At 36.4% G+C, this 103531-nt stretch overlaps 6 protein-coding genes and 1 long non-coding RNA gene across 10 annotated transcripts; 3 read left to right on the top strand and 4 right to left on the bottom strand.

Annotated features, from left to right (window-relative positions):
* Positions 1-748: 748 nt before the first annotated feature.
* On the bottom strand, positions 749-40851 carry LOC106132834 (ATP-binding cassette subfamily G member 4). 2 transcript variants are annotated; one of them, XM_013332374.2, is made up of 13 exons: positions 40693-40851; positions 35011-35138; positions 26070-26187; positions 13097-13286; positions 11160-11484; positions 9522-9663; positions 8835-8998; positions 5601-5755; positions 4712-4880; positions 4154-4254; positions 3218-3373; positions 1965-2150; positions 749-1010 (listed from the first exon to the last, which is right to left on the bottom strand). In XM_013332374.2, exons 1-13 carry the CDS (start codon positions 40722-40724, stop codon positions 852-854), a joined length of 2025 nt encoding a protein of 674 aa, XP_013187828.1. In that variant the 5' UTR covers positions 40725-40851; the 3' UTR covers positions 749-851. The 2 variants fall into 2 exon arrangements, with proteins under 2 accessions (XP_013187828.1, XP_013187827.1); XM_013332373.2 differs by lacking the exon at positions 40693-40851 and having other exon boundaries at positions 35011-35326.
* LOC132902521 (uncharacterized) lies at positions 23001-24022 on the top strand. Its single transcript, XR_009657154.1, has 2 exons — positions 23001-23329; positions 23592-24022. It is a non-coding gene; the product is annotated as an uncharacterized LOC132902521 (long non-coding RNA).
* On the bottom strand, positions 23453-25601 carry LOC106132644 (putative nuclease HARBI1). The gene is made up of 5 exons (XM_013332110.2): positions 24939-25601; positions 24635-24831; positions 24408-24540; positions 24161-24299; positions 23453-24021 (listed from the first exon to the last, which is right to left on the bottom strand). The coding sequence occupies exons 1-5, from the start codon at positions 25191-25193 to the stop codon at positions 23600-23602; spliced, it is 1146 nt and encodes a 381-aa protein (XP_013187564.2). The 5' UTR covers positions 25194-25601; the 3' UTR covers positions 23453-23599.
* A 580-nt stretch (positions 40852-41431) lies between the features above and the next one.
* Positions 41432-43596, top strand: LOC106132828 (transmembrane protein 50A). Its single transcript, XM_013332367.2, has 4 exons — positions 41432-41610; positions 41838-41969; positions 42727-42862; positions 43406-43596. Exons 1-4 carry the CDS (start codon positions 41515-41517, stop codon positions 43513-43515), a joined length of 474 nt encoding a protein of 157 aa, XP_013187821.1. The 5' UTR covers positions 41432-41514; the 3' UTR covers positions 43516-43596.
* A 1160-nt stretch (positions 43597-44756) lies between these two features.
* LOC106132838 (transcription initiation factor IIE subunit beta) lies at positions 44757-48970 on the bottom strand. The gene is made up of 6 exons (XM_013332381.2): positions 48832-48970; positions 48065-48172; positions 47435-47597; positions 46366-46475; positions 45920-46097; positions 44757-45059 (listed from the first exon to the last, which is right to left on the bottom strand). The coding sequence occupies exons 1-6, from the start codon at positions 48891-48893 to the stop codon at positions 44799-44801; spliced, it is 882 nt and encodes a 293-aa protein (XP_013187835.1). The 5' UTR covers positions 48894-48970; the 3' UTR covers positions 44757-44798.
* On the top strand, positions 48782-68797 carry LOC106132837 (chitooligosaccharidolytic beta-N-acetylglucosaminidase). 3 transcript variants are annotated; one of them, XM_013332376.2, is made up of 16 exons: positions 48782-48917; positions 52441-52499; positions 53367-53503; positions 55107-55237; positions 55881-55986; positions 57954-58117; positions 60474-60582; positions 62180-62301; positions 62937-63071; positions 63591-63696; positions 64082-64257; positions 64628-64726; positions 65272-65392; positions 66049-66141; positions 67508-67655; positions 68257-68797. In XM_013332376.2, the coding sequence occupies exons 2-16, from the start codon at positions 52447-52449 to the stop codon at positions 68339-68341; spliced, it is 1785 nt and encodes a 594-aa protein (XP_013187830.2). In that variant the 5' UTR covers positions 48782-48917; positions 52441-52446; the 3' UTR covers positions 68342-68797. The 3 variants fall into 3 exon arrangements, with proteins under 3 accessions (XP_013187830.2, XP_013187831.2, XP_013187832.2); XM_013332377.2 differs by lacking the exon at positions 48782-48917 and adding an exon at positions 50590-50679; XM_013332378.2 differs by lacking the exon at positions 48782-48917 and adding an exon at positions 50754-50833.
* Positions 68798-69076: 279 nt separating this feature from the next.
* LOC106132816 (nidogen) lies at positions 69077-77478 on the bottom strand. The gene is made up of 7 exons (XM_013332350.2): positions 77293-77478; positions 74245-74735; positions 72518-74160; positions 71383-72420; positions 71132-71306; positions 70492-70776; positions 69077-70093 (listed from the first exon to the last, which is right to left on the bottom strand). The coding sequence occupies exons 1-7, from the start codon at positions 77473-77475 to the stop codon at positions 69856-69858; spliced, it is 4053 nt and encodes a 1350-aa protein (XP_013187804.1). The 5' UTR covers positions 77476-77478; the 3' UTR covers positions 69077-69855.
* Positions 77479-103531: the final 26053 nt, after the last annotated feature.

Below are 103531 nucleotides of genomic sequence, written 5' to 3'. Positions count from 1 at the left end.
CACAATAACTGCGTATTTATGTATTTATACTAACTAAAAGTTTTGAAACTTTTTCGTATTCGATATTGTTATAAAAATAATAAAAAAATATTAAAAAAAAATAAGGAATTAGCAATTTCGATTTTTGAAAAAAAAAGCATATGTTGAGCAACTTACAAAAAGAGTAACTTTATTACAATACTGAATACGAAAAAGTGTCAATTGGACACTTATCATTACCTGTCTTTGTTTGAAGTTTCAATTAATAAAAGTATGTGTGTAAGATTTAAAATATCGGCTTCTATCCGTAAGATTACATACTACAGTTTTTTGATGATTCCAAACTATGATAACTTCTCAATTCAAATAAATAAAATCATTGAGCACCATTCACATATATATAAAAGTAACTTCGAATAATATAAAGTTTTAATTGATTTCAGAAATTTTTTTCTATGACAAAAATAAAAGGATTATAAATATTTTCATCAAGACCCATACATTAAATTTGCCAAAACGAATTTAAACTAATACGAGTAACGGGGAATATGCATATTTTTTTCATGTTACTCAGATTATATGTACATAATATTCAGAAAACATTTAGGTTGTAGTAGTATATAAATAAAATTTTCAAAGTTATGAAAAAGTACGATTAATAAAGTAACAAAAGAAATTTAAAAACAAAAAATATACAGGCTATGGTAAAATTATATCCTAAAATTTAATTGTCATATCGTTATATTTGCTTGCAATTTATATATATATATTTTCAACTGTACCTAATTGTTTGGCTATTTATCTTCAGAATCCACGTTATAAACATTACTTTATACATTCACATTCCCCTTTCTCACGCGTACACAGACCACTTATCTAGTAGACTTGAGTTTCCAGCGTAGGAAGAGGAATGCGGAAATTCTCAGAACGACGAATATGAGGCACAGCGCCGCGATGTCCAGGGTGATGTCCGCGTCCAACATGTCCAGCTCTTCCAGGGTCGTGCTCGGGTTTTTGAAGTGGCAGTACGTCTGGAAATTGAAGAAAAAAAAATTATTGAAAATCACACAGAATTCGATAGATGATCGAGTGGATAATATATTTGGTTTAAAAAGCGCGCTGTAACCACCACTTTATTTCTGTCCCGTGGGTGTCGTAAAAGGCGACTAAGGGATAGGCTGAACGTGGCCTATCAGTGTTTTTAAGCCTGTTGTCTCTGTCTACCCCGCAAGGGATATAGACGTGATTATTTGTATGTATGTCTAGAAAAAACAAGGTCTACACTATACCAGTGCCAAATTTCGCGTAAATCAGTCCATCAGTTCTTGGGTTTATCAGATCAAAAAAAAAAAACAAATCTATTCTTTTCATGAATAGTGTAATAGGGATGATGACTAGGTCTTAAAACATTATTTATTAGTACATGATAGATGATATGATGATACATGATACACGTAATTAAATCCGTTATGTGAATTTTTAGTTATAATGTTGACGCCGGAGGGGTAGGCAGAGACTACCTCTTTCCACTTGCCACGATCTCTGCATATTTCCTTCTGCCTACCCCTCCGGGAAAGAGGCGTGATTTTATGTATGTATGTATGTTGACGCCCTATATGTTTTATATTCATTCAAAGTACGATGGGAAAGTCCATTTAAAAAATTCAAAATTATTTGAAATAACTATGCCAGGAGTGAATAAACGAAAATATGGAATAACTTTCATTAAGACATCATATCCATAAACGAAATAATTAAGGTAGCTGCCATACAAATAAAGTTCATGACGCGAACAAGAAACTCAGTTGTGACGTCACACTTGAGTAGCGTTTTGTACGGGGCGTTTTGGACTCGTCCAAATAATGTGTTATGTTACCTCGTATATCTCGGGTAGTTTATTGTTTATTGATGCCATTATTTGACCAATGTTTTAGTATGTAAAATTGTCATCATGCCTATTCCATGTGAATGAAAGCAATCATCACCTGATGACACCTGAGCTTGGGCCGGTCGAAGCTGTAGGTGGCGAGCGCGGTGCCCTCGAAGCCGTAGCGGATGTAGGACAGGTAGGTGATCCAGCGCAGGTAGCGCGGGATGGCGTTGAACGACACGAAGAACCCGCTGAACAGCAGGAACGGCACCGACATCACCGGCGCCAGGAACACGCCGTTCTGGGGGGGAACACGCATTGTTTGTTTAATATTTTTTTTGTTCAATAGGTACATTATGTGGGGATTCATAGTTAAATTTGTTTTTTTTTTTCCGATTTTTATATATGTTAATTGTTTTCTTGTTGAATTGTTGTTAGTTATACAAGATTTTACTCGCCCGCATGAATGAATATAACTCCATCAACAATTTCTATTCTATTCTACATAAAGCGATGAAATTAGCGCCACCTAAGTACAAAAAACAATACAAGTTTTTGACAGATCCCACGGGAACTGTAGGTTTTATCGGAATGCAAGGTATCTTCCTCCAGATATTCACGATGTTCCTTTATATATACGTGATATTTCAAGAAGCTTAAATTAGAAGATAACTTGTGAAGAGGTAACAAACAAATAAACTTACTTTCGCATTTATAATTTTAGTTCAGATAGTGTACAGTTAGTATTACATCATCGTATTATTTAAAAAAAAAAGGTATGTTTCGTTTTTCTTATGTGTCAGTCACTTGCCTTCCGCCATTTGCCGGATGATGCATTATTTTTTATAAGAAACCATGTAGGTAGTTTTAATTGTACATAATTGCCAGATAATTTATAATGTTCTTTGTCAATGTATTAATTTCGTTATTGGTGTCTTCTAAATATATAACATTATACATATCAAATATAATTATATTTATTTACCTATATCTAAATTCGTGGCCAACGACAAGTAATATTAATACTGATTAGTGTTATCTAAATTAACTAAATAATAAAATTTTCTTAATAAAAATAATAATATATCTTATATATAAAATTCTCGTGTCACTATGTTTGTCTCCGTACTCCTGCGAAATGGCTGAATATGCATGCAAAATTTGGTTAAAATCGGTAATTTTAACCAAATTTTGCATGCATATTCAGTAGGTCTGAGAATCGGCTAACATCTATTTTTCATACCCCTAAGTGTAAAGGGTTGTCCACACTTAACATTTTTTTTTAACTAGAAATTACTTAAAAGTGATTTATATGGCAAAACAACGTTAGCCGGGACAGCTAATATATATATATATTTCGAAGTTTACCTGAACATTCATGGCGGCGCCGACGACGAGCCCCACGCTCTGCGCCACGAACGAGATGAGCAGGCACGAGCTCAGGAACAGCGAGAAGCGGAACCACTCGGCCGGCTGAGAGGTCAGCAGGTACACTATCACCACGTAGATCACGCAGAATATAGCCTGGTTGGTACACACATGTTGAACTATGTTAACTTACATTATAACGTTTGTGCCGTGTGGTTCCCGGCACCAACACAAAAAAGAATAGGACCACTCCAGCTCTTTTCCATGGATGTCGTAAAAGGCGACTAAGGGATAGGCTTACAAACTTGGGATTCTTTTTTAGGCGTTGGGTTAGCAACCTGTCACTATTTGAATCTCAATTCTATCATTAAGCCAAATAGCTGAACGTGGCCATTCAGCCTTTTTAAGACTGTTGGCTCTGTCTACCCCGCAAGGGATATAGACGTGACCATATGTATGTATGTATAACGTTTGTATCCCTTGCGGGGTAGACAGAGACAACTGTCTTGAAAAGAGTGATAGGCCACGTGCGGCTGCTTATGATTTAATGATAGGATTGAGATTCAAATAGTAATTGCTAGCTCATCGCCTGAAAGAACAATCCAAAGCTTTTCCATTAGTCGCCTTTTACGACACCCATGGGATAAATATGGAGGGGTCCATTTCTTTTTTTCTATTGGTGCCGGGAACTAAACGACACATTTGTTAAGTTTGTGGAAACGACAAACCACGGTGAAATAATTTAATATTGAGAATTCATACACATTCATAGCTCTCTTCATGCAACCTCCTCGATTTCGGGTACTCTTGACCCGACCTTTGGCCAAGCGAATGAACTTTATCTCTTCGAGACTGTATTAAAGGTCTCATAAAAAAAAAAATAATAGAATTTATTTTTCTTTTATGGCATAATTAGTTTTTGGTCACACAATTTACCTGGAATGGTATATCGGAGACGGTGATGGCGAGATAATAGGACCTGAGCGAGTACCAGCGGTTGAAGTGCTCCTTTATCAGCACCGGCATCTCCAGGGGGACTGTGAACAAATGTAATTAATTAGATAATAACGTCCACTTTGTTATACATATACATGGTCATGTCTAAATCCCTTGCGGGGTAGACAGAGTCAGTAGTCTTGACGTCCACTTTGTTATACATATACATACGGTCACGTCTATATCCCTTGCGGGGTAGACAGAGCCAACAGTCTTGAAAAGACTGAATGGCCACGTTCTGCTATTTGGCTTAACGATAGAATTGAGATTCAAATAGTGACAGGTCGCTAGCCCATCGCCTAAAAAAAGAATCCCAAGTTCAATTCCACGGGAAAGAGATGGAATGGTCCTATTCTTTTTGTATTGGTGCCGGGAACCACACGGCACACTTAATAATTGTGATATCTTTTGGTTACACAACATTGGTTGACATCAAATATTTATTTTGGTAAAATTTCTTGGGTGATACCTATAAAAATGGTAATATATAACACTCACAGCTAAGAATTGTGATGGTCATAGAGGTGTACATGAGGAACAGCATGTTGAAGAACAAAAAGCCGAGGTTGGAGAGAACTTTGGAGCCGTCGTTGCCGATGTCATAGTATAGAGCGCCGATGAGGAACCCCACCAGGATGTGAGCGAACAAACGGAGGTACATGAGGGTCTGGGAACAAAAATTAGTACATATACATATGGTCACGTCCATATCCCTTGCGAGGTAGACAGAGCCAACAGTCTTGAAAAGACTGATCGGCCACGTTCAGCTATTTGGCTTATTGATAGTATTGAGATCCAAATAGTGACAGGTTGCTAGGCCATCGCCTAAAAAAAGAATCCCAAGTTTGTAAGCCTATCCCTTAGTCGCCTTTTACGACGTCCATGGGAAAGAGATGGAGTGGTCCTATTCTTTTTTTGTATTGGTGCCGGGAACCACACGGCACTGTTTGGCATCGGCATCACAAAAATTAGTTTGTATCATTTTGTTCGTTATCATTAATTAACGTTTGTAATTTATTGGTTATTGTAACGCATCCTCAATGCTTTTAATGTGAGCGGTCTCTTTGATTATTTGATCTTGCCTTTTGATCTGTAAAATGGCATCATTATTAAAAAAAAAATTACCAGAATCAAATTTATGCGAAAAACTGCATCAAAACCCGTCGTCCAGTTTTAAAGATCTAAGTTTACATACATACATACTTCGCTTTAAAATTAATTTAATAATTAATTAAACTATTTAGTGATAACACACATACATACACAAAACCACGCCTCTTTCCCGCGCCTTTTTACCTCTTTCCACTTGCCACGATCTCTGCATACTTCCATCGCTTCATCCACATTCATAACTCTTTTGCATCTAGTGATATAGTCAGTCACTTACCCAGTCCCTCCTGCTGAACAGCAGCGTCCTCTTCAGAACGACCCAGAACTGCTTGAACTCCGACGTGGCGTATCGTTTTGGACTCTGTTCCCCGAGAAGAGCTACTTCCGCGTTGTCAGCCTTCTCCAACTCCATTTGGACCACCAGCGGCTCGCCTGGAACGAATACATGTAACGTCTTTGTCCCTTACGAGGTAGACTGAGCCTACTCTTTGCAATAGGTTGCGAGCTTACTGAGATTCAAATAGAGAGAGGTGCTGACTGAACTAGCGGCTCGCCTGGCATGAATACATGTAACGTCTTTGTCCCTTACGAGGTAGACTGAGCCAGTAGTCTTTGAAAAGGCTGCGAGGTCACGTTAAGCTGTGTGAGTTAATGATGGAATTGAGATTCAAATAGAGAGAGGTGCTAACTGAACTAGCGGCTCGCCTGGCATGAATACATGTAACGTCTTTGTCCCTTACGAGGTAGACTGAGCCAGTAGTCTTTGCAAAAGGTTGCGAGGTCGCGTTAAGCTGTATGGGTTAATGATGGAATTGAGATTCAAATAGAGAGATATGCTAACTGAACAAGCGGCTCGCCTGGAATAAATACATGTAACGTCTTTGTCCCTTACGAGGTAGACTGAGCCAGTAGTTTTTGCAAAAGGTTGCGAGGTCACGGTAAGCTGTATAGGTTAATGATGGAATTGAGATTCAAATAGAGATAGGTTATTAACCCAAAGAGCCGCTCGCCTGGAATAAATACATGTAACGTCTTTATCCCTTACGAGGTAGACTGAGCCAGTAGTCTTTGAAAAGGCTGCGAGGTCACGTTAAGCTGTAAAGGTTAATGATGGAATTGAGATTCAAATAGAGATAGGTTGTTTACCCAACGAGCGGCTCGCCTGGAATAAATACATGTAACGTCTTTATCCCTTACGAGGTAGACTGAGCCAGTAGTCTTTGAAAAGGCTGCGAGGTCACGTTAAACTGTAAGGGTTAATGATGGAATTGAGATTCAAATAGAGAGAGGTGCTAACTGAACTATCGGCTCGCCTGGAACAAATAAATGTAACGTCTTTGTCCCTTACGAGGTAGACTGAGCCAGTAGTCTTTGCAAAAGGTTGCGAGGTCACGTTAACTACTAAACTGGCAATGTACGTTCTATGTGACGTGTATGATGGATAAGATTGTAGATTCTTTGTTAAGTTTGTAGATTAGTTGGTGATGTCACTTACATATATGTGACACCTGAAAAAATTATGAAAATATATATATTTTTTTTTACAATTTTTTTATTGTTTTATTAATTGAACCCTAATAAGTCTCCTTTTAAGAAAATACCTGTGTAAAACGTCGCGAAATGATTGCCAATTTAAGGGTTAAGCTGTATGGGTTAATGATGGAATTGAGATTCAAATAGAGAGAGGTTGTCAACCCAACGAGCCGCTCGCCTGGAATAAATACATGTAACGTCTTTGTCTCTTACGAGGTAGACTGAGCCAGTAGTCTTTGAAAAGGCTGCGAGGTCACGTTAAGCTGTATGGGCTAATTATGGAATTGAGACTCAAATTCAGAGAGGTGCTAACTGAACTAGCGGCTCGCCTGGAATAAATACATGTAACGTCTTTATTTCTAACGGAATAGATAGAGCCAGCAGTCTAGAAAAGAATGAAAGTCCACGTTCAGCTGTATGGCTTAATTATGGAATTGAGATTCAAATATTGCCAGTTTGCTAGCCCAACGCCTAAAAGAAGAATCCCAAGTGAATTAGCCATACCCTTAGTCGCCTTTTACGACATCCATAGGAAAGATATGGAGTGGCGCGATTCTGAAGCGCCAGGAACCACACGCCATTTTGTAAGTGGCGTTAAATTGATCGTTTTAATGTAGATATGGCGTTAAATTCGCACGGGCGATGCTGTGGTTTATAATGTTAGTAGGTATATCTATAGATTACACCGTATTCTAAATAATCTATTTACAACTAGATCTGTAATCGTTTCATCAATCATTTCCTTACAATATTCCCAGCAATTACTTTGTAAACGCGACTGCTAACAGGAAGCTAAAGCGACCTTTGCTCTGTAATCACGTGATTACCATCGTAATTACTCGTAAAGCGGTTAATTTTACATTTGGCGCAAAATTTTAAACTATTTATTAATAATATTGGTGCCGTGTGGTTCCCGGCATCAATACAAAAATGAGTAGTACCACTCCATCTCTTTCCCATGGATGTCATAAAAGGCGACTAAGGGGTAGGCTTACAAACTTGGGATTATTTTTTTAGGCGATCGGCTAGCAACCTGTCACTATTTGAATAACAATTCTTTCATTAAGCCATCATTAAGCTGAACGTGGTATATCAGTCTTTTCAAGACTGTTGGCTCTGTCTACCCCGCTAGGGACATAGACGTGACCATATGTATGTATGTATAAATATCCATAATAATGTTCCGAATGCGAAAATTACATTTTGCATAGTTATAAACTTAGGTACTCTCAATTCTATCTTAAAGCCAAATAGCTGAATGTGGACTATCAGTCTTTTTAATTCTGTTAGCTCTGTCTACCCCGCAAGGGATATACCTAGACGTGACCATATGTATGTTTGTATAAATATCCATAATAATGTTCCGAATGCGAAAATTATATTTTGCATAGTTATAAACTTAGGTACTCTCAATTCTATCTTAAAGCCAAATAGCTGAATGTGGCCTATCAGTCTTTTTAATTCTGTTAGCTCTGTCTACCCCGCAAGGGATATAGACGTGACCATATGTATGTTTGTATAAATATCCATAATAATGTTCCGAATGCGAAAATTATATTTTGCATAGTTATAAACTTACTCTCAATTCTATCTTAAAGCCATATAGCTGAACGTGGCCCTATCAGTCTTTTCAAGACTGTTGGCTCTGTCTACCCCGCAAGGGATATAGACGTGACCATATGTATGTATGTATAAATATCCATAATAATGTTCCGAATGCGAAAATTATATTTTGCATAGTTATAAACTTAGGTACTCTCAATTCTATCTTAAAGCCAAATAGCTGAACGTGGCCTATCAGTCTTTTCAAGACTGTTGGCTCTGTCTACCCCGCAAGGGATATACACGTGATTATATGTATGTATGTATGTTAATTATTACTAACATTAGTACATAAGATTTACTAACAACTCTGGACTGTGTCTGAAATAAACATATTTTATTTTATTTATTATTTATTTTTTATTTATAAACTTACCTTTTCCCTTAGCGACCTCGCTGGCGGCATACTGCATTATACCGTTCTGGAGGTTGCTAAATTTCTCCTGCACTTGCGAGAGATCGTTCTTGTTCCGTTCTGGCAGCGAGGCGTCCATGTCTTTTTTGTTATTGTAATTGTTTTCTGGGAAAGGAAGGCCGTTTCTGAAAATAAATTCAAGGGATTTAATTAATAAATTATTAGTAATTTATATCAAAAAAAAATTATGCCTTTCGCATGAAATTCCATAAAACAAATAAATATACGGTTTGCCGTTTAACTACCCTGCAGTTTTGCAAAATAATACTTGTTGATTTAATGTAATTTTTTTTTTTAAATAATAATAAATAAACAGAATACGGGACAAAATGAAGGCAAAGATTACATTTCACTTGCCACGATCCCTGCTAACTAATTTCGCTTTAATCATTTATTTATTCCTTGAATATTGAAGTTCACAATATACAAAGGTCTCAAGTATTCAAGCACAATTTCTGTTAACACACATTCTACCTTTGAAGGCGTCGGAATTATGTACATATATTTTAAATAAGCAGCGTATATAAGCTCTGTCTAATTATTATCATTTTGTCATCTTTATCGACATTCATATCTCATGCAAGCTCGCCGGTTCAGCGTACCCTTGTACCTGACATATTTCCAACAAAACCAAAATAATCATCTTACCTGATGTCATTCTTCCCATTGTCAATGGCTCGAACCAGTTTCCCTGTGTTGTCACCGTACTCCCCGCAAGATACCTCGATGATGAAGGAAGCCGGGTTGTGGTATGATGGACAAGGCAGATTGAGACTGCCAAGCCATTCCACTGGAAAAAAAAGTAATTAAAACATTAAAAAAATATTATTGAAAAAATGTCTTTTTTTTTTTTTCAAATTTGTATATATCGTGGACGAGAGATGCGGGGATAATTCCAACAGATAAAATATTTGTTTACATAGATAAAATATTGTTTATTTATTTATTCAAAGCTTATTCTAATACTAGCTGTGCCCGCGACCTCGTCCGTTTGGAATAGTTATTTTGGTCCTCATTGAAGCCCTTAAGGATGAATAATTTTCCTCGATTTTTTTTCACATTCACCACTATTTCTTCGCTCCTAATAGTAGTAGTTGCAGCGTGATGTTAATTAGCCTAAAGCCTTCCTCGATAATTGGTCTATTCAACACAAAAATAATTCTTTAAAGCCGAACCACTAGTTCCTGAGATTAGCGCGTTCAAACAAACAAACAAACTCTTCAGCTTTATAATGTTAGTATAGATTAAAGATTTTGGTCCAAGACAATAGAACTAGCCAATTTTAACATTACATATAACAAACAATACATATATAGTAAATTTGGCGAATTTACATGTTAAGAATTTTACTCAGACCAAAGTTGATCATTCATATCTATTATTATTACTTTATTCATATTGTGGATTTTGTCTACAAAAAATCTTTTAAACGTCAGATAAGTACCTAAATCAATACATCGACATGGCCAATTGTCCAACAATATTTAAGAATGTAGGTTAGTAAGTATAGTTATTAAGTTCCTACAGAAGATAGAAGGGGGAAAGAGAGAAAATAATCAGTTTAAAATGTCTTTATTATTCAAAGTAAAACAAACATATCTATATCATAATTATTTTTGACATCTCTCTAACCAAAAACATCATGGCAACGGTTGCTACGGCGTATACCAAAAAGTTTGCCTTCAAAGAACAACAAGAGCATGCAGGGTCGATTGCCAACAAGAAGTATAATATGAATCAATCAGCACATCGATACTATTATACACAATCGTCTTGCGGATGTATCGCAATAACGCATCCATGCAGTTTACGCAACCAAAACATCAGGCCGGTTGCATAATAGCATGCCCCGACTGTAACTTACGCTGTTATAGTTAAATCATCATCTACGGATATGTTTTACGAGATAAATTATTTTTTAATATGGAGTCCCTGTAGTGTTGGAATTTAAAGAAAATAATATGCCTACGTCATAATAACCTAACAATACGTCTAAACTAAATAATGTTACCGTGTATAAATGGCCGTGTGGTTAACGGCACCAATAAAAAAAATGAATAGGACCACTCTACTCGTTCCCATGGATGTCGTAAAAAGCGACTAAGGGATAGGCTTATAAACTTGGGACTCTTCCTTTAGGCGATGGGCTAGCAACCTGTCACTATTTGAATCTCGATTCTATCATTAAGCCAAACAGCTGAACGTGGCCTCTTTTTTACAAGACTGTTGGCTCTACACCGCATGGGATATACACGTGATTTTATGTTTTTGTTCATATAAACTCACCCAATCGTCCAGTGCTGCCTTGATACACACACTGTCCATCCGCCAACGTGTACAAATGATCAAACATCTCGAACAATCTAGCGGACGGTTGGTGTATAGTACATATTATGGTCCTTCCCCCGCTCGCCAAGGTTTTCAGCAATGATATACATTGAAAACACGAGGAGCTGTCCAGCCCCGATGTGGGTTCGTCGAAGAACATGATGGGCGGGTTGTTGACGAGCTCCAGGGCTATGGAGAGACGCTTCTTCTGCCCCCCGGAGAGGTTCGATGTCATGGTCTTGTGGTGTTCTGATAGGCCAAGCGTCTCGAGGATTTCTTGTATCTGAAATTAAATGAGAATAATTTACATTTTTTTTTCGACTGTGTAACATCGTTCTGAAGAAGAGGACCGCATGCGAGACAAGCTTTGTTTTTTTTTTTAAATATGACGCTAATGCGTAATTATTTATTTTTTTATGATATTTTTATTATTTTTGAAAAAAAAATATTTTTATTTTATGTCAATCAATATTTTATTTAAAAAAACGGATTACTAAATCTCTGACAAGAACTGGTTTGTTTAATATGAACAAAAAATAAATACATATGAAGTAAAGGAGTGTAAAGAAAATTTTCTTTAGAAGAATGAATTTGTCATAACTGGTTATAAAACATCGCGTTGCATTATACTATTTATAAATACTACAGGTATAAAACGCGTACGTAACGTAACTTTATTTTATCACGGTATTTATTTTACCTGTATTATTGATAAATAAAATAATTAATTTGTCAATTTACATTTAATTCCTTTTGCTACATCTTTCTCAGATATAAAGCGTTTTAATCTATTAATGAAGATAGCATTTTCTAAATTCACTATAAGATGCTTCAAAACATAAGGAAACTTTAGAGACGGCATGCAAATTAATTTACATGTAAATAAGCATTCGTCAAACTTCTCGAGTTATATAAGGCGTGACTATATCGAAGATTTATTATATATATATATATGAAATGAAAATATGTTGTTCGTTCGGCGACCGCGCGCCGACCCTGGCCAATCGGGGTCAACATGGTCAGTTGGGACCAAAATAGACCTTAAACTGTGCCCATTTATGAATCTTAATACTTGTTGCAATTTGGCGAAAACACATTTTGAGTTTATAGATGAAATTTAAAAGTGCTTAGTAGCTTTTTAAGAAGATTAGCGATAAGTATAAAGGTCTCTTTAACTCATTTAGTTTCAAACTTAACTAAAACAGACAAACGTGTTAATATGTTTGTATAAATCAATTCAGTTTTCAAGCAAAATATACTTAATGTCTAAGAATGTTTCATATTTTATATTTCAGTCTAGATATAGTTTAGATTAGACCTAGTTAGTTTGTTGTAAAGTCACATAAAGCAACGGGCGCTGGCTAGTAGTAAATAAAGTAAAAATGTAGGAATCTAACATAAGAATTGAGAATTCAGGAAGTAGGAAAATGGCTGCAATTAAACCTTTTTTTTTCCTCTTAAGCAAACACGCTTAAGTTTTATTATCTTTACAAGAATATGAAACTTATCAAGATATTCAATAAATCCATTTATAACATATGTTTTAAAAATAAATGTATGTTTATGATGAACAAAACTCCTCACGACATTATTCAGAAGCTAGTTTCTCTATACATACCATTTTTTGCAGTGCCGTGTGGTTCCCGACACCAATACAAAAAAGAATAGGACCACTCCATCTTTTTCCCGTCGTAAAAGCCGACTAAGGGATAGGCTTACAAATTTGGGATTCTTTTTTAGGCGATGGGCTAACAACCTGTCTCTATTTGAATCTCAATTCTATCTTAAAGCCAAATAGCTGAACGTTGCCCATCAGTCTTTTTCAAGACTGTCGGCTCTGTCCATCCCGCAAGGGATATAGACGTGATTATATGTATGTATGTATGTATGTATACCACTTCTTCCTTATGAGCTCGTCCACTGGCCGTGGGCAGCTTGAGCGCCGTGGCCACGCTCATAGCTTCCTCCACCGTGAGGTTCCCGTGAAGCTGGTTGTCCTGCATGATGTAGCAGGACAGCTTGCGGAAACTGGATAGGTTCCTCTCCATGCCGTTCACGGTTATGCTGCCTTCCATTCCCGAGGTCCTGGTTGAAAGAGAAATTGTATATGGTTAGTAAATGCCGTGTGATTCCCGGCACCGATAGAAAAACTATAGGACTGCCCCATCTCTTTCCCATGGATGTCGCAAAAGGCGACTAAGGCTTATAAACTTTAGATTCTTCTTTTAGACGATGGGCTAGCTAACTAAGGGATAGACATACAAACTTGAGATTCTTTTTTTAGGCGATGGGTTAGCAACCTGTCACTATCTGAATCTAAATTCTATCATCAAGCCAAATAGCTGAACGTGGCCTATCAGTTTCTTCGAGACTGTTGGCTCTGTCTACCCCGCAAAGGATATAGACGAGATGATACCTATGTATGTAAGTTGTAGTTAAGTTAATGCATAGTTTAAGCATTAGATAAAAATTGTTCTTAAATGTCTCTCTCATTTTTATTTATACCCTCTCTAAGTCGATAAGTTTTGGGTCTGTTTCTGAAATGTAGATCTTCACAATTTAACGTTTATTTTAATAACAGAAGGTTTTCAGTCGCAAACTTTTATCAATAATACTTATTCATATTTTCTGATACATAATTTTATTGAAACTTATTCACAAAACAATTATGTGGAAGCCAAAATTAAAAATTTATTTCGACACAAAAAAAAAATATATATCTAATGTCAAAGTTGTTATTTTTTGTATAGCGTCAAGGGCGAGGTCGTCTGCCTACCAGTCGTTTCGGGTTTCTTGGGCATACGAATGTATTGCACACGCGCTGTCTACTTTTGAGAGATTTTAATTTCAAAATCAGTCAAATTTTATATGCCTCAAGGTGCCTTTGCCCTCTGATTGTATTGTGAGACATGGGTATTAATTATATATACACACATATATATATAACGTTTTTATACCTTACGGGGTAGACAGTCTGAATTCTAAAAGGCTAAATTGAGGTGGGTCGCTTAATAGGTTGCTAGCCCATTACCTAAAAGAAAAATTCTGAGATTATTATGATATATTTTTTTTCATTGCAAATGCATTTCTATTTAATTAACAGATATGAATGAAGTGTTTAAAAAATTACATATTTCTGCACTTATACTTGTAGTCTTAGCACTGAGTAGACAAGATATTAGTAAACATGCAATGATGGCTATCCATTAATTCGTTCAAATTGTGAGTTAAAAAAAAACCAGTTACACTAAAACCGGTTTCAAATCTTCCGTATTTGTTCATTGGTTACACAAGATGAATGTACTATTTAACACTAAAATTTATAGTTTATTTATAAAATGATCGCTAACCGAGAGAACAAATTTAACAATTGAGTGTACTTATGTAAGTTTATATATATATATGTATATTTTACTAATGTATTAAGTAATTTGAAATAAATTGATTTTTGTAACGCATCCTCAATTATTTTCTGGATTCTGGATTGACTTTTTTATTTTGGTTGACCGGAAGAAGTCCCGATTGGGATAAGTCCGCCATTGTACATATTCGTTAAAATTGAATGAATTATTGTTTTATAATTTGTTATATTCCTTTTATGTGCAATAAACAGTTTACAAACAAAAATATCCAACAAACAATCATCACTTCTATCAGAAGGAAATAGAATACTATACAAAGTCCACAAAACCACGATGTAATTAATTAGTTACCGAGATAGGAGCTCACTTGAATACAGTCATCTCTGTCTAACACACGGAAATGTAAGGTCTAGCGCGGAAGGTCGCCGATGATCGTCATGTAATTGGACACGACCTAGTTTCTCGTTATGATAAGCTTGGTTTCCAATGTATATCTTTGTTTTATTAATTTTTCTATTTCTTCGTTACCTTTTCTCACTCTATACGTGAGGTCGGCACAGTATATTATTAATATTTTAAATAATAAAAAATAATCTAATATTATATTAGTAGGTACCTAGTTCTTTTCAATTGGCTATAACTTGTCATTGCCCTATAGTCCATCTTAGAAGCGATATTTTCTAGAATTAAATTTGGTACACGGATAAAATATAACCTGGAATAAAATAATAAATATTTTGATCTCAAAATTACTATGAAAACAAAGTCCTGCTGCGCAGCTTTAAATTGATAAGTATATCATTATTCGTCAAACAATTTATGACCAGCTTTTGGTAGCTTCTGGATAATTATGGTAAGAAAAAAATGGAATGTTTTGGTCTAATTGCTTATCGATTTGCAATTACGCGAGCGACGAATGCATATTGAACGTGGCGACAAGGACTTGTGCAGTCGATATATGCAGACTATCGATTTAACAAATACTGCAGTTTTGTTTAATTGTATCGATGGTAATAGTTTACATTTGAATCTCAATTCCATTATAAAGCCATAGCTGGTTGACGGGTAGAGAATGCCAAACGGCATTAAGTCCGCCTTTTGTACATTTTTTTGTGTACAAAGTTTTAAATAAATAAATAAAATAGCTGCAGCTGAACGTCTGTCCATTCTTATCGAGATTATGTCTACCCCGTACTATTATACACACTAATATAAAGAGAAAGTAATGATTGTAAGTTCGAAACTTAACAATAATTTCCAAAATGCGTATATTGGACTATATAATGGAGGATATAAATACGTTTCCATCTCTTACGGCATAGACAGAGCCAAGCCTTGAAAAGCCTTGAAGGATAAAAAATACACATCTTAATCTATACTTCATTTCGTCCAATGTTTTTTTTTTATCATAACTGAATTTGATTCACACTATCAAAACCCATACTAATATTATTAATGTGAAAGTGTTCGTCTGTCCGTCTTTCACAACAAAACCAGTGAACTCCATGAAATTTAGCGTAGGTACATACTAAATTGTAGACTACGGAGCAGTAGGTACAACGGGCAACGGCTAGCTACTTCATATTTTCCACAAACATTGTGACAGTCAGTAGCAAACTACGCTACTACGGCCCGGTTGCACATTGCTTTGCTTGCGTTTTGCGTAATATTACGTATGTGTATGGTGTAAGTTTGTAGTTCCAGTTATAAATACACTTGACAACGCTCAACGGCCTTAAGTTAGCGTTAGTAGTGCCGTGTGGTTCCCGGCAGTGCCGTGTGGTTCCCGGCACCAATGAAAAAAAGAATAGGACCACTCCATCTCTTTCCCATGGATGTCGTAAAAGGCGACTAAGGGATAGGCTTAAAAAATTGGGATTCTTTTTTTAGGCGATAGGCTAGCAACCTGTCACTATTTGAATCTCAATTCTATCATAAAGCCAAATAGCTGAACGTGGCCATCTTTTCAAGACTGTTGGCTCTGTCTACCCCGCAAGGGATATAGACGTGACAATATGTATGTATGTATGTTAGTAATGTTAAATAAACTACTCGTATTTCATATAAATAATATGAATAGAGGATATCTGTTAAATTTTTTTTACACATAGCAGGATTACACAGTATAAAGTGAGGCGCTGGGAAAAAGTCTAGACCACACTAATAAATTATTAGTTAGTTAGTTAGTTACTGGGAAATCTCTAGTCCACACTAGTATTGTGTCTAATGTCTTTCTATTATAGTAGTTTCTATTATAATAGAAAGACATTTTTTTATTTTAAACTGGCAGTCCCGGCAAACGTTGTTTTGCCATTTAAATAATTTTTAAGTAATTTCTATTTAAAAATGTTTAGGGTAGACAATCCTTATCAATAAGGGGTACAATAAAATAGATGTTGGCCGATTCCCAGACCTTATCGATATGGTTACAAAATTTCGTGAGAATCGGTCAAGCCGTTTCGGAGGAGTACGGGAACGAACATTGTGACACGAGAATTTTATATATAAGAATACGGAACAAATTACACAGTGTTGAGTACGCCTCGAACTAAGTACGGAAGCTTGTGAGATACCGAACTCAACTATACATTCAGTCAGAAAAGTATCGGGAATGGATTATTTATTTATGGTTCCAAATTCAAATTTTTGTTTTTTTTGTTGTTAGATTGGCACAACTGTTTTCCATTTTGGCGCGGAGTTTGAGTTGCATCTGTTGTTTACATTAAATACAGTGCTATTTTTAGTTATATCATATCTATAGTCTAAGATCCGGCTGCAAAATCACTACGTTCATCGCGTAGTTAATCAAACTCACATTTTAACATACATTTATGAATAGGATAATACATAGATAATAGGGTGCCAGTCAATAAGTGGCCGCAAGTAATTTTAATTAAATTAATGTTAATTAATTTTCCAAAAAAAATTTCGTTCACTTGTTTTTTAAATAAAATATCATCCACATCATAGAAATGTTTGTAAAGAATTCGAAAATCAATGGGTGCCGTTACACACTCGGCCGCAACTACTACGCAGCCAGGTGTAAACAGGTAATATTTTGGTCTATTTATACGTTCATGTCGTACACGCATGTTTTTTATATCAAATTAAAGCTAATTTTTTTTTAATATGATGATATATCGCTGCCTGTGAATAAATGGCCGCAAATTAAGGTTGCTAGCTGTTAAAAACTCGAGGTATCCGAGATAAAGTGAAAGAGAGTTAGCGCGTAACGCCACTTGTTAGACAAGGATGGCGAGTACCAGCTGTGCGAGTATTTGAAGCCATTGCGCACGCGTCAATAGATTGGGTTCTCAGCCAGCGATGCAAACAGTAATACGAACGACTTTACATTTACTCCAAAATTATAATTAAGTAATTAATATTTTGCAAAAAAAAAAAATGAAAATAAGAAAATATTTATTTCATAATAAAACATTGTTTATTGATCAAGTAAAAATGAAAAAAGCGTACTTATAAAGAATAGAATTTTTATTGCACTGTTGAGAACCCTATCTATACGCGTGCGCAATGGCTTCAAATACTCGCACAGCTGGTACTCCCCATCCTTGTCTAACAAGTGGCGTTACGCGCTAACTCTCTTTCACTTTATCTCGGATACCTCGAGTTTTTAACAGCTAGCAACCCTAATTTGCGGCCATTTATTCACAGGCAGCGATATATCATCATATTAAAAAAAAATTAGCTTTAATTTGATATAAAAAACATGCGTGTACGACATGAACGTATAAATAGACCAAAATATTACCTGTTTACACCTGGCTGCGTAGTAGTTGCGGCCGAGTGTGTAACGGCACCCATTGATTTTCGAATTCTTTACAAACATTTCTATGATGTGGATGATATTTTATTTAAAAAACAAGTGAACGAAATTTTTTTTGGAAAATTAATTAACATTAATTTAATTAAAATTACTTGCGGCCACTTATTGACTGGCACCCTATTATCTATGTATTATCCTATTCATAAATGTATGTTAAAATGTGAGTTTGATTAACTACGCGATGAACGTAGTGATTTTGCAGCCGGATCTCGTACTATAGTGTGTATTGCTAATTTCATAATGGATAAAAACATCGAACAAAGAGTTTGTCTTAAATTTTGCATTGCCAATGGAATATCGTGTTCGGAGTCACTGAAAATGTTACAGAAGGCTTACGGTGAATCGACTTTATCAAAAACTCGTGCTTATGAGTGGTACAAAGCGTTCAAAAGCGGTCGAGATGTGATGGAAGATTTGCCTCGCTCTGGTAGGCCATCAACGTCTGCAACTGAAGTTAACATCGCAAAAGTGAAGGAAATAGTGACTGAAAATCCTCATTCAACTTTGAGAGAGATAGCCACCGAACTTTCTGTATCTCACGAGTCGATCCGTACCATTTTAACTAATAATTTGGGTATGAAACATGTTGCCGCTCGGCTAGTCCCAAAAGACCTGATTTTTTTTCAAAAACTCAATCGCATGCGAGTCGCTGAGGACATGCTAGAACGAGTCAATTCCGACCCAACATTCATGAAACGCATTGTTACTGGTGACGAGACGTGGGTTTACGAGTTTGACATGCAAACTAGTCAACAAGCTTCGGAGTGGCGCCTTCCAACTGAACCGAAACCGAAAAAACCACGCCAAAGTCGTTCAAAAGTCAAAGTCATGTTGACTGTTTTCTTTGACTATCGCGGTACAAACGGTAAATAAGGAATATTATTTGAGTGTTATGCGGCGTTTAAGAGAGCAAATCCGACGAAAAAGGCCAGATTTGTGGAAAGAAAATTCTTGGATTTTGCACCATGATAATGCACCTTCACACAAGGCCATCATTGTGAACGAATTCTTAACCAAACACTCAACAAATACGATCGAGCAACCACCATATTCACCAGATATGGCTCCAGCCGACTTTTTTCTTTTTCCTAAACTCAAATTACCACTTCGTGGCACCCGTTTTCAATCGGTAGAAGACATAAAAGAGAATTCGCGGCGAGAACTGACCTCAATTCCGGAAACAGCGTTTAAAAAATGTTTTGATGATTGGATTATTCGTTGGCGTAAGTGTATCGTTTCTAAAGGAGCATATTTTGAAGGTGATAAAATAAATTTGGATGAGTAACAAACAGTTTGTGTATTATTGATCTTTTCCTGCTACTTTCTTGACAGAGTAGTATATGTTTTAATAAAAAATTTAATAAACATCAAAGACCTAGGATAATCAGAAAAAAATCGTTTCTCGGGTATCAAACCCGGGTACTACCGTTGGGCCACACAGGCCATCAATTCTATATATAAATATATTGGACCGATTATAATGATATTTGGCAGAAAGAGACAAAACATTCAGGACAGACTAACTTAATTCCCTAAATTAACTTAATTTCTTCTCGGTGTTTATATTTATAGTGGTAAGTGGAAATACATTATGACCCCTTAGCAGTAAGGTCAGATGTCAAACATAATAAATAACTGGGTTATCACATGCAAAAATATTTTTATGCAAGTACAAATATTTGAGATTATTATTCCAAGGCGAAATGGAGTTTATAAACTTGGGCACATCATTTCACACGTTAAAGCATCCAAACGGCATCATGTTTCACACGGCATGTAATGTCTTCAGTGGACCCCGGATTAAAAAAATAACAGCTAGAAATGAAACGGAAATACTTATAAATGTTTCAAAAGTAGAAATGTAATAACTTTTGTCAAAAAGAAAACCGCCTCCCATCGATATCCTCCTTTTTTGAAGTCGGTTAAATTTCTTAAACCGTCTCCTTAGTCTAACAAACACTTTACTGAAAAGCGCACCAAAAACGGTTCATCGAAACGCGAGATAATCGCGGACAAACATAGGTAGGTACTTACATACAGGTCAAACTGAGAACTACCTTTTTTTGAAGGCGATTAAAAAGTCAATGTGTTTAGAATTTATTTATATCTAACATAAATATATGTTTTATAGTCACTTCTATATCCCTGACGGGGTAGACAGAGCCAACGGCCTCGAAAAGACTGATACTGGCCACTTTCAGATTTTTGGCTTGATGAGAGATTCCAATAGTGACAGGATGCTAGCCCATCGCCTAAAAGAATCCCAAGTTTATAAGCCTATCCCTTAGTCGCCTCTTAAGACATCCATGGGAAAGAGGAGTGTCCCTATTCTTTTTTTTTATTGGTGCCGTGAACCACACATCATATATACACCTATATAGATTTTAAATTAATTTGTAAGTAAATTCATCAAGTACTTCTTCGATTAGGTCTTTATTAGAATTCTAGTTCACAGATAACGTAGAAGCCGATGTTCAACGGTCAGGGCAAGTGATAGGCCGTGATATCATTATAATGATAAAAATAATGATTATACGATGATGATATCTGAGAATCACGGACTTTGATGACGCTATACCTATACGGATATACAAGGGAAAATCAATTGAAACCAAACATATTTTATCACGACTGGTAATATTTTTTAAAGTTAACTTCAATATTTGTCTGTTTGTAATATCTACATATGTATATTGCACAGAAATTTTACACAGTTACAAGAAATAGTACATAGTTATACAAGGAATAATACATACATAATCACGTCTATATCCCTTGCGGGGTAGACAGAGCCAACAGCCTTAAAAAGACCGAAGGGCTACGTTCAGCTGTTTGGCTTAATGATAGAATTGAGAGTCAAATAGTGACAGGTTGCTAGCCCATCGCCCAAAAGATGAATCCCTAGTTTATTAGCTTGTCCCTAGTCGCCTTTTACGACATCCATGGGACGAGATGGAGTGGTCCTATTCTTTTTTTATTGGTGCCGGGAACTACACGGCACAAATCACTTGCAATAGCGGACTTATCCCATAAAGGGATCTCTATTCCAGTCAACCGGCAAACAATAAAGGAACTAGATGACTAAATACAAAAAAGAATCCAAAGTTTGTAAGCCTATCCCTTCGTCGCCTTTTACGACAATAAAACGAAAATTTACTATTTTAATTTACTGTTTACTTAGTTTTTAGTAGGTATCCATATATTTCAATCTATTACTATTATAACCTTGTCTGAACATTAAAATAGATTAGACTGATTAGAAGCAATAAAACATGTGAATGATTAATTACTGATAGGTTCCATCGAGAAACAGCACTAGTTAAGACTTCGATTGGAATTTATCGGTCATCACATCACTATTTTAATGCGAACTTATGGAACAGGGGGCTTACCATAAACTTTAAGAAAACCATGATAGTTTTCGCCCGTTTTGTTTCAAGCTTAAAATAATGTTGTTCAAAATCATACCATGAACTTTTAAAACAAGATTGTTTTATTCCTGCTTAGTGTTGTGAAAGAACGAAGGATTTATCTATTCCCTGGCGATTGTGAAAGCGAGACACAAGATGTGTTTCGTATAGCTGCGTCACTTTTACGCAGTGTTCCAATTGACTCTTAAGGAGCTCTCATGACGACAATACGAAATTTTAATTTTATAATCTCATTTATAAAATATGTGTTTTAAAAGTTAATAAGTATATAAAAGGTGAATAAAGTATTAAAGTATTAAATCTTAATCATTAAAACAAAATATGGCTTTTGAATTACGTTTCCAAGTGAAATTGTGTACCATACTACAGGCATCATTCGGAACATTTTTTAACGTCACAACAAAACAGTCGGCGCGGCCACTCAAAAAGTCTCTGTGCTTATTCGAAGTAAAGAAAATAATTTGTATTTTTATTAAAACTATGTCTAATTCCAAGTAAGTTTACTCAATTATTGGTGTGGATAATACGGACATAACGTGTGTTGTGAAACTGTTTTATTTCTTGCAAATTCATATCATATAAGTATTTTGTTTCGTTAAAAATTTCTCGTAGTAATAACAAGTCAGCTATGTTAAGTGGTAGGTATAAGTTTGAAGTGGGTTTTTTTTGCAGCGTTAGGAATCGTCGCGTTTCTATGAGGCAGCTTGAACTTTTGTGGGAATTCTTAAATTCTAATAAAGACATTGCGACTGGTTTTAACCGCTCCTTACAGGCGAAAGAATATTCGGCTAGGAAATGGCAAGAAATCGCCGAAATTCTAAACGCACAAGGAGATGGTGCACTCAAAGATGAAAAAATGTGGTCAAAGGTAACTAAATAAAAATATATAAGTACATCTAAACATATGTGTCAGTCAATGCATTACTTGGAGACTACTTATCATAACTTATTACATATTTCTTCTAGTATTGGGTGGATTACAAGGCAAAATTAAAAAAAAGGAGAGATATATAATTTTTATAATTGTTACTATTTTGTGTACTTTTAGGCACATACTGCAGTAACATCTGCTGAACCTACATCACAGTCCATTTTGACAAGGGAAGGTATGGAAGAACCTTCACTTGTTCAACTCGAGGTGTTTGATGATGGTGCAGGACCTTCGCATGAAGTGCCAATATTGGAGGGAATAGACCAAGCCATATTGGAGGATCCCTTTCCTGCGGTAGTTGAGGGGGAGAGAGCAGAGAGAGAAGAACCAGAATTATTGGCACCATCTCCCCAGCCTAGTGGACGCCGCAGCCGCAGCCGCAGCCGCAGCCGCCATGTTTTATCTCGGGAGGACGCTAGGCGTCTTCTCGTGCAGTCGGCCCAAGAAAAAACAGAGGCCAGTGTGCGTAGCAGTAATGCCATGGAGGGTGTGCAGCGAAGCCTGGCACTTATTGCCAATAGTCTAAAAACGATACAAGATGATATACGGGATATAAAAAGGTAATGACAACATACTTTTCATCAAAAAATACTTTATTTTAAATGACTAATATACATATTATAAAATTAATATTAGCTATTAGTGTTATTCTGAAATGAAATCTAAATAAAATAAAAATTATAACTTAATTTCCGTAAACTTGATTTTAGTAAGTAAAAATCCAAATACCTATGTATTACTGAGAAAATAAATAAAATAATAAGCACTTAAATTTTAATTATATAAAATATGTAATTAAAAGTACTACATTATTATTTTCAGCATTATGTCTACCGCCTTTCCCAGAGCCGCTGAATGAGAGCATTCCTCACGGCCACACCCTGCTGGAGTGCTACGTTACCACGCCCTCCTTCGGTCACTGGAATACTACTACGTGCAGAATAAATTGCCACTAATCGCGATTCTTCTTGTCTTTCTTCTGTAGTTAACTCTTGCGGAGGTAGCTTGGCTCCATTGCACATATTATGTAATATAACACATGAATTGACAATAGAACCAGCTACCTCTGGTTGATAGTGCAATCTTCTATGTAGTAGTAAACAACGGAATCGTGCTTTTAAAAGACCAATTGTGCGTTCAATTATATTTCTAGTATGCACATGCAAATTTGTATAATGTGCCTCTGGTGTATTTGGTGCTGCATTTAAAACAGGCGTCATCATGTACCGTCTTAATGGATATCCAGAGTCACCTGTAACACAATTAAATTTTAACTTTTTTTATAATGAAGCTTTTTTTACAAGTTGATGATACTAGCACATCCACCATTATGCCTGCATTATGGCGACAGTTTCATTTATATACTACTTATGAAAATGCAAAATACTTACCAAGAAACCATACATTTTCATTATTACTTAGTTCTTCCATGTAGTCCTTTAAAGGATGACTAGACCAAATGAAAGAGTCATGAGTTGCACCTCCATGACTGGCATCAACACTTATAATTTGCATGTCAGCATCACAAATCTAGAAACAATGTAAATATTTAGTTTTTATATTTATTTACAACCAAATTAGTTATTTAAGATATTCATTTTTGGGCAAAATTATGCCAATTATTAAAAGTTTACTTACTAATTGTACGTTTAGAGAATGGTAATCCTTTCTGCAAAAATATCTGTCTTCATGCTGGTTAGGACGCACAATAGCAACATGAGTGCCATCAATGCATCCTAATACTCCCGGAATATTAAACTTGTTATGAAATCTAAAACAAGGAACATATTATTTTTATTACCATAAGAAAATGCACGGGATACAATAAAACATTAGTATTTTTATTATATTTGTTAACTATATACCTTGTTTTTATTTTGTTTTGTTCATCACTATTATTAGGAAAGTGAATATATTTTTCTCTAAAATATGTATTATTTAGGCACTTTGAAATTTCATTTATGACAGTAGACACAGTTTGCTGAGCTACAAAATGCCCTTGAATCTTTCCTGTAGGTCTTTGATAAGACCCTGTGGCAAAAAATGACAAAGCAGTCAAAACCTGAAAAAAGCAAATACGTAAGTGAAGATAACACAAAGAATCCCCCATATAGATGCACTTTATTCTCATTATGATACATATTCTAAATAAAAGTTTTCTAGGTTTACCTTTGTCTCCACCGACAAGTCAGTAGCTTTTTGTGGTGTTTTAAGGAAAGGTCGAATCTCTTCACATAAATCGCGAGCTAGTGTTTTGGTCAATCGGTACTCCTTAACAAATTGAGCATCCGTGTATATTTCAAACGGATCACATTGATCCCGTAATCGTCTATGCCGCTCCTTTGCTGCCTGCTTCCTCCTTACACTATCTTCATGGTCGTCTTCTTCTTCCAAGTATTCAAAGATCTCGTATTCATTAGCCATTACAAACGTTGTTTTATATATATCACGTAAACAAACACCTTCAAACACTAACGTAACGTAACTAACACAGTGAACACTTTATGCTTACTTATTTCAACACACAAATGTCTCATAAGGTTTTCAAGTGGTTTGTAAGCATTGAAGGAATCACACTCAATATGAAAAAAGTTTTGTTTCCATGGCATCCGACCAACTTTTTCAAGATCGCAAAAATTGACGTAAAAACAATATTACTAGTTGTCAAATAACGGCTTATAGTACGAAATTGAATGAACGTTTCGTTGTGACGTCATCAAAACTGCTAAGAAATGTAAGCTTAAAGTAATATTGTTTTCTAAGTGTCATGGTACAAATTTCAAAAGTAATATTGAAACAATACTGCTACAAGACATTATGGTAAGCCCCCAGTACATCTTATAAGGTACAAAGATACCAGCTCTTATCCGCAAATTCACCTGCGTGAATTAAGCGCCATCTACAATGAGCGAATTTAATGCCATCAAAAAAAAGACTTAATAAGCAACGAGTTAAACGCATTATTTTTAAGTATTTTAGAGGGTCGGTGGTTCAATCGGTAAGGTGCAATATGTGATGCGCAGAAAGGCACAGGTTCGAATCCCACCTCGGCCATGTACCAATGACTATTGTGACTATTTATTGATTGTTTGCAAACTCTTTATTGCACATAAAAATAAATAGAACAAATTACAAAACAGTTATTGGATTTAGAATAATATGTACCATGGCGGACTTATTCCCAATAGTCGCCTTTTACGACATCCATGGGAAAGGGATGGGAGTGGTCCTATTCTCTAACTAAATTTTTATTAAAATATAAATTTTTGTTTTTTTATTATTGTAACTTTTAAAACTTACTTGTAGCCAGTGAGTATGTTGAGCAGCGTGGATTTACCAGCGCCCGAGGGTCCCATGATGGCGGTCAGCTCGCCGGAGCGCAGGCGCCCGGAGACTGACTTCAGAATTGTCTTCACATCTGTGGAAAATTAAAAGGCATTAGTATTATATCATACGTCTTAGGTATATATAGCGTGGCTCATGTTAAAATACTATCACAGGTAGAACTGTTTTCTGAGTTACGTTTGGCACGTTCCAAAACGCTCTTAGAAGTACTAAAATTTGTTACTTGGGCTGCATATTCGGAATGGTCCAATATACCTAAGGCTAAGTTTTCCTGCAAAGGCAGCGATGGTCAGACGGGAGTCGCTTTGTGTAAAACACCAACTTACCCAATCCAAGATTGTGGTCATCAAAATTCATTTTATTTATATCGATAAAAAAAAATGTCATTCATACTTGTAGACGCCGTTCTACCTTATATATCGATAAAAAAATACATAAAATTATGTCATTCATACTTGTAGACGCCGTTCTACCTTATCTATTTCAGTGTAATTTAAGCCTAAGGTGGCCAAACTTAAAAGTTTGTCAACTCATTTTTTATATTTACTATAATGCCCTTATATGACTCAAAATCGCCCTTAGCAACTTTATCGACCTATAAGTTTTAAATAATTGTATAGACGAGTCAGTCACAATTTCCTTACATAAATTTAGAGGACATAAGATGAATAACCATGCAGTTAAACTGCCATAATTTCTAATGCCATACATAGATATAGTCACGTCTATATCCATTGAGGTGTAGGCAGAGCCATCAGTCTCTAAAAGACCACGTTCAGCTGCATGGCTTCATGATGGAATTGAGATTCAAATAGTGACAGATTGCTAGCCCATAAGCCCATCCCTTAGACGCTTTCAACGACATCTATGAAAAAGTTACGGAGTGGTCTATTCTAGAGTCGCGGAACCACACGGCGCTCAAATTAATAATTACAAAATATCAATTGTTATCACATAAATTATCAATCATAAGTCACATACAGTTAACATATAACGTTGAATAATGTGTAAATCTGCCTTTGTTCTCACTATCGCAGTGGTATTACTCATCAAAAGGCCAAACTTCAATATGTTGGTTGAACGATACTTGTATCCACTACATACATTAACGTTAGTACATTCAACTCTTGTTCTAGAGGGATAGGCAGATAGTGACTTTAGTTTTACACTTGCCACGATCCCTGCATACTTCTTTCGCTTCAACCATATTCATAACTCTCTTCATGCATTTTCAACGTTTACCTATAAGTATGTCACAATAGAGAGCGCAGGGAATTTGAATGTCAATTCTATCATTAAGCCAAATAGCTGAACGTAGCCTATCAGTCTTTTCAAGACTATTTGCTCTGTCTATGCCACAATGGATATAGACGTGACCATATATATGTATATACAAGCGGCCGCCCGCGACTTCGTCCGCATGAAAACCTTATCATATGTTATTTTATATAAAAATATATGTTATTCTAGGTCTTCAGCTACCTACATACCAAATTTCATCGTAATCGGTTCAGTAGTTTTTGCGTGAAAGAATAACAAACATCCATACCTACTGACATGCAAACTTTCGCATTTATAGGTAATATTAGTAAGATATACATATGTACATATACATATATAGAGAGCGCAGGCGACTCTGCCTGCGTAAAATGATTAATACCTTTAACTTTTGCTCCCGTACCAATTTTTAAGTGCACCCTCAGAAAATAAGAAGCGTACTTATAAAAAACCGACAAGTTATGTAAGTACTCGGATGTAAATAAAACATGGTAGTTTTGTGAACGCTTATTATTCAACGTGACTGGGTAGGTAGGTGTCACGCAATGAATTGACAAACCTTAATGCGTATGACAGACATGCATACACAACTGAAGGCGGATGAACTGCGAAGGTTGTTAGAAATGTATTTAACGACATTGTTAAGGATAGGAAATTATTAATGCCGTGCCGTGTGGCTCCCGGCACCAATACAAAAAAGAATAGGATCACTCCATCTCTTTCCCATGGATGTCGTAAAAGGCGACTAAGGGATAGGCTTACAAACTTGGGATTCTTTTTAGGCGATGGGCTAGCAACCTGTCACTAGTTGAATCTCAATTCTATCGTTAAGCCAAATAGCTGAACGTGGCCATTCAGTCTTTTCAAGACTGTTGACTCTGTCTACCCCGCAAGGGACATAGACGTGACCATATGTATGTATGTATGTAGGAAATTATTAAGGTTACCAATCTTTCTTGAACGATTACATACATACATATAATCACGTCTACATATATCACTTGCGGGGTAGACGGAGCCAACAAACAGTCTTGTAAAGACTGAAAGGCCACGTTCAGCTGTTTGGCTTAAAATATGATATAGCATAAGACCCAGATTAACATAAAGGCTACTTTTTATTCCGATGCTCCCGCGTAATTGATTCCACGCGGACGAAGTCGCGGGCGGCCTCTAGTTTTAAATACATTGTTACTATCAATAGGATAACGGTGACACGTGTTGATAAGTAATACCTGTTCTTATCTGTGGATTAAAGAATCCAAAAGGATATTACAAAATATGCGAAGTGTGAAATCGATAAAAGATCACGTTTACGACATTATATAGGTATATCACAGGTAATAAACATTTACAGCGTGGTTCCCGGCACCAGACCTGCAAAAAAAAAGAACAGGACTACTCCTATCCCTTTTTTCACGGATGTCGTAAAAGGCGACTAAGGGTTAGGCTTATAAACTTCGGATTCTTCTTTTAGGCGATGGGCTAACAACCTGTCACTATTTGAATCTCAATTCTATCACTAAGCCTATACACTATAGCTGAACGTGGCCATCTGTCTGACAAGACTGCTGACTATGTACATACATATATCCCAAGGGATATAGATAGCCGTGATCATATTAATAAATACATAATAATAAACAAAATGGGAGGATAGATATATAAGGTATTGTTACCATTATGTATGTAGAGATTATTTTTATAAAAATGATAATTTCTCTCATACTTTTTCAATTTATAGCGAAACTACTAAGTAATAAACTAACTAGGTACCTTAAAATAATGTGAATTATAAGGTAAAATTCATTTGAACAAATGTCAAAATTATGATGAAAGTTTTCAGAAAAAATAAATAACACCAGTGTAACGTTAGTAATGCTAATAATGTTAACTTAAAATTGAATTTCATTATTTACAAGTTGACATTATAATTAATACATTTCTCATAGTTTCCATTTAAACTTTAATGAGCCTTAAAGGCGCGGGAGGTGAACTTAATTAGCATATCATCTTAACCTAAACAAAATAGGAAATAGATAAAATTAATTAACAAAGATAATATTTTTGTTTACTCGTCTTTTATTCAAAGAGGTAACTGACATCTTTCAACGGACAATTGAACGATTTAAGCATGGTTTATAGTTGAATTTGTATAACATTTTCTTATGACCAAAGTATAAGAAATTTTATGAGAGCGAAATCGCAGTTTTGTGTCTGAAAGATAAAAGGCTAATTCGAAAGGAAATAAAGCGTTCTGATGCCTTCCCAAAAAGATTTCAAATCTTTGAATGTACTTTTAAGAGTTTTAACTGGAATTGAAACCTTAAAATTTAGGTAAGAAGGTGAGATGGTAAAAATTATGATACAATACATAGGTACATACATAAATACACGCCTTTTTCCCGGAGCGGTAGGTCGAGACTATATCTTTCCACTTGCCACGATCTCTGCATAATTCCTTCGCTTCATCCGCATTCATAACTATCTTTATGCAAGCTCGGATATAAGAGATTTATAAATAAACTATCTGTACCAGCGACTTCGTCCGCGTGGAATAGTTATTTTGGGCAACATTGAAGCCCACAAGGATGAATAATTTACCCCGGTTTTATTTTTCACATTTTCCATTATTTCTTCGCTCCTAATAGTTGCAGCGTGATATTATATAGCTTAAAGCCTTCTTCGATAAATGGTCTATTCAACACAAAAATAATTTTTCAATTATTTTTGTGTTGAATAGGACCAGTAGTTCCTGAGATAAGCGCGTTCAAACAAACAAACAAACTCTTCAGCTTTATAATATTAGTATAGATGAACGAAAACATGAAAATGATCAAAGACAGATACCTATAGCTGTATAATTATACGATATGACGTTAACAACTTTAATGGACGATCGCGGGGCAAGTATCACGGCAGTTGACCTTCGGTGATGAGGATAACATGCACTTGTACACAGTACTTGTACTCCATCTCGTTCCCATGGATGTCGTAAAAGGCGACTAAGGGATAGGCTTATAAACTTGGGATTCCTCTTTTAGGCGATGGGCTAGCAACCTGTCACAATTTGAATCTCAATTCCATCATAAAGCCAAACAGCTGAACGTGGCCTATCAGTCTTTTCGGGACTGTTGGCTCTGTCTACCCCGCAAGGGATATAGACGTGATTATATGTATGTATGTACACAGCTTGTGTAGTGAGAGGATTGTGTCCAAGGAAATTAAGGAATTAACAAAAGAGTGAATGTTATTTACTACAGAGGTAGTTCGATTTATATGTCTGTTGGGATCCTATGTTCACATGAGACGAACGTTTTATTTCGTATATATACATATAGTCACGTCTGTATCCCTTGCGGGTAGATAGTACCAATCGACTTCAATCAACAATCGACTAGTCTTAAGATCTGCTATGATATAAATCGTCAAAAATATCATTCGTTCGTTCGTCTTTGCATAAAAAACTTCGCAGACTTGTAGGGCAAAAGTAAAGCTCTGTCTATCCCGTAAGGCCTTTATCCTTTGCGTGATAGTATATTCATTCATATCATAAATCTCCGATTTGACTTGCGGATTTGTAGGACCGGAATCGCGTGGGGTGGGGCAGATGGTACCAATTTTAGGTAAGATACAACCGCTGGACATGACGTCTCAATAGGATAATGGGTTTCACACGCAGAGGCGGACTAGCTTATGATGAAGGGCGGTCAGTAAAAGAGAATCCCGGTTTTGGAAGCATTGCCAAGTCACAATAAAACATATTTTTTACATACACACATATAATCACGTGTACATCCCTTGCGGGGTAGACAAAGTCGACAGTCTTGAAAAGACTGATAGGCCACGTTCAGCTGTTGGCTTTATGATAGAATTGAGTTATTTTTATATTTTGAAAATAATCTATAAATTCTAGTCTATAATCACTCTAGTCTTTTAAAGACTGGCATGCTTGGCTTGGTAACAATGTATAAGATGAAAATATTACAATACAAATAAAGACCAAAGAAATCTGTCGACCTTTAGAATAAAAATATGTAAATGTGCATGTCTTTGTCGTGAAAAATTGTTCAATCAACATTAAAATTCTATTTAGAATTTGTCTTAACATTTGCACAAGTTTAAGATTTTGCATAGCTGTTTCAAACGCGAAGTAAAATTGTGGTATGCTTTTAAAATTCCGAAGTTTTATTTTCCATACCATATAGTGCCGTGTGGCGCTAAAGAATAGGACCACATCATCTTTTCCCCATGGATGTCGTAAAAGGCGACTAAGGGATAGGCTAATAAAATTGGGATTATTCTTGTAGACGATGGGCTAGCAACCTGTCCCTTTTGAATCTCAATTCTATTACAAAGCCATAAAGCCGATCGTTTAACGCCTTTTCAAGACTGTTGACTCTATCTACCTCGTAAGGGTTATAGACGTGACTACTTGTATTTCACGATATTCGCGAAGAAGGTAATTTTGAATGTAGCAAACAGAGAGGAAATATGACGAAGTAGCCATTTTTTATAAATTACCACAGAAACACGAGTCTAAAGCCAATTAAAACTAGGATTTATATTCTGAAATTTAATGAAGAGCAAACTCCCTGCTACAAGGAGTTACATACAAGTGTTATTAATTTTCTTTAAATAAACATGCGTTTCATTCCTTTGCAATAAATACCGGATCTGTATAAGTAAACAGCAGATAAACAGATTAATTCAAACCTAATAACCTAAGATATTGTTGATAATTAAACTATTGAACGGCTTTGAACACATTTCTACACCTCCTTATCATATGAAGGTTGAGAATGTAGAAGCAATGATACAATTTAATTACATAAAGTTATACATATATTGCATTTAAAATCTGAATTTAAGGCTTGCCGTGTGGTTCCCGGCACCAATATTTCCCATGGATGTCGTAAAAGGCGACTAAGGGCCAGGCTTACAAACTTGGGATTCTTTTTTAGGCGATGGCATAGCAACCTATCACTATTTGCATCTCTAAGCCACATAGCTGAACGTGGCCATTCAGTCTTTTCAAGACTGTTGGCTCTGTCTAGCCTACAAGGGGTATAGACGTGACCATATGTACGTATGTATGTTTAAGGCTTACAGATTAGGAGAGACACTGAAAGGAGAGCGTCGGTGGTCGAATTGGTGAGGTGTCCGGTTAAAATGCGTTTCGCAAGGCACAGGTTTTCACTAATCCTACCTCGGCTATATACCAATGACTATTTTCTTAGTTATGTTCATTCGTTTGAATACTAACCAATGCTTTTACAGTGAGGGAAAACATCGTGAGGAATCCTGAACATTCAGGCAACTGGGTGTGTAATCATGATCGATTCAATACGTGTTAGGTTTACCTACAAAGGTAAGAGGAGGTCAGGTGGGAGTAGCTTCGGGTAAAAACCTGGCTCACCGAATCCAGGTGGTCAAATGCATACCCCAGGCTCCTCTCCAAAGTGGTGAGGATGCAACCGGGACTAAAGCCATGAGGAAGAAGAGATTAGGGCACTAAAATAAGCATAAGCTAAGGATGAATGGAGTCAGGTTTTTACCCGAAGCGACTTTCATCTGACTTTCGAAACCTTTGCAGGGAACCTAATTTATATTGGATCATGGTTACACATTCAGTTCCTGAATGTGCAGATTCCCTCACGATGTTTTCCCTCACTGAAAATCATCTATTAGTCAACAGTCATAAATTCACATAAAACAGTAAATACGTAAACCTAACTGTTCATTTGCAAGTAGTACCAACATTGGCATGCCTACATTATATCTTTTATGAGTCAGTCATTATCAATTATCAGTAAGGTAGAAAGTAGGTGCCACTAAATACATCCTAATTTTCACAGTTTTCAGCCATTTTCATGATATAGACGAGGTTATTGCAAATATCAGAAATCAACTCAGTTTTTCGATACTTGGCAGAAAGTTGAATAAAATGGCATTCAAAATATTTGTATAAAGCTGTAATGGGCCTTAATGTGTTTAGAGTCTCTTAGATTTCTTCTTTTACTATATAATCTGTTTATATACTCGTACATCATATTATGAAGCCAAAAAGCTCCATGTGTTTGACATAAAGGTCTGTTATCTTTTTACTATTGCAATGCGGATTTTTGTAGCCTACCGAAATGCTTATCGCAAAATGTATTATCATTATATAGGTATTACTAATTACTTGGCGTTTAATTAAGATAGAACAGGACTTAAAGAAAATACTAAATTACATGTTTTACCCGTGCCTTATTATTCTTTTTCGAGTGAAAATCTAATATACTCATTCAAGTACCGAAGGAGAGCCTGTTAAATTAATAGACCAGGGTTCGATCTTCGATCAAATCATGATGGAAAATGCCCTTTAAATCAACATATGTATACGTTAACTAATCTCGATCTGCGATTCTTCTCCACGTATGTTTCATTTATTGTACTTATGTTTCTGTGAAAACGCAATTCAGTCAGCCCGACACGTTGAAACTAATTGCAACCTCAGTTCTAATCATAATGTGCACATGGAAATTACAAAGTTGCAGCTCTAGCAATTAGCCTATAGGTACTCTAAACATGCGTAGTAGCATTAGTTGGCAAATCTCTTGATTATGAGACATGACTAGAGGCGGGGAAGTCTTTTTGTCTGCGCAGGGAGAGTGGAGCGAGACAAGTACAGTTTCTTTAAACCTTGTGTTAGTCCCGGGTGCATCCTCACTATTCTCTGGAAAGGATTCCGTGGTGCGCCAAGGCTCGTGCGACATTTCACGTCATAATAAAAAGCGAAATAGTATTTCACGCGATAAAATCGGCGTCGCGCTTGTCATGCTTCGGGGCAGGATTAGGTTAGTCATTTCATTTATCAGATTTAGGTTAATCACTTCGTTTTTACACGAAGCGGCTCCCGTCAGATTACGTGACTTATAATACTAATTAATAAATTATTTATAATTGCCTAATTATACTCATATCCTAGCCTAGGTACCTCATTATAATTATTTGTATACAAAGGCAATTCTACTCTACAAAGAGTTCTCCTGCGGAGTAACAGGAGTGTTAGTAGCTATTTATGCTTGTTTTCTTTTCCTAACTTCTCCATTTCTATATCAATGTTTATTAAGATGTGCTTTGTGTTATACGGATTTGGTGTGAATACAGAAAATTATCCGTATTTCGTTATTAATAGAAATCTCTCATATGGGAATGATCTTAGCTATAACAGCTTTTATAGCTAAAAAGGTTTAAAACTCCTGTAAATAGACTTTAACTTCAAGCATAAATAATAACTAGATAAATACCTATCTTACAAATAAATCTTTCCAATAGGTAAATCATGAAATCGAGTTATTTTTCTATGTTACAACAACAATCCATTATCAATGTACAATTATAATATCGGTTGCCTAAATTGAGGTCATTATGTGAGTAATCGGAACGTTGATTAACGATATCTAAATTCTTATAATTATTAAATGGTTTTGACATCGTTATTTTATTGGTATTCTAATAATTTATGCGCCTTCAGAAATTTGTTTGTCAATTCCATTGTACATGAAAACAATGAAACAAAAGTTTTACAATTAGTAGGTAGGTACTTTGTTTGCGTAAACATTTTATTACTTACTACTTTTTCTTCCTTCTTGTACTTTGTAGGTGAGATCGGTGAATGCCAAATCCACCGGTGGTCTCTTGGGCAAGTGCGTCAGGGTCTTGTGTTGCGCAGGGGCAATGGTCACCTTGTGGGCGCCGCTCCTGTCGGACATTATGGGCTTTAAGTCTGCGGACTCCGCAAGGTTCACATCTTTGTCCACTGCCATTGTGCGTACAATGGAAATAAACGGATTGGATCACGTCACAAAGAGGTTCGAGTGTGGAGTGACGTTCGATACGAGCGGCTTGTGCCACATCCGGACACTGACTGACTGGCAACGCAACGCGACGACACGCTTGGTACCTATTGCTTGCTACACACGTCCGTCCAGTGTGACGTACACTGATTACTTGATTAGTGTACAACTTTTTGAACTTTGCCACCGGACAATCAAGGGTGTACTTTTAAATGACTGATCGGTCTTTCATGACACTCCATATATGTCGTTTTGAGGACGGCGGCTATCTCAAAAGTAAGTTATATGGATCACTTGGGGATGTCGTAAAAGGCGACTAGAGATATGAACATTAATTCTAGTGCAAACTTCTAAGTTGCTTCTCTACCCAGGCAGTTTGTTAATGTCAATCATGTAATCGCAACTTTCCCGGGGGGGTAGGCAGGGACAAAATCTTTTTACTTGCCACGATTCTTGCATACTTTCTTTTTTCTTTTTTTTTTCACATTTATAAATTTTTGCTCAAAAGTAATGTAGCGTACAAACAATAATAAAATTATCAGTAAATATTGTATTCATGTGGACATAAAAACTTGAATCTGAGTAACAACACAATAAAACTCTGACATCTGTGACCTTTTGAGTTACACTATATGAAGAGGTAAATTATTATTGAAAGTCATTGGGTTTTTGACCCTCGACGCAAAAGTCTGTTCTATAAATAACTTTCTTACTATCAGCAGGTATTGCTTCCTGGTTGAACGAGTGAAGCTGTCTCTCCTTAACTCCCTATGTAAAAAAAAATTTTAAACACAAATTTATGTCAAGTCTTTCACATTTGTAGTCTATAGATGGATTCAGATATAACCTGTCACCTAAAAGAATCCCAACTTTGTAAGATTCTCCCTTGTTTTACTTCTACAATGTACAAACTACAAACAAGTGATCAATGTCAGAATTTATAATCTTGATGAATTTTGTTATTTGTAGACTCACCCACCCATGTAAGAGAAAATACTCCAATAGACATATAAAAATTGAACATGAACATGAACATTGGTACCACCCCAGCCAAGCAAAGCCTGACCCAGTCTAGCTGGATACACCAGGGGGCACAGATTTTATAGGGAGTGACACGCTCGGGGACGGGAGAGGAAGGCCGACCAGCCGCGACCAGTCGACCACAATCGACCGACTATACAGCCTATAGCCAATATAGGAATTGAGGAAGACGGGTATTGCGACGGAGGAGAGCGTTGATGTGTTGCGTCTTTCCTTCTTTCTTATTTTCTAGATCGTCTTTTAATGGTTCGTTGTCAGTTTCATTTATTTCGTAGGAATCTCATGCTGCTGTGATGAATTTTGTTATTTGTCGCGATGTCTGCCCATTCTGAAGAATATGTAGTGTAGGATTTCATGAGGCCTTCTTAATAAATTATGTAGGAATATTATCCCCGTTTTGATAGTTTTTGTGGTTCGGTTCGGTGGGCTGTTTCAGATCTGCACTCGCCAAGTCATTTCTTGCGCCATCTTCAAGCCTTTATTCTTGTCATCCAAATTTGCCTGTGGCTTTCTCTCAAGTTGGCCGCGTTGTGTCCAATATGAGTTCTTCCAGTTTGAGGTGTTGATTCAGCTTGTACTGTTGTTTCTAATGTGTCGTGTCTCTTGTATGTGCACTTCCAGTTGCAGCATTGGACCCTATGCGTCGTGTTTCTCCAATTAGTAGCATTGATTCCGATGTTATTTCACATGTTCACCGCCCTAGTTTCAATGCCGTCCGTATATTCTCTTACCGTATTTTTCCAGATCTCATTTTCGCCTCCAATGCCCGTGTTTCCTCAGGTTCCAATAGGATATCCATCAGTTCGCAGTATTAACTCTAGTACATCATGTTTTCTCGAATTCATGCTCTTGATTCCAATTTGTTGTGTGTCCTCAGGTTTGCAGCATTAATTATAAAATGACCTCTATTAGTTCGCAGCATTAATTCCAATACATAATGTTTTCTTGAATTCGCAGTCTTGATTCCAATACGTCATGATTCCTCAGATTTGCAGCATTGCTTCCAATATAATTCCCATCAGTTCGCTGCATTGATTCCAATATATCGTGTTTCCTCGGATTCAATCTTTTGATTTCCATACCTACGTTGCGTTTTCTCAGGTTCGCAGCATTGATTCCAATATGACTTCTATCAGTTCGCAGCATTAATTCCAATAAGTCATGTGTCCTCAGGTTCGCAGCACTGATTCCAATATGACCTCCATCAGTTCGCAGCATTAATTCTAATACATCATGTTTCCTCACGTTCGCAGCATTGATTCCAATATGACCTCTATCAGTTTACAACATACTTTCCAGTACATATTTTTCTCGAATTCGTAGTCTTGATACCAATACGTTGTATGTCCTCAGGTTCGCAACATTGATTCCAATATGACCTCCATCAGATCGCAGCATTAATTCCAATAAGTCATGTGTCCTCAGGTTCGCAGCATTGATTCCAATATGACCTCCATCAGTTCGCAGCATTAATTCCAATAAGTCATGTGTCCTCAGGTTCGCAGCATTGATTCCAATATGACCTCCATCAGTTCGCAGCATTAATTTCAATAAGTCATGTGTCCTCAGGTTCGCAGCATTGATTCCAATATGACCTCCATCAGTTCGCAGCATTAATTCCAATAAGTCATGTGTCCTCAGGTTCGCAGCATTGATTCCAATATGACCTCCATCAGATCGCAGCATTAATTCCAATAAGTCATGTGTCCTCAGGTTCGCAGCATTGATTCCAATATGACCTCCATCAGTTCGCAGCATTAATTCCAATAAGTCATGTGTCCTCAGGTTCGCAGCATTGATTCCAATATGACCTCCATCAGATCGCAGCATTAATTCCAATAAGTCATGTGTCCTCAGGTTCGCAGCATTGATTCCAATAAGTCATGTGTCCTCAGGTTCGCAGCATTGATTCCAATAAGTCATGTGTCCTCAGGTTCGCAGCATTGATTCCAATATGACCTCCATCAGATCGCAGCATTAATTCCAATAAGTCATGTGTCCTCAGGTTCGCAGCATTGATTCCAATAAGTCATGTGTCCTCAGGTTCGCAGCATTGATTCCAATAAGTCATGTGTCCTCAGGTTCGCAGCATTGATTCCAATATGACCTCCATCAGATCGCAGCATTAATTCCAATAAGTCATGTGTCCTCAGGTTCGCAGCATTGATTCCAATATGACTTCTATCAGTTTACAACATACGTTCCAGTACATCATTTTTCTCGAATTCGTAGTCTTGATACCAATACGTTGTATGTCCTCAGGTTCGCAGCATTGATTCCAATATGACCTCTATCAGTTTACAGCATTAGTTCCAATACATCATTTTTCTCGAATTCGTAGTCTTGATACCAATACGTTGTGTACCCTCAGGTTCGCAGCATTGACTCCAATACCTCTATCAGTTCGTAGCATTAATAACAATACATGACGATTTCTCGAATTCACAGCCTTGATTCCAATACGTCGTGTTTTCTTAAATTCGCGGCATTAGTAAGTCTTGTTTTCTGAAGTTCGCAGCATTCGTTCACATACATCGGTTTTCAGTATTTCCTCCAGATAATAGATCATAGCGTTGATTCCAATCTGACTTCTCCAGTTCTTAGCACTGATTCCAATACTCCATTTTTCCTAAATTTTTTTTTCAGCACTCAATTTTGATTCATGTCGTATTTCCTCCAGATTCCAGCATTGATTTTGATGTGTTGATTTTCTTCAGCTCGCCCTTCTTTTGCTTGCTGCGTGAGCTTGCGGCATGGCTTCCGATACTAATACACAATATTATGAGAGTTGGTTATGTCTTCTAGCTTCAGCTCGGCAACAGAGGCCGTATTTTTGTGACGTGGTTCTTTTCTATTGCATTGTGTTTGTATTATTATAATCTGAGGTTATCAGTGAGATTGACGCTATCTGCCTTTTTGTGTTTTCTGCCGCGTTTTGCTAGGATTATACCTAACCATTTTGATACGCCTTTTTCTTTTTCTTAATATTTGTTCTCTATTTCATTTGTTTTATCATCATATTCAATATTATATACTATGTATGGTAGGTATGTCATCTTTCCATCCGCTACGGGGCGAACGTTGGTTTTGAATTTATATAAAGGTTCCATGCAGCAGATGGTCCAGATTAATTTTATTATTTTACAATCAATGATGATGTTGTGTGTGCGTTGTTGGTTTTATTTTATATAATGTGTTATTTAAGGGTTGGTAAGATCTGTGGAAGGAAAGTTGCCTGGAAATATAAATGCATTAGTATAATTAATCTCGTGCAATCTGAAAAACAAAACGCAATGTAGTGAACGGTCTAAGAGCCGATTTTTTGTAAAGATCCCAGCTTCTATTGTTTTTGCCAGATGTGAATTTTTCGTCCCTTGGCATTGTGGAGCAGGTAGCTGGAATGGGATAGGAGAACTTTCTATTTGACCAACTGCCCAAGCGGCCTTGTATTTTAGTATTGTTTGGATTTAGTTATGATTTTTAATATGTAGATTTTAGGTCCAATAGACATATAAAAATTGATAAAAAAAAAAAATTAAGTTTTACAACTTAAACCCCCAAACAAAAAAGGGATTGTTTGTTTATCAAGCTAAAAATACAATCATACTTCTGAATCCCTATGATACATACATACAGATATATAATCACATTTATATCCCTTTCTAGGTAGACAGACCATACAGTCCTTGATAAAGACTGATACGCCATGGTCAGATTTTTAGCTTAATGATAAATTTGAGTGATTCAAATAGTGACATAGTGGTTGTTAGCCCTCCACTTTAAAGAATCCCAAGTTTATAAGCCTCTCCCTTACTCGCCTTTTACTGATGATGTACCAAATAAATGATATAATTGTAATCTTCTGGCCCGGTTAAGTTAAAATTTATTTATTTACATACACAACATCTGTCTCCCATTGGTGTGGTTTAAACTCTTAGTTATGGTATTTAGTTCCAACTTATTTATTTTTTTATATTTAATTTTATAAAAAATAAATGAACTTTTGTAGGCTGTTTAATTATCAAAATACATTATTATTCAATTAAGTTTACATCTACCTTCTACATGATCTCAAGCACAGTTTAAATAGACAAGTACATTCATTGTAATATAGGCGTGAAAAGCAATACCTACTGATGAAGTATGTATATTAAAAGCATTTAATAGTTGTAAATACCAGAAAATCCAAATAAACAAGATTTTCTTTTAAAACTTAAGAGAGGTGAGTAAAGTGAAGAATTAGGGATGCAAATTAAGAATTGTATTTTCTGCGCCTTTATTTGACCTCGAAAATCGTTCATAAGTATTCAACTATGAGTTGAAAACCAACACTGTTTTCGCAACAGAGGCGCAAAACTTTATCGGTTTTGAGGTCAACATGTTGTATGAAAGTTCACACAAGGGTTTTAGTTGCTTACCTTAAATTGTTGAGTATAAATGAGTTATCCATTATAATTTCTTCATATATTGCAAGTTACAAATTACATACAGATAGACAAAGGATCAGACTTATTTATATTTTTAGGATCGAATTCATTTCACTTTCGCCTCGCAATCGGTTAGTTTTCTTCTGCTGTCTTTTTTGACAACAGGCAAAGGCAATCAGGCATCTGATATGCAGCTGTCACGGCTGTCACAGTGTTACTATTTTGCAAAATCAAAAAATAATTATGCGCAAATCATCTTATTGATTTGTTTCGTTTTCGATTTATAAGAACAAATCACATGGTAAAAATATCGGTAACGTATGTAGAGAACCTCATAAAGCGAAAGAAACAAGTACATATGTAAAGATAGTGAGAAGTGGAAAAAGTGTTCTCTACCCAAAGTTTTGTTACAATGATAAATAGTACTGCAAACTTTTTATCAAAATAAATCCGAATATTTTTTTATTACTTAATATATTAGGATACTTAAGTATTCGTTTTATTTCAGTCTACCGACCTACCCTACCGTACGTCCGCCGTACTCCTAACTCGCAAGCAGATATATTTCCTCGAGAAATGATAGTGCGAAAAGATATAGTAATCGAAATTTAATTTTAAATAATAAGTAATCTTATAAATAATCGTCGAATCCTCTAACAAATAATTCCACTTTTAAAAAATCTGACATGGCAACACAACTTATGTCAACGTCAGCTGCTTTTCTTGTTGGTTTGTTTGTTTGTTGTCAAGTCAAAATCATAAAACCAAAAATATCTTAAAGTTGCTTTTCTCTTTATAAATTTTGATATCAAGATGAATTGCTGTGAAAATATAACAATGCCCAGTTGTGTTTGGTTTGAGGGTGGCGAAAAGCGGAACATTATTGCATCAATAATGGCTGGACTCTTGGTTGGTATTGGTAGCCAGTTTAGATGATTCATGCTATACTAGAATTTATACCAAAGGATAAACAGGATAACTTTACATTTCGCGATATTGTTATATAATTAACTATTTGAGAAGACCCCTTTTATTAGTTTGTCAGATCGAAATTCCATTTTGTTGAATAACTTTTTCATTACCAGACAAAAGAGATCTAATTATTGTTTTTACAATGCTTTCTGCTTTTATTTCAGTTCTTTGCTGGTTGGTGGTTTATTATAGATGCCGCTTCTGTGTACAAAGATGATCTACCAAATGCTGTTCATGTTTGTGGAGTGATGGCCACTTTATCACTGATCATGGTTAATTCTGTATCTAATGCCCAGGTGAAATATATTTTAACTTTACAAAAAATAATTCCATCAACATAGGTTAATATGTCTTTACAAATGAATAAAAACAGTACTAATAAGGACTTTTTTATCTCAACTTAAGTCCCATTAAGACCCCCTAAATGGCCTTCTCATCTGCCCATGTATGTACATTCACCTGCTATAGATTTTGATAAATCCTAGCTGATTTGCCAAAAGTGTAGCGTAATGTGAACAATAGTGTATGTAAATATTGTTTATAAGTGAGGGTAATTTGAACTACTATTCACCTGCTTACATTGCTGGTCACTCAGTATTTGTCTGACTTCCCCAATCCTTGATTTTGATCAAAAATGGACATTTTCCTTAATTATAGTGGTAGTATATAATATACCATCACTAATAAATATAGTGTTTTTGTGTCTTTTACCAATTGACTCCATTAATCGGGTTTGTACAAAAGATACATACATATGATCACATCTATATCCCTTGCGGGTAGACAGAGCTCACAGTCTTGAAAATTCTTTGGCGAAATGATAGAATTGAGATTCAAATAGTGACAGGTTCTAGCCCATGGCTTAAAAATAAAAATCCCGTTTATAAGCCTATCTCTTAGTCACCTTCTACAACATCTATCAGGAAGTCATAGTGGTCCTTTTCTTTTTTCTTAGTGCCGGGATCCACAGGGCACTGGTGCCGGGAACCACACGGCACTACTAAAGATGTGATATATAATTGTGTTAGTAAAATTTACTTCAAAAACTTTCAGGTGAGAGGTGAAACATACACAGGAGGCTGTATGGGTCCCCGGGGGGCACGGCTGTGGCTCTTCCTTGGGTTCGTAGTCGGCTTTGCTTCACTTATCGCTTCCTGTTGGATCCTGTTTGCCGATTATGTCAACGCAAGTAAGTGTTTTCAACCGTTTAAAATAAATTCTAAAATAAATGAAGGCCTCTGTGGCGCAGTGGTAGTACAGTCTGTGACATCGGGGGACCGGGTTTCGAATCCCAGTCAGGGCAAAAAAATCTGTCTGAATTTATTTTCTCTTCATCATTTTCACCTGTTTAAATTCATAGATTTGTTTAAAGGTTCATTCAAATATTTTGTCTGATGCATCCAATATTTTTGTCTGTTGTCTTATTGTTGTGTTTCTAATCCGTTTGTTGATTTAAATTAATAATTCAGGTCAGATCTTTGACTTATTGAAAGATAATATGTTCATCAGTTGCGACGTTACCACCCAAACTTTTTTTTATCTCGGAGATTCGCATCATGCTATAATGATCCGAAATCAGTTGCCACGGATCATAAGAACATGATTTGAAACGTCGGAGGAAATATAAAACTATGTTACTGCACGTTTTATACTTGTATTATTTATGAATATTATAATGCATGTGAAAGTTTAAAATAAGTAATATTTTTTTTTATTTGTTTTTTTTTTTCAGAAAGCACAAAGAATACCTGGGCGGGAGTGAGTCTTTTCTTACAGAACGCGTTCATCTTTGCCGGTTCCCTGGTTTATAAATTTGGACGTACGGAAGATTTGTGGGGTTAATTTTTTTTATTAAAACCTATTAATCTATGTATTAAAGTAAGCTGCATTGTTTGTATTCTGAATAAACTAATGAGAAACCAATATTTGTGGACATTCTTCTGGCATACTAATCTGTTTGTTGATTTAAATTTAGGATTTAGGTCAGTTCCTTCACTTATTGAAAAATAATATGTCAAAGCGGTTTTATCTGGAGGCATTAACTAGTTTGTCCTTTGGATATTAGACACGGCTTTAAAAGAGAGTATAGTAAAATAAAAAACGAATAGGTAAAAAAAAAATCATAGTAAAATGGAATGTTTGAATGGGAAAAGACAGAAATCCCAACATTCTGCATTCAAGTTCAACTACATGATACTTAAGCAAAATTTGACTACTTATGTGTTCAGAGGGAAATAAAGATTATTACATACAGTTTTTTTTAATTTGTGAAAACAAGTTTTTTTTTTTCAACATATTTTGTGTTTTGAAGTATTTTGTTTCAATATTATATTATAATGATAGTGTATTAATAATGTATTATAAAAATAAGTATCTTTACTACTTCTCTCTTCTGTCTAACAAGTCTATTTTGAATGTAAGTTTTTTGAAAAAGTAAATTTAATCCCACCCATAATCAAAAATACCTCTATGATATGTTCAGTAAAATTCTACAGTCGGGGCCAGAACCTAACTCAAAAGTATTCATTTATATGGTTAGGTGTCATGATTATCTGAATCAAACTGTACATTACCTTATGAGACTGTAATTGGCTAGAAAGTTCGTTATGATAGCATTGATATTGTATTAAATTGATACTATATTATGATCAATTTTTTTTATTATGTTGCAATTGGCTCCTTGATACATACAAACATATGTATATTCATGTCTGTATCCCTTGCGGGGTAGACAGAGCCAACAGTCTGAAAGACTGATAGCTAGTGTTCAGCTGTTTTGCTTTATGATAGAATTGAGATTCAAATAGTGACAAGTTGCATAGCCACCGCCAAAAAAAAGGAGTTCAAAGTTTATAAGCCTATCTTTTAGTCGCCTTTTACGACATCTATGGGAAAGAGATGGAGTTTATCACCTCTAAAAATCAAAGTTTGAGGGTAGTGTTAGAGCTACAAAGAAAAAACGGCCATGTGCGAGTCGGGCCAGTGCTCAAAATGTTCCAAATTATTTACAGCGAGAAATACCGAAACTGAGAAAATGTGTTATGGATGTGTCACCAGAAGACTTTAAAAAACAAACAACTTGATTTCTTAACTTTATTGTTCTTAACTATGACTTATTCTTAAACTTATTTTATTGAAACTCCTTTCTGTGTTAACGTGTTATCCTCATATGTCTCCAAAACATCAGCCAAATGCTCATTATCCCTCGGTTTCTTGAACTGTCTTCTTCTCTGAGCCGCCTTCTTCCTTTTCGGGGCAATAGGTTTCCTCGGCCCGTGGTCCTGCATAGATTTGATACCTTGTTTTTCTAAATACTCCTCAATTTTGGCGTCATCCATTGCGTCTACGGCCGTCGCCCGCCATAACTTCACGAACTCTTCGTCTACCTGGTGGTAAAAGTGGCCAATCAATCAATAACGTTATTCTTAAACTTTAAATTGATAATTTTTATAAGGAAGAAGACGATTTTTTCTTTTCCATTTATTTTTATTTCGTTCCTAAAATTCCAATTTTAAACGAGGTTCAGTCCTTCTATATTGATTTCTAACTGGATCATACGAAATTGTCACAGATTACCTCCAATATATTGAGCATCTTTCAATACTTGTACCTACGCGTCGTCAGTCACCAAACTAAGAGGAAGTGCGGTGGTCGGTAGCGGTAGCTAGTGATGTGACATTGAATGAAAGTATGAAAATTGTATCGATATTTCTTACTATTTATAATATTATCCAGCAATAGTATTAAAATCGCACATATTTATAACCGACTTCCAAAAAGAAAGAAGTTCTCAACTCAATCTTATGTTTGTTATCATATATGATATTATATATATATAAATTCAAATAGTTTTGAGATTATCGTAAATTTACTTTTGGTTAATCTTCTTACCAAAATATAAAGTTTGTGGTCATGAATTATACAAAGCAACTTCTATCTAACCTCAGTTACCCAGTTAAAAATACCTTATCGAACTTGGATATTGATTTATGTACTAGTGTTATGTAGGTGAGTACTTAACAGTACAAGAACAAGAAAAATGGTATCATTACAAACTAATTAAAATAACTAAAATAAAATTAAACTCAATCTAAAAAAATAAGAAAATGAAAAAGTTAGATAATAAAAAATATTTTATCTGAAAAATTATTCACATCATATCGATTTTTACATAAACAAGAATTAAAGTTATCTTATTCTAAAGAGCTACACAAAATTTCAAGTATTCATCAAGGGTTGTACTTACATCTAAAGTGGCAGTCTTATCATTGTAAAACAATATTTTCTTCTTGTCTGTTGGCCTTGAAATGTATAATATTTCTTGTGCTAAACTTTTCAATGCCCTCTCACAGTGAGGCAATGATTCCTGGACATCTTCCAGTAGAATTCCACCTAATCCTTTGAGATCCTGTTGTTTTAGCAACCTGAAATAATACATCAAACATAATATAATTACGTCCATTTCCTTTGCGGGGTAAACAAAGCCAACAGCCGCGCAGACTGAAGGGGCCTCTCCCTGAGTCACCTTTTACGATATTTATGGGAAAGAGATGGAATGGTCATATTATAAAAGTGATAGAAACCACACGGCACTTCACTTTATTTATGTTAAAGACGTGATTATATGTTCATACACATCTGAATGAGAGGCAGTGAAATAAAAAAAAAAGAAAAAATATTTTTAAAATTTACCTAAGCAATGATTTCTTGTCTTTGATTTTATATACTGGCTTGAAAATGTATTTCCCATCGAGCGTACATTCTATTTTTGGATTATTTTGTAATGCTTCTGTTTGGAGCCACTGAAATAAAAAAAAAATATGATATCAAATAAGCACAACAGTCAACAAAAACTATACTATAGAAATCGAAAAACACTCATACATTGAGCACAAAATCCCAAAAACCACTGAACCAATAAAGGTTAAATTTGGCAGGAACCGTAACTAGGACACATCCGCTATGATAGGATTTTTTGGAAATTCTCTCTCCAGTCTCTGAAAAAGTCTCTACTGTGAAATAACGTGCAGTATTACTTAAAACTAGTTAAGTATTAAAAAACTAAAAGTAATAAAAAAATTAATGTAAGTCTGAAGTAATAAAATCACGTGCGAAGTTGTAGATAAAATTTTATGCAGCTATAAAAATTAAAAGCATTTAAGATAATATCGTTCTAATAGTGAATGCATCATGTAACGTCGGCAATAAACCCTTATTAACCGCCTTAAAAAAAGGTGGTTCTCATTTTGACCTGTATGTATGAATGTATGTAAGTAAGTATGCATGTATGTTTGCCAGCGATTACTTTTTTCACTGAACCTATTTTAATGGGCTTTGTAGGAAACCGTGCCTTTGAACCTGTGCCTTTTATGCAGATCACGCATTTTAACCAGGCACCATAGGCATTTGACCACCGACTCTCAAACTACCCTCTTACTACTAGTAACCTTATTAATATTATTACCCTTCTTTCTACCATATTTTCTTATTGACTTAAAAATAAAGAACTAAGGGGTAGGCTTATAAACTTGGGATATTTCTTTTAGGCGATGGGCTAGCAACCTATCTCTATTTGATTCTCAATCTTATCTTAAAGCCAAATAGCTGAACGTGGCCTATCAGTCTTTACAAGGCTCTGTCTACCCCGCAAGGGATATAGACGTAATTATATGTATGTATGTATGTATAAAGAAAACTATTCCTCCGTGTACATTCCCACAGGAACAAAACCCTGTGCTTAAGTTTAGATTATAATACCTACTTGTTTAACTTTATTGCCGACATCCAGTTGGTTTGTTTCATCTAGAACCTCATCCAATGTGAGGGGATGATCATCACCTTCTTGGTGCCTAGACCTCATGTGTCTTACGATCCTTGCCAAGACTCCAAACCGGTAGGATGAACTGCCCGCCATGGTTTTGTAACTGAAAAAGTTATTTATTCATAATATATTCAATATTTTTTTAATTCATATATATATTTATATGAATAAAAAATACAGGAATATAATAATGCAGGATAAACATACATATGTACATACAGAGCTTGAAACCTTACATTCAGTTGTTTGGATTTATGATGGAATTGAGAATCAGATATATATAAAGAATTTTTTTGAAATAAAATAAGACATACTATTTATAAGTAATACAGATATTACATGCACACATAACACATGGATGTCGTAAAAGGGGTAGGCTTATAAACATGGGATTCTTCTTTTAGCCGACGGGCTAGCAACCTGTCATTATTTGAATCTCAATTCAATCATTGAGCCGAAAAGCTCAATGTGGCCTATCAGTGTTTTCAAGACTGTTGGCTCTGTCTACCCCGTAAGGGATATAGACGTGATTATATGTATGTATGTATGTATAGGACATGATAAACTTACTTAGAAGCATCCAGCTTGGGGCCAGTGCTGGCCGAGCTGCTTGATTTAGATTTTTTCTTACTGTCATCTTTTGTCTGTGAGTCATCTTTTGTCTTCTTCTTTTCTATGCTGAAAAATATTAAAACATAAGTTTCAGGTTGTTAGCAATTTTAACCATTTACAGATTGAAGGATTACAATGGGCATCTAGTATAGACATCTCAATAAGAGTTTGTTAGCAATTTTTTGTAGGTAATTTTAAGGCTTCATGCCAAGTGGATCCAGTGATAGTATGTTGTAGAGACAAAATGAAACTGCCTGTTATATCATAAAAGTAATATCACAAGGAAGTATCATGAATCTTTTTATCCAATGAAATAGATATTTCAGTGTGGTGTACAAAGGCAGAGAAGACCTTTAGATTATTTGGCATTTGGTAAAATCATTTTCTGCTATTAAGAAATCTATATCAGGAGCCTGCTATATTATTATAAAGAAGTACATAGGTAGTCTTATTTTTGGTTCAAATGTTGTCAAAAATAACGTTTTATATAAATTTTTTGCTCAATACCTATAAATAACTAGGTACTTATGCACCTTGTTGATCATAAACAGTAATCATTCAGATCAAAATGATCCAACACGGGATCAAAATGATCCAACACTCACTCCCACTTGTATGATACAAGTGGGAGTGAGAAAGTAGGTAATGAGTACAGGACAGACATGACAAGGTAAAGCGAATGCTAGTAAGCAAACGGTGGTATAGAAAGGATGTAGTTTACGCACCTAGGAGTTGCAAGTGCCTTTTTTTTAAAAGCCTCCCGTTCCCGTAATAGTGCCGGATCCATTTTTGTTCCTATAAATCAAGCTCAGTAAGTACTTTTAATTTTCTGCACTTAATTCACTTTCACTTCGTTTATAATTTAATTTTTCTGAGAATAGCATGTTTTTTATCAAAACATCGATTTGATTGACAGCTGTCAGTGAGTGATGTGACATTGACAGGCACATTTTTTTATTGGAAATACAGGTAGTGGTCGCTGTAAAATATATACAACTGCCCAAAAATGGTAGTATGATGCACTTAGCTCGCACTTTTGATTTTATCAAAATCAATTAATCAATTAACGCAAGATAAACGGCTATTGAAATTTTTATCCACACTAATAATAAAGAGGAAAGATTTTTATTTTTGTATGTTTGTGTGGAATAAACTCAAAAACTACTGGTCCGATTTTGATAAAATTTGGCGCAGATATAGAATAGACCTTCAAAAGTGACATAGGCATAAATTTGATTTTTGAAATAAATTTATTTCAAAACATAAAACACAAAAATATGTCCACCCGTGCGAAGCGGCGGCGGGCCGCTAGTGTTAACTATTTTTCATAATTCCAGTCAAGTAATAAGGTAGCTGAAAAACTTTTTGTCAATAGTCTGAGGGCTCTAGTCTATCCATATTCGTAAAAAGCCTACAGGCTGGGGCATGTTGATAAGATCATGATTGCATTTGTAGCGGGAACGATAGTTCAGGTTCGACCGCCACAAAGGGAAGATCTTCCGCCAGGCTGGTGTTATGCCTGGGGAACCGCGACTTCGTCGACGCCATTAGTCAAAAGCAGCGAAATGTCTAAAACGCGCAAGCAAAGATTTCATGACCACACATACAATATTGTTGGAGCCGTAGGTAGGTAGATACAACACCTAGCCTGCCGGATGATCTTCCCGTTGGCCATCTTCTATATCTTTAGTTCACACTTTCCGTCTGCCATGGTTTTGTACCATAACTTTACCAATTCTTCTTTGTCGTTGCGCTCTTGGCAGAGCGGTCGTGTTCACAATGAAGCCAACGCTTTCCTCACGATATCCCGCCATTTTTCTATGTCGGCAGACTGTCTGCCGCAGTCGAAACGCGTTTTCCCACTGTTGATTTACTATACCAATAATTTTGACCAAATCTGGGGCCATTCATGATTTCAGTAAAGGCTTAGGTACTTTTAGAGAGTGTAAATGGCATAGGTAATCGTTAGTCAGTCATTGTGTCGCTATTGTTTATTTAAATGAACCTTCAGTCCGTCTATGTCTAGGACTACAGTCAGGACCACTCCATCTCTTTCCCTTGGATTTCGTAAAAGGCGACTAAGGGATAGGCTAATAAACTTGGTTCTCCTTTTATAGTTATATCAATAAGCTAGTATAATATTAAGCCGCAATTGTATCAGTTGAACGTGGCCTTTACGAGATTGTTGACTCAGTCTACCCCGTAACAGCTTTAAGAAACTCAGAAAAGAGTCCTTTAGTAGGTAACATAGCCGCAGTGTGATTCGAAGTGCATCTACTCGATAGCGACTGGAATATCTTAACCACTCGTCCAGTGGATCAAATTTGGTGTTAGGTATGAGTCGTAAAATGCCCCAAAATTGCAATTCTCCAGGTAGGTAGTCGTAATTTTCCCTTTTATATTACGCCTAAAAAAAATAAGAGAATTTATAAATATCTTATAAATGAAAAGGCATTAAGCTGCGCCAAACAGGTTCCCAAACACAATATCGCCTGCGCCGGCGCAGCGGATTGCGAGCAAAGACATTGAACACTGTCATTGTGCTAGACTACAGCATACCGTTTGGACGTCAGGTACGTCGTATAATTAGACAGAAAATTAATTTTGCCATTCGTAAATATATTTCTGTTACCTTATCTAACTTGTCTATTGTTATAAAATCCACGGTCAAGTAGTAGGTTATTAGATTTGTATTATAGGCGAAACCTTGTTACGTCGCCTATTTGCGTAAGTTTTATTTTAAAAGTTTATTATTTGTTGAATTTATAATTGCGGTATCTCAATGGTTGACGGGGTTGGTACTACATTATTGGTCAATAATAAAAAAAAAAAAAATGTTGTAACTTGGGCCCGTTAACTTGAAGAAGTTAATTCTTGTGTTTCATTTGTAGGAAAACCCTTACCTAGGGCTAGACCGGCGTAAAATTGGTTAAAATTCCCAGTTCTAAGAAATAATTACACAGATGAAGTTTGTAAATTTATTTAAATTTATTGTAGACTTCGTCTACCTTAAGTCTGTATAAATTTTAAGTTATTATGTTATTTCAATGTCTTAACTAAATTACTGCGCAAAGTTTAACGAAAATTCGTTTTGTAGTTTTTGCGTAAAAGAGTAAGAAACACACACATCCATATAAACTTTAGTATTTATAGTATTAGTACTATTCATAAATACGGCATTAATTTGTATAAATTTTGTATGTATTAATTTATCATGTAAAATTTGCCATTGATTTGTTTGTAGAGTACCAAATGGATGGGTGCTAAGGCTTGTAAGGCTTATTATTACTTACATTGTTGGAAGTAGATTAAGATATTAAATTATCTGTGTGTTTAGATCTGTAAGTGGACAATATCGCCCAGATACAACATAGATAGAAGACAAGATAAACAAATCAATATCATATGTGTATTTTATATACCTACTTGATATTTTTGAAATTTCTCGTAAATAACTGACATGCATATGGTAGAATATAAATATTATTATAAGTAACTAGTATTTTAATAAATAAATTGTTTTAAACTCTACTGTGACCATTTAACAATTACTATCCCTGGGTTATTTAGACTATTTCGATTGCCAACCGATGGTCTTACGGTAAAAGAAAATGTCGGGTGTAACCATTACCGGTTATGGGTCCCTCTAAAAGTTTACCAAGGTAAGATGGGAGTCGCTTTGTTTATAAACCTGGGTTTTTCAATTTAAGATCGTGGTCATTGGCGGACCTAGGGCTCTTCTCCGGAGAAGTTCTACTTACGACAAAAATAATTGTTTTTGAGACAGAAACTTAAAAGATTTTGAGACAGAAGAAGAGTAAAAGACCAAAAAAAGGCACAGAGAAATGACCTATTTTTGAAAATAGTTCTTATCTTGGGTAGAATCTTAAAATTAAAAAATAAGATGCCATCGCACGTACATATATGACAATGTAAATAAAAACAAAGCTTATATTTAATGAGTTTGTTGCACTTTTGACTTTAGTTTCTACGTATCTTTCTATTGAGTTTGAGTGTTGTGTTCTTTAATATACTATATTAAATCATTATCAATTTAGCGGCCCGAAAATTCAAGACATGCAGGTAGTTGACTAAGGCTCGATCTCATGATGCCTTCGAAATGGCAGGAAGGCAGCGCTGGAGGGGTTTTAGTGCTGTAGTCTGGCACACTCGGTGACAGGAGTCCCACAGTCTCCCGGGTGAAGACCCGGGGAGTCGTCCGTAAAAGGATTTCCCCTCTGTTACAAAAAAAAGCCACACTGGTTCACCATATTGGTTGAACACTGTTGATCATCAATTGTTCATTATTAATCAACTGTTTCTTTTTGTTTCAGTACACAATGTGGCCCCTGAAAATAATTATATTTACTATTTATATAATCCTTCCACATCGGTAAGTAACTATTTATACCTAAGTGTACTAAAGAGACGCCCGCGGCTTCACGCGGGTAAAACGAAAAATCCTGATAGGTAATTCCCCTTCCCGGTGGAATTTCTGAAAATCCTCCCTTAGTTTTCACCTTTACTGCACAGAGAACCTAAATGCCAAATTTCAGTCTCCTACTATAGTAGTTTCGTTGTCAGTCAGTCAGTATCGGGTTTTATACATTTACTAGCTGTTGCCCGCGACTTCGTCCGCGTAACCCACACTCAAAATGACGATGTTTCATACAAACTTGCAACCCGTATTTCACCCCCTTAGGAATTGAATTTCCAAAAATCCTTTCTTAGTGGATCCCTCCTAATTAAAATCTACCTTCCTGCCAAATTTCATCTTTATTGGCTCAGTAGATTTCAAGATTTCGTGATTCCTAAGTGAGTGTTTTTCGCTTTTATACATATAGATTATAGATTATAGATTTGACGTTCGAGGCCGAGGCTCGCTCCTGAGAGATCGTCTAAAATCCTTTGTAGGCAGATGCCTTCCACATTAAAGCTTTATATAATTAAGTTAATAGAGTATTGAAGTTATTAAGTACATATTTATTTACACACTTTGACGGCTTCTGTGGCGCAGCGGTAGTACGCTTGTCTGTGACGCCGGAGGTCCCGGGTTAGAATCCTGGCCAGGGCATGATGAGAAAAGAACTTTTTCTGATTGGCCTGGGTCTTGGATGTTTATTTATATATAAGTATTTATTATAAAATATAGTATCGTTGAGTTAGTATCTCGTAACACAAGTCTCGAACTTACTTCGATGCTAACTCAATCAGTGTAATTTGTCCCGTACATATTTATTTATTTATATTGTTTTTTTAGCGTGATCAGCGAAGACCACTCAGCGTTATGGCGGTGGATGTGTGAAGACGGAAAATGTCTGAAAACACGAACAGACCCCAAAAATAATGACCCCGCGCTCAGTTTGGAGGCTTGCAAAATGTTTTGCAATGAATTTGGTATGTATGCCTAGTGTTTCGGGCTTTGTTAAAGCTTTCTTAAAAGCTTTTCGTCGGTAGAAAGCATAATTATTATCTCTTTTATATCGTCTCACTTAGGTATATAGCTTGCTATTTCAGCAAAACGCTATAAATAAATAGTTTCAGTGGTACATTCATATATAACAAGCATAATAACGTCTATTCCCTCGCGGTGAAGCCAGGGCCCGCAGTCTCGAAAACACTAAAAGGTTATGCATTTATAGGACAATATTTTTTAAATCTTGTGACATTCAGTTATAATTATTTGTTTTTGTTACACAAATAGATAAGAGCTTGTAAGGCAGGCTTTAAAAATCTGAATACTTATTAAGTTAAAGTTTCTAAACAAGTTACAAACAGTTAAAAGTGGTACAAGTTTAAAGAAGATAATTTTTCTTCATATACTTATTTTTCCTAGTGGTTTTTGGCACATTAGAATGGGACCACTCACTATTTGAATCTCAATTCTATCAATAGGTCATACGGCTGAACGTGGCCGTGCGTCTGCATGATTGTTGGCTCTGTCTACTCCGCAAGGGTGATCATTATGTATTTATGTATGTTTTTTTTCCCTCGTGTCAATGCTTCACGGATCGCCGTTGCATGCATAGCATATGCGTCAATCGGTAATATTAGATAACCGTGTGGAACAATCAATTTTGTGGCTAGATAACCGGTTATTAACTTTCCACGTTTGACCACATTCGGTAACATTAATAGGTAGGTAGGTACTTTAAATTGATAAAAGATAAATGTTTTTACCAAAAAATCGTGATTTGATGGTAATTTAATTAATTCAATTTAATTACGAAACGGTTGTAAAATACGCCACAATGCACTTTCACGCGTATTGTTATTAGAATCAGTTTTGAATAAACTTACAAACGAGAGAAATAATATACAATGTAATTTTTAATAGGTATTTCTATCATTACTAGCTTTTGCCTGCGGAACTGCTCGCATAATAATAGCTTATCAAAAATTTCACCACACATTTACAGGACAGCTTTTCAGAATCTATAGGTACAGGAGAATAAATAGAATAAGAATAGCTTATCGCTTAGCCATTGGAGAGGTCTGATGCTAGTCGCTTTTCGACATTTGCAGATCCAATGACCTTGTTAAATCTATTGTTTTTTTGGACCCCAGGTTTTGAAACAACACCGGTATTGACCGCTACCTTGAACATGCATAGACTATGACGATAAAGCGATTAAAAACAAAGTAAATTTTAGGATTTTACGTCCTCAGATTTAAAGAAAGAAATACAAATTTCTTTATTGCGAAAACAGAAGGTAGAAAAGATGATACAGTCAGTTCGTGTCACTGGACCTGTCTTCGCAAGACGTACCTACCTACAATAATTCAATCAGAAAAAGAAAGAAATTCTTTATTGGAGCATACAATAAAAATAAATATAACTTAGAAATCTTATTCTAACTTGTATATGCTTCCAAAAAGGTTGCGTTGTTGTAATTCTTTTCTACTATTTCAGTAGTCTCTGCCCACTTCTCCGGGAAAAACTTTTACCATTTCATAATTTATTGACTCTAAATATCTGTAATATTTTCTCTTTGTTTAGGATTGCTTTGGCCCAAACCAACAGGACAAGTGGACCTTGGTAATTTCTTGTCCAAGGTCAATCTGCAGAGCTTGAATGTGGTGAACCTCAAACGAGGAGTCAGTGATGCTATGACAGAAGCTGCTGTGCAGGTAAGGAGGTTATATATGTATCCCAGTTTAGCCTCAAAAGGTAAGAGTTAGGATGGCGAAAGATAAAGTTAGGATGGCGAAAGATGGAATTAGGATGGCGAAAGATGGTGTTAGGATGGCGAAAGATGGAATTAGGATGGCGAAAGATGGAGTTGGGATGGCGAAAGATGGAGTTAGGATGGCGATAGATGGAGTTAGGATGGCGAAAGATGGAGTTAGGATGGCAAAAGATGGAGTGAGGATGGCGAAAGATGGTATTAAGATGGCGAAACATGGAGTTAGAATGGTGAAAGATGAAGTTAGGATGGCGAAAGATGGAGTTAGGATGGCGAAAGACAGAGTTAGCATGGAGTTAGGACGCCATAATAACACGAGTAATGTTATGATGATGAAAATGAAACAAACGTCGAGACGCGGGCCCCGGGGTTTTGAAGTAAGTTTTGCATAACCATCATCGCCACACATGGAGTCAACAATTGAACATCTTCTTTTAATGCAATTTCATAAAGTCGGATCATCTAGAAGGTGATCTCCCTACACCACATTTCCTTTTATTGAATGTTCTTCTTCTTCCTGACGTTAATCCAAGTTACATTCTCATTTCTCTGGTTTATACCGTGATTTAAACTCTCTCCTGTTCCAGAGATTCAAGAACCAAGTTTCGTATGGCATTCCTAAGGGAGCGAGCCCTAAAGCCACAGGGAAGGCCGTGGAAGTATACCTTATAAATGGGAGCCCTGATTTACTAGGTGAGTGATTAATATCTTCTATACTAATATTATAAAGCTGAAGAGTTTGTTTGTTTGAACGCGCTAATCTCAGGAACTTCTGGTTCGAATTGAAAAATTCTCATTGCGTTGAATAGACCATTTATCGAAGAAGGTTTTAAGACTATATAACATCACGCTGCTACTATAAGGAGCAAAGATATAATGGAATATGGAAAAAAAACACGGGGAAAATGATTCATCATTCGTCTTCAATGATGCCCAAAATAACTATTCCACGCGGACGAAGTCGCAGGTACAGCTAGTCATAGATAATTTGCTCCCTGTGAGCCACAAAGGACCCGAGTTCAATTCAAATTAATTGACGGTTAATGGTCTTTATCTGATTAGCCTTATTTTTGGACTAAACTCCCTAATGGGAGCTCCCTCTTGTGTTAAGACTGTCTTCATCCTCCTGGTTTAGTCCCGGTTGCATCCTTATCACTCTGAAGAGGAGCCCGGGTATGACTTGGCCATGAATCCTGCATTGCGTGAGTCAGATTTTTACACGAAGCGACTCCCATTAGACCTTCCCAACATTTGCTGGAAAACCTTACATCGATCCTGGTTACACATACAGTTGCCTAAATGTGCAGAATTCCTCACGATGCTTACCCTCACCGTAAGAGCATCGTAATTAAACCTCCATTGGTTAGTATGTAAAGTTATTTAAGCATTCGTTTTGAGTTTCAGACGAGGCTGAAACGAATTTTAATGTTTAAGAAAAAAAGAGATCAGGTTTAAAAATCTTTTAAATTTTTTTTTTCAAATTGAAAAGAATACATTTGAGAACGCAATTGGAAATACTCTATTATATGAGAAAGACATGTTAGTCTTATTCATACCGCTATACATACTTCGTGGCATAACCGAATTAGTTAATTTATCCTTTTAAACAATTAATAGGTATATTAACACATTGTCGTCCGACATATCTCTACCTCTCTTCAGATATTTGTAAAAGCATGAGGTTATTATTATGTTTAATAATTTAGTCACGAGCATCTTGTCATTGGTTTTACTATCACGATACTCTTAGTTTTCCTCAAACTTGTTAAGTCACTCAGTGCAAAATGAATGACACATTTGAGAATATAGTAAATAATGGTACCCAGAAACAATCATAGAATAGCTGTTTTTACGATATTAAATTTTCAAAGATATTTGATTCTTTACAATAGGAACACTTCAGTTTAGTAATTGTCGTAAAATGTTCTACGACTTAGTACATTCTACTGCTGTAACCATGATCTACATTGGATAGTTGTGTTTTAAAATTCAAAATTATTTATTAAAACACATGGCACAACGAGGACACGTTTGGAGTCTCTTCTTAAGCTTCCAAGCATGTGCCAGAAGACTCCGTTCTTTCATGAAAACATAAAATAATTTTGAGATGTATTTATCTTAATTATTAACCAAATGAATGAGTTCTTATCTCTTTGACTCTTTCATTTTGGTTCTGAAGACAGAGAAAGAAAAAGAGAGAGAAGATTAACGTCTTCTCCTTCTCGTAATGGCATAGGTATTTGTTGTGATCAAGTATAAAACGTCTATGGATCTGGCCACCTGGCTTCCTCACCGTAAGACTATAATTATACTTTGGACTACTGGATATTCGCATTTAAATTCATTTGTTTATTATGAATATACTAGCAGCGTGTATATCACTGCACTTGTGTTTTTAAATTTTATGTTTGTCTAGTCGATTTTTAGAAGTGTTTACATAACTGTCTCGAATAAACAGTAACAGATTTGCACGACAATTCTTAGCTATTGAGTCTAAAGTTCAGAATACAATTTTACCGTACATTTCTACCCTGATTGATTTGAAGTAGAAGGGCTTGCATAGCGTAAGCGGACGCCTTTGTAAAATTTAGTTACTCTTTTTTTTAACTCCCTCTCAAATTATTCTACTGATATATAAAACACACAATATGTTCAAACAGAGTTTTCTCTTGGAATGGACGAGGGTTACGGACTTAGAGTTGGCGGCAATGGCGCAGAGAAGATTAACGCGACAATATTCGCAAACTCTTTCTTCGGCCTCAGGCACGGCTTGGAAACCCTGTCACAGCTCTTCGTGTACGATGACATCAGAAACCATATGTTGGTGAGTTAACATTTTTATTCAGGGCTGTAATTCCTAATCTATACTAATATTATAAAGCTGAAGAGTTTGTTTGTTTGAACGCGCTAATCTTAGGAACTACTGGTTTGAATAAAAAAAATATTTTTGTGTTGAATAGACCATTTATCGAGGAAGGCTTTAGGCTATATAACATCACGCTACAACTATTAGGAGCGAAAAATAATGAAAAATGTAAAAAAAACGGGGAAAATTATTCACCCTTGAGGGCTTCAACTTCAATGATGCCTAAAATAACTATTCCACGCGGACGGAGTCGCGGGCACATCTAGTAGTTAATATATATGGGTTAAGGTCCTCTACCTGGTTGCAGAGGTAAGACGGGAGTAGGTTCGTGTAAAAACCTGACTCACCCAATTTGGATTATTGTTAAAAGACGCACCCCGAGCTCGTATCCAGAGAGGTGAGGAAGTAACCGGGATTTACCCCAGGAGGAAGAAGATGTAGTTCTTAAGGCGGATAAGTAAAATAGGGTTTTCTTATGCTGTAACAGAACCGCCTACTACCGCCTACTCGTCCTACAAAAGCTCTTATACAAGAATTTTGAATTGAACAATGACTCGAAATAATTTTTTCATATCGAGTTGAGATGTGAGCTAATCATAAAATGCAATGTCCCGCGTATTGTATGGTTTAATTTAAATAACCGGTCAGTGTCAGTGACCTGACAAGACTGGCCATTTGCATAACAAGGATCCGGTGACATTACTATTTTTTTTTTTAAATGAGAGTTCATTGATCGTAATCCGCAATAAAGAGGATCTTTACTGGGTTGATAAAATACTCGTTTGAGAATAATTAAGTATGTTTGTGGTCCATTAACCAATAGAATAGAATATTTACAATACCGTAGGTACTTATCCGGATTTTTCGTGTGATGCGAGTACAAACATACAGGCAGACATATTTTTGGCTTCTTATAAATAAATATAAATAAATAAATATACGTGTATACGGGACAAATTTCCCAGATTGAGTTAGGGTCGAAGTAAGTTCGAGAATGTGTTACGAGATAATAACTCAACGATACTTTTACATATTAAATACTTATGTATATAGATAAACATCCAAGACCCAGGCCAATCAGAACAAGTTCTTTTCTCATCATGCCTGGCAGGGATTCGAACCCGGGACCACCGGTGTTACAGATAAGCGTACTACCGCTGCGCCACAGAGTCGTTCATTATAGATCCCCCTTATCGTTTTTTTGATAATATCTTATAAATACAGACATCGGTCCGTTACAATTTAATTTAAGTATATGTATATATATAAATCAAGAGTATATATCGGTCAAGAGTATTCGAAACCGCCGAGCTTGCATGAAGGGAGTTATGAATGTGGATGAAGCTAATAGTCCAAGATCCCAGAGCCGTAAGACACAACTTATTTTCTAAAGAATGGATCTTTCGATTCTCAGTAGTCTTTCATGTACTTTTAATACCTGCATGTTTGTGAGACTTGCCCGGTGACACCTGCGCAGGTACCAGGCGAGAAAGGTAACTAATAATCACAGTTACTTAACTTAAATTTGTATGACTGATTTTTATATATATTTTATAGAATATTACTCTGAAGTCATATCAGAGAAGTCAGACGCTTTCCATGCGCCAGAACTTTTGTCAGACGCTTTAAAGCTCTATCAAAAAAAATTAACTTAATTTATTTTTAAATGTCTGACTTTTATATAATATATAATATATAAAAGTCAGACATTTAAAAGACAGTCAAAAATTTATTTTGGAAAGCGTCTGACTTCTCTGATATGACTTCAGAGTAATATTCTATAAAATATATATAAAAATCAGTCATACAAATTTAAGTTAAGTAACTGTGATTTTTAGTTACCTTTCTCGCCTGGTACCTGCGCAGGTGTCACCGGGCAAGTCTCACAAACATGCAGGTATTAAAAGTACATGAAAGACTACTGAGAATCTTAGAAAATAAGTTGTGTCTTACGGCTCTGGGATCTTACTCTATAAGGAACTATGCAGAGATCGTGGCAAGTGGAAAGATGTAGTCTCTGCCTACCCCTCCGGGAAAGAGGCGTGATTTTATGTATGTATGTCTGTATGTATATGTCATATTATTTATTATGTCACTTTATTGTTGTTTCTTTATTATAATGTATAAATATCGTACATCCACATACTAGTAATCTTTATGTATAACTTTTAAGGTAGTAGCCGGCCATTCCCACCACAAGTATCATTTAATTACTTACTGGGAAGACCTTGCATAATTATTGTAACCAAGATTACTGCAATAAAGAATATTTTATATTTTATTTATTATTATTAAGTATACATATAAATTTCAGATGGTGCGGGACGTGATGATCGATGACAAACCTGCGTACCCTTACAGGGGACTTTTGTTGGACACCAGCAGAAATTACTACACCGTTGACTCAATTAAGAGGACGATTGGTAAGTTTTTATCTTATCTTCCAAATATTGTAAGTGCCGTGTGGTTCCTGGCACTCGTACAAAAAAAGAATAGGACCACTTCATCTCTTTCCCATGGTTGTCGTAAAAGGCGACTAAGGCTATAGGCTTATGAACTTGGGATTCCTCTTTTAGGCGATGGGCTAGAAACCTGTCGCTATTTGAATCTCAATTCTATCATTAAGCCAAATAGCTGAACGTGGCCTATCAGTCTTTTCAAGACTGTTGGTTCTATCTACCCCGTAAGGGATATGGACGTGACCATATGTATGTAGTATGTATTGTGAGAATTTGTGTAAAAACCTGACTCACCCAATCATGGCTAAACGCGCGCCCTGGGATCTTCTTTACAGAGGTCAGGATGTAAGTGAGGTTAACGGTAGATAAAAGAAGATTGTGAGACATTTTTTTAACGGATAAACTTCTGCAAGAAAATTTAAAACTGCTGTGTCATGTATAGAATTGTGGGGTCTGATACGAGTATAATCCGTGAACCTAATAAACTTTTGCGTTGCATTTCAAATACTACTTATTAAAAGGTATTTTTCAGTTGCTCGTTAATATTATGTACTTAAGTTACGAAGTGACCTTTCAGTCTTTTCAAGACTGTTGGCTCTATCTAATCCGCACGCAATATGGACGTAATTTTGAGTGTGTATGTATGTATGTATTAATAAACATTGTGAAATGGTAGAGTCTGATGTTTTGAATTATCGGAAATTGGTTTCGCTCAGTTATCTCAAATCACAATCAGATGCGATGCAAAAGTCATTTTGCGTTAAAAGTGTGTTTGCAAATGACATTGACGTGTATGCAAGACACATTGACGTTGTAGCGGGAGCGATGATTCGGCTCGACCGCCACCAAAGGGAAGATCTTCCGCCAGGCTAGGTGTTGTGCCTGGGGAACCGCGGCTCCGACGATGTTGTGTCGGAGGTTGTATATATAGCTCCAATCCATGAAATTTCTGAAATCGCGATTTGGGTTCTTCGCTGCTATTGGCTGAGCGCGTCGATTTCTTCGAGATGATTGACAGTTGTTGTGTGATTTGATGTTGTGGCGAGTGGCGTAGAGATGTCGCCACAACGTGTAAACATATATACATACATAACTACTCTTTTGTTGTGTGTGACCTATTAAGAAACGCGGTTTCTATTTTTCATTGAAAAGAGAAAGTCGGCCGTAGAACTAGATCTTACGATATACATATATACACCTTCTATATATTGCATGATGAACAATGGGTCCATTAAACCATTGTTGTATTGTATATGTATAAGCACTTAAAGTAAAGGTGCCGTGTGGTTCCCGGCAACATAACAAAAAAGAATAGGTCCACTCCATCTCTTTCCCATGGATGTCGTAAAAGGCGACTAAGGCTATAAGCTTATAAACTTGGGATTCCTCTTTTAGGCGATGGGCTAGCAACCTGTCACTATTTGATCTCAATTCTATCACTATGCCAAACAGCTGAACGTGGCCATTCAGTCTTTTCAAGACTGTTGGCTCTGTCTACACCGCAAGGGATATAGCCGTGACCATATGTATGTATGTGTATATATATCTATACAAATTTCAGATGGTATGGCCGCTGTCAAGTTGAACACTTTCCATTGGCACATCACGGACAGCCAGAGCTTCCCCTTCGTGTCTGAAAGGAGGCCTAATTTGTCCAGATTGGGAGCCCTGAGCCCTAGCAAGGTGAGCTTTTAATATCATCAAGACTTTGTGTCTTTGTTTCTATCTTAGGTACGGTGATGCAGCAGTAATACTATCGTTTATGACATCATAACTCTAAAAGTAGTTAACCCTTCAATTCCAGTAAATGATATAAGTCTTAAAAAGATAACATGTTAGAAAATTAAAAGTTTCCAAAGATTAACTAATGTGTAAGTAGATTCGAATCTTGTGAATCAACATTCAAAACTTGGGGCCACTTTTTTATCCCAATGTTCTTTGGCATAACTGTTTTGGCATAATGGGTTTAAGGTATAATTCTGACTTTTGGTATACTTACCACGATTAAATTTGGCATAATTCTCTTTTAAGCTATGTAAGTTTAAATTATTTTTGGTGTAGATAGTTATGCGTAAACAATTATGCGAAAGAACGTTATGCTTAAAAATCATTTTGCCATAATACAGTATGCTACATTACATTATGGCTTAATTTTTTATGCTAATAGATAAAGAGATAGATATATATTCTACTCTGTTCACCATTCTGTTCACACTACAAGTTGAAACTTGAAATCTTAGCTTCAGAGTACAAAACCCAAAATAAAACCGATTAAAATTTATTATTTTATAAATAATAATAAAAATTATTTTTATCAGGTTTATACGAAGAGCGACATCAAAGACGTCGTTCAATACGGGCTGGAGCGTGGCGTGCGCGTGTTGCCAGAGTTCGATGCGCCCGCGCACGTCGGCGAGGGCTGGCAGGACACCAACCTCACTGTTTGCTTTAAGGTAAGTTTCTCAACTCAAGCACATTTTTTTTACCTTTTGTTACCCGAGTAAGAAAATCAGTCATTCATTTTGTAATGTTTGGACCAGTTCTCTTAATGAACACAAGTAGGTATTTAGTTATGCCACGGCCTCGTGTGCTTAGATTGTCTTTTATCTCAAATGAGAATAGCAGAACAATATGCCCTTCTATGACAATGAATAATATGGACCTACCCAAAATAGGTCGCAAATAAAGGTACTTGTAAGTTTTTCTAAAACGTTGACAGGTTGTGGTTGTGTTAATGGTGATTTAGATTTAATAGATCTATAGTTGTAAATTGACGACCGATGAAAATGCTGCAGTGTAGTTTGTTCCGCCGCTTCTTTTACACGTGAGCTTTGGAAGCGGTAGTAGTTATAATTAGATTTAAGTGATGTGACATCAATAAGTGATACCATGTATCCAATTTTGAAAATAAATCTATTCTATTCTATTCTCTATTACCTCTGATTAAGAAATTTCTTTTTTTATACTTCCAGGCTGAGCCATGGCAACACTACTGCGTGGAGCCCCCCTGTGGTCAGCTGAATCCGATCAGAGATGAATTGTATGAATACCTGGAGGATATCTACATGGATATGGCTGGTAATATGAATAAATTGATCTGAACAATGTATTCTCTTGTCCACATTCTGAAATTGACGTTTTTGAATAAAATGCTGCAGGGCAGTTTGTTACCGCTTCTTCTGCCCTGACTCCTTGGAAGCGGCAGTTAACTTAGTTTTTAGTAATTTATTTGACGTCTACCAATGTTGTGATACCAAAAGATTTGACAATTATTAAGCTATATGAAGTATGCTATAATAATAAATAAAAATTTTAAATTTGAATTTGAATATGTGTATTTGTAATATCTTTACGAAGCAAGAAATATCACATATAACGGCGGATTCTACTTTAAGGTGATGGGCAAGCAACCTGTCACAATTCGAATCTCAATTCTATCATAAGATATTTTTTCATTCTCCAGATTTATTCAAACCGGACATGTTCCACATGGGTGGTGACGAAGTGAGCGAAAAGTGCTGGAACAGCTCCGCGGAGATCCAGCAGTTCATCCTGCAGAACAGGTGGGACCTCAACATGACCGGCTTCCTCAAACTCTGGAATTATTTCCAGACTAAGGCGCAGGATAAGGCCTATAAGGTGATTATTTTTTACTGTTTCACAAGATTTTTCTTATCGTTTTGCTCCTATGAGGCAAATGTAGGGAAATTTCCAGGAAAAATAAATGGTAATCTGGAAAAGAACTTTGCAAAAGTTCATGTCATCGTGTCAAGTGTAAAAATGAAGTACCTGACTACTCCACTGGGAAAGTTATAATTGTCGTAGTAAAGTAATAAACGTCGCAACGTGGTAATAAACGTCGGAGTAATAAACATCTTAGTAATAAACGAAAATAACGTAGCCAAATATGCTACGCTCCTTTGGCCACTGGCAAAGATCTCCCATATTTACTTCTTATCTTTAAAAGTTATTAAGTTATTGTACAATTAACTAAAAAACAACATTACAGGCGTTTGGGAAAGGCATTCCACTTATAATGTGGACGAGTACACTGACCGACTACGAGTCTGTTGAGAAGTACCTGAACAAAGACGATTACATCATTCAAGTGAGTATAAAAATATTTATGCCATTCATATTTCAAGAAACCGTGCCGTGTAGTTCCCGGCACCAATAGAAAAAAGAATAGGACTACTACATTTCTTCGGATTCTTCTTTTAGGCGATGGGCTAGCAACCCATTACGATTTGAATCTCAATTCTACCGTTGAGTCAATTAGCTGGCCAGTCCAACATAATACCAAAACTACTCCTCCACCACGAAAACACCACGAAAATAAATGACCTTTTTTTCGTGTAATAAATAAATCGACTGGGCAAACATTTAAAACCAAAGATGCAGTAATACAAAAGGTCAAAAGTACCCGAAACCGCCGAGCTTGCATGAAGAGAGTTATGAATGTGGATGAAGCAAAGGAAATATGCAGAGATCGTGGCAAGTGGAAAGAGGTAGTCTCTGCTTACCTCTCCGGGAAAGCGGCGTGATTTTATGTATGTATGTATGTATGCAGTAATACACACTCGTCAGCTTTAAGCTGCTACTTTGTTAATAAAAAACAAAAAAAAAATACAAAAATTATTTAAATTTATACAGGTGTGGACCACGGGAGAAAGTCCTCAAATCAAGGGTTTGCTGGAGAAGGGATACCGCCTCATCTTGTCAAACTACGACGCGTTGTACTTGGACTGCGGCTTCGGGGCCTGGGTCGGCAGTGGTAAGATAGTTTTATAATCACTCATCTATACTAATATTATAAAGCTGAAGAGTTTGTTTGTTTGTTTGTTTGAACGCGTTAATCTCAGGAAGTACTGGTTCGATTTAAAAAAAATTGTGTTGAATAGACTATTTATCGAGGAAGGCTTTACGCTATAAAACATCACGCTGTAACTATTATAAGAATGAAGAATGTGAAAAAAAACGGGGAAAATTATTCATCCTTGAGGGCTTTAATGATGCCCAAAATAACTATTCCACGCGGATGAAGTCGCGGGCACAGCTAGATATTATATAATACAGATATTCGTATAGGTAAATACTAGTTTTACGATTTAGGTATATCTCTATCATTAAATATAGATCGTTCTAGTTTTCTCGCTGGTTCAAACGCTCCCTTATAGAAAATCTCTAGAGAATAGTACTATTTTCGGGATAAAAAGTATTAAGGTCAAATTGTTGATATGGGCGTGTTTTGTTGTAAAATTGTTCTAGTGTCTGTCGCTCTCATTTTTTTTATATTAGTTTCAGTCTGATGGCACAGGCATGCAAATTATAAAAATTGTTGTTTGTGTATAAGAGAACAGATGTATAATTATTATAAGTATTGTAATTGTAATATTAATGTAATTTATGAAAATTCTAAACCATTTTCAGGTAACAACTGGTGCTCGCCGTACATCGGCTGGCAGAAGGTCTACGATAATATGCCATCAAAGATTGCGGCCGATCATAAGGATCTTATTCTTGGTATGTCCTTTTTTCCCCACAAGTTCTATGCCCTATTTAAAGAGAAAACACCTCTAAGTAAACGGGAGGCAATATATGTATATAAATACCTAAGTATCTATCATAATAACTTTTTCGCGGGGCTTCGCTCCAGCGGGAATTTCGAAAAAAAGAAATAGCCCATGTTACTCTTGATGGTCATTTGGGTAAGGGTCAAATTTTGACCCTGAAGTAAAAAAGGCAGACAGCATCTTACTGGTCGCCCAAACGGTAAGAACGGTCCCTGGCAAGTCGCAGCGGGGAGCCAGGGGGCATCGTGGTGAAATGCCATGCGATCCCATGATGTCTTCAAAATGGCGAGAAGGGGGCACCTGAGGGGTTTAAATTGGTAGGCTGGCACACTGGATGCCAGGAGTCCGACACTCTCCCGAGTGCAGACCCGGGAGGCAGTCCGTAAAAGGATTTCCAGGTCGAAAACCAAAAAAAAAAGGGGGAAGGCCGACCAGTCGCTTACACTATCCTGGCATAAATTTGATTGACGTAGGCTTTGGATAGTTTTTCGAAAACTAACATTTTAATGATTTTTATTTGTTCATTCCATCACTTATACATTACATATGGTCACGTCTACATCCCTTGCGGGGTAGGCAGAGCCAACCGCCTTGAAAAGACTGAATGGCCACGTTCAGCTATTTGGCTTAATGATAGAATTGAGATTCAAATTCAAAAGTGACAGGTTGCTAGCCAATCGCCAGAAAAATAATCCCAAGTTTGTAAGCCTGTCCCTTAGTCGCCTTTTACGACATCCATGGGAAAGAGATGGAGGGAGTGGTCCTATTCTTTTTGGTATTGGTGCCGGGAGACCACACGGCACTGAGAAATGAGAATAGCAGAACAAAACGCCTTTCTTCGGACCTACCCCAAATAGGTCACAAATTTGGGTACCTACTTGTAAATTTTTTCTAATACGTTGATACAGTCCATATGGGCTAAACCTATGGACATTGGACGGGTCATGATTATCTGTTATTCGTATTGATAACTAAATTCACTGATGTCACATTTAACGACATCCATGGGAACGAGATGGAGTGGTCCTATTCTTTTTTTTATTGGTGCCGGGAACCACACGGCAAAAAAGAATAGGACCACTCCATCTCGTTCCCATGGATGTCGTAAAAGGCGACTAAGGGATAGGCTTATAAACTTGGGATTCTTCTTTTAGGCGATGGGCTAGCAACCCGTCACTATTTGAATCTCAATTCTATCATTAAGCCAAACAGCTGAACGTGGCCTATCAGTCTTTTCAAGACTGTTGGCTCTGTCTACCCCGTAAGGGATAAAGACGCGATCATATGTATGTATGTATATGTATGTCACATTTAAGGCGCGGAAGCTGCGCTATGGTCTGAGCAATCAGACACGTCGACCTTGGACGGTCGCCTCTGGCCACGTGCTGCAGCACTGGCCGAGAGGTTGTGGAGCGATCCGCAGCATGACTGGAAGGAAGCCGAGCATCGAATGTTACACGTCAGGTAATATTATAAGGCTCGTGGTGAAATACCTGCGATCCCATGATGCCCTCAAAATGGCAACGGCGAACGGAGGGGTTTTAGTGGGTAGGCTGATATACTAGGTGCCAGGAGTCCCACACTCTCCCGGGTGAAGATCTAAGAGTTGTCCGTAAAAAGGATTTCCCCTTCGATAACAAAAAAAAGGTAATGTTATAAGGCGACATCTTCTTGAATTGACTCATTTTTAAGCTTTTTTCGGCCTCTGTGGCGCAGCGGTAGTGCACTCGTCTGGAACACCGGAAGTCCCGGGTTCGAATTCCGGCCAGGGCGTGATGAGAAAAGAACTTTTTCAGATTTTTTTTATTCACAACGCCCTATCAACAGGGTGAAGGTTTTGTTCAGGAGAATTTTTGCCCTGGCAATAAAATAGATAGAAACAAAAAACTGTCATATTACAAATCTTTTTGTCAGAACAAAGTCTGTCGGGTCCGCTAGTTTATTATAAAATATAGTGTCGTTGAGTAAGTATCACGTAACACAAGTTTCGCACTAACTTCAAGGCTAATTCAATCTGTGTTATTTGTTCCATATATATTTATTAATTAATTAATTATTATTACAGGGAACGACTGGTCCACATGGGAATCCAAGCGGATTCCATTCAGCCAGAGTGGTGTTACCAGAACGAAGGCTATTGCTACAATTAAGAAGTTTCTAGTGCCTTTATCAGCATCATCATGACATTCTACACAAATTTTATTAAGTATTTTTCACTTTACTATTAAATAGAGAGAGGATAATATGTAGTTTTAACGAAAGATTATGCTACCGTTAAGAAGTTTCAAGCACATTTTTTGCATTATCATGGCAATCTGCATTATTTTATAAGTATTTCTCTCTTTACTATTTTATCTATCAATGTGGTGTTGCCAGAATGAAGAAAACTACTAGTTTAGGAACTTTTTGTGCCTTTTCAGCGTAATCTGCACAATTTTTTATTAGTATTTTCACTTTACTATTTTATATCTATAAATATCCGTATTTTTAAATGCGAAGTTAAACCTATATGTCTCACATAGATACGTTTATTGATTCTTAAATAAAGTGTATTGAATATAAATTATGGAATATATTTTTTTTTTAATAAAAGTTTGAACAGGAAATGTAGTATTTAATTGAATAAATCTCTCATCCTTTTTCATTCAGGCAACTGAATATATAATCATGATTAATCCAATACTGGTAAGGTTCCAATTCTGGCTTTCTGGGCCCCTGGATTGGGTGAGAAACCTGTCTCACCCAATCCAAGGGCTATGATCAAATGCATACACCGGGCTCCTCTCCAGAGTGGTGAGGATGCAATCGGGATTAAATACAGGAGCAAGTAGGCTAATGGGGGCTGAGTCCAAAAACTTACGACAAAGAAGAAAACACATAAGAAATATTGTACAATAAATAGGTTTACTACACTTTGGTATAAAACAATAATTTATAAGTATGAAATCGAAATATTTATAAAGCATTGAACCAACGACTTATGACATTCAACTTTCTATACCTAATTTATGTGGGAGATAACTGACTGTTATAAAAATATCTAATTGATAAACAAATAAAACAGTCTCTATAAATTCTTTGGCATATTATCATGGATTTGTCCATATGTATATTAAAATACAGATCTACCGGTTCATGTACTATAAAAATTATAAAAAAAACTTATTCACACATATACATTTTACATCTTATAGCTCGTTATATTTTGCTTGTGTTAAGAAGTGATTTACGCTTACGATTTCAATTATAAAACTTTTCTTGCATCAAATTCTATAGTTAACAAATAATATGGCACTAAAATCTATGTGAAATAATTCAAGAACGTTGATACTCATAGGGTCTTATTTACCCCCTTTAATTCTTTGAAGCAAACGAATAGAAAGAGAGTAGGAATAAAAGATATTTGCCTTGTCAACGTTCGTAAAAAGACCCTTACACATTTATTAAGTTCAGTACATACACTCATTAAATTGGGCATTAAACTGACACCACACTGATTGTCTTTTCACAAAGTGCAGTGAATTAGAAATTACTTGCACTCGTGAAGTTAATTATAATTACGACTTTTAAGTTAATTACGAAGTACCGCACATTATAAACGAACTGCACTTCTAAAGTTACGAAGTACAGTGCTTTGACAGCAAGTTAACAGTACAGTTGGCAACTAAATGATTCGGTTTTCTTCATAACCGCCGTTGTCTCCGGGGGAGCAGACCCTGCTTCCTTGCCCGTTGGGTAGGCAGAGCTCATCAGTCTTACAGTTTCCGTTCCAATACTGACAGTAGCTCGAAGCCGGCGGACATTCCTCGGGGACTACAGCTACGCCGTATAGTTTTGATGCCTTAGAGATTGGGGCTCGCCCTTTAACTCCAGTGGATATGTCCATGTATTCCACTTTGCGCCTGGAACATATTAAGGGATATCAATAAATTCTTAATGTTTATCATGTATTTGATTACTCGGATGATGGGAACTAATAGCTTTAAAATTTTGTTTTGGGTTACGTAGATTTACCTAGTTAAACTTATAATAATATTTGTTTATTGCTTAAGATTGTTCAACTGAATGCCTACCAGAGTTTACTCCCAATAACTGGTAGAATACAAGCTGATGCAGGATCGACCATAATGGAAAAACTGGAGACCAAGACTCCAGAAGATTTGGGTCGCAGGATTAGTATAAAGATGGTAGAAGCTGATGCACAACTGATCTAAATGGAAAAACTATCGGCATCTATGACACAATTTTGTATCTCAGAGTGGTGATATGAGTTAGTAAGGTTTTCTAAATATCAACTTACGATCTCCAATCGGTCCAGTAAAACTTGTCTCCGTTAATAGCTAGTCCAAAGGGATACGAGCAGTTGGCTACGACGGTTTCTCTCTCCAAGGTGTCAATGCCCACGCATTTGATAGCAGAGAGACCTGCATCCGCAAAACATAGCCTGTCTCGTTGCCAGTCGATGGCCAAGGAATTTGGAAGGTTCACGTCGGCTTGGTCAAGGAAGATCCCTCGCTGGGAACCGTCCATGTTAGCCCATTCGATTTTGGCGCCCGAACGGTTCCAGTCGGACCAGAAAACTTTGCTAGAAAAATGTATTACATTGTTAGGAGAGAATTCTGCTCGGAATATGAAAAATAGTATGATTCCAGAGAGTTTGTATATTCATATATGTATTTGTACGGGTATTTTGAAAATAATTGTTAAACTTATGAATAAATTTTGATAAAATTTTTGCATGGACGTAGACTAGAATTTTATCTGTAACACACTTTATTTTATGGAAATTATCATGGTTATGATACTTATGGCAAAACTCTAGTCCGCAATAAAAAAAAGAAACATAAAATCACATTGTTCAATGTAAATATTGACGACGTTTATGTTGAAATTACAGGTTATAATAAACCACATAATTTACTGCAATAGTTTAGTCTTACCCTCTTTGCGGATGCACTGCGATGCCTCTCGGATTCGCAATTCCATTCTTTGAGAACAAAATTTTTCGTACTTTTGTGTCAATATTAGCAACTTCAATAGTTAGCTTTTTCGAGTCAGTCCAGAATATATTACGCGCAGCCCAGTCAATGGCTATGCCTTCAGGAGCCAACACATCTGTATGAAACAAAATTTGATTAAGATATCTATAGACAGTCCTATCAATACCTAAACCTATCAATATTATACGTACCGGTAAATAAGAACTGTTCAAAAGCAGATCCATCATATGCGCTACTCTTAATAGTATTGCTGTTCACATCGCCCCAGTAAATTCTACCTTTCTGACAATCAACATCGACACCCACCGCTATTTGGTAGATTGCACTGTTTAGCGGAACAGCGAACTGTTTAGCGCTTATTTGAAAAGGAACTCTGTAGACTGAAGCGCCATCACTGACTACCAAAAAGTTTCCTGCCTGTCGTGGATTTAGTTCGCAGTAACTGCCATTGCCGTTGTAACCGGTATTGCAGACACATTCGTAAGTATCGCCTCGCCTGAGACACGACGCACGATGGTCACACAAATCTGGAGTATTTCTACAGTTTTCGTCAAAAGTACAAACGTAGCCATCGCCGGAATAACCTTCTGAACATAAGCATCTGTACGTATTATCGACTGGCGAGCAATATCCGTTGACGCTGCAGTCGTTGAGCTCATAACATGTCGGTGGAGGCGTTGTTTCTGTTTCAGTATTCACAGGATAATATGTCAAAGGATATGATGAGTAAGATTCCTTGATGCATTCAGACACGCCATCACCAATGTACCCAGTGTTACATTGACAATAATTAAGATTAATGGTTTCGTCGTACAAGCAGGAGGCGAATGGGGCACATTGTGCACCATTGCAGAGTTGAGCAGGTATGCAAGCATCGTTTTGATCTTTGATATATCTATCGATGCATTGGCATATGTATTCGTTGCTGGCTGGATCAAGTCGACATTCAGCGTTTTGCTCGCAATCGGAGTTGTTAGCGCAGATGAAGTTTGGTCTGCAGTCATTGCCATCTCCGTGGTAGCCAATATCACAGACACAGATATATTCTCCGGATGGGGTGACAATACAATGAGCGTTATGGCCGCAGTTACCACATTCACGGCTAGTTTTTTCGGTACATTCGTATTGGTCGCCTTCGTAACCTTCTAGACAAACACAGTGACCGATGTTTTCGTAGTTCAAAGAACAGTAAGCGTTCGGCGGACAGTCTGCTTCCGTTAGACATTGCACTGGAAACAAAATAGTTATGAAACAGGTGATACTTATAATATTATTAAAGATTTTAAACATTTTTTATTTTAGCAATGAAGTTTAATTGTATCTTACCTCCTCGGTCAGTGCTATCGGTTACAGGGTCAATATTTTCAGATGGAGCATGGAGATAGTGACCAGTAAATCTACATACATCGTTGATAAGATCATCCATGAATTTTTCGTAACCATCAGGGCATGAGCATTCACCATCATAGCAATTAGGTAGTACAAAGTTTTCGTTGTAAGTCTCTTCTGTTGGCTGCTGTGCTGGTGTGGTTGTGGGTGGATCTTCTGTACAAATGTAACCGTCACCAGAATATCCAGCATGGCATTTGCATAGATAATTTCCAGCGGTTTCAGAATAGACACAAGAAGCATCTGGCGAACAAACATGATCGCAAACATGCTGTTGAATTGGCCAACATGAATGGCCGTCGCCTGTGTATCCCAACTGACAGAGACACAGTGGCTGACCCATGAAATTTAAAATGCACTGTGCATTAGGGTCACATTGGACATCTCGGCATTGCGATTTAGGTTCCGATAGAGGTTTGCAATTAACACCGTTTCCTTCATAGCCACTATTACAAACACATTGGAAACCTCCATCAAAGTTTCGGCAAACAGCATTTTCATGACAGTTGTGGGAGCCACTCGAACATTCATCTACATCAACACACACGACTGAATTTTCATGGAAAATGTTAGTGAACCCTGATTGACATTCACATGTGAAAGATTCGCCTCTTACTACACATGAACTGTGAGGACCACATGATTGCCGTCCTTGAATACATGGGTCCTCATGTCCTAAGGGTGTAATTTTGTTACTTGTACCATATCTAACGATTTGGTCATTATGTTCATAGCCTAAGTAATTCTTGGAAATTTTTAATGTTGTGGGTGCTACGTCTTCTTCGGAAACTGGTGCAAACCGGCATGGATTATAGCTAAATGATTGGGTTAAAACTTGTTCGTATTCTTGGTCTGTATTTCTATTAGTAAACTTGCGAGTTGATTGTGATCTGACGATGCCTGGTTCAACGATCGTGTATTGCTCTTCATATTCAGCTACATCTAATTTTGTTCTATCAGGAAGAACTGGTAAACTTCCTCGTATTTGTATATCAATTGTTATTTGATCGAAGACATCATGACCTAAATATTCCTGATTTATTATTATTCTATCACCAGTTTTGGGGAAGTAAATTTCCGCACTATGATTAAACACAGATCCTGTGAGTTGGTATCCATTCCTCGCATATCCTGATGGTTTAGCGAAAAGCCATCCAATCGTTGTGTCAAGGACAGTTAGAAATTGCAAACTATTTCCCAGTCCTGGTGGAAGCTGTGACAACGCGGTGTATGACCGGCCATCAGCTACAACTACATACGCTTGGATATCGATGTCGTTCAGCTGTATTTGATTAATAGAACCCGTGATTTTTCCATGTACTCTTACAGGAACGTCATCTTTGATACATGACTTTCCATTTCCGTAAAATCCGTCGTTGCATTGACAACAGATGCCTGCTTGGTAGTCAACACATCGCGCTTGCATGTGACACATACTAGGCCCACTTTGCGCGCATGTCTTAGATTCTTCTTCCAGATCATCTGTTTGGTTGTAGAGGTCGGGAACATCGACGTTATCTTCTGGTGATATATTTCCAATTCTGAATATATATTTTCCTGGTTCGTGTGCATTTGATAATCTGGAAAAACAAAAATATCTCGTTGAATTATTTGGTGATGAAGTTTTGACTTGATTTACAAATTTTACAATAGTATTTACTTACACCATGACATTGCGTATTTGATCACTGCCGGAGCCTCTCAGTGCGTAGACCCGTCCATCCTCCGCCACGAGACCTGCTTGAGCTTTGGCATCGCGTATCGATGGATCGTCCGTTTCTCTTTGAATCCATTGAATTTCTCTTTCAGGATACAAAAACTCAGCAAAGCTCTCCGTGCCATTGCTGATGATGGCTATTTGAAAACTGTTCTTTGGTTTGCTGTTACCGTGTGATTTATACGTTACATCAATCCACGTAGCAATGAATACACTTTTAGGTTTGAAATCATAATAATCGTGGAAGTTGTTTTGGACACTTTCCTCGGCTTTAGATAACACGTGTACCTCATCTGTTTCCCTATAATATATTTCCCCACTTTCTGTGGTATCTACGTTGGTGTAAAATGCTGCTATTGATGGATATGGCAAGGGGAACTCCGCGTTGATGAATGAAGGTATACCTGTCCTAAATGAAATAAGTCCAAAGTTGTTTACCTGCAAACAAAAATATTTAATGGAAAACCATACCTGTATGACGAAGATTACTTGACCAAAAAGTTAAATTCAAAATTCAAAATTTTTATTCATTATTATAGGATACTATTATATCGCTTAATAATTGTCGTATGGTTTAACAACTTGGTTGACGTGAAATAAATTACTTAAAAACTAAGTTTATTGCCGCTTCCAAGGCGTCAGTGCAGAAGAAGCGGTAATAAACTTCATACAGTTTAGAACGTTTTCATTTAAGGGCAAGCAAAATGGTCAGAACTTATTTTAATTAAAAAATAGGGCCATGGAACAACAGTATTTGGGTAATAATATGTTCTAGGGAGATAGGGAGGTTCCTTTGTTTTCACGAAACTTGATAAATTAGCCTCAAAAAGTTCAAAGTTTCCTGTTAATTTGATAGTATGTCATATCAACTCTTTTGCTTAAATTGTGATTAGAAACATTACGTAAGGTAATGACGGATGCTACAAAAATAAAATTGATAATTTATAATAAGTTATCGCTACTATTTACGTACTTAGTAGGTAGGCACATCTCGCATCAACGAAAAGGTCATGACATCTGCCTCTTTCGATTGATAACAATACCTATTCCTAAAATTTGGAGACACATTATCTCACATTAGATGATGGTATGTCTCTAGAATTTTCGTGTGCCAAAGACAATTGTTAATTAAAAGATATTCAACACAAGATATGCCTATCCTACGTATTTCAGAGATTAAGAATGTAGCAAGCTCAATAAAAAAAAAATTTTGTTTTTATCTTTTCCTCAGTTTCTTTTTATCATCTGAGGTTAACTATATGTGTTCTGGTGTTGAATATATTTCCTTCCTTATCCATTGTTTTAATGCATTGTATAATATAATGTAATAATAATATAATGTATAACATAATTATTAAAAATTATTAAAATAAGAAAATACTTGATGTTGCGCAAGATCCATTGAGATTTGGTTTTAATTTTTTTCTTAATACTTACATACATATAATCACGTCTTTATCCCTTACGGGGTAGATAGAACACTCTCACAAAGACTGAATTGAACTGACGTTCAGCTGTATGGCTTAAAGATGGAGTTGAGATTCAAACTTTCGTTATAGTTACTGGTAGCCCATCGCCTAAAAGGATCCTAAGGTTATAATCCCTCAGTCGCCTTTTACAACATCAATGGGAAAGCTATGGAATGGTCCTGTGTACCGGGAACCACACGGCAATCGCATTTTTCGTCAATTTTTTTAATTAAATTAAAAGTTTTATTAAAACATCTGCAGTCAGTGACCGTGGTACATACATACATACACCCACGTGCATTTCCGTCTGCAAACATATGCACCCTATCCTTTGCCTGCATTAGTGCATTTTATCACTGTTATCTTTTGCAAATATTACACAGTTGCATTTTAGAACACCAATCTGTGTGCGCTCCGATAAGTAACCAAGTTATGAAGCTCATGGTTGGTTTATATTTAAGACGAAAGTTTATAGAATCCGAAATAATATAAGCTGTTAAGTGTTTGTCTTTTCGAGACCGTTGGCTCTGTCTGCCTCGCAAGGGATAAATACGTCTGTATGTATAGAATAGAATAGATTTATTGTCAAAATTGGATAATTTTCTAACGGCACAGTACCTACACCATATTTAACATCATTCAACGGATGGAATGAATTTAAATAAGTAGGTCTTTGTAAATGATAGATATGTAACGCTAAATTTTGTGAATCTGTTCATAATATTCCAGAAAGTATTTTAATGTTTTTTTTTTTATAAGGATAGGTACCGATATTATTGAAAGATATTGTTTGTCTTCAGCGTGTACAAAGTCATCAAAGAAGAAAGTGTCCAAGTCTGAATTCAAAGTCTATTTTGCAAAAAGAGAAATTTGTGGAAGAAAGTTAATTTTTTGAAGAACTCTGGACGTGAACGCATTGTTATTTTTTCAATAACTTATAAATTCAATAAACTCAATATCGAACCTAGAGTAGGTACAAAATAGTTTGCCCACATGAGAGAAAACATTGACAATTGTTTCCGGCAGAATAGATTCTATTGGCTGTGGATGTCGTAGAGGCGACTAAAGGAGTAATAAAAGCTAGTGTATAAAAAATTAGTTTGTGAGTTATATACAGACAGACACACAGATCCGCTGGATTAACTACTCGTCAAACTTTAAAATTAAGTAAATTGTTTAAAAAAATACACATGCAAGTATGAGCAAGTCAGCGGCGAAATATTAGTTAATACTAACTTAAATCAACTTAATTACTTAGTGCCGTGTGGTTCCTGGCCCCAATACAAAAAATAATAGGACCACTCAATCACTTTCCCATGGATGTCGTAAAAGGCGACTAAGGGAAAGGCTTACACACTTGGGATTCTTTTCTAGGCGAGGGGCTAGCAACCTATCACTATTTGAATCTCAATTCTATCATTGAGCCAAATAGCTGAAAGTGGCCATTCAGTCTTTTCAAGACTGTTGGCTCTGTCTAGCCCACAAGGGATATAGACGTGACCATATGTATGTAATTAGGTACTTACATATACAGAATCGTAGCTCTGGCCGTAAAACCACATGGGAACTTTCAAGTGGTACTCCGGGGAGGGCACCTCCTCCCCCCTGGGCAGTTTCTGATCCAACCCGACCCCATGGGGATAGAACTGGTCCCGCGTGATCCCACGAGCACTTGCCACCAAAAACACCACCGCTATATACGACCTCATCGCGCGGACTCACCCAGATCACTGGAGACTCGGTTTCTGGTGCTGTGTTACCGAATCTTATCACAATTTTCCCCAATTTTTTTTTCTTGATTTGCACTTTTTTAATTTCAGTAAGAAAATCTAATAATGCTCAGTCCAAACGTACTTGGATCGTGCGAAAATTATTTGAAAAAAAAAAAAAACACAGTGAGAAACCACATTAAAATTGGTATTTTAATATGATTTCTCACATGTGTTTATTTATTTATTTAAAACTTTATTGCACATAAGAAAAGTACAAAAGGCGGAGGGAGTTAATGTCGTTTGGCATTTTCTACCAGTCAACAAAGTCAAGTCAAGCGATTCGTTTAGGTCAACTTAAAAACTGATTTATTAAATAGGAAGTATAATAATACGACGGCCGGTCACGGTTTTTATTACCAATTCAATTATTTATATCACAGTATAATAATTGAATTGGTAATAAAAAACATGTTCTGCTTTTCTAGAAAAACCCGAAAATTCTCTAAGTCCGTTTCGTTAAGTCCCTAAATTCGGGGACAATATTCCTGAGCTGAGAACAGAGGAATTCTGGAGTTGAACTGGCGATAAACCCACCAAAATAACGCAGTCGTCTTTGTGTATATAAATATGCTGTTGCAACACACTTTTGATTTTATTTGAATGTTTTGTGATGCGCTATTTCTGATTTCTAGCGACTAAGTGCTTCGGAATGTGTCACTTTGTTTCTCTGGTGCATATTTTTTTGTTTACGTGTGAATTGAATAGTGCCGTGTGGTTCCCCGCACCAATAAAAAAAAGAATTGAACCACACCATTTCTTTCCCATAGATGTCATAAAAGGCGACTACTAGGCTAACTTGGGATAATTTTTTTTGGCGATGGGCTAATTACCTGTCACTATTTGAATCTCAATTCTAGCATTAAGCCATATAGCTGAACGTGGCCTATCAGTCTTTTCAAGACTGTAGGCTCTGTCTAGCCCACAAGGGATATAGACGTGACCATATGTATGTATGTATGAATAGTTCATTAGATAGTTCGCCATCGATCACTTGCATAAAGTGAATCGAGTGCATCATGCATCAAAAGAAAAATCGATTTTGATAAATAAAATTACGTGCATTAATAAAATCAGCCAATCTTTCCCGAACAGATACAGCCTTAAGATCTTTCCACTTGCAACGATCATTGCACACCTCTCTCGTCTTTTGCAACATCTATCGGAAAGAGAGTGGTCTTATTCTAAAGTGTTGGAAACCAGACGGCACTTCAAAATAAAAAGCAAATGTAAAACGAGATTTTTTACTAACTAGAGGTCGTCCGCATGGAAACTCTATTAATCCCGCGGGAACTCCGGGATAAAAAGTAGCCTAAATGTTATTCTGGGTCTTCAGCTACCTACATACTAAATTTCAACGTAATCGGTTCAGTAGTTTTTGCGTGAAAGAGTAACAAACATCCATACTATCACTAAGCCAAACAGCTGAGCGTGGTATATTAGTCTTTTCAAGACTGTTGGCTCTGTCTACCCCGCTAGGGATATAGACGTGATCATATGTATGTATGTGTATAAAGTTCTGGAATAATGAATAAATGTTCCCGGGAATCCGCTTATCGCTTTGTAATCGCAATTTGTTTGCTCCCATTATGTTGGAAAGCAGTTACTTAATACCCTTGTTTATATGTTTGTGAAGATATCGTAATTAGTAATTAGCTATTGTTATTGCTGCATGCCGCAAAAGAGATGAGCTGTGTTTGCATCAAAATGACTAGATGTATACTTTTATGTAATACTAGCTGCGCCCGGGTGCTTCGCTTACATGTGTATTTCAGAAATTGTGGGATAAAAAGTATCTTATATGTTATTCCAAGTTATAACCGTGTAAAAATATCATTAAGATTCGTTCAGTAAATTTTGCGTTAAAGATTTACAAATACACATCTTTCGCATTTTAATAAAACAATAAACTAACTTACTTTCATAATTTTTGATTTGTGGCGACATCATCGCTATATTAGCATTCTTTGTACGAGCAAATGATATTTCACTACATAGTATAAAACAAAGTCGCTATTTTAGTCTGTTTGTCTGTATGCTTAAATCTTTAAAATTACGCAACGGATTTTGATGCGGGGTTTTTTTGTAACAGGTAGAGTGATTCAAGAGGAAGGTTTTTATGTATATAATAACATTTATAATTTTGCACCCGTGCGAAGCCGGGGCGGGTCGCTAGTATTTAATAAATTTATTTGTTTATTTGTTGTCTTTTCACGCGTTATCTTCTGTACCAATCTTCTTGAAATTTTGATTATATGTAGAATTTAGAGTTTGGAGAAGGATATAGTGCGTGTATTTTTCATCCCGATAAAAACTAGAGTGGAATTGCGAAACACAGGAATATTTTTTTTTTGTTGTGGCGCTAAATTCGCACGTGAAACTCCGGGTAAACGCTAGTTTGTCTAATAAAACTTAGGAAATATTTTTAAAACCTAGTCGAATGACCTGCAGTTCATTATTAATTTTATCTCTTCCTGTTACTAGCCAAGGTAATTAGTCTAGAACGTTTGTTTCTTAACCTAAATGTGAACTCGGAAATACTGAAATAGATTTATTTTAACTACCTATTACTTAGTTGTTATACTCTAATAGAAAACAAACTACTTTTGTTGGTTTAACAATTGCGTTGGTTTAAGAATTTATAAGTACATGGAAAATAAAGTACATACATATAATCACATCTATATCCCTTGCCGGGCAGACAGAGCCCACAGTCTTGAAAAGACTGAGGGCTCTGGCTGCCCCGCAAGCAAAAAAGCAAAAAAAGCAATGTTCATTTGTTTAGCCTAACGATAGCATTTCTGAACGCGGCCTAAAGTAAATAAAGTTATAATGATTTTATACACTTCGTAGAAAGTTTTGTGTTAATTAAAAAGCAATTTATAATAGGACCACTCCATTTATTCCCCATGGATGTCGTAAAAGACAACTAAAGGAATAGGCACACATTAATCTAGTGTAATATAGTCAGGGAGGCTATTTTTGGTACCTATTCTTCATTTAAGCGATTAACTTGCAACCTGCCACTGTCTCAGGAATCTCAATAGCATCATAAAGTCATCTAGCTGAATGGAGATCTGTCTACCCAGTGAGAGATAAAGGCGTATAATTAAATATACAAATAAACTTTCACATTTAAATTATTAATGAGTATTTGTCACAGAGTATTTAATAGCTGATAATTTCAAAGATAACACGTTTCAGCAGAATTAGCTAAGTAAAGTTTTTCTGACCTACCTACGTATTTTCTAATTTTCTACGAAAGTAATTTATTAAGATTTTCAGTCATAAAAAATGTTTTAGTTTATGAAGCGTGACGACTACTATTTAACAGGTCATTGCGTTATGTATGCTGCAGTGTAGTTTGTTCCGCCGCCGGTAGTAGTTATAATTCGATTTAAGTGATGTCAATAAGTGATACCTTGTATCCAATTTTGAAAATAAATATATATATTCTATTCTGTGTGTTTTATCGTCGTTAACTACTTATAAACTATTAATTAAGCTATTGTTTTATTATAATTGAGCTTTTCCTAAGAGCTGTAGCGTAGAAAAATGCAGTTGTGAAAACCTGCTCGATATTTGACTGAAAAACTTTTTCACACAAAATTCACAGAAAAAAATATTGGAACGGTTTAAAGTGAGCTTTATGAAAATTAAAAGTGATAGGTTAGGAAAAAAGTTTACTTAGCCAATTATCGCATCAGACGGCAGCTTGCCAAATGTACCCACGTGCATTCCCTGGTGCGGTCGATGGCCTACTAAAGAATAAAAACATTCGTATTTTCGCTAAGATTATCACATTTTGCGTTGAAGGTATGCACTTTAGTAGTCTATTTTGATACAAATGACTATTCTGATGGTACGAGTAAGTTGTTTGCGAAATGGCTGGCGGTACACGTCTTAAGGTTACAAGTAATACGCGTAATGAACTTCAACGTGCGAGTAAAAAGCCAGGAGGAAGAAGAAATCATAATATACATTTGACGAGTTTTTAACGATAAAAATTTGGAATACCTACAATTTATCATATTGACGCAATAAAATGTTAAAATAAATTATTTTATGCTAATTTGAATTTAATTAAATGAACTAAATGAATTGAATTATATCACATTAAAATAAATTAAATTGACAAAATCAAGCGATTCGATTAAAAATGGGTACCTACATATGCAAGCGCATATGTATCCATTTTTAAGCCTAATTTTAGTAGCAAAACTGAATCGTACAAAATTATATGCTATAAATATATTGAAATTGAAACAGCTTTCGGTCTTTGCAAGGCTATTGATTATATGTACATAGTTTTTACCTACCTAATCTAATTCGCGAGTTAACATTCCATTTTGCTTTTGATACCTGTATTTTCTAACAGTTCAAGATGAGTACAACTAATTTATCAATTTTCTTATTTGATATATAAGTTGTAGTTTCCAAAAAAACTAAATTTAACATGAACAATTATTATTATTTTCAATCGGCACTCTACAGCATCACAGACACTACAAAAAGCGCAATAACAAACAAGTTAATTAAATCTCCAGTTGAAAATAAAAATATATTACGAGAAATTTATTGTTTCACGATGAGAAACGAAGTAAACCGCTTATATCTGAGTAAATGATGAAAAATGTTCAGTCTCAGTAATGGACCGTACTATGGGTTCACGACGCGACGTTAAACTTACGTTGTACGCTTACAATGTGAGTATGTGTTTATTAAAAAAAGTTTTTAAAATTCCTGCATCATTCACCATTAGTTACCAAACAGCGAAAGAAAAATCTGCTTTTGTAACTGGTTAGGTTAGTTTAGTTACCAAAGGACGGCTTATGCTATTTTTTAGACACCTGTGGGAGCAATCAATGATTATAAAACAAAAAGCGTTAGTTTTATACTAGTACAAACTCAGGTTCTAGTTGAAATACGCCTCGCCTCATTTTAAGTGGGTTACTGTAATGGTACATTGACGTTTATCTATATACGTATTTATTATAAAATATAGTATCGTTGAGTTAGTATCTCGTAACACAAGTTTCGAATTAACTTCGAGGCTAACTCAATCCGTGTAATTTGTCCCGTATATATTTATTTATTTATTGCAAAGAAGTGGTTACAAACTCTTTTTAAGTCGTGTCCTTCCCAACGCTAAAGTCGAATGTTTGATTATAATAGAATGACGTCAGAGCACAGATAATATATAGACTAACATCTACTAACATCTAACGTCCACTCGTTATTGAAAGTATGACTTTTCTATTTATGTGTGTATGTGTGATGCGACAGTTACACACAGAGATTCGAAATTCGTTTGAAAGATGAATCAGTGAAGAAGTCAGGAGTGCTCTTAGCTACTTGAAAACAATTAAAATCAGTCCAAGATGGCCGCCGACACAAAATGTCGGATTACATTATTTTATCACGATTGCCTCAATAAAGGTATGAAATAAAACGGATTAAGTTGTAGTTGTAGTTGTCTTAAATTTCGTTTAATTAATAACGACATATTTGGTACCATGAATAGAATAGATTTATTTCAAATTTGGATACAAGGTATCACTTATTGACGTCACACCACTCAAACTTAATTATAACTACTACCGCTTCCAAAGCGCATGTGTAGAAGAAGCGGCGGAACAAACTGCACTGCAGCATTTTCATCGAACGTCAATTTACAAATATACCTAGATATCTCTTAAATCTAAATCGTGGACGAATGCACATTGTCTGTCTACATTAAAAAAACATGAATGAATGAATGAATGGTAGGGGTATTTTGAGAATTAAAGCTCCATCTCCGTGACGTCCGAGCGACAGATCCGACGGCCGCGGGGTCGCTCTACTGGAAGCTACGGCTTTGATGCTTTTTCAGACATATAAATAACTTTTTTTGCACTTTTTGTCAGAGAGAGTCTTCGTTAGAGATATAAGGGTGAAATACTAGCTTATACTTTTTAAATGAGGCTGTTTTTGAGGAAATAACATGATGTTTTTGTGTGAACGTTTCTATATAATTCCCATGGATGATATAGACTGGAAGCTGAGGTCCGGGCCCTCTCCAAAGTGGGTCAACATCCGGAGGAACATATAAGGAAGCTTACAAAAAAGACTAAGTGCATATATACATACATTTAATCACGTCTATATCTCTTGCGGGGTAGACAAAGCCAAAGGTCCCAAAAAGACTGACTGGCCAACGTTCAGCTGTTTAGCTTAGTGATATAATGACAGCCCATCGCCTAAAAGGAAAATCACAAGTTAATAAGTTCCTTTCGTTGCCTTTTACGACATCTATGGGAAAGCTAGGAGTAGTAGTTCTATTCTTTAGTGCCGGGAAACACACGGTAAGAAGTTAAGACTAAGCATTCAATTAAAAGAGAGTTGCGTATTTTTTTGTGTTTTATTTGCGTAAATAGGTGGAGATATCTATAAATAAAAACAGTCAAAAAATGCCTCATAAGATATACACAAAGGGAGTGAGAAAACAAAGAAGTCTCTTTCGAAGCGACTGTCGAAAATTCCAATTTTTCTTTGAAACAAAACCGCGCTTCTTTCATTACTCACCATTTCCTTTAGAAAATTGTTTATTGTCATCTAAAGGTGCGTTCGTATGTAAAATAAAACTATTAAACTTAACATTTATTTTGTTAGTTTAAAACAAACAGCAATAAACCCGGTTATTGTACAATATCCAACATTTAATAATTACTTAATAATCTGCTGTGTGGTTCCCGGTACCAATAGAAAAATAACGGGAACACTCTATCTCTTTCCCATGGATGTCGTAAAAGGCGAGTAAGGGATAGGCTTATAAACTTGGGATTCTTTTTTTAGGTGATGGGCTAGCAACCTGTCACTATTTGAATTTCAATTCTATTGTTAAGCCAAACAGTTAGTTGTGGCCTAATGGTCTTTTCGAGACTCTGTCTCTGTCTACCCCGCAAGGGATATAGACGTGATTATACGTATGTATGTAATAATCAATAATTCACATTTAATTTCTTCAGTTCGATTAAACTTTTGTGATTAAATACACATCTATACTATTATTATAAAGCTGAAGAGTTTGTTTGTTTGTACGCGTTAATCACAGGAACTAATGGTTCGAATTGAAAAATTCTTTTTGCGCTGAATAGGCCATTTATCGAGGAAGGCTTAAGGCTTGATAACCTCACGCTGCAACTTTTAGGAGCGAAGAAATAATGAAAAATTCAATGATGCCTAAAATAACTACACCACGCGGACGAAGTCGCGGGCACGGCTAGTAATAGATAAAGATATTGAATAAGTATTTCTTATAATTAAATAGCATATTCCAATATGTCATGGCCTTATGCAATTGGAAATGAGATTAATTGAGACGGGGATAGTCGGCGCGGCGTCTCCTACTTCCGGTCGCCGAATGATTCCCCGTTTCCGGTTTCCACCGGACGTGCGATTAACGATACTCTGTAGTTCCTTGGCCGTTATTTACGATGTCTGCAAGATATTGTTTTCTATCTACCTTTCTTTTTTGTATTATATTGTTATTATTACCGAAACTTTAAGTTAATAATTGAAAATATAAAATTTGGGTAGATAAAAAAATACTCTTTGTGTATAAAGGGATAAAAACGGACACTGACTGACCAATTGACTGAGATATTAAAGTTTAGACTTTTTTATACAAAAAAGAATAGGACCACTCCATCTCTTTCCCATGGATGTCGTAAAAGGCGACTAAGGGATATGCTTACAAACTTGGGATTATTTTTTAGGCAATGGGCTAGCAACCTGTCACTATTTGAATCTCAATTCTATCATTAAGCCAAATAGCTGAACGTGACCATTCGGTCTTTTCAAGACTGTTGGCTCTGTCTACCCCGCAAGGGATATAGACGTGCCATATGAATGTATGTATGTATTACCGCCTAGATACCGTCTAGATATTGGAAATTGGCGCGTAGGTCCCTTATTTTGCCCAGGAGTGTATTGCAAGAGAGGGTTTTGTTAGACTACATAAAGGACCTTAGAGAGGAGTACCCGAAATATTCGCGGGTACAGAAATTTATGGGATTTTTTATTATACGACCTCTGCAACCATATTAGATCATGGTTACACATTCAGTTCTTTGAATGTGCAGTTTTCGTCACTATGTTTTCCCTCACCGTAAGAGCATCGGTTAGCACTCAAACTAATGTGAGAGAAAGAGTCATTGGTACATGCCAAGGTGGGATTTAACCTTGTCTCCATTAACATTTCACCTATCTACCACCACGGCCGCTAGCTCTACCTCAACAGGCCCAGCTTCTAAATCTCAATTCATCATTAAGTCAACCAGCTAAACGTAGCTTTCGAGTTTTTGCATCCTGCTCTGTCTACCCGTAAGGGATAAAGTCGTGACATATTTTGCTTTTCTGCACTTCATGTGCATTCATACATACATGTTATCACGTCTATATCCCTTGCGGGGTAGACAGAGCAACAGAATTGAAAAGACTGAGAGGCCACGTTCAGCTTTACGATAGAATTAAGATTCAAATAGTGCCAGCCCATCGCCCATAAAAGAAGAACCCCAAGTTTATAAGCCTATCCCTTAGTCGCCTTTAAAGACATCCATGGGAAATAGATGGAGCGGTCCTATTCTTTTTTCTATTCGCGCCGGGAACCACACGGCACACACCACATGTTCAAGATGTATTAATTAGTTGTGAAAGGCAAGTCACGTCTGAGACAAACCGGATTATTTGTTGTCCCCCAGGACCCTCCTGTTCGGGAATTCTTGTACGAATGTGTGTGTAGTTCAGCAATACAGTTTTCCTACCAAACTTTTGTTATCAGAAGTGATCATGAGAACTGCTAATAAGATGTGTAAATAAATATTTTTATGTATCAGGATAGTGTTTAAGTTTGACGAAGCTGTAGATAGATAGAAAGATAAACTCTTTATTGCACCATTAGACCTAGACGAACGTATCTTGATCAAATTAAGGACGTCCTGGTAAAGGATCAGGACAAAAGTACCCGAAACCGCCGAGCTTGCATGAAGAGAGTTATGAATGTGGATGAAGTGAAGGATGAAGCGAAGAAGGAAGAATATTAAAAAAAAAAATGTTTACAGAGATCGTGGCAAGTGGAAAGAGGTAGTCTCTGCCTACCCCTCCGGGAAAGAGGCGTGATTTTATGTTATGTTATGTTTACACCATTAGGGTAAAATGTACAAAAGAGACAGAAATGGCACAAAGACGGGAGTTATGGTTATCGCTAGTGCAATCTCTTCTCGTCCTTTGGGTGGAAGGAAACCAAACAGAAGATTGGCGTTGGCGCAGACCAAAATGAAAGGGATTTCTTTGACCAATTTTTTAGAAAGCATTTTGTTTGAGCTATAGCTTCTTTAATTTTTTTTTGTGATAGGATACTTCATCGTTTTTTTGATAGAAATTGTTTTTTCTTTAAATTACCTTGTTTTTGGCTTTGGACAATTTGGTTTAGTATAATATGATCATATTCTTTTCTATTCTGATTATGCAAATATACCATTATAATATTATGGTTCCTGAATATTGACAACAGTAATTGGCAGTTGGTATTCCATTATTCACCACGATACTGAAGGGAGAATACTAAACGTAGTTGATATCTGGATACGAGCTGTAATCATGGCGAGACATTCCTCTTGTGAGCGACCGCATTACGTAGCTCATAAAACACAAATCGCATTAGCAAAGGGTTGGGCAATGTGTGGTGCCAGTGATGTCAATTTGTGGGCCAAGTCAAAAGCAGAAGCGGTGTTAAATATAACATAATAATAAATTAGAGGTTCTAGGAATAACGCACTCTTTCAATCTTCTCCTAGGAATAACGCACTATTTTATCTTCTCCTAGGAATAACGCACTCTTTTATTCTTCTCCTAGGAATAACGCACTCTATTCTTCTCCTAGGAATAACGCACTCTTTTATTTTTCTGCTAGGAATAACGCACTCTTTTATTCTTCTCCTAGGAATAACGCACTCTGTTATTCTTCTCCTCGGAATAACGTACTCTTTTATTCTTCTCCTAGGAATAACGCATTCTTTTATTCTTCTCCTTAGTTCATGAAACGCAAATCGAATTAGCAAAGCTTGGACAATGTATGTGCGTGATGTCGTAAATAATAAACGGACGCGTGTCAAAAATACTTATGAAAAGTAGAAGGAGAAGGGGAGCCATGTGAATCATTGGACAAAACTGTCACAATTTTCAGTCTTCGTAAATAATGTTAGCGTAATTGCAAAGTATAAATAAACTTCACTGAATTGATATCGTCTGTGTCACTAATAGGAAATCGCTTCCGCTTGTTGCCGTGTGGTTTCCGGCAACAATAGACAAAAGGATAGGACCACTCCATCTCTTTCCCATGGATGTCGTAAAAACCGACTAAGGGATAGGCTTATAAACTTGGGATTCGTCTTTTAGGCGATGTGCTAGCAACTTATCATTATTTGAATCTGAATTCTATCATTAAGCCAAACAGCTGAACGTGGCCAATGGGTCTTTTCGAGACTGTTGGCTCTGTCTACCTCGCAAAGGATATTGACGTGATTGTATGTATGTATGTTTCCGCTTATGCTATTGTCATGCAGCTCATGCCTTGCGGCCATTTGTAAGTGGCCGGTCGTAAACGTTTTACGACGCGCTTCCAGCGGCAGAGATTAAAATCATGCATTTATTTTATTTGTCATTATTACGAAACTGAGGGGGATCTGCCATCGATTCTCCGATGGGAACACATATGTACTGTTACGTCGAATTCTGACTATGTTAACTGCGAATGATGAAAGTGATGTGTACTGTACAAGATACTAGCGCAGAAGAAATAAGTTAATGGCGTAGGAAACTTTTTAATGTACGTGTACCTTTAGTAGGTAGGTATATGTCATCATCAGACAAAATAATAAAAACACATTTATTACAACACAGCAATATTATAATTATACATACATACATACATATAATCGCGACTTTGCCCCTTAAGGTGTTGACAGAGCCGGTCTCGGAAAGACATTGAGATTCAAAAAATTGATTCGAGCAAAGGCAAACTAGGGTAAAGAGAGGGAGTAGGTAGACCTATTCCGAAGTGCTGGGAACCACACGGCATATTCTATGACTATCCCAAAGCTAGAAAGCAAGTACGAAAAACTAAAATCGAGCAATGACATCGCTCTATGAACGACATGCGCGTACGCAGAACAGTTAGTACCTTCCAATCAGGTTATCAAGTTCACACTCTTATCATGTGACTATTATAGTTTCTAACCCAATTATTAAGAAGTTCCGCTCCTTTGAAGGTCAGTGAACCCACGAATCGGCGATAAAAGGTCGACCGTTCAACTTTTTGAGCAAAAATGTGATAAAATAAATTCCTGGTAAGGTCAAAGACAGATAACATAACATCCAATTTATATTGCAGTTTGAAATGAGCGAATATTATTTTGATAGATATTTACATACATACAATCACACTGTAACCCTTGCGGGGTAGACAAGGCCAACAGTCTTGTAAAGTACGTAAGGCCAAGTTCAGCTGTATGTATGGCTTGATAGTGGAATTAAGATTAAAATAGTGACAGGTTGCTAGATCAATGATTCTTCTTGTAAATCCGAAATTTGTTTGCCCAGTACCTAGAAGAACAATCCTAAGATTATTTACCTTTCCCTTAATACACTTTTACGACATCCATGAGAAGATATTGAGTGGTCGTATTCTATAGTGCCGGGAACCAAACGTAACAATCAATACTAATATTATAAAGCTGAAGAGTTTGTTTGTTTGTTTGAACGCGCTAATCTCAGGAAATTTGGTTCGAATTGAAAAAATCTTTTTGAGTTGAATAGACCATTTATCAAGGAAGGCTTAAAGCTATATAACATCACGCTGCAACTATAAGGAGCAAAAAAATAATATGGGTACGGGTAAATATTCATCCTTTAATCCTCAATGATGCCCAAAATAACTATTCCACGCGGACGAAATTGCGGGCATAGCTAGTACTACATAGTAGTAGATATATATATATGTCTAAGAGTAATTGGACCCTGGGGTACGGGGTCATTGACATTACCATAACAATGAGGGCTGCGCGAGAGAACTGACCGACAATGAAACCTAATGTTACTACTTGCCCTTTTCAATTAACTATCTTAGTATTTTAATCCCCGGGAGCGTCTTGGGAGTCACTTATTCTTCGTTATACCTGTTTCGTGTTTACTTAGTTACTTAGCGAGGTTGAAATGGTGGTGTCATGAACATATACATACATACATCATATATTTCACAAGAATGTAGTAAAAGACGACTAAGGGAAAGGCTAATTAAAGTGATTTTCTTCTTTTAGGCGACGGGCTACCAACATGTCACTATATGAATCTTAATTCTATCAATAAGTCAAATAGATGAACGAGGCCGAATCAGTCTTTTTAAGACGGTTGGCTCTGTCCACCTCGCAGCGGGTATGGACGTGATTATATAAATGTTTGTATGTATGAAATTAGAAGAAAATAACGTTTTATGAAAATTTTGCCTTACAGGCGCGACCCTTAAATTTATACACACACACATACATATGGTCTCATCTATATCCCTTGCGGGGTAGACAGAGCCAATAGTGTTGAAAAGACTGAATAGCCACGTTCAGCTATTTGGCTCAATGATAGAATTGACATTCAAATAGTGACAGGTTGCTAACCCATCGCCTAAAAAAGAATCCCAAGGTTATAAGCCTATCCCTTAGTCGCCTTTTACGACATCCATGGGAAAGAGATGGAGTGGTCCTATTCTTTTTTGTATTGGTGCCGGGAACCACACTACGCACGCACTTAAATTTATCATGGAATGATATCGTGTTACAAACAATTTCAGAGATGTACCTGCTTAATTTTAAAGATTAAATACACCCCAAAGATCTAAACCCAATCAAGGATTAAAGCCTCGATGTGAATTAAAAAAATTCTGTTTGCAATCCGACATTAATGAACAGGCAAACAAATTTGCAAAAAAAACACTCACATAAATCGACCTAAATGAAAATACTTCCACTGTAATAAAGTACAAAGGTTGATAAGCATCCGTCAGTATTCTGGGTCAGGTGAGCTTTTGTTCATACGCCTATGTCTGTATTCTGGATGAAACATCACTCTTACGGCCAGTTCACATCATCGAACATACAGACTGAGTTAGTCACGAAGTAACTTCGAGACATGTGTTACGAGATACTAACTCAACGATACTGTTTTTTAATTAATTATTATATACCAAGATAAAAATCCAAGGCCCAGGTAAATTAGAGAAAGTAAGTTGCTCACCGTGCCCTGGCTGGGATTCGACTCCGGGATCTACTGTGTCAATGTACTCTACCGAACGCTGCGTCACAGAGGTAGACCGTCTAAATTTAAAAAATACTCGTACCTATATGATTAAAGACATGATGATAAGGTATTGGTCAATAAGACGCCTCAAATGATGGTTCAGTCATATTTAGATTGTGCTCAAGTGGTGAAACAGCGACACATTTTTTCTAAAGATTTATATTAGACTAGCTGTGCCCGCGACTTCGTTCGTGTGGAATAGTTACTTTCAGCATCGTTGAAGCACACATTGAATATTTTCACATTTTCCATTATTTCTTCGCTCCTAATAGTTGCAGCGTGATGTTATATAGCCTAAAGCCTTCCTGGATAAGTGGTCTATTCAACGCAAAATATCTTTTCAATTCGTACCAGTAGTTCCTGAGATTAGCGCGTTCAAATAAACAAACAAACTCTTCAACTATACTACAACATTAACTATTTCTTTAAGTTATCCATATGTCGTCTCCTGCGACATTAAATATAAAATTGAGACAAAGGATGGTTGATAAATAAACTCTAACTTATCGCTCCGTAAAACAGACATGACTGTAAAAGTGAAGTGAAAGCGAAGTGAGAAACATTACAGAATACAACCGTATGTACCGATTTTTTCCCGCGTTCCGTTGTTTATTTAGGACCGAAGTTCATCAATTTCATCAGCTCGCTTCGCAAACAGTAAGGCAGGTATTCTCAAACAAAACTCGCAAATAGATCGGGCGTGCTTGTTGCTTTATCCTGAAGATCGGATGTAAAAAACAGATAATACTTGTGAATAGATCAGGTTATTGAACGACTGAAACCACAAACAGGGTCTGTGGCGCAGTGGTAGTACGCTTGTCTGTGACACCGGAGGTCCCGAGTTCGAATCCCGGCCAGGGCATGTCGAGAAAAGAACTTTATCTGATTGGCCTGGGTCTTGGATGTTTATCTATATTAAGTTTTTATTATAAAATATAGTATCGTTGTGTTAGTATCTCATAACACAAGTCTCGCACTTATAAAGGGGCTAACTCAATCTGTGTAATTTGTCCCGTATATATTTATTTATTTATTTAAAGGTAGAGAGGTATTTTTTGCGTTATTAAGGCAACTTCATAGCTATGTAACTTTGTTAAAAAAAAGTTTATAAAACGTAGCTTCCATGCTGATGTGGTAGTGAAGAACATACATAGTATGTGCCAGTTCATTCTATTTCCGCGCAGATCGTTAAAGTCAATCAAGGGAACGGCTAATAAACGTAAATCTGACTATCTGAGTAAGGGATGGGGACGTGATTATATGTATATATATATGTATGTATTTACGCCGACCTTGCATAAAGGGAGTTATGAATGTTGATGAAGCGAAGGAAGTGTGCAGAGATCATGACAAGTGGAAAGAGGTAGTTCCTTCCGGGAAAGAGGCGTAATTTTATGTAAGTATCCATACATATAGTCACGTCTATATCCCTTGCGGGGTAGACAGAGCCAACAGTCTTGAAAAGACTGACAGGCCACGTTCAGCTTTTCATTTTATGTATGTATGTATGTATTTCATATTAGAGACAAATTGATGGACTGTTTGCCGTAGTGTTCCTGTCTCTGAACCACAGATCTTGGTTTCATACATACATACATACATATAGTTACGTCTATATCCCTTGCGGGGTAGACAGAGCCAACAGCCTTGAAAAGACTGATAGGCCATGTTCAGCTTTTTGGCTTGATGACAGAATTGAGATTCAAATAGTGACATGTTGCTAGGCCATCGCCTAAATGATGAATCCCAAATTTATAAGCCTATCCCTTAGTCGCCTTTTACGACATTCATGTGAAAGAGTGGTCCTATTCCTTTTTTATTTTGGTGCCGGGAATCACACGGCATATTCCATCATAAAACGTATGAACATAAGATAGAGACGTGAATGTATGTATGTATGTACAAAATACACAATTACATTCCGCATTGTCAAACTATATGAAACGTTACTAAGTAGTTACATCATCATTACAGCTTTTACCATCGTAATGGCAAAATCTTTAAGGGCCTACGTGAATATTCGCTACCCAAGTCTTGCGACGACGTGAAGGGTTTAGGGTTTTAAGAGCCACTTCCAGATTCCAAGCGACCGGAGTGCCCTCAAAACTAATAGATCAGATGTCGCTTATGGAGAGACTCTTGTCATTATCAGCCTGAGTTACCGTGACATTCCGCTGTGTTAACATGTAAAGTTGGATTGAGACAAGCTTCTTTGAAGAATAACCGAATTGAAAATTTTTGTGTTTAAAAAAATATTATTAACTTTAGGACGCGTAAAACGGAATATTACCATAATTCCGGTCCCGCGGGAATTTAGAAAAGTCCTATCTTACTGCACCCGTAGACCACATAAATAATGTCGTAAAAGCCGACTAAAGTATAGGCTTACAAACTTGGTATTCATCTTGTAGGCGATCTGCTAGCAACCTGTCGCTACTTGAATCTCAATTCTATCATAAAGCCAAACAGCTGAACGTGGCCCATCAGTCTCATCAACACTGTTGGCTCTGTCTACCTCGCAAGGGATATAGACGTGACTATATGTACGTATTAATGTTATGATGAAATAAAAAACCAAAACTAAACACACGATTTCCACCCCCATACGAGAACCCCTTCGCTAGCTAGTTTGACATAATTACTGTGCATTGGACAACACAGCTTTCCTTTTACATCTCACATTCGAGCCCTCAATCATCGTTACACGGGACAGTGAATGTATTAACAGCTGATTTCAGACTCGTATGAATAATTCCACAGATTAGCAGGGACAGGGGTCGACCGCGCCCTGACAGAGGTCCGCCCGCGCGGACCGCCCCATCAGTTATCATAGCTGAACTAATAACATTTTGACAGATGGGAATTTTAGTTGGCACAGTTGGAATATAATGGACATACATACATACCTACATATGATCACGTCTCCATCCCTTACGGGGTAGACAGAGCCAACAGTCTTGAAAAGACTGATAGGCCACGTTCAGCTGTTTGGCTTAATGATAGAATTGAGATTCAAATAGTGACAGGTTGCTAGCCCATCGCCTAAAAGAAGAATCCCAAGTTTGTAAGCCTATCCCTCAGTCGCCTTTTACGTCATCCATGGGAACGAGATGGAGTAGTCCTATTCTTTTTTTTATTGGTGCCGGGAACCACACGGCACGACGATATAATGGAATATGTTAAAATACTTAAGTAAATAAAATTTGTGCCTTACCTGTCACTATTTGAATCTCTCAATTCTATCGTTAAGCCAAACAGCTGAACGTGGCGTATCAGTCTTGTCGAGACTGTTGGCTCTGTCTACCCCGCAAGAGTTATAAACGTAATTATTAGAATGTATGTATGTAGATAAAATTACTTGTTTTTGAAGGTATGGGGTACTGGTTGACCTGACCTTTTGCCAGGAAATGTCTTTAATTATCCAGATAAATTTTCTTAATATAGGTATACCTACTTACAGGGAAGTTAGGGCCAACAGTTGTTGGAAAGGCTATGACTATATAAAGTGGAACTGGGATTCGAATAGTGATAGGTTGCTAACCCATCGAGTCAAAGAAGAATCCCAAGCCTTATTTACCTTTTCGTTCATTGACTTTTATAATAGGCACGATATCATCCATACTTACTCGTATATAAAATAAAAATTAAGACGTAATTATATTTGTATTTGTATGGGTACCCATTGAGAATTCAATTTAATTGAAGTAGAAGAAGATTTAAGTTTTTCCCGGCACCAATACAAAAAAGAATAGGACCACTTCATCTCTTTGCCATGGATGTCGTACAATGCGACTAAGGGAAAGGCTTCCAAACTTGGGATTCTTTTTTAGGCGATGGGCTAGCAACCTGTCACTATTTGAATCTCAATTCTATAATCAAGCCAAATAGCTGAACGTAGCCATTCAGTCTTTTCAAGACTGTTGGCTCTGTCTACCCCGCAAGGGATATAGACGTGACCATATGTATGTATGTATGTATGTAAATTTGCCCCAGCTTACTATTTACAGATTATTTAGAAATAGTTCTGCAAACATCCAATTTGCATATGAAAAGTGTAAGCCGAGACATTGCCTACAGCGCTAGAAAATTAACCTATGAGGCGGCTCAAATTTTATTTCCCTCTCATTTCATCTCGCCAATTTCCGTGCAGATGAAAGGAGATGGCGGCATTAAAATTCCTTGCAATAGAAAATGGAAGGATTCAGGAGTAAATTGGAAATACCTTAGCATTGACTGCGGGCGAGTTTTTTAAATAGCGGTTCAGTGTATACTCGGCTTTATATGATTTTAATCATGGGCTCTTATTGCCATTTCGCGGGGTTAATTGGATATTTTGTTGAAATATTTCGTATTGTTTACAAAAATATTTTGTTGAAGCATTCGAGTGAGATTGTTGGAGATTTTGTTCATTTCAATAAATTCATTAACAGATATTCCAAAGCTGAAATTCTCGGCCTGATGACATTCAGTAATGATAATTTACGAGAAGATGAAGGTGTTTTTTTATTACATGCTCAAAGAATCAATTAAAAACGAGATTTTGTAGTCTTTGCACAATTGTATCAAGAAAAATGTAATAAGAGAACACATATTTACATACAAACAACCACGTCTTTAACCCTTACGGGGTAGATCGAGACTCGCAAAGTCTTAAAGGCCTCGTTCAACTATATGGCTAAATGATGGAAATAAGATTCAAATAGTAAATAACACAAAATCACGCCTCTTTCCCGGAGGGGTAGGCAGAGACTACCTCTTTCCACTTGCCAAGATCTCTGCATAACTAGTAAATAACACAAAATCTTAAAAAGAAAGGAGGAGAACAAATCTTCAATTTCCAATCTTTTAACTCATCAAACGAAGTCGTAACTTCGTAAAACTAAGTCCGGGAAAGTTATAAAATGTAAATGAAAGGTGCTGGGGCCATTGATATTATTAGGGCTGTCTTAACTAAGGGCTCCTTAGGGAAAGGGGATAACCCGGCTAATTAATGTTGGAAGCACACAGCATACATCTCACGTATTTGTTGTTGTTATTAGATATTTGATGGCGTATACGTGGTTGCTGCTTGTTTGTTCTGAATTCTATAATTAAGCTTTAGGTACCTAAGCGTGAACCTCGAGTCTTGTGACTGTGTGCTCTGACTATCCGGTAAGGGATAGGACGTAATGTGTGTTTGTGTAAAGTTAGACATGACATCTTGCCACGATTACTGTGTACATTTTTCTGATAGATCAGGGTACCGTTTAGGCTTTTTGTCGGCATGTCGTCGCTTCGGACTCCTATGTGCCCCTCTTCACGCCCCGGGAGCCCTATATCAAGGGGCGCGCGCCACGGCCCTTCGATTTTGGACTACTATAGCGCTCACCAAGTTAAATAGCTCGCTGTCCTATGGCGGCTACTTACTTGATCTCGTATCTATAGCTAAACCCACACTCTCTTAAATTTGTGAAACCAGTCCGCTAATAAAGGTTAAATAAATAAATATATACAGGACAAATTACACATATTGAGTTAGCCTCGAAGTAAGTTCGAGACTTGTGTTACGAGATACTAACTCAACGATAAATACTTATATACCTAGATAAACATCCAAGACCCAGGCCAATCAGAAAAGGTTGTAGTTATTCTGTGGATCTTCAAATTATCTCTCTTATCTGCGACGTAGTATTACTTCAACGTCACAGCCTTAACCCTTCAAACGTTCCTGTGTCATATGTTCTTTAATCCATTTCAGCTCCTAAACTTTTTAATGTTACAATTTCAAACGATCTTGGGACAGTCGTCAAAATGTAAGATTCTCATTTTAACTTATATCGAATTGCGTGGGTGTCGTAAAGATAAGTTTATGTAGTGTCCGGTAGTATTATCTTACAAAGTTTATGACTGCACTAAGTATGATGTAGGGGTTTGCTCGAATTACAAGTATTAAACTCGTGACCATCGTTCAAATGTTTCATTACGGATTGCAATATAAACTAGTTAATGACGCCTTAAGTTAGTTGATTGTACAAGTTATGTGGAATTTAGAGACGTTTTTGAGTTTTAATCATCAGCATATTGCCGTGCCGTGAGATTTTAGGCATTTTAGAATTGGATCACTCATGATGAAAGTCCTTTAAACTTGGGTTTCGTTTTGTAGGCGATGAGCTAGCAATCTCTCACTATTTAAATCTCAATTACATCATTAAGCCATATAGCTGAACGTGGCCTTTCATTCTTTTCAAGACTGCTGGTCTTCAAATGAGATTAGTCATAAAACAGATTAAATTTTAAGAACAGTAACAATTATTAAATGTAAACACTCAATTTTGATTCTCTTCATCAGCGTGCTACCATAGGCCTCTTTACGCACAAGGGTCCTATAGCAGTTTCTATACTTTAATTAACATCAAAATATTGAAATCAGAAACGCTCATAACTTAGCCCAAATCCTGAGGTCGAAATGTACACGTCATTATGTTGGTCACCGCATAAGGGCGGGCTCAAACTGTTTTATTGCATGATTTAATGAAATCTTTAATATAGGAGATAAGGCGCCCCGCGAAGCGACCGTAAATTGCCAAGAGCAATATCGTCCTCCTTAATATTTCAAATAAGCTTCTGATATCTTCATTTCTGTCTTTGAATAATGGTTATTGTTTGATTTTATTTTTTAATTTAGCTGCCAGTAATTGAATTCCTTGTTTTACTGAAGGGAAAAATGTTTTTCTTTTTCAGCATATAGCAGTACCTTTGCTTTGGGAAAAAAAAAAACATTTTTCTTATTTAACATAAGTTTAAATGTTTATTAATGGAGTGTGTTTTGCACTTGTACTTTGTGGGGAAGGATATACGGAGAAATGCATCATATAAAAGTATATATTTTCAAATATTATTATAACAATTAATCAATTTCAATTGATATCATACAATAACCTTACCCACGAACGGATAGAATTTCGAGTTAGGCTATTAATGATTTCTACTGGGCGTAGGTAAAAGAAATTTGAAATGTGCTCCTAGAGGTTATCCCGAAATTCCCTCGCCAATGGATGACATCGCATATTATTATGTAGATAGAGCTGCGAGTAGGTACACACACTACTGTACAGAATTACATAATTTTATAATTATTTTGCAGGTGGCGCTAATTTTGACGCATTTTGTAACTAGGTGGCGTTTAATTTGTTGGTTATTTTAAATTGGTGTTCATTTTGTTGTATTTTTGTAGATGGCGCTAAATTCACGCGGACGAAGCTGCGCGTTAAAGCTAGTATAAACTAATTAGACATTGCTATATCGAGTTACAGTTTATGACTGATTCCTTGCCCTGGCTGCGGCCGTAAACACCACTAACCGGGCTTGTGCCTTTGGGACTCTCCGGTCTATTGTACGATGGCCCAAGTTAAAAGAATAGCGTTTAAAATCGAATTCAACATTCAAATGCAGTTTTAATACGTGACCCTGCAAAATTGTGTTGTATGTGTATTTTTGTGTGTATGCGTTATTTTGTCAGCCCAAAAGCCGTTTCTATTATATTTTCATTTTTTTATTGCATATCTTTTTTTACATTTCACTTATAAATACTATTGTAGTAGTCACCGGCTTAAAATGGGTATGAAACCCGTAGGGTTTGTTAATTTAATTAAGTATGATTTGATTTTTTTTAATTCCGTTTGTTCATTTAATTCAATTTAAATTAGCATAATATAATTTAATTTAAATTTGCGTTGCGATGTTGGTCCCGGCCAGTGTTGCAGCTCGATTAATACTCCACTGTCGATATTTAAATAAAATCAACAGTACCCAAAGGACTATCGATAATATTCCGAGGACAACTATCGACAGTTAAATTATAGATAGTTTGGCAACGCTAGCCCCGGCCAAAAAAACTAACATTATAAAAAATATCTTAACGATCTCCTACTATATACAGTAAGTAGTTGTCATTGGTCATAGGATGTGAAAACAATAAGGAAAATTTGATAATCGGTTATTTATTAAATATGCCAATATAAATAAATAAAAAACTATAATAAACTAAAACTACTCAACTATTTATTGTAAAAAACTCTTAAAAATCTTTATCAGAACTATCTTATAAAAATTTAAGACCTTTATTTTACTCATATTATGCAAATATAAATTTGAATTTGAATCAGATATATCGAAATCTATCTGATTCTTTGCGAGCATTGCTCGCTTATGATTTGTACCACACAGAAATTTACATACGTAAGCAATATGAAGGTCCCTTGGTCCTGAGGCTGAAACCTCAGCCAAATGTCACCATACCTGGATTTGCACGGCTGTTGTACCAAGAGCTGTTTTTGATAACTATAAGTTAAATATAATATTGGTTGTAAGCTAGACATTTTGGCCTCTATTGTCTGAAATAAATGAATTTTATTATTCACTAACTGTGCCTGGTTGTCAATTGCCAATAAGGCCTGGAATAGTTATTTTGGGCATCATTGAAGCTCTCAAGGATGAATAATTTCCCCGTTTTTTTTTTTCACATTTTCCATTATTTCTTTGCTCCTTATAGTTGCAGCGTGATGTTATACCTATAACCTAAAGCCATCCTCGATAAATGATCTATTCATCACAAAAAGAATTTTAGTAGTTCCTCCGAACCAGTAGTTCCTGAGATTAGTGCATTCAAATAAACAAACTCTTCAGCTTTATAATATTAGTATAGATTCATTTAATCACGTCTTTTATCCCTTGTGGGGTAGACAAGAGGCAGCAGTCTTGAAAGACTGTTAGGCCACGTTCAGCTGTTAAGCTTAATGATAGATTCAAATATTGACAGGTTACTAGCCTATCGCCTAAAACATAAATCTCAAATTTATAAGTCTATACCCCGCTAAAAACTATAGTTCAAGTTTCAAAGTCAATTAATGGCTCTCCATTATAAGCCTTTGCTTATTAAATTGAAATTCTTCATTCAGAAGCGGATCACTATCTCGAATTAGCTCTTAACTCAGCTAAATGAGGGTCTTCTGGACTTTTGTCTCTGTCTACCCCTACAGGGATTAAGACGTGATATTAATGTATATTTTACTTTATATAAGTTTAATATAAATACTCGCTTTTATAATATTAGTACTCGTAAGCAGGGTTGTTTTATAATGCATTCGGGTGTCTTCCTACATCGGCAGGGTTAAAGGTAAATTATAATCCTCGGATTTCGAAGGTGAGGTCGCGTAAGCGGTTTTTGGTAGAACGGGGTCAACGAACTTCTTAGTGTGCCAGTACGCACTTATATAATACTAGCTTTTGCCCGCGGCTTCGCCTGCGTTAATTTCACTACCATAAAAAGATTGCTATGATTAAGAGCCTTGCATTGACATAAACTAATATTATGCAAAAAAAAATAGATGTGCCTACGTGAGTGCGTGTTTGAGGATGCTATTCAATCATGCAAGTTCAACTGGATAGATTTTGATGAAACTTACGTACACGGGAAGAATAATGCCTGGAATAGAACATAATTTATTTTTCCTACAAAAGCAAAGTCCCGGGGGCGCAGCTGTTAAAAAACGAATAAATTCTAAAGACAAAAAAAGGTAAGTATAATAATGGAAAGTTAAAGTATCTCTTTGTATACAACATTCGCTGTCTTGCCCATTGGAGACATCACAAATAAACTGTCACAGCTGGTGACCCGCGAGCAAGCGACGTAGAGCTGTCCGTGTAAGAAGCAATTCGTCCTGAGGTCGACTCCGGCTGCTCCAAGACTTTGCGATTTGTTAATTGTCATCGCGAAACATATAGCCACTGGAAACTGTACACGCTTAAATTGAAATGGAAAGTTGTTGGGAATGAGGGGAATGCGCGGTATAAAAACAATTTCACCAGCTGCACAACCAGTAAGAATTTTAGCTTCTATAATATTGTTATGAAGCGACACCACTTTAAGGCGAGTCCCATTACAACGTTTCGGCGGCGTTAAGTTGGAATGCCTACTTTTAGTGCAATTGTATGCGCGGGCAGTCCAGATGCCGAAAGTGAATTAAGGAACTCTACCGGATAAGTTGTAGCATCGGTACTATCTAAAACTGTTTTTATGGATTGGTATATAATTTTATTTTCAAAATACTTAAATTATTAGCAGCTGGTTGCTCATTTTTGGGTGTTAGGATTGCTCGCTCGCATATCCAAGAATCCTCGTGATGAATTATTTGAGATAGGTCTCCATAAACGAAATGGATAAGTTCCTCCACCGAAGTGACTACTTGACAGAAGTTATCTGGCAGAGCCACCAACCCGTTCGATTCAGGCAACATACCATTACCGATTTTTAATAACACATCTGAGAATTCTTGCTCTCGAGGATTACCACCCAACTGAGCTCTCATATTACGTGTTAGACTTAATTTCCTAACCTGAGGCCAGAGTATGGATCGTTTGAGACATGCGCTTACTTCATCAGCTCTAGTACCTCGGCTTATTACGGGTAGAGTCTGGCGGAAATCACCACAAAATAATACAGTGGTACCACCCATAATGCGATTCCCTGTTATTTTCTCCAAATAAGTAAATGTCTTAACCATGGAAACTAAATCAATGAAAAACGAATTTTTCATTAATTAAAAAATTTGCCAGCGGCTACAATCGCGTTATTTCTTAAATTCTCATGTGGCGCCATCTCGTATCGGGTGGTCAAAAAATAAATATCTAACCACGGGAACTAAATTAATGGCGAAACGGTAAGTACTGACGTTGCTATATGTGTGTTATTCCTGCTAATCTTGAGGAACATGGCAACCGTCGCCGATGCGGGGTGCGTCAAACTACCTACATAAAAAAATCTTCTCATACATAAAAAAAAATCTTCTTAAAGATGTGGTGAAACAGTAAGTACTGGCGAAATTAAAATTACTTAATTAAAACTTAATTAATTAAAAATTTTGCCGGCGGCTACAATCGTGTTATTTCTTAAATTCTCATGAGGCGCCATCTCGTATCGGGTGGTCAAAAAATAAATACCTAAACCACGGGAACTAAATCAATAAACAAAGCATAATGAATTAAATCAATAAAATGATATTTTTTTAATCATTATAATAAATATAAGAATTAATTATTTATAGTGCCGTGTGGTTCCCGGCACCAACACAAAAAAGAATAGGACCACTCCAGCTCTTTTCCATGGATGTCGTAAAAGGCGACTAAGGGATAGACTTACAAACTTGGGATTCTTTTTTAGGCGTTGGGTTAGCAACCTGTCACCATTTGAATCTCAATTCTATCATTAAGCCAAATAGCTAAACGTGGCCATTCAGCCTTTTTAAGACTGTTGGCTCTGTCTACCCCGCAAGGGATATAGACGTGACCATATGTATGTATGTATGTATAATTATTTGTAGCTTTTTATATCGATTCAAATCAAAAATGACGAAGTTCCATACAAACTTGCACCCCCTATTTCATCCCCTTGGGATAGAATTTCAGGATAAAAAGTAGCCTATATTCTAATCCAGGTTACTAACTATATCTGTGCCGAATTTCGTTCAGATCCGTTCGGTAGATTTTGCGTGATGCGCGTACAAACATACAGACAGACAGACGGACAGACAGACAGACAGACAGACAGACAAAAATTCTAAAAAAAATTGTTTTGGCTTCTTTTGACCCAAAAAAGACCCCTTATAATTTTTTTTCTTAAATATCTTCAATGTACAGACAAAGTTGAGTTACAGTTTTATTAGATAATATGTAAAATATGTAATATGTATGGATTAAAAGGATACATATCTAATCTACAAACATAGGTACTTTATAATCACGTCTATATCCCCTACGGGGTAGACAAGGCCAACAGTCTTGAACAGACCGAACTTGGATTATTTATTTAAACTTCATTGTACAAAATACAAATGTACCTATATCACAATTGGCGGATTTTATGCTAGAAGCATTATCTACCAGTCAACCATTGGGTCTGACAGAGAACTTTATGTGAATTACGTTCACCTGTTCGGCTAAGATGGTATTGAGGTAAAATGGAATTGAGATAAGATAAAAAAATACGGTCGAATTGAGAACCTTCTCCTTTTTGAAGTCGGTTAAAAAGAAACTCACAATTTTAAGAAGTAATACACAGAACAGTATTTTATTTAAATCTTATTGTATTGACGGCTTCTGTGGCACAGCGGTAATGCTCTTGTCTGTGACACCGGAGGTGTTGAGTTCGAATCCCGGCCAGGGTAAGATGAGAAACGAACTATCTTTTATTGGCCCGGGTCTTGGATGTTTATCTATATAGTTTTTATTATAAAATATGGTATCTTTAGGCAAGTATCTCGTAACCCAAGTCTCGAAGATATAATATAATATAATAATAAACATAACTTCGATATAATATAACATAATTTCGATTCTTTTTTTAATTTTGACCTTTGTGTTGTTCAACACCATACATAACGGCATAGTTTTAGCAACACCAAGGTCAAATTAAAAAAAGAAACTAAACCGTACATACATACAAACATATGGTCACGTCTATATCCCTAGCGAGGTAGACAGAGCCAACAGTCTTGAAAAGACTGATAGGCCACGCTCAGCTGTTTGGCTTAGTGATAGCATTGAGATTTAAATAGGTTGCTCCCAAGTTTGTAAG

Source organism: Amyelois transitella, chromosome 14 (genome assembly GCF_032362555.1).
Source record: "Amyelois transitella isolate CPQ chromosome 14, ilAmyTran1.1, whole genome shotgun sequence".
Lineage (NCBI taxonomy): Eukaryota > Metazoa > Arthropoda > Insecta > Lepidoptera > Pyralidae > Amyelois > Amyelois transitella.
This window is presented reverse-complemented; position numbering and strand designations above follow the sequence as displayed.

Bases quoted from the DNA above. Each gene is read 5' to 3' on its own strand.
- LOC106132644 (XM_013332110.2), bottom strand. From the start codon at position 25,193: ATGGCTAATGAATACGAGATCTTTGAATACTTGGAAGAAGAAGACGAC. The intron at 24,832-24,938 runs GTAAACCTAGAA...TGCTTTTTTCAG, and splicing joins ACTTGTCGGTGGAGACAAAG to GTTTTGACTGCTTTGTCATT. The intron at 24,300-24,407 runs GTAAGTAAACTT...CATTGTTTCTAG, and splicing joins ATTCTCTAAACGTACAATTA to ATTTGTGATGCTGACATGCA.
- LOC106132837 (XM_013332376.2), top strand. From the start codon at position 52,447: ATGTGGCCCCTGAAAATAATTATATTTACTATTTATATAATCCTTCCA. The intron at 63,697-64,081 runs GTAATATGAATA...TTCATTCTCCAG, and splicing joins TATCTACATGGATATGGCTG to ATTTATTCAAACCGGACATG. The intron at 64,727-65,271 runs GTGAGTATAAAA...AAATTTATACAG, and splicing joins AAGACGATTACATCATTCAA to GTGTGGACCACGGGAGAAAG.
- LOC106132834 (XM_013332373.2), bottom strand. From the start codon at position 35,203: ATGGCAGTGGACAAAGATGTGAACCTTGCGGAGTCCGCAGACTTAAAG. The intron at 3,374-4,153 runs GTAAATTGTGTG...TGTACCAACCAG, and splicing joins TCTCCGATATACCATTCCAG to GCTATATTCTGCGTGATCTA. The intron at 2,151-3,217 runs GTAAACTTCGAA...GTTCCCCCCCAG, and splicing joins GCGCCGCCATGAATGTTCAG to AACGGCGTGTTCCTGGCGCC.
- LOC106132838 (XM_013332381.2), bottom strand. From the start codon at position 48,893: ATGGATCCGGCACTATTACGGGAACGGGAGGCTTTTAAAAAAAAGGCA. The intron at 48,173-48,831 runs GTGCGTAAACTA...AATATTTTTCAG, and splicing joins AAGGCACTTGCAACTCCTAG to CATAGAAAAGAAGAAGACAA. The intron at 45,060-45,919 runs GTAAGTACAACC...TTTTACCACCAG, and splicing joins ATAAGACTGCCACTTTAGAT to GTAGACGAAGAGTTCGTGAA.
- LOC106132816 (XM_013332350.2), bottom strand. From the start codon at position 77,475: ATGAGGTCGTATATAGCGGTGGTGTTTTTGGTGGCAAGTGCTCGTGGG. The intron at 74,736-77,292 runs GTAAGTACCTAA...TTTTGTTTGCAG, and splicing joins AGAGCTACGATTCTGTATAT to GTAAACAACTTTGGACTTAT. The intron at 71,307-71,382 runs GTACGTATAATA...TGTTTCATACAG, and splicing joins TGAACAGTTCTTATTTACCG to ATGTGTTGGCTCCTGAAGGC.
- LOC106132828 (XM_013332367.2), top strand. From the start codon at position 41,515: ATGAATTGCTGTGAAAATATAACAATGCCCAGTTGTGTTTGGTTTGAG. The intron at 41,970-42,726 runs GTGAAATATATT...AAAAACTTTCAG, and splicing joins ATTCTGTATCTAATGCCCAG to GTGAGAGGTGAAACATACAC. The intron at 42,863-43,405 runs GTAAGTGTTTTC...TTTTTTTTTCAG, and splicing joins TGCCGATTATGTCAACGCAA to AAAGCACAAAGAATACCTGG.